This window comes from Dunckerocampus dactyliophorus, chromosome 12 (genome assembly GCF_027744805.1).
Source record: "Dunckerocampus dactyliophorus isolate RoL2022-P2 chromosome 12, RoL_Ddac_1.1, whole genome shotgun sequence".
Lineage (NCBI taxonomy): Eukaryota > Metazoa > Chordata > Actinopteri > Syngnathiformes > Syngnathidae > Dunckerocampus > Dunckerocampus dactyliophorus.
Genome location: NC_072830.1, coordinates 21,874,606 through 22,018,784, shown reverse-complemented (window position 1 = coordinate 22,018,784; position 144,179 = coordinate 21,874,606). Strand labels below are relative to the sequence as shown.

At 40.7% G+C, this 144,179-nt stretch overlaps 4 protein-coding genes across 5 annotated transcripts; 1 reads left to right on the top strand and 3 right to left on the bottom strand.

Moving 5' to 3' along the window:
• Nucleotides 1–27,015: 27,015 nt before the first annotated feature.
• ssr3 (signal sequence receptor, gamma) lies at nt 27,016–29,861 on the top strand. Its single transcript, XM_054793634.1, has 5 exons — nt 27,016–27,244; nt 27,479–27,605; nt 29,191–29,289; nt 29,393–29,524; nt 29,596–29,861. Exons 1-5 carry the CDS (start codon nt 27,112–27,114, stop codon nt 29,660–29,662), a joined length of 558 nt encoding a protein of 185 aa, XP_054649609.1. The 5' UTR covers nt 27,016–27,111; the 3' UTR covers nt 29,663–29,861.
• A 104-nt stretch (nt 29,862–29,965) lies between these two features.
• Nucleotides 29,966–100,035, bottom strand: kcnab1a (potassium voltage-gated channel subfamily A regulatory beta subunit 1a). Of its 2 annotated transcripts, none has more exons than XM_054793605.1 (14): nt 99,352–100,035; nt 55,080–55,123; nt 47,323–47,360; nt 42,798–42,877; nt 41,326–41,370; nt 41,004–41,048; nt 40,618–40,661; nt 40,454–40,540; nt 36,412–36,497; nt 35,649–35,769; nt 35,448–35,542; nt 34,493–34,613; nt 32,788–32,876; nt 29,966–32,245 (listed from the first exon to the last, which is right to left on the bottom strand). In XM_054793605.1, the coding sequence occupies exons 1-14, from the start codon at nt 99,624–99,626 to the stop codon at nt 32,156–32,158; spliced, it is 1,260 nt and encodes a 419-aa protein (XP_054649580.1). In that variant the 5' UTR covers nt 99,627–100,035; the 3' UTR covers nt 29,966–32,155. The 2 variants fall into 2 exon arrangements, with proteins under 2 accessions (XP_054649580.1, XP_054649581.1); XM_054793606.1 differs by lacking the exon at nt 99,352–100,035 and adding an exon at nt 82,475–83,108.
• Nucleotides 100,036–115,814: 15,779 nt separating this feature from the next.
• On the bottom strand, nt 115,815–123,417 carry LOC129191499 (vomeronasal type-2 receptor 1). The gene is made up of 14 exons (XM_054794909.1): nt 123,194–123,417; nt 122,492–122,788; nt 122,072–122,309; nt 121,808–121,999; nt 121,609–121,734; nt 121,352–121,536; nt 121,164–121,284; nt 120,233–120,460; nt 120,032–120,155; nt 118,567–118,727; nt 118,178–118,373; nt 117,871–118,097; nt 116,227–116,426; nt 115,815–116,151 (listed from the first exon to the last, which is right to left on the bottom strand). Exons 1-14 carry the CDS (start codon nt 123,415–123,417, stop codon nt 115,830–115,832), a joined length of 2,841 nt encoding a protein of 946 aa, XP_054650884.1. The 3' UTR covers nt 115,815–115,829.
• Nucleotides 123,418–127,659: 4,242 nt separating this feature from the next.
• On the bottom strand, nt 127,660–142,978 carry gmps (guanine monophosphate synthase). The gene is made up of 16 exons (XM_054793577.1): nt 142,822–142,978; nt 139,491–139,663; nt 138,307–138,421; nt 137,857–137,954; nt 137,635–137,738; nt 137,300–137,493; nt 136,704–136,869; nt 136,072–136,223; nt 135,696–135,869; nt 133,688–133,793; nt 133,280–133,395; nt 132,446–132,571; nt 131,627–131,742; nt 131,422–131,552; nt 130,397–130,569; nt 127,660–129,275 (listed from the first exon to the last, which is right to left on the bottom strand). Exons 1-16 carry the CDS (start codon nt 142,846–142,848, stop codon nt 129,174–129,176), a joined length of 2,073 nt encoding a protein of 690 aa, XP_054649552.1. The 5' UTR covers nt 142,849–142,978; the 3' UTR covers nt 127,660–129,173.
• Between the last annotated feature and the right edge of the window lie 1,201 nt (nt 142,979–144,179).

Below are 144,179 nucleotides of genomic sequence, written 5' to 3'. Positions count from 1 at the left end.
CCGTTAACAGGGCTTTAGCCAACCTGTGGATAGCAAACATCGCTTCACGGTGGTTGAGCTAGTTAGCGGCGACTGCTTGCACTCAACCTCCCTGCCTGGATTAATGCAGCAGCAATGACATACGAAGTCTTCCAGCTAATGACCCCTCTATCTGGTCAACCCGCAATTTGAGCGGGCCGCTAGATTCATTAGCGCTCCACCACCAAAACTCTTGTAGTGTCACACTACTCCAGGTACTTCCCTCGAATTCAAACTCCTTCTGTGACTTTTAATGTAAAAATTGTATCCGCAATCTAAACAATATGACTGACCCTTTGTTTCAGCTTCACCGACAATTAACCCCACGAAACTTATTGCCTAGGCTCAAAAGTGCAACATTTGTTCGTTTTTCAAGCAAACCCTGCAACAGAGCACATCTGCACCGGCTGCGGGACAAGCAGTCAGAGATGAGCAAAATTACTGATCGGTTGTCAAAGCAGTCGGTAGAAATTAAAGTTGGTCATAGGCAAAGTACAGGCTTGCCCGTTTATAAACAGGGAGCAGCTGACATTTAAAAGAGTAATTGCTCAGTCACATACCGACAGATGTCGAACATTCTGAGGTAGACGAAGCATTGTTCAAGCCTCAACACGTCTTAAGAGGACGCTCTATCAAAGCGTTGCCTGCTTGCTGTCAATTTTGTGTTTTCAACGCATTCATTACCATGGTCCTTTAATACATAGAAATTGTAGTCATAGCAGAGATGACACAGTTAGCTCACTTTTGCGTTTGCTGCTTATGATATAGTCCTGTTTGGCTGTGTCATAATGAGAAGAGGGTCAAATTAAAAAAAAGATGAAGGCACATTTGCTCAGATGCATGTTTTACATTGTTTTAGATCCACGGTGGTTCGAGAGCAGCATAGAAAAGAACCACACTTTTGCAAATAGTAAAAAAGAGAGCTTATTTAATGAGGTTGCTATTGGTATGTGTATATATTTGGATCTTATCTGTGCACATGCCTGCGCTTATTACAGCAGGAATGTGCAGGTGACAGGTCGTCCATTCTATTACATCAATATATGTTTTTTTTTTTGTGACGGTTATCCTTCAATTAAATGCAATTTCTTAAAGTTGCCGGGAAGTAAACATAATGTAATTTTTTTTGCTTTATGCTGTACTGAGACCACGTTAGATGAGGGGATATTACAGCGCATCAATTAGTATTGTTCGCAGCAGTGCTGACATCGACAAGGCTGTCACTGGCACAAGTGACATGCTTTTGTCAAACACGCTGATGCAGACAGCCCGCATAAGGTCGCTCACACACACGCCCTCATTTTCATTCTGATTGCGACCAGCAAACCCGTGGAACTGCGGGGAAATTTGTTGTGTTGTGAGCGCAGGAAAAGTCAACCCCAGATTCAGGGATTGAACAAGCTTTGAATAGCATACTTTATCATCAAATAACTATGAATATTCCAAAGCACAGCAGGCACACATACAGTAACAAGTCTCAAAAAGAAGTGTTAAGAGGATTAGAACATGACAAGATGCTGCAGTTTGCTCATTCTGGTCCCAATCAGTTGATATGTTAAATAAACAATGTGTTTTCCTACTGGTGTGATTCTTGTCTAGATGCAAAAATGTTCAAGCATACCTAAATGCTTCACGGCAAGCCACTTGACGTCATTCTTCTTCTCCTATTGGTCAGCAGTGGGTGCAAGAATTAAAGAAGAAGGCCATTTAAATGACAATGTGGTGAGTAATAAACACAACATAGTGCAAAATAGTTATTTGTTGATAACTTAAATAATGATACGGACACATTTAGTAGGCTACCAGCAAATAGACAAGAGCACTTTCATGTTTGTCCAATCAGATTTCAGCTTCTGCGTGTTGCCATATCAATGTAATCTTCCCAAGGCCTTCAGAATCAAGAGTGCTGGTCCATGTCACATACATACTATTAGCAATGGGGCTGTTTTTTTTTTAGACAATGGGTCTTCTGATTCGCTTCTCAGGGCCAGCAAGATAAATATGATGAACTGCTCCAGGTGATGTTGTAGTGTTGATGTTGTCTTGACTTGTCTGCACTATTAATCACTGAGCAGTTTGTTGCAAGTACAGGCGATCGCTGGTGGAAGTTACTTACTAATGCTCCAAGTTAGTAGCAGAAATAAAATGATGCCATACTGTCATGTGTCCTTGAATGTCTGGGTTATGCATTACTTCACGCTTTACTGTACGTCGCAGCTTTTCAGCACAGGACAAGTTATTTATATTTGCAAGACAGAAACACATGCTTTTAACCGCCTAGATTTTAAAGGGAACTATTTTATTGAACCATGTTACGCTTGGAAATTCTATCTTAGTCATATTTAAGAACAACTATTTTGATGGAATAATTGTACATACAGTAGAGCTACTTGAGGCTTTATCGGCGTCTTTATCGTTTTCATGAACTTGCAATTTGAGGCGATAGTTACATTAATTTTAAAGCTTTCCAGAGGAATTGTAAGTATGGCGTGTCTGATGGTGTACTTAGTCTTGCCTTTGCAATGTATTGAAAGCTGTGTTCTGTACACGCGTGTAACAATAAAAAAATAAAACATTCATTTGATGAATATTGCTCATGTGTCGTTTATACATGAATAGCTATTGTCATTATCATACGTATTATCATCTTTTGCACCAATATTAGGTGGAACCCTAAGACTCTTACTTTGAAGGCGAGCCGACTTTCAGTATTTTTCCAAACTATAACAGCTTGTGCTGAGCAAAATGTTTTTAACCAGAAACATATTAATTTAACTGTATCGTTCTTAAATGCGTCTGGGTTAAGTAGTTCCGGTATCCGGCGTAGGGCCCGAGGTTCATTTTGCTGTAAACCTGGAAACTATGTTAAATATTGCTTAATTTAATTAATAATATATTTACCTAAAATATTTTTGTCTAATTTATTTTTTTAATTTGTTGAATGGTTTCGCTATAAATTTTTTCGCCAAACCGGAAGTCAACAAAATGAGGACCTGTGGGATATATTGGCGCTGACGAGTGCCGTTAAGTAACGACGTGACTAACCATGTTTTGCACAAACGGTCGGTTAGCTAACAGCGGGTTAAGAATTTAACCATGGTCGCTAAATTAAGCAAGCAGGGGTGCGCATTAAAAGTGTTTCTTGCGTCATGCATTTGTTGAAGTGTCTGCAGCACGGGCGAGCAGGGGCGGAGCTCCACCTCCGATTGTTCAGAAGCATCACCGTGCACTGCCAGTAATGCAACACAACCCCTAACCAGCGACAGAGCCAAGAAGGCAGAGCTTGGACACACTCGTCCATAGCCTGGCGACACCTCGCCTATTTGGCGACACACGCATGTGTGTCCAAAGTGTGGCTCATTGCAGAAATAAACAAAAGCAAAACTGGAAAATAGTGCAAAAGGCATAATGTAACCACAAAAAGCTGACATGTTAATATTAATAACTAATAAAAACACAAAGATTTGTCTTTAAAGATATGTGTAGCGTTGTTTTCTTTTTAAATGATAAATAACAAAGGATGCCTGGACAGCCCTGGTGACAAGTAGGTAAGACAAAAACAGTGAGCTGGCATTGTTTAACTACAAGCTGGAACTAATACTGCTGCACTTCAGCCAATAAGGAACTTACATATACGACCTGGCAGGTCTGTATAATGTAATGTAGTTTGTTTTTTTAAGCGGCTGCTTTGTGTAGTGGCTAACGACGTCAGCATTGGTACAAGGGGCTATGGTTTGAATCCTAGTCAGGGTAAATGGCAACGTACAGCAAGATATATTATTATTGTCATTATTGTTTTAACAATACTGATCCCTCACAGTTTCTGCCAAGAAAAAAATGTGGCTAGTCAATTGTCCACAGGAGGTTCTGGTACCAAACGCAGCACCCGCCACTGCTGTAATGATGTGCTGCTTTAGCATGTATGATCACATGCTAACTGCTTAAATGCTAAAGTGAAGGCTCATTTGGGAAGTCACAGTTTTCGTCTGTTTACTTCTTGTAGTTATGCCAACACTGAACAAACGGTGTCCCGGAAATGGATTGCATTCAACACTGAAGGTTCCAATGCTGTTAAACACAGATTGTTTGGGCTTCTTGTAAATTAAGTGCTTTCCTAAGACTTAAAGTAGCAATTCTATGACAAGCAGACCATCCAATGTGAGGCCTGTGTTAATAAACTTTCCAAAAATGCAAAGAAACCCAAGGTCATTCTGATGTAAACACGCCCTGAAAGCTTCAAGTATGCATAAAACAAAAGATGGGACCATCTCAGTTTCCCTTTGTGGAGGAACCCGGTGACCAGTACCCACTAAACTCAGGTTCAAAGCATGCAATGAAGGATTTCTGCTGCTATGGAGACCTTGCAGGAATGTGGGTGTGTGTGTGTGTGCGTGTGTGTGTGTGTGTGTGTGTGTGTGTGTGCACTCTGGTGGTCTTGATGATTGTATGGCATTAATGTATAGCTGAGGTTCAAGGAGAGAGGAAGGAATGAAATAACAAAAAGAGAAGGGGTAGAGGGGGAGGGCAGCGCAGCGGTTGAGGGTCAGCAAAACACAAGGCTTCTTGGCTGAGGTTCCCCTGGGTCAGAGCATAGAGGGCAGGAAGTAGCAAAACAATATCCGCCACTTCAGTTTGAAACCTCCCAGCCCCCCACTCCCACCTTGTGGCCTCACACACAGGTCATCCATTGTGCCTTGACAATGTATGCTGATCAAAGGCATGGCCTAACTCTTGGCTGGAGGTGGGATATCGGAGATTAGGCCTGGAGGGAGTGTGTGTGCGTGTGTGTGCTGTGAGTCAGTTCGTCTTATTTCCCCAAAGTCTCTTGTTCATCAGTGTTTCACCACAGTAATGAACATTTGTATCCTTATATGCAAACAATAATAGCTGTGGACCAACAACTTGCGTAAGTCAACCGTCATAAAGAAGAACTGCATATCCGGTATGATAGGACAGTGGTCCCCAACCCCTGGGCCGCGGCCCCGTACCGGGCCGTGGGTCATTTGGTACCGGGCCGCACAGAAAGAAAAAATAATTTCCATTATTTCATTTTTTCATGTTTTATTTTGAAAAGTGGCCGGATTCTCTCTGTTACATCCGTCTCACTTGACGCATGTCCATTGTGCGTGTGCTAACTTTATCTCATGCCGCACAGATAGACTACTACAGTATTTTTACCCTTTTTCTTTCACCTCATATTCGGTCTAAAATGCTGATACTATGTGGGAATGCATAAAGGTAAGTTTTGATGACTTCCTGAGCGCTAATGTGCACATTTGTCTCAAGTTAATTCATGCTAGCACACTGCCTCTTACCCCACACGTCAAACAGTGATGTAATCATCTCTCTGGAAAAACTTGGCGGGAACTTGAACTGGTGGATGGTGGGTCGGCATTCATTTAGTGCTTTTAATTTGATGTTATTCATGTCTTAGTTTTACACAATACATAATAAATAAGATAAATTAGATCGCTATAATGCACGAAGTCTGAAACGCCCCACCCCCACCCCGGTCCGCGTGAGATTTGTGGGTCACAAAAGGTTGGGGACCACTGTGATAGGAGATAAGTTGGGTTTGTCTTGTCCTTGCTTATAGTTGCTGTGAGATAGATAAACATGCTTTGAGGTTAAATGGAGGCTGTACATAGAAAGGGAATGCATGGCTAATCACAACTGAGGACTTACAGACACGTATTGGAGAGAGGAAGTCCCCTAATTACCCTGCATTTAGTGAAAAAAATACACTAAATGCATGTGAGCACAAACTCAGAAGTGGTCATGTTTTTTTTGGTATGTATTACTGTTTTTGTCGTTGTTTTGACATTATTTGCTTCCTTATCATAGAACACACCTGGCATGAGGTCGTTCCACTGAGGGCTGCGTACAAAAAACTGAAGGATGCGGGGGACACTTTCATACTTTCTTACATGGTTCAGTGGAGGCAGAGACACAACAGACACCAAAGTGGCTGGGAAAAAAAAAGACAATGTGGAAGAAGATAAAAATAAGTGGTGACCAACTGCGAGTGTGGAAACCAAAAGGTGCGGAATCCTCTATTACTCAGTACAGACGCCATGAGGAAATGGAGTCTAACCTTCCCGACACTCAAAGTACGCAATGTGCTCTGCCACGGGGAGATAACACGGCAAAGGTGGAAGGCGAGGCCGGGCAGGTGGGTGGACATGAGCCAACATGTCGCTTAGGGCACAAACAGAGGCTTCAAGAGAGGAGGAGTGGAATTTTAATGACCCACAAACCAGCCCAGCAGGTCTAGAGGGCTGGAATGCCACAGATACCTTTCAAGTTCTCTTCCTCGATACGTGGTTTTCCTTACATGGAATAGTCTAAAAGTATCTTGCGTCATCAGCCACTTTTTGTCTTGTTTTTAAAAGGTTTTGTTTATGTCCTTGCATGAAGATCGATCAGCGCTTTCTGATTAGAAGTAGAGATTAAGGCTTGCTGTTTCCTTTCCCACATCATCTTAACTCAGTGAGCGTGTGAATGTGTCACACACTGTCTGTCAGAGCAGTGTGATCTGCAGCTTTCCTTTCTCAGTCAGACCTTGCCCTCTCTTTGTTACCCTGGATCGGTTTCATCCTGCGACGGCAGCTGACATACACCCTAGTCATGTTGCTGGCAGCACCCAGCTGGAGTGTCATGTGACCCCACAGTGTATGTGTGTTACGGGTGGGTTTTGTTATTCTTTTAATCCTGTCGCGGTGCTCTGTTTGGTTGATGTGTGCAGCGCACCCTTAGGATTCAAACACAACCTGTTCCAGGACGATGCTTGTTTGGATTTCGTGTTTGTAAGGTTGACACCAATTACTCATTCACTTGTACACAGTGAACTCTTAAAGGAACAGTACCCCAACAACAGCGTTCAACCAAACACCACATTTATCACTGTGGAAATCAGTGAAATAGAAACACACTTAGGTCCAGACTTCAGTTGGTTGGACTGACTGCTAAATCAATAACAACCTTCCCAGTTTAGGGTGAAGCTACAGTGTATATTTATGTGTTACCATGACAGGACATGTGTGCAGTATGTATGCATGCTAATGCTTTTAGAGACACACTAACCTTTTGTGTAAGCCTGGTTCAATATCACTAAATCCTTGAGAAGACCAACAGTCCAAATGCCACTGGTTTTACACTGGATATTCATAGTAGAGAGGATATGCACCATCAGGTTATAACGTCTTACAATATGAAAATACAAAAATCAATTGTATAGTTTGTCATTATCATATTTGGAAGACACGTGTTTGTGGTGGATCTGAGTGGGGCTAATCACTAAATCCTACTATAATAGAACCTTAAAGGCAGTTTCGGGGGGATAGTTAACTTCCAATTAGTTCATTGTATCAAAACAATGTTTCCCATTGGAAAATAATGGAAATTGAATTAATCTGCTCCAGAGTTAAACTATTCCCATATGAACATTTTTTAACGGTACAATATATTCATTGATTAACATCCGTCATGCACAGAAGTTTACAATTAAATTACAAATACACTAAGTCCCCAATTTACGAACCCAATTGGTTCCAGACGACCGTTCTTATGTCGAATTGTTCTTAAGTAGGGGAAAAGGTAATATTACCAATGATATAGGTACTACATGTACGTGTATATATATACAGTATATGCGTATGGATGTAAATATGAGTTTGGATGCAGTAGTAATATTAAACGAGGATAATTAATGAAAAAAAAACAATAATAAAAGTGATATAATAATACGTAATGATAAATGTTATTTACCTTTGAAGAGGAGTGGCTGAGCATACGTCGTTGTAGTGGAGGAGGAGGAGGAGATATTGAAAAAAAATTGAAAAACTCTTCATAAACTTTAATCACACACTCTGTCCAAGTTGTACAATTTAGCTTTCCATTTAGCTTTATCTCCCCAGCGTCTAAACTCTTCCTCTGTTGGTCCCATTAGCTGTAACGCTTCCTGTGTTGGTCCCATTAGCAGTGTCACAGTGCCCTCTACTGGTCAAGCATGTACAGTAGCAGTATAAATACTGATTGAGCGACTACAAGGCAAAATAAAATTAAATATAGACCAGTCGGCTTGTGTTTGTATCCGCGAGTGTTCGCTAGTCGGATGTTCGGAAGTTGGGGACCTAGTGTATACAGTAGTATACAAAGTATACACTGCAGGGTATGATGCCCGATTAGGATTTTTTTGTTAAAATAACTAATAATTTTATGTGTTCGTACACATTGCCAAAAAAAATGCGATTCGTCACTGTGAACTCACAGCGTCTGAGATGTGACGTGTAACGCTTGTGTGGCAATTCCATGGATTTAGTGCAACGGGAGTCAATATTTTTTTAACCAAATGATTTTGCGTAACACAGTCAGGAGATGGGAAGATCTGGTTTTAAATCTGCGTTGGGCATCTCTGTGTGGAGTTTGCATGTTCTCCCGTGCATGCGTGGGTTTTCTCCGGGTACGCCGGCTTCCTCCCACATTCCAAAAATATGCATGTTAGGTTCATTGGTCCAATATAATTAATTGTATAAATAATTGTAAAAAAATGAAGTTGGCTACTTTGCGGATTTCACTTATTGCGAGCTATTTTGGGTACCTATGTCCCGCGATAAACGAGGAATGTAATTTAAAAAAAAAAAGCACTAAAAAAATTCCGCGAAACAGAGAATCCGCGAAAGATGAACCGCGATAGAGTTAGGGAACACTGTACTTCACTTTCAATGCCATCACAATATGCGTTATTATTATTATGACTGTACGTGTGTACTTATTGCTTTCTGTTTCCTCTTCTTTGTTCCTCCGCATCTCTTATCCAGCTTTTCCATCATCTACTGTCTCGTGAGTCTCCTTTCATCTGCACACCCTGTCATATTATATTTCTCCATCCTTCACTGACTATCATCCATCAGTCCAAATGACGAGGATACAAAAGCATCAGAGGAGAAGGTAAAATAATTCACATTTGAGGGGCCTGTGGCTAGTGATAACGTTTCATGTGTATTTACAGAGGGAGTGGTGCTGGATGTCACGCGACTGGAAAAACTGCATTAAACACACTTTGCCAGGTAAAGTGTGTTCAAACACCGACTCTGTTGCAACACAAAAGGAAAATATTTTACACATTAGTCCTGCAAAGATCATGTGAGTCAGCTGTTCGACACAACGCACGACACGTGTACCAGTGGACATGCGTGCAAACATGTATGACCTTTCACCTTTTGCTCAATCACTACAAGTTAATGTCTAACATTGTTTCTGCTTTGTGGTTGCCATGGAAGCATGGACACACGCACACAGAACAACGTTAGGACAATGCTTGTGTGTGTTTGTCTCTATATTCTGCTTGGAGACAGAGGTGGGGGGGGGGTGAAGCAATAAACCAGCGTTCCGTCCTGCGTGGCAACAGCAGGTCTTCCTGTCAACCTACAAATGTGGACAGTAACAAATGTCAAGTTTCCTGTCGGGATATTTACAGATGTTTCTTTCATGATGTCTTCACAGAAAAAAACACACATTTTCAGCAGTGTTGTTTTTTTTTTGTTTTTTTTTTTTACAGTTGCTATGATGAACAAATGAAAATATCAATTGTAGCTACATCATTCTCTAAAAAAAAAAAATGACATGATGACATGAAGTGAAATGAGATGGAGCGAACTGCCGCGGAGGTAATAAAAGCAGAGAGGGGAAGTTATCGCTCTGACGAGTGGAGTAAATGTGAGAGGAGGACACTAAAATAGAGACAGGAGTGGGAGTAAACGCAGCAATAGCAAGGAAGGAGGAGGTAATGTGGAAAATGTGCTGCCTCCTATTGACCTTCTGCAAAGCCTCAGAACAGTATGATTCACTGATAGGTTGCTTTATACAGTATCTACTGTCTAAACTCTAAAGGTAAATGCAAAGGTGAAACCATTTTGTGAAGAAAAATGCTTCTGAAGTTTGCTTTAACTTAAAGTTTAATCCAAAAAAAGGAACTGCCTCAATAAGAGTTGCTAAAATAAGAACACGAGAAGTGTTTACATCAAAATGTGTTTCCTTGACTGGGAAGGACGTGTATGGCCGGAGCGCTGTTGAAGATGATGGAAATTTTAACTACTTTGGCGCTTTCCTGACTACACTTCATGAACACAAGATCAGCACCACTTTAACTTGGATAGGCGAGAGGTACAGATTCCTTGACATAAACTAGTTACAAGTGTCAATACCTGCTAGCAAGTCAAACTAACTAGTGAACTGCTGAAGTTTCAAAGAGGTTGCCTAGCAACAATGCCAAACACTAAGCAAAATGATACTGGCTCTGGATTTCCTGCTAAAAAAAAAAAAACAACTCCAGGATTTGTAGAGTACTCGGATAAAAAAAACTAACTCTCAAACTCAAGAAGATGACACAACTCTTGGATAAAGACTTGGATCAAAAAACAACTCCAGAATTTGACGATTTTTGCAGGACACCAGAGATTACTCTACCACAAATAATGGGAGCAATTGATAATCTGCACTCAATAGCAAATAAACATTTAGAAGCAGCTAGAAGGACTACATTCAATAACAATAACCTTTGAACCCTGCGGCTTATACAGTGATGCGACCAGTTTATGGCTAAAAAAACTAGTGCCCACAATGCTTAGAGTACAACTTCAGGAAGTAGTGAATGGGACGAGTTAAGTGGATGCTAATATCACGTTTTCAAGTCTTGTGCAGCGATAGGGTTTTGATCTGACAAATTTTAAGTAACTTTGATCAAGTGTGGAATTACTGCAACGTCTGTTTGGACTGCTTGGACCTCAGCAGATGTTGAACTCGTCTCACGTCTCATCATCGGAGCTAACGATTGGGGCTGGGAACATCAAGTGTAGGGACGACTGCAAGGTTTATAGTGTGTCAAAAAATCCACTGTCACCAATGGGTTTCAAAAGGCTGGACTACTGCGTGATGAAGAGGACAGCTCAAGATAAAGGGCTTATTTGCCTCAAGACAAAAGTGACACCAAGAGCGACAACAAGAGAGAGAGAGAGAGACTGACAAAATGTGTGATGAAGGAATTATGAGGCTGTTCAATTCTGATGCTGAAGAAGTCTTTAGTGATTTTAGCCTACCAGAAGGACTTTTCTGGTAGGCTATTGTTTTAACCAGCCATGTTGCAAGCACTGTTCGGCGCCGTTTGTAAAAAAGCATTTATTTAATCAAAAGTTTAAAACATCTTTCTTTGTAACATCTTTTTATGTTAAATATCCTGTTACGACGTAGACACTTGCGGCTTATAGACCAATCTTTCTTGCTCTTTCAATTTAGTGGGTGCGGAAACGTACTTTTACTTGTTAAAATGGTTGTACAATGGTGAACACTTGACCCTGGAACAGATTATCTCTAGTCCCATTATTTCCCACGGTTTCCCATACATTCATTTATTTGTGGCAGCTCGCATATTAAAAAAAAAAAAAACGATGAAAAGAACCCATCAAAGAAAGTTTGTTTGTGGTTCTGAACATATTGGTCTTGCTTTTCATGTTTTTTACTTACTTTTTGCAAATGCGTTATGGCCAATATGTAAATTTGCCAATTATGGCGTTACATCACCACCACCACAGCTCTTAGTATGACGTGGCACAGTGGCACATTGCAAACCCAACTACAATAATAAACATACTGTTAAATTAATACCTCGGAGACAATGTTATTTTGTAATGCAGATCTTGAATTAAATATCTAATGTATCTAATATTGTGGCCAGTAAGCCAGCCTGGGAGACACACGCATCTTCTTGTATTGTCTCAGTGAGATAAAATCACAATCAGATTCCCCACCTCAGCACCCTCATGCACACATTATACCAGTAGATATACTGTACACTGTCACAACACTTGACCCCCCCAGCTGTTATTCAGGGAATTTCTGGGAGCATTCCAGGAACGATCAAAGCAGTGTCAGGAAGTCATCTCGTCCTGGTGGGTTTATAAGGAGTTCATGGAAAGATAGAGGACATACAGTACGTCTTTGCGTTATTACACTGTTTTCTTTGCACTCTCTCAATAATTCACACCTTTTACCCCATTTCTGATACTGAATTTGTTTCTGCACAACATACATTCAGATTAGGGTATTTCCAATGCAGTATTTATACGAGGTGCAAAATTATAATTTTGTTATATGACGATATATATTTTTCTCATTTGGAATAATGGAAATGTAATGCATCAGTTCCAAGGTCAAACTGTTGCCAGCGTATACCCTATAACTGTACAAGCAACGTTAAAGTAACACTTTCGCATTCTCAAAGGCCATACTGTTCCGAGGTGGCAGCCAGCCAGTGGTTGGACCCCACAGCAGAGACACGGTGAAGGAAAAAAGGTTTAATAACAAAAAGCGCACTCAAATGGAGTGGAAAAAAACAAAAATAGAGAAACAAAAGCACAACACAAAAGTCACCCGACAAAAACTAAAACAAAGGGAGCTGCTGTAAACGCTAAGTAGAACCAGCAAAGGTACTCACAAAAATACAGCGGGTAGCAAATGCCCAAAGAGCAAGAAACACACAAGGTAGCACAATACAAGGAGATGGTTGAGGAGGAAGTGAGCAAAGACATTGCGACAATCTGGCGGCATGTGAGTGTTCAAGCATGGCTTATGAAAGGGTCTGATTACAATTGCTCCCAGGTGCGCACAGGTGCACTGCAATATAGAGCAGACAGGCAGCAGCAGAGCAGCTCCAGCAGAATGTGACATATTCAGGAGTTACCATTACAAAACAGTGCGTCTTAACCTGTATGAAGGTGAAGGTGCTGAAGGTGCGCAGTTGTTAAAACAATTGTCTGAGGGAGGGAAATTCACACGGCAGTCATAAATGTTAACTTGACATTCACCTACAGTATGCACACTGCAGTATGGCATCGTTGTTGATGTAATAGGTTCACACATGCCCACACTGAAATGTGTTGTTATTCTCCCACATTAACGTGTCTGCACACACGCGGTCACAATGAAACACGGCATGGTTCTATATGCTGCTAATGCTCTCCCGTGCGTGTCAGAAAGGCTGTCTGCTTTTCTGGTGTCAGACCCGTCTATTCTTCATGCCAGCAGCTTCATGACCTACAGCCTCGCGTGTCTCTGTCTGTATGCATGGTGTGTGTGTGTGTGTGTGTGTGTGTGTGTGTGTGTGTGTCTGGAGGCTGCAGGACTGCCAGCTGTACTAACTCATGCCCAGGGAGCGCATCGCCTCGCGGGATGGAGACAAAGAGGGTCCGCGACCCACCTCTTTCCACGCTAACGCTTCCATGTTAACACGAGCCCTGCGTGTATGTCTGTGTGTGTGTGTGTGTGTGTGCGAGTGGGATAAGAGACGGGCAGACAGTATTCAGCACAGCAGTGGTGGGGGGGTTGGCAGAGGTGACTTTGAGGGCTTTCACATTTCATTAGGACAACAGTATACGCATGTAAACACATACGAGCGCTCACACTCTTGGCCCGCCTTATAGTCCACTTCTCATTTAGTCGCCCATTCACGCAAACGTTTATGCCCTGCATGCTCACATGCAAACATGCACAACACTCTTCCCATAAGACTCTAACCTCTGTCTCAGTCACTAGTGCACGCACACGCACACACACACACACACACACACACACATTCACACTCTCATGCGAACATGTCAACCTCTAGAAGTGGAATTGGACGCACGCTCGATTCTCACATGCACTTTGAATACATCATCCAAGTGGCACGCATGCACACCACCAAAAGGAAAGTCCTTTAAAGGTCTTAAAAGGTCTTAGATGCACATGTGCATGCGGAGCGTCATGATATTTATTACAGTGTCTCTCCGACTCCATGATGCACACATCTGCTTTAGGTGGTGTTTAACATGCAAATGACTCTAGCTGCATATTAGATGAGCTCATTTGTGGACAATTAATGCACAATACTGGCACGACTGGCATTTGGTGTTTCCACTTCTCCAAAAGCACAACAGTTGGAACAGGACACGCTAACAAACAACAACAATGGAGGAGCGCTCATGTATTTAACGTATGTGCTCCAATTAATATCACTATTCAATTAACTACAGTGTCTTCTATAATTGCCGGGTGTGTGGTATACACAAGCAGATAACCGCAGGGGCATGGGTCCAAAAACATTGGTATTAATAGGTGTGGCTGTAGGCAACTCCTATGGTGTACTTTTTTATTAACATTATTATTTATTAAATTACTCAGTTGAAAATAACGTCGGTTGCACTTGCTGTACTGTTGTTTACAATGAACTCCTCGAATTAAAGCGGACTACTGTACAACATCGGTTCTGTGGTCTGTTGCCATTTTGCCATTTATGTCCTCTTTGTCCTCAATTCTGTGACAAATTTTCAGATTTTATATGTTGGGTACTCGCAGCTTTATTGGATATTCTGAATATTTTGTAGGCGTGAAAGTGCGTGTGATTGAGTGGTCATATGTCAGGGCGAGTATGGCGAAGTACCAACAAGTCTCTCTGCGGTTCTGCCATTTAATGCTAAGCTAAATGTTAAATTCCATGCAACTCCTCACTTCTATGTAAGGGTATGGGTGCGTGAACGTGTGTGTGTGTGTGTGTGTGTGTGTGTGTGTGTGTGTGTGTGAGAATGCACTCTTGCTTGCCAGGCAGAACATTCACATGGAAGATAAAAGAAAATGAGTGACTGCCAACGTTTTATCAATAAGACCAGACAATCTGCACACATAGTAATGAAGGCAGCCCAAGAAGAATTACTGTTATCTCACACATGTTCGGCAACTGCGCCTTCTTGACGACTAAAAGAGCCTTCCCATATGGCGTGCTGCACACATCACACGCACATTTGTAGATTCATGAGCATTTGTAAGCAACAGTACAGCTGCACACAAACTCACAAGTCAACCTTAGTTAGCAAAATGTAACAACTCTTTGTTTCACATCATCAACTATTCCAATGTTTGAAGAAGACTCCTGTGTACCATAGAGACATGCGTTTTTCATTAAAGAAGCTACTATCTGTGACCCCATCACCATCAAACAGCTAAGGGATGATCTAAAATGGAGATGGCGAGCCAGGACCACTGTTTCCAGTTAAGGTTTGAACTTAAAAAACAACACTGTATTGTAAACACTTAAAGTGGTGCAAAGGGTAATCCTTCCAACGTCTCCATCAAGACGGATGAACATCATAACCAATGCTGTATAGAATGATTGACCTCTTGGCCGGCAAACGACGGCACGACCAATGACTGCAAAGTGGTCAGTGGAAAACAAACTGGACGAACTTAGAGTCAGGAATACAAGAGAGACAAAAGTAAGAGAGTGCTGCACTCTAATTGTCACAGAGATCTGGCTTTCAGACAATGCCCCCAGAATTCGCCGTTCAGCTACAGACTCACTCGGTGCACCACAGAGACTGGCCCGCAGCGTCCGGTAAGGCGTTTGTGTGTTTATCAACAACTCGTGTTGTGGAGACATACAAGCACATGTGGAGTTCTTACTTCTGAAATGCAGGCCCGATTATGTACCAAGGGAATTCACTGTTGTGTTTTCACCCCCCATGAGCCAACTCTACAGTAGCGCTCTGTAAACTCCATGACGTCACCGGCGAACTAGAGACAGCTCACCCTGGTGCTGCTTTCATTACCGCTGGCGACTTCAACCAGTGCAATCCATTGGCTGTATTCCCAAACTATCAGCAGCATGTGGACATTTCCACCTGCGATAAGGACACACTGGACTGTGTATACAGCAACATATGTGGCGCATACACAGTTGTACCCCGCCCCCACTTTGGACAGTTGGACCATATTTCTTTGTTTCAGTACCCGACCTGCAGACAAAGACTTAAACAATCAAACTCTGTTATCAAACCGGTTAAGCTCTTGACCTCAGACACTGAGAGCACCCCGCAGGACTGCTTTGTTCGGACAGACTGAGATGTTTTTAAAGCTGCAGCCACTCTGAAGACTCTTCTGTCAGCATGCAAAATTATGCTGAGTATGTGACTGGGTGCATTAGCATATGTGTAGACACCATATCCACAGTACAAATCAGGAACCAAAAGGTCTGGATTAACAGTCATGTGCGTCACATGCTACATACTCGACCTCTTGCATTTAGATCTGGCATTGAGACAAGGAGCCATCACAGTGGCCAAGAGGCAGTATAGGTGCAAGTTGGACATCTTCTATCCTACTGCTGATCCAGGGCTGATGTGGCTAGGCATGCAGCACATCACAGACTACAGGACTACCTCCAGGACTACCATCCTTTCAGACAGCCTGCCGGATGACTTCAACACATTCTACACCAGCTTTGAGACCTACAAAATGAGCAGAGAAAGAAGGTGCGCACACACGCCTACACCACCCAACACCCCTTATCCCCCACCAATCGTCTCATCAGCCGGGATGGATACGTTCCCAAGGAAGATCAAACTCCGGGGCATGACAACATCCCTGGATGGATCCTCAGAGCACGTGCTACCAAGCTGACTCACCTCCATCTTCAACCTGTCCCTTTAACAGACCATCATCCCCTCCTGCTTCACGTCCACAACCATCCCCAAGAAAAGCCCACCGACCTGCTTGATTGACTATCTGTGTTTCCTGAAGTGCTTCCTGAAGAGGCTGAGGAAGTTTGGCATGTCACCTAAGATGCTCAGCAACTATACAGGTGCATTATGGAGAGCCAGCTGACCAGCTGCAATACCATGTGGTACAGCATCTCCACTGCGGTGGACTGTAAACGCCTGTAGAGAGTGGTGAAGACAGCTGAGAAGACTACGACTCCACTGCCCTCTCTTCAGGCCATCTACCAGAGCAGACAGTTAACACTCAGGCCGAAGGTACAGAAGTGTGAATTGCGGGACTTCCAGACTGAGGAACCTTCTTCCCCTTAGCCATCAGATGTTTAAACAGATAAACCTCCACTCAGACTATTACCTCCTACCTCAGCTCTAATTGCCATATTTATTACAGCTGCTACTGCCGTTTGCACATATCCTATTTGCACACTGCTCAGTGACACCATCTTTTACCACTGCACATATATTTTGGACACTGATGTACTCTGTCTATATTTGTGCACTGTTCATTTTATATTTATAAGATGAAACCAACTTGGGTTCTGCAACAGGTCAATGATCCAAAACACACCAGCAAGTCCACCTCTGAATGGCTGAAGAAAAACTAAATGAAGACTTTGGAGTGGCCTAGTCAAAGTCCTGACCTGAATCCTATTGAGACGCTGTGACATGACCTTAAAAAGGCTTTTCATGCCCGAAAACTCTCCAGTGTTGCAGAATTACAACAATTCTGCAAAGATGAGTGGGCCAACATTCCTCTATAGCGCCGTAAGAGACTCATTGCAAGTTGACTTATTGCAGCGCGTTAGGGGGAAATCATTTTTTCACACAGGGCCATGTAGGTTTGGATTTTTTTTCCCCCTTAATAATAAAAAGTTTCATTTCAAAACTGCATTTTGTGTTCAGTTGTGTTGTCATTGACTAATATTGAAATTTGTTTGATGATCTGAAACGTTTAAGTGTGACAGACATGCAAAAAAATAAGCAATCAGGAAGGAGGCACTGTATGTGCGCGTGTTTGTGTGTGTGTGTGTGTGTGTGTGTGTGTGTTTAGTGTGGGGGGGACTCCTACTATTTTGTTTGTGCTGTGTCCAGCACTTCCTGCATCTTTTGTTTATAGCTCACTCCTGCTCTTTTCACACAGAATTGACAAGAAAGACACACAACTTTAAAGGCTTTTGGCAGGCAAGTGTTCACTAACAAAACACAGACACACACACACACACACACACTGCACCAAAAATCCACAGCAGTGACCTTTTCGATGCCAAACGGTCCTCTGCCAAAATGTCAACATTCTCCGCTCCCATTCTGCTGCTGATGCAAAGAAAGTTGGCAGCAGGTTAGCCCTTATGTCGCCACATATTGTCTCGAAACACACACACACCGTGCAAGCGGTATTACCTCCGCCAAGCCAAAAAAATTTTGTTTTTTTTTTTGTTTCTGTGACGAGCATTATGCAAAAATATTGGTGAAACATTCTGGAGAGTGTGCCGAGCAAGAAGACATTTTCAGATAAGGACCACTGCTCTAACAGGCAGCGTGCCTCATTTACCGCAATGACCCAAATGTAAGATGGTATTTTTTTCTGGGTCGTCTATACATGTTGGCACCAAACAACTTCTGTAGAAATTCACAGCTTTTTTTCCTGTCACTCACACACACCAGTGACCTAAAGAGATGTTAGCAAGGTGATCAATGAAGTAGAGTCATCTTGTAACTGTCGATCAGTTAAGCAATATGAAAATAAGAACTGAAACTAGGTGTAACGTTTGATGGCGCAATCAGTTTTTTTTTCTCCTGTGCTGCACAGGATTAACCTAGCATGCATGTTTTCGGACATGGGGAGGAAACCGGAGCACCAGGAAGAAACCCACGCAAGCGCGGGGAGAACACGCACACGCCACACAAAAACGTCTGAGCTGGATCGGAACCCAGAACCTTCTTGGAACGTTCACGTCATTCATTTGAGAAGTAAAGGACTGTACAAACGTCTCAGTGGATGCATGCACATACCAAAAGACAGCAGCCCATTCTTATCTAGTGGTTGTTGTAAAAATACACAGTGATATCTGTGGTTTATCGGACTGAAGGAATGGAACCACGTGTGAGTTTGTTTTGGGACTCAGCTCTGCCTGGAGGGTCACCATAACTTTGCGGGAAGCTGAGCCTGTGTCATCGCAATCCGGATAGTTATGAATCTCCACGCCCGGGTCTGGCTGACCTGATAAATAATGTCTACACCTACACACGTACGGTATGAGTCACACCAAAGGGAAGGGGGGAAAAAACAGAAGCACTAACGGAATCGATTTTTGTCATTTAAATCCATAAAGCTGCCGTTGGATTACAATGGAGTGTGACTTTCTAGGGCGGTTTATTGTCGGTATGTGTGACTGCAGACTTAAGTTCTTCTTTGCGGTCTCACATGTACGATCACATGTGTGTGCGGCATGCGCACACACGCAGCCTGAAGGCAAGGAAATGTTTTATGGTCAAAGTGGGCAGAAAGTGTAAACACATGTCTTTTTAAAGGACACCTATTTCACTCCTTCTTTCTAATAAGACCCCGACTACAACCACCCTGGTCTTCTGCAGATCACGTACTCCTCTGTGCCTTTTTGCCAAAGGAGGGCGGTCATAAATCACAGGGAACAAAGGAGATACAAATGTGTGCGTGGGGGGGGGGGTTCCTTTTAAATGTAGAAGCTGTAAAAAGATCACATACATTTGATAGTAGATGTACCTTCACGGCGCCATTGGCGGGCTCATAATTACAGACCTAGTGGTGATTTTTAAAGGGAAGCGTAGCCCACCCACTGTTAAAAGGTGGAAATGTTTTTTTTTGTGTGCATGTGTTGTTACTTACTGGTTCAAGGAGGGTGACTTAGGTGTAACATACAAACACATATCGCCACAAACCATTGTGAGAGTGAGAGTGGAACGTCCCCGAATGTTGTACATCACTGAATATTTCTATTCAAGCCATATGTCAATTGTTACATATTCTCCTTTTTTTCCTCTCCTCATTAGAAAATGGATGCATTTAAAAATAGGAAGTGAACAAACTACCAGTAAACACTCAGACATGGAGAAGTGGTACGATTAAAAAAAGCTCAGCTTCTTCCTACTTCTTTTTAAACGTGTAAGGGTAAGAATGTAATGGTCTTTATTGTAACCTATTGAGCATGTTTGAATCAAATAAACCAAAAACCATATTGCATACCTACCGTATACATACATACCATATTTGCTAGGGGTGTCACAAGACACCCAACTCATGAGATGAGGCAATTCACCAGATTGGGTCCACGAGAACCAGACCAGAAGAGATTTTAATGTTCATTTTTTTTCAAAGTACAATGAAAAAATATGATCGGACAAATAAACTTTTTATTTAACAAAACGTTTATGTTTATTGTCACACAAATTGTCTCTAAACAATATCATCGTCCACATTTTTTGAGACCGAATAAACGACTGTTATGATCATTAAAAAAATGATTAGACCACCCTTGTCTCTTCAGTTTTTTGTTCATTTTAATGCCTGATACAACTAAAGGTACCTTTGTTTGGACAAATATAACAATGACCACAAAAATAGAAAACACAAGAAACAAGAAAACAAGAAACAAGAAAACCATGGAAGTTGCTTGATATCAGCTCTTAAATTCAAATATTATGAGCTATATTTGTTATCATCATAATATTTGTCCAAACAAATGTACCTTTAGTTGTACCAGGCATTAAAATGGACCAATAAACTGAAGAAAAAAGGGTGGGTCTAAATTGTATCAACTTTTTAAGTTATTTCTAGTTACACTATGCCTTTATTTCTGCAATGTGCGACATTCCACAGATGACCCCTGGGCCACACATTGGACACCCATGCATGTTTTGCCTAAAGTCAAGGTGTTACCAGCTGATGGAGGAGAGTTTCCAAGCTTTGTCTTCGTGGCTATGATGTTGGTCAGGGGTTGGGTTGCATTGTCGAGGGGTTTTTACAGCTTTTAGACCTGCATTTCACGGTGCTACGTAGCTGAAACCCCACTCCCATTCACCTGTGTGGTGGATACTTCACCTTTGTTGACTGCTTGTATTTAATTATTGAATAAATGCATGATGCAAGAAACACTTCATGTCTTTCACTTTTAATGCGCAACCCTACTCGTTAAAATTAATGACCAAATCTGGTGATCACCGGTGCTTGTACAGTTGGCACTGTTGGTCAAATGTAGGTTGCAGGGTGTAGACAAGTCCGAACAAGTCCGAACATCTACGTATTTTGATCTTTAGTAACTTTGATCAAATGTAGAATTACTACAACTTCTACTTGGACATTTAGACGGCGCTGCAGCTGTTCAGCTCCAATGGAAAAAAAACAGCCACACGTTGCTGACGCTGGTGCCGACGTAAGATGGATTGTAAAGTTTAAAGTGTGCGTAAATCACTTACGGCATGAGCGAGGAGCCCATATGACCAAACTCCACGCCCGCTCAATTGTTTTCCTTTACAAAAATATGATAATAATCTAATTCATTCCCTTTTACACTTGTGTGACAATAAACAATGAATGTTTCATTGTTTGAACATTTCCTATTAACAGTGCTTCCCTTCTTTTCACACATGTATGATGTTAAACTGTTACTTCCTGTCCTCCTGTGAATGGTTTATGACTGCAGTATGTTGATATTGCCTTGTTTCTAAATGTCTAAATCATGGGTGTCCAAATGCTTTCCACTGAGGGCCACATACTGAAAAAAATCAAAGGATGCGGGAGCCACTTTGACATTTTTATGTATTTAATTTTGTAAAAAGGCTTAAAAAAACAAACAAACAATATAAAAACACACTTAGAGACAAAGCTTTATGTTAGTATTAGTTACTAATGTCAACATTTCGGCCTTTTCTATTTTTTCTCATTTTTGCTGGGTTTTTTTGGTTAATTTTCCTTCTACAATGTGCCGTGGGCCAATAAAAAATGAGGCGCAGGCTGCAAATGACCCCGGGGCCACACTTTGGACACCACTGGTCTAACTAGATAAACAGATTCAATCATTTTCATTCAAATGTATTTTTGTGCAAGAATATGCACAGATTTGTTTCAGTAATTATTTGACATTTTGTGACATTCCCTTCTTTTTTGCCTGCAACATCCCCCGACAAGCAATTTGCAAGTGCAACTACATACACATAAATTCCACTTACTTACTCTAAACTTACTTTACTTACGATGTTGTGCAAATGTGCTGTGTTATGGAGCAATATAAAGTTATTTTCGGCCCTCCTAAACTGCTGCTTCAAACACATTAGCTCTGATGTAGTTACAGTCACATTTCATGAGGAAAGTCACAGTCATGGACTCCATTAGCGCCCTCCCAGCTTTAATAGGGAGAAGAAAGCTGTGTGCTGAAGAAAGCTGCCATTTTTTCGATCCAACTTGGAGAGGAAATAAAGACAAACAGAAGACGTGCCCCTGAGTTCCCTTTCTGTGAACCCTTTTGATAAAACACCATTCAAATGCTTTTCTTCTTCAAACCAAACCAAATGTTACCACCCGGCACGCTGCAAAGTAAACGTGCGTGTCGTAAGTTCTCTTAAATACCTCCTTAAAGCTACATCTCACTTCTTTCTGCTTCTGTTGGCTGGTCAACAACATCCCTGTCGATACTAAAATACGACAAGGTCCATGCATGTTATTGGAGCGTGCATTATTACAGGGGTGTCAAACTCAATCGCATAGGCGGACAAAACTCAAAGCCGACTTTCGGTCACGGGCCTCTTTAAGGTGTTATTTTGTACAGACAGGGTGTGACAGTTAAAGTGGTGTTGTTTTTAGTCGTGCAGATTGGAATGATTGTTACTTTTGGTCTAAAGCCGTAAGAATGGTTGTGCAATTCATGCTCTATGTGATATATTGCGGCCACTGTCAGTCTTGTAACAAATGAGTAGTGTGATTGCTGGATTACGCAGATCATTGCAAGCACTTTGTTGAGGTCCACAATGTGGGCCAACTCAATGCTATTTTCCGAACAGTTCCACGGGCCGGATTAAATAAATAAAATATGATATCTACCATAATTGACATTCAAAAATATGTACATTGAAATCCAGGGTCAAATCTTTATTGAAGGTACAGGCAATATTCTAAGTAACATTTTAACATTCTTAACTGCCATACAAGTGTAAAAAGAAGCTAAGCACTGTAAAATGTTAAAACACCAAAAGTCGGAATGCTAAGATTACATAATTTCTTTAAACAACCCCTTGTTGAAATTGGTCATTTTTTTGGGAATAAGTGTTGCAAAATGGCAATTTTTTCCCAGATTCAGAACTGTACCACCTCAGGGCTGTTTGACTTTAGGGGTTCTGCTGAAATAGTTTCGCCTGGAAATAGTCAATCCTGTAAAATGACCTCATACAGTAATATAGTTTAAATTTCTCTTTTGTTTGTTGTGGTGTTACTTTTCTTGTAAGAACCATACAAGTGAAACAGTGGTTTGAGTTCCCTTGTAAAACTGTCACAAAACGGGTATTTTTACACAGACTTCTTGATACGCATACACACACACGCACCCACACGCACGCACACCGTGTTTGTGTTTGCAGATGTAAAGTAGGTCTCCCACAGCTTAGCTTTAGGCAAGTGTCACAAAGTCATTGAATGGGAAGACAAGGGCTCTACTTTAAGAGAACTGTCATGCTCATACTGCAGGCTACAGTCACAACATTGCCAGGCATACCATGCTGAAGGTGTCTAGTCTGTGTGTGTGCGTGCGCGCGTGTGTGGGGCAGTGTGTGCCAAAGTAATCTACATGAGGGAGAGTGAGCCATCCTGGCATTGTGTTGGCAGCACATATGGGATCTCTTCCTCCTCCTCCCTTTTCCTAGTTTCCTCTTCATGCACCCCTGAAGTGCACAGTTAATCCTTAAGCTCTACCCCCATTTAAAGACAGGAACATCACGCAAACCTGCCTGGATGCATCACACTCGCACTCACACACACACACACATAGCCTGCTGCTTGCTGCTGCAAACAGAGTTAAGAAAGAGAGCAGCACAGCAGGGGGTTAAGCACTGATGTGGGGGCAACAGCAGGTCAAATATCTCTGTGCTTATTTTCAGTTGGTCTCCAGCAGCAAAGAACATGACTGGATGACAAGTCCAGGGGAAAAAGGGGCTCCTGTGAGGCCATACCGGTATGTTTGAATTCATGACCACTAGAGGCGTCACACCGTGATATGAATATACTGTATCTATTGCTGCACATATTGGTTGCTCCCAAAGCATCATCATCCTACAATTCCTCACCCTCCATCCACGTAACATGAGATCAGATAATAGAGGCCAGAACTCAGCAAAACGCCAAAAGAGATGAAATCATGCCAGCTGTCATCACTGGATTACAATTTTGAAACCAAACTCTATTCTCTCTATTCTTGTAGACGTCATTGCTCACTTTTTCGAGTTACATTATGCCTTTTCGTTATGTTTTTAAACATTTTGCTGTTTTTTGTGTATTTTATTTCTGCAATGTTACACGGGCCTATGGAGGGCAAGCCACCGCCCATAGATGGCCCCAGGGCCACACTTTAGACAACCATGCGTGTTTCGCCAGGAAGGTGAGGTGTTGCCAGGCGAGTGTGTCCAAGCTCTGCCTTCTTGGCTCTGTCGCTGGTCAGTGGTTGGGTTGCATTGTGGAGGGATTTATGCAGCTTCCACTCCCGCTCGCCTGTGCTGCGGATACTTCTACTTTATTGACCACTTGTACTTAATTACCGAATAAATGCACGACACAAGAAACAATTCCCTTCTTTCACTTTTAATGCGCACCCCTACTTGATAAATATAGTGATCATGTCGCTAAATTGTCAACACTGATCTCTTCTACGTATGAGATGTGTTATGAAGTGGAGTTGGTCACCACAATGCACTAATCCTGAAGGCTTTAGGCCGATTACATTGATATGGCAACACATAGAGGCTGGAATCTGATTGGACAAACATATTTTAACACACACATACACTACTAAAAGCAGTGCAGCCAAGAAACACACTTCTAAATGAAGATAATTGACTGTTGGGTATAAATTAATACAATTTCATGGAACAAGTACAATAATTTAAGTTGTTAATGTAGGACAGTGCTCCTGGTAGTGGTTAGGCCAGCAGAGAGGGCTTTGCTGGCCCTGACTGCACACCAAGCCCATAAGTAGTTAAGCATTTTTTGTGTAAGCATTCACACAAATAAACCAGGAAGTTGTATAGAAACAAACATGTCAATAAGCTTATAGTCATGAAAACAATTTCCCTTTATTTGCCCACAGGGCTTACTGGAGGTAATTACTGTAATTAATTATTCATTAATTCGTAGGTAATTAATTCTCACTATTCATGTTGTGCGCATACAAATTGTATGGATATTCATGTTGTTTTATGCTGATAGGGACCCCTAGGGACCGAAATGTAAACCTTTTCAGTGCGGAGGAAGTTCTAGCAATGACTTCTCCATTCGCTTGAATGTATTACAACACAAAAAGAGAAGTAGATGATGGCAAGCAGGAGGAGGAAGTAAGACAAAAATGGAGAATGAACTGAAGTAGTGCATATGCAAAGATGCTGACGTAAGGGTGGTAATAACAGTTGATGTGGCAGAATACAAAGCATGATTGATGGAGTAACATTTCTACAGAGAAAGGCACCTTGATATTTTAATATATTTTATATTTCATTAAAAAAAAACATTTACATACACTCCTGATCAAAATCTTAGGACCAGTTGAAAAATTGCTACAATTTGCATTTTGCATATTTGGATCTTAATGAGGTTTTAAGTAAAGCTATAATATGAAAAAAAAAAAAAAGAAGGAGTAGTGAGACAAAAAGCATTTTCAAAAAGTAATTTATTGAAAACAACAATTAAACTGAAATAGGCTGTTTGTCAGCTGATCAAAACTTTAAGACCGCAGGCTATAAAAGTTTCATTTTCTGTCAGGCATTCACACTGTCATGCCCTCCTGATGGCTAAAGCTAAGAAGCTTTCTCTTTTTGAGCGTGGTCGGATTGTCGAGCTGCACAAGCAAGGCCTCTCGCAGCGTGCCATTGCTGCTGAGGTTGGGTGCAGTAAATCAGTCATTCTAATTTTTTTTTTTAAAGATCCTGAGCATTATGAAACAAAAAAGGCAAGTGGTAGACCCAAATAAATCACAATGGATCCAATGGGCTGTCCATCAAGAAGGTCTTCCATCCAAATTAAGGCGGGTTTAAAAAACAAACCACGAATTCAAAGACCTCGTCTCCTTCAACGCCACAAAACTGCCCGTTTAGACTTTGCCAAGGAGCATCAAGCATGGGACATTGAAGGGTGGAAAAAAATTGTATTCTCTGATGAGAAAAAATGTAACCTTGACAGCCCAGATGGCTTCCAACGTTACTGGCATGACAAGGAGATCCCACCTGAGATGTTTTCTACCCGGTACGGTGGAAAGGGGTTCCATCATGGTCTGGGGTGCTTTTTCATTCAGTGGAACACTGGAACTTCAGGTGGTGCAGGGTTGTCAAACGGCGACTGCTTACGTGCAGATGATGCAGCGGGCATCCTTCATGACTGAGGGCCCTCGTCTGTGTGGTAACAGCTCGGTTTTTCAACAGGACAACGCTGCAGTTCACAATGCTCGCTTGACGAAGGACTTCTTCAGGGAGAATAACATCACTCTTTTGGACCATCCTGCATGTTCCTCTGATTTAAATCCCATTTAAAACATTTGGGGATGGTTTATAAAAATGGCCATCAGTTCCAGACAGCTGATGCCCTTCGTGAAGCCATCTTCCCCACTTGGAGCAATGTTCCCACTAGCCTCCTGGAAACACTCGCATCAAGCATGCCCAAACCAATTTTTGAAGTGATTAACAAGAACAGTAAAGCTACTCATTACTGAGTCCTACTGGGAACATTTTTTGTTCTGGTTTGGAGAGTTGTTTGGTTATTTTTTGAGCAATGGTCTTAAACTTTTTAATCAGCTGATAAACAGCCTATTTCAGTTTAATTGTTGTTTTTAATAAATTACTTTTTCAAAGTGCATTTTGACTCACTGCCCCTTCTTGTTTTTGCATATTGTAGCTCTACTTAAAACCTCATTAAGATCCAAATGCGCAAAATGCAAATTCTAGCAATTTTTTGTCTTTTGAACAGGTGATCAGGTGAAAATTCTAGCAATTTTTCAACTGATCTTAAGATTTTTATCAGGTCTGTATCGTCCAAAACATATACATCGGTTTATTTTTATTTCATATGCACGGGGACTGATCTTTGCCATGTAGATGCAGTGTTCCTATTCTTTCTCTAGAGGGCAATAGTGGTGCTATGCTGTAGCTCATTGTGATGCGCGAAGAAGATAGTCGTGTACTTCCGGATTAGTGCTGACGCGTCTCTCTTTTCCTCTCGTAGCGACGTGTCAGTCCTCTTGTGTTCGCTGCTGAACGTAAGTCAAGCCGGCCAGACACTCTTGACCCCGTTATGGCCCCTAAAGTCAGCAACAAACAGCAGTCAGAGGAAGACCTTCTCCTCCAGGACTTCAGTAGAAACTTGTCGGCGAAGTCCACCGCGCTATTCTACGGAAATGCTCTCATTGTGTCTGCCATCCCCATTTGTGAGTAGTTAGCTCCTGCAAGCCTGATTTGTAGCACTCAGTGAAGTCATCATGCATGCAATAATATTGAATTTTTTATCATTTACTATTATAAAAGTGTGCTTCAATAGTTAGAAAGGTTCGTGTATAATGACAACAGGAGCAAGAACACATGCTAACGTTAGTTAGCATGCTATTGGACACTATTCACGTTCTCAATGATGGAGTCACGTTTGCTGGTGTCTCTGCTTCCAGGGCTTTTTTGGAGGATTTGGCACATGGATCTTGTCCAGTCTGCAGTCCTGTATGCTGTGATGACGCTGGTCAGCACCTACCTGGTGGCCTTCGCCTACAAAAACGTCAAGTTTGTTCTCAAACACAAGTAAGATGCAAGAACACACGCTGTTGTTTTTGTATAGGATCACTGCTAAGATCTTGTTATTAAAATCATCATTGTGAATGGACCTGAGATTTTGAAAGTGTGCCACTCCCCTTAGAGAACACCATGCTGATGGTCCTCGGTTTACAAACAAGTTCCATTCTTAGACCGTGATGTATATTGAGTGTTAATCTAACACAAATCTTAAATCACACCTAAATGAACACGTAAGATCAGGTTAATTGGCGACTCTAAATTGTCCAAAAGTATGAATGTGAGTGTGAATGGTCGTTTGTCAGTATGTGCCCTGCAATTGGCTGGCGACCAGTCCAGGGTGTACCCCGCCTCTCGCCCGAAGTCAGCTGGGATAGGCTCCAACATACCCGCGACCCTAGTGAGGTTAAGCAGCTTAGAAGATGGATGGATGAACGAACACGTGAGGGCACCCACACATGAAGGAAATGTGCACTACTCAAATAAAAAGATAAAATTAAACAATTACATTTAAAACAGTTCCTTGCCTTTATCCCTGTGGCTTATTGGGAGGACGACGTACACGAGGCTGGAGAACAAATCAAACTCGAAATGTTTAGCCTTCTCCTGAATCATCATCAGGCCCACTGGGATATTGGTTCTGTTTCCATCTCAGTAATAATACCACTACGCTCCTTAGTAATTACCGTCGCTGTCATAGGAGCAGATCCTTTAAGTGTACTCACAGCGTATAACTATTTTATACTCAGCTCTGAGCTGGTGAATACATTGTACACTGTTGTCCGGCTAGCCCCGCCCTCCTCTCTTGCGCACCATCACGGCGGACTTTCTGCTCCATGGCGTACTACAGTCCGTTACATTCATCCGCGGCTGAGTCGACAGTCCTGTTCAGTTCTAGCGTCCTTGTTCGTAACCACGAAACTCTGTAACACGGAACACCGTATCCAGAGGGACCACCTGTACAGCTTGGGCTTGCGTATTTGGAGCATATTTTCTGCTCACCACAGACTCTTGTTTACGCTCGTTGGAATATATTGTAATTCATTTCAATTTGCCTTTATACAAGTTTTTCTGTATTTTTCTCAAAGCTACTCCCCCCAAAATATTCATATATTCTTAATTGATTATTGGAGTCTTTCCTTGAAGCGTGTGTCACATCATTGTCTCCTTTAAATGAAAGATTGAGGCGTTTATTCGATGTGTTTCTTTAATATTTGGCCACTATTGGAGGAAATACAGTTTTGAGGCTTTTCTTTAAATTGTGCCGGAACAGATTCTAAACTTTGGTGCTTGGGTGAAAATAACATTAGGGACATCTAGTGGAAGAAAGAAGTCAAAGCAACACATGTCACTCAACGGAGTCACGGTCGCCGTTGTCAAATTGCATAAAAAAATGCCAAGGCTTTTCTTACAAACAGGTATCGTTCAGTAGCTTATTTGTTATTTGCAGAAAGCGCCGAAGCACTCTTTTGAAGCAGTGTGATTCAGGAAACAAGCTGACACAAGCTTGGAGGTTTCGGGCTCATTTGACCATCTCTAGCCTACATCCAAATCACTATTTTCCTCTGAATTTTTCCCCCCAACTCTTCCACAGAGTCGCTCAGAAACGTGAGGATGCCGTTTCCAAGGAGGTGACCAGGAAGCTGTCAGAAGCCGACAATCGCAAAATGTCCCGCAAGGAAAAAGACGAGAGGTAATAAAAATATGCAGGATCCTTGAGCGCCATATCAGATTTAGGCCTCACCTTTTCATTCAGCAATTAAAACAGTTTGATGTTGTATTTTGTGTTTGATTAGGATCCTGTGGAAGAAGAACGAGGTGGCCGACTACGAGGCCACTACCTTCTCCATCTTCTACAACAACACTCTCTTCCTGGTGCTCGTCATTGTCGCCTCCTTCTTCCTGCTCAAGAACTTCAACCCCACTGTGTACGTACCAATCAGTTTTCATGTAAAGTCTTAGATACACGCAACATGGTAACACACTTTTCACTCCACAGCAACTACATCCTTTCAATCAGTGCTTCGTCAGGACTGATTGCTCTGCTGTCCACTGGCTCCAAGTAGAAGAGGAGGAGGATGCTGATGCTGGAGGGATGGAGGGAGGGTTGGATTTAAAAGTGGGTTAAATACTTTTTCACTAAAGTTCTGTTAAATGGGGGGGAAATATCACATTTCATTTTCATGAAATTCATGATCAATTATCTGGAGGGTCTTCTTCCAGGCGTCTTCTCTTTTTTTGTAACAATAAAATTGACAAGTGACATCTGCTGTCTCTCTCTCTCTGTGTGGACATGGTGACTTTTTAGTAGAATCATTGAGGCGTAACTACAAAAAAAATGAACGAAGCAAACACTGGCTAATGTTTCCATTGGCAAAGCATTTATTCAGGATCACATCATATATACAGAGTTTTGCAGAGGAAATATAACATGGTTATCATTAGTGTGTCACCTACACAAAAATATCCCCAGTTTTTCTGCTGTAAATATTGAAACGTGATCTGACATTTTCAGTGTCTTAAACAAGAATGGAAATTCGACCAGGTATTACGACTGTTCATTCACTTCGGGGGTTACGCACTAAACCCACCCACCAATAGCAAATAAACGCAAGTAATTGAGATGCCCGTAAAAATGTCTATTTTTGACACTCTTTTATGCTCCTTTCCTTTGGACGTGGCGCTACCAGCAGGAAGTACATGGTACAAACGAACATTCAAGCCTCAAACCAACATGTACCGTATTGGAGCGGGTTGGGGAAGGGTGCGCGTGGGTTTCCCGGCATGCCTTGTGTTTGTGTTGAACCGCGAGTGAGACGGGTTCGTGGTTCGAGTTGATGAACCTCTGTTCTATTGTGCCTTTTGTGTTTGTTAAGCCGCTTTTTGCGAATAAACGAGTACCTCCTAAGCAAGCTGACGAATGCCTCTGACCATTTCCTGTCGCTTTTTTTGTTATTATGCGGTTATGTGTTAAACTGACATTTTATGCTAGATTATCAAATATTTTTAAATGATTACTGACTTGAGATGGGCTTTCTGCAAAACAAGGGCCCATTTTTTGAGCGGACGGGCTTTCTCACTAAAAAATCTGCAAATTTTCGGGGATCCACTGCCTTCACATCTGACTTTATTCCTCCTTAAACACTTTAGAAATTGTTCTTTTAAAAACATCCCTGATTATTTGCTCCTCTTGTCAAGGCACACGGTTGAGTGGTGAAAATGTCACACAAACACGAACACCGACAGGCCGTCTGTCCACAAAATCTACTTAAAACTGACAAATTCCACCAAGTTACATTGAATGCTTGTCACTCGTCTCCCTGCCTGGTTGGCTCGTGAGTCAACTATTGCATTTCGATGCTGAGAACTTACAAAGTTGTACTGAGCGCTAAGGTTTAGTCTGATATTCATGGTCAAGGTCAGAAATGGTCATTCATAGTCACGTCACACTTATAACAATATGAGGCAAATGAAAAACGAAATGGCCTGTTGCTATTTTATAAAAGACATTTCCCTCTATTATGTAAACCCGCAGGAGGATGAACAACTGAATAGTGCAACTCAAATAAATAATTATTTACATCTTATTCATATACTATCCTGTGCAGGGCTTCTGGGTGGCTGTTCATATGTTACAAAGGTATACCCTAGCATTCTACAGTATATACATCAAACATCTTAAAATATAACTACCCTACAACATTTGTTTTACAGTCATTAAGAATTATTACGAGAATAGCTTTGTTGCCTTGATTCATTTAGCAATACAGGTTGCACTGATAGGCAGAAAATAAGATAAATACACCTGTAGGAAAAGGGAGCCCACGTTTTCCTTTCATCCCTGTACCCTGTAGTTCCTCAGTTTACCACAGGGGGGCGACGTGCTTCCATCTCGCCAAATGGCAACCTCTTCAATAGGCTTCTTCATTGAATGATGTGCTTTGTTAAGAGGAAACTCAGAACATGCATTTGATCATTTGCTTCTATTTGTATCTGCAGCGTACTTTTACTGAATATATTTCATAGGTAGTATAAAAGGGTCATTTGGAGTGAAACCTGTTGCTGTCATATTGGTATGACAACTTACATGATGCCGCTGAGCTCATCTCAAGTGGTAATTAGCTTCATAGTCATATTTATTGTCACATTTGTGCCAAAAAGTAAAACAGGCGGGTGGTAATCGAGCGCAAACGAGCCATATGGGAGTATGAGCGGGAGGAGTCACACTCAAACTTTCTACTGTACTTCCAAATTGCCCTCATGCAAGGCACTTTTTTTTTTGCTTGTAATGCTCCTGCTGTGCTGCCGTTATGTAAAATAGGCTCACTTCTGGTATCTAAATCCATAACAGGCCACTAAGCTAAACTAGAAGCATCTGCAAGAGCGGCTGAGCAGATTTGCCCCCGATTTGAGCTTTGCAAAACCGAGCAAACCGACAAGGTCATGCAATGACAGCCCGGGTCTGTTCTGGTCTTGAGGTTGGCTGCAGCCAACCAAGAGGAAAAAAAAACATGGCCCTTAAGGTCCATGATTGCAGTGTGACAAGTCTGGAGCAGCACTTAAGAGCGGTAGTCCTTCTTACTGTATGGCCTGTTGCCCAGAATGTGATCAATTTCTGACACCACGTGGGAGGTCATCTTAGGAAGGACCTACACAAGAGACAGACACCATTGCGAAAAGTGAGGAATATGAGTAGGAAACAAAAGCTTAGGCACTTGTGTTTTATATAATTATATTTTTAAATTAGAGATTCATTTTAGACATGATTTTTGTAAGAAATCAATTTAAGTAACAACAAAAACAGAACAGCCACCTGGGAGCTGAAAAAGCAAAAAGAACCAGCTCCTTAAAAAGAGATGAGATTCCCTTCACTAATTGTAACAGTGTTAAATAAGCCTGGGCTTCATGGGTTCATTTGCATGCACCTGATTTTGGCCTTCTGTCATTGTTGTCAGTAAAACCCAACTCCATATAACTGTCATATTTTCTAAGCTTAGCCAGTTTGGCCTTTGCATCCCTTGAGAAGACTTAAATATTTGTCCATTGTGCTGCTTAGATCATCAGCAGGAGTTACACACTTTGCTTTTGCATTTCTACAGTACTGTATTGTCCCTTGAGAAGATGTAATAAAATGGTTGCTGAAAGGTGTGGGGTGTACTCACTTTTCTGAGATACGGTACAAGATTCTTACCTGTATGGCCCCCAGGTTCTCTGTGAGCTGCTCAGGGTTAGATGTTCCTAGCAGGACTGAACTCACACCTTCATTCCTTAGACACCATGCTGCAAAGAGAGGAAAAAAGACAGCATGAGATATTCACTACTTCCCACTGGGTGACACCCTTTTACTATGTTTTAGTTGTAAGGGAAGCAAACTGTGCACAGAAAGGTCCCGATATTGGGTGTTAAGAGCCATGCAACCTGGAATCAATGGAGGGACCTTAGTGCTGTGAGGCAGCATTGTTGTCCATTTTTCCACCATGCCATCGTGGGTTTCGTGTGTTGGGATAGTGTTGTACATAAAAAAAATGTAAGATGCAAAGGCATTCCTCCAAGAATTTTGCCATTAAATATATTATAAATATATAATATACAGTGGTGTGAAAAAGTGTTTGCCCCCTTTGTGATTTCTTTTTTTGTTCTCACCTAAATGTTTCAGATCATCAAACAAATGAAAATATTAGTCAATGACAACACAACTTTACAGGAAATGCAGTCTTTTAATTAAACGTTTTATTATCAAGGGAGAAAAAAATCCAAACCTACATAGCCCGGTATGAAAAAGTCATAACCTAATAACTGGTTGGGCCACCCTTAGCAGCAACAACTGCAATCAAGCATTTGCGATAACTTGCAATGAGTCTCTTACAGCGCTGTGGAGGAATTTTAGCCCACTTGTCTTTGCAGAATTGTTGTAATTCAGCCACACTGGAGGGTTTTTGAGTATGAACCGCCTTTTTAAGGTCATGCCACAGCATCTCAATAGGATTCAGGTCAGGATTTTGACTAGGCCACTCCAAACTCTTCATTTTGTTTTTCTTCAGCCATTCAGAGGTGGTCTTGCTGGCCTGTTTTGGATCATTGCCCTTCTGCAGAACCCAAGTTTATTTCAGTTTGAGGCCGGACATTCTCTTTCAGGATTTTGTGGTAGACAGCAGACTTCAGGGGTCCATTTACCACAGAAAATCTTCAGGTCCTGAAGCAGCAAAACTGCCCCAGACCATCACACTACCACCACAATATGTTATTGTTGGCATGATGTTCTTTTTCTGAAATGCGGTGTTACCTTTACGCGGGATGTATTTCCTCAAAGGTCTTGGATATCATCAAGATGTTTTCTGGCAAAATTGAGACAAGCCTTAATGTTAAGCTGTGGTTTTCGTCTTGAAACTTTGCCGTGTAGGCCGTTTTTGCCCTGTGTCTTTGTTATGGTGGAGTCATGAACACTGATCTTAACTACGGCAAGTGATGTCTAAAGTTCTTTGGGTGTTATTGTGGGGTCTTTTGTGACCTCTTGGATGACTTGTCGCTGTGCTCTTGGGGTAATTTTGCTTGGCCGGCCACTCCTGGGAAGGTTCACCACTGTTACATGTTTTCGCCATTTGTGGATAATGGCTCTCATTCTGGTTCGCTGGAGTCCCAAAGCTTTTCTCCCTTAATAATAAAAAACGTTTAATTTCCAAACTGCTTTTTGTGTTCAGTTGTGTCATCATTGACCAATATTTCAATTTGTTTGATGATCTGAAACATTTAAGTGAGACAAACATGCAAAATCATACAATATGATCATACAAATCTCAGGTTGTGTTTGTTGTGGATGTAGGGGCTTCCTAAAGTCTAAAAGTAAGATACAAGTTGGATCTCATTGAAAAAATATCTAAAAGCTGAGAAGTTCTTACCCACAGCCAGTTGAGGCAGCGTGCAGCCCACCTTCTCTGCAATGTGGTTGAGCTCTTTCAGCTTAGCCTGCTGCTTTCTTCCATCATCACTTACTATTTTCTCCTTCAACCACTGATACGACTAAAAGGAAAAAGAGCGAGAGCATACATAACCTATTGTTTACATTTGAACACAAAACCTCCCTTTGCAAACATGATGCTCAGTTTGGGTTTGGGGTACAGTGTTCCCACTCTCTCTTGTGGTTCACTTTTCACAGATTCTGAGTTTTGCGGAATTTTTTTAGTGCTTCTTTTTTTTTTTATTACAGTGTATGAATGCTGTTACAGGCCGAGCCTGTCCCTTTATGAAGAATTGCATTCTGGGAAGTTGAGTGTCTCGCTCTTCCCTGTCTGTCTGTCTGCACCGCCCATTGTTTTCTGCGTCCTGATTGGCTGTACCATTGTCAATCAATCTCCTTCGTGCGGCCCTACCGTGTCTTCTGTGTCATCGCTAGCTTGCTTGCCTGCTAGCTTATATATGAATGTTCGGGAGGAGGACTGCAACAGGAGGACTGTGAGTCCGCAACACCTAGGGTGCTTTGTTTGGGCACTTCATTTCGTGGAACGATAAGAGTACAAGGCAAATGGACTAATTTGTGATAGACAAGGCAGTACAAACCTGCTGTATTCTAATTTTATTACAGCTCTGTACTATAAATGAAAGTATGCCATCTGGTGACCACCTTCCCCACTGGGCCTAATGCAGTCATCACCACAACCATGATAATAAACACGATGTTAAATGAATAGCTCTCAGAGTCTGTCAATCACAACTTAGCATTAGGTGCTTGTTTTGGATGTCATTAATTTGTGTTTGTGTATCAAATGAAGCGTCCATTGGGTATTGCCTGTCTTCTCTTGTCCAACTATAGTCTGAATGTCTAATTAAATCCTAATCAAATGGATGCATGTGTACCTTCATGGAGGCCCTGGAAGATTCCGGAATGCCATTCTCATACTTTCCTGTGATGATGCCACACGCCAGTGGAGACCAAGTCATCGCTCCAACTCCTGTGACCAAAAGAAGAGGCAGAGAGGACAGGAATATTATATATTATCATAAACCATGTGAAAAGTTGCAAATATGACAAGACGATGAGAAAAAAAGACTCATTGCCTATTTTGTGATAAAGTTCCGGCAGTTGGACTTCCACTTTTTCCCTCTGGAAGAGGTGGTACTCTGCCTGCTCACACACCGGAGGGATCAGATTAAACTGTCTCGCCACAGAATACGCCTCCTGCGCGAAAGAACAAAGACCAATCAAGAATTGGGCGAGCCGGATGGATTCATTAGTGTGCTTCTTTGTCACTATAAAGGATAAAAAAGAGAAAAAAAACAGAACAAGACAGGCAGACAGTGATGGGGATGGATTTAAAGAGAGGAAAGAAGGGGAAGAGCGTGTTAATCAGATAGATGGTGCCATTCAACTCAAATGGTATCAAAGCAATATTCTCACTCTTTCATAGCTTCTAATCCTCAGTGTCCTTCAAGAGGAAACACCAACGGAACTGCTTTTCATTTCTGTGTATCTGTACAGCAGCACAGTGGAACCTCAGTTAGCGTTATGAATCCGTTCCAAAAGGTCAGACAAAACCCAAAACATACCCAAACGCGCTATTGTACAACAACTGGGACAGTGTACACAAATTCGGCAAAATTTTGGTGTACATTTTCGACTTAAACTGAAACATTTGCTAACCGGGACGTACGCTAACCAAGGTTGCACTGTAGTGGATTATTTGATTGTTTGATTGACACCTGCTGACTTTCTTGTAATTTAATGCAAGTTTGGTTTGTTTGCTTTTTTTAACCACCAAATGGAATTCATGGAAATGAAACACGGAATTCATCAAGAGAAAAATAAATATTCACTCCTTACCATAATCTCCATGGCGGTCCATCTGGACGTTCCCCAGTACATTGCCATACCTTGGTTGATCACGTAGGTCATGGCTCTGACAATCTCTGTCAACATACATACACGTGTTCATCAATTGGTTGCAGTGGTGGTGGTGGTGGGGGGGAGGGGGGGGTGGACAGTCACATTTTGAATTAATTCAGGGACTACAGTTATTTTATGTTGCTCAAAAGCATTTGGACAATTGCAGGGGACACTCTAGACTGGTCACCAGTCAATCACAGGGCACATGTAAACAAACAACCACTCCGCACAGAGATACAAATCCACATCTCTATGAGAATTATGAGGCAGACGTGCTAACCATGTGCTGCACCATGCTGCCACATCCAAAAGCAGGTATGTTCAGTTATGTTTCTTGTCTAAAAGTCTAAACTGTCCAGTGCATGAATGTTTCCAGAGGTTTGCAGCAAGTTCAACCCCAGAAAATGTAAATATTCTACATAAAATGGCTGTAATTCCCAGATGGTAAACATCATATTTTTTGTGAAACAAGCCTAGATTCTTCACTTCAATGACATGTTTACCATTACCCCTGTATATGTACTGTATAGTAGCGGCAACTGGCTATAGTTTTTATCCGAAAATTTTAAGTAAACAACAAATGACTGTAGACTTAGGAGTGGGCACCCGTCTTCATTTTGGAGGCAGTCAGCTGACGACTCATCATTGATGCCACCAGAGGACAAAACTAACAAGCTCACGTAGTGAAGCTTACATTACAAGCCACCACAGCTCTAATGATGCAATTAGCTCCAACACTGCTGACAGAGCGTGCCAACAAAAACTCAGGCTAGAGACTGTCATTAGGGCCATTCATCATCGTCGTGTTCCTCACTCTAATTACACATCAGCCTCCCTCAGCAAGATAGGATCAGGTTCATCTTGGTGCTTCTAGCAAAACAACATAGTGTGTTGGTTAAGAGCAGAATAGGGAATAACTAAGCAACCCGGTATAGTAAGACAAGGAGAGGTTTAGAAAAAGGCACCTTTTAAGGCTTTAAGGCTTTTTACCTTCATTGAAAACGTGATTCTTGACTTGACTGTTCCCAAAAACACAATATGGCAGTGAGATTAACACCACCTTCCTGTTTTGCCATGAGTTATTTCTTCAATTCAATAGTGTTTCTCACCTCAATAACCCCAAAAAGAGCCAAAGAAAGTTGCAAGCACCAGCATTTGATAAAGAAGGTGAAAAACACTATTGAATTCAACAAATAACTCATGAGAAAACAGGAAGACGCTGTCCGTGGGGTGTCTCGTTGCCACATCGTGTCTTTGGGAACAGTAGTCTTCAATGGAGGTAAAAATAACCTTAAATGTTAATTTATCCCTCTCATTCATCGTTTATATGCATTTAGAATTGTTTTATGCATGTACAACTATTATAATAAAACTAGAAAATATGGAGTTGACATTTTTGTGTTGATATTTTTGAGTCAACAGCTGATGACATCATAGGCGGGCACTTAACCCCCACTTGCCATTATGTTTGCTAGCTAATAGAATGCTAACAAGGAATGATGTTTTGAGATTAAAAAACCATATTAAAAATACAGATGGACTCACGCAGTGTATTAATAACACAACAAGACGTGCGCCATATTGTACTCTGACCTCATACTCTAACCGGAGAATGCATGCAAACCAAGGCAAAATTGTGGCGTACATTTTTGACATTAAGCAAAACGCATGCTAACCTGGGCGGACGCTAACCGAAGTTCCACTGTATGTGCTACTGTTTTTAACGACCCGCTTCAACATTGAAGCGGGTCGTTAAAAACAGTAGCACTCCTGTCACATAGGGAATCTTTGGCTAAGGTAAAATATAATGACTATATTCATTTGGTGAGAAGTCAGTGGGCAGTTGGGTGCGTGCGGAGCATGGGGAGTGGGGAGGAATCTGCTGAATTACAAACACCACATGTTGGAAGCTCTGCAAAATACATCTTATATCTTATATCATATGTCTTTGTGGGGGTTGACTGGCTAAAAAACAGAAGGGAAGAGGCTGCTTTTCTTTGCTCTTTTAGTTGTGTTTTTTTTCCTATTTGCTGAGCAATAAAAATGACATACCTCTGTATAACATTTAAAACATACCTGGAAAACAAACACTGCTGGAAAGTCCATAAAGCAAATCATGAAAACAGACATAAAGTAACAAAGTAAAAAGGGAATATTCAAACAGTACTGTGCCTAGAAACTATGTGATAAGTGATAATTAACATGTAGCATAGATAAGCCAGTGAGCATCATGCTGCCAAAGCAAATAGCACAGTGCTGGATAAGTAAACGCTTCTTCCTGCCCCCTGCCAGGCTGCAACACTTCAGTGCTAACATTTCATTGCTGCTTGGCAACACAAACCGAGAGGGGGTGGAAGACAAACTTGAGAAAGGAAGTTTTATACATCGTCAAGTTTAATTAAATAGATGTGTAAATATTATTGCAAAAATATATGGAGATTGAATTGAAGGGGGAAAAAAAAGATGAAGGCAACCACGCAATCACTACTGAAGTCAATGAAATTCTAATATGCACATCAATAATTAGTTATAGTCAAAGTCAAGAACAGTACAAAGTACATTTTGGACTATAAGCCACTACTTCTTTCACACACTTTGCACCCTGTGGCTTGAACAATGATGCGGCTAATTTATGGCTAAAAGAACTATAGTTCCCATGATGCTTAGAGTGGAGATTCAGATATCAATATTATGCTTTGAAGTCTTTTGCAGCGATCGTATTTTGATCTGACAAATCATGAGTTTGATAAAGTGTAGAATTACTAAAGGTTCTGTTTGGACTGATTGGACCGCGGCAGCTGTTGAAAAAAGCATCTCATGTCGCACTATTCGGAGCTAACGAGTGATGCTGAGAACACCGAGCGTAGGTAGGATTGCAAGGTTTATAGTGTGCCTTTCTGTGTAAATATCCCATGTTACAACGTGGACACATGCAGCTTAAGTGCGGCCTACCTATGTACAATTTTTTTCTCTTTAAATTTGGTGGCCGTGGCTTATATTCAGGTGCGCTCAGTCCGGAATTTACAGTAAATGATTCCCAGTTGAGTCATAATCAAAGGCAGTCACTGCAGGGTTTCCGCTGCATGTAACGAATCATTGTGCGCCATGGCAAACCAAAATCCGCCACACCTCACAATTGAAATAAAAAGTACGCATCCTGTATTGACACACTGTCCCTTGTTACCGTGAGCATGAAAATTAGTGTGTAAAATGTGGCCTCAATTGATGACAGCTTGTCACAGGCTAAGCCGATTGATGGTGTGATCGTATTCCGGACATGTGGACAGGAAGTGATGTTGGGGGTTTGTAGTTGAGTTTTATTATGTTATTATTATTATGTGTTGTGAGAAAACCCAAACCTGCAATAAAAGCCTGTTGTTCAGGTGATCAAGTCTTGCGCTTGTATGTTTCACTTACTGACACTTAGTGACCAGTGTAGAATACTGCATATCACAATTTGAATGTGTCTTTTTAAAGTTTTACATTGATACTTTAGTTCATTTAATCATTTTTCAACCACAAAACAGTGCAACTTATTAATTTATATATTTTTGAAAAACCGTGATAGAGTGAAGCCGCAAAATTCAGACCGCAATGTGGTGAGGGACGACTTTATATGTAAAAGGTGGATAAAGTGCACAATAGCGTTCACACTCTGTCGAAGACAAGCATGGACAAACACAGCTCATTAGCATTAGAGCTAATGCTGTGTTCCCAATGGGGCTTATTACAAGCACTTTTAACCTGTCTAAATTCCAGCATCAAGGCTAGATTTAGGCCAACACAGTTTCAATACACTATTGTGGGACCTCTGAGATTTATTTCAAATGTTATTTCAATTCAAAAATAGTATTATGACAGCTTTAAAAAATGTGCCTGTGAGAGTCTCCATGGGAAGTGGCTCCGAGGAAATCTTATACTATGGACGGGACGTAAACAATGATGGTGTTTAACGTTGGATGCATCATGGCTGACTCACCCTCCATAGGGGTGTTGCTGTCAGGCCGGTTGGCAAAAACGACATCTACATACTCCAACTGCATCCTTTGTAGGGACCCTTTCAGACCTGAGGGGGGACACATGGCAGGGTGGTTTGATTTTGGTGACATACCGACAGTATCTTTCAGTGTGTGTACGCCGTACCTTCAATAATGTGCTTTCTTGACAGGCCTCTCTCTGTCTCTGCTCTGATGGCACAAAACACAAAACGATGTAAAACGTTTTTAGTTTACTTGAAAGCTTGAAGTTGGTCATTGGAGTTAACAGTCCAAGGAATTGGAAAAATGGGGTCTGGAAAATTTTCCTAATCTAGTAATTGAAAGCTGGCAGACAAGAACAAAAAGGATTTTGAAAAATAGTCTGCGAGAAAAAGGCAAAATAAAACATCGGGGACATATTGGGACATAATGGAAAGTCTTTCAATAAGAGAAAGAAATAAAAATGGATTTCATCCAATGTTTATATAAATGTGTCAGATTATTTTCTTAAACAGAGAGATTTTAAATTAGTCTTAATCCTATTTTACTTACTTTCCTCCCCAGTAGAGTTTGGTTGTGATGACCAAGCTGGATCTCCTTCAAAATAACAGAGAGGAAAAAAAAAAGATGAAAGACAGCAGTTGTGCAGAATTCACTTTAAAGTGCTTATTTGAATAAAATCAAACTTTTGTTGACTACAATTGGACTGCGTCTGGAGGAGCCTTTTATTTTGGTTAAGTGTTAGTAATGTTTGCTTTATTGTCCTCACTATTACATTAACAGCTGTCTGGTGTATTTTTTGCCTCTCTCTCTGCATCTCCCCCAAGGCGGCGTGATGGACTGAGCAATACCAAAAGTATTGTGCTGTCATTACCTCCAGCATTTCTTCTTGATAATGGTTCCTAAAATCACTTCGGCCCTGCAAGGTAAAACAAACAGGGCTTTCATTACTACAATCACACAAAAATAGTAGCGCAAATAGTCTGTAAATAGGCAATAAAATTTCACTCCAAAGGCAACACACAATAAGACAAACTATTACAAGATACTGGCATGGTGTGTTTGGTTTTAACACCTTAGCATTCCAGGATTTTTGGGCTAAAAACCCTAAAAAAGTCATAAAAGTCAAGTAAATCTGTCATTGAACTATTTGGAGTGGAGGCATCATGGCTTTTGGTTCTTTTGAAAGTCAACAAAGTCTTCATCCCCGACAGTAACAACGTGTCTAAGTGCTACTCACATTGATTAATAGAGAAGAAGGATTTTTTTAAGGTTTGCCTGTATGATTTTTCCAAAAAATATGCCTTCCGAAGACCTAATTTGGTGGTATAGACTGGAAATACAATGTGGTCATAACTTGAGTCCTTAACCAATCCCATTTCAAGTTTGACAATGATGCTACAGAATTTGAGTATTTTACCACAAGTTTTTTGTAAAAATTAGGACCAGGCGTTCCGATGGTGTTCCTTTTGGCGACACTTGGTCACACTGGGTCAAAAATAGAAAAAAAAAATGCAGCGCACAGTCAACATCCAGTCCATGTTTTCCCTTCCTGGGTTGCACAGCAAGTTCTTTGCAGTCATGACAAAATCCAACCACAATCACCCATCATATCGGTGTTTTCACAATTTCATTGGCTATTCAATGCATCAATCACCATGAAGATTGGCTGTAATTGGCCTGAGGTACGTACGTCATAAGAGGAGCTGATGCATTTTGGTAAATAGTCTTCCAGTGAGGCATCAGTCAAAAGTTCCAATTCAAAATATGCACATCTGACAAAAGTGATGGAAGTGTGCAGCAGTGGTTAGTGTGTCTTTATGGATGGAAGGCTTGGCGTGGACTAACTATTTTACTGGAGTATCTTTGCTGGATCATTGCCAACGCAACATACCTTTATTTGTCGGGAATTATCTGCTGTTGGAATACTGTGAGGCTTCGAAGGTGAGAGTCATTAATGGTTATGTTTGCAACCTGACCCTGCAGCTATAATTGCATGCTGTATATCAGTTAAATCCCAGAGAAATTAGCTTTCTAATGATGTATAGCACAGCTTGGTATGTAAATAGGGGGCTTTGTAAAACACCGGTTTTGACATGTAACAGGATGAGTACCTGTGGGTGGGCCATCGGAACGCTAAGGGGTTAAAATGTGTACTGTAATGTAAATAACAGATATGAGAATGACTCTTTCTGCATCTTGAAAATTACTATATGTTGTTGTCCAGAGCAAAGGTTAAACATATAAAGCTTTAGAATGAAATTGTTGCATATATCTCCAGGGCGCCCTATATGTGAGTAGGAACTAAAGTGCACATAAAAAGTGAGAGGCTCAAGTGACACCCACCTGCCACCTGCGTAAACCTCAGCTGTGTCAAAAAGGTTGACTCCACTCTCGTAGGCAATAGTCATCAGCTGCTCTGCAACCTAGTAGGAGGACACATACGCAAAGACAGGATATGAACGGTAACCATTAGACAAAGTAGATAACAAAGTAAAAAAAAAACCCAGCAGAATCCGTGAATGTCCAGGTCTTTGAAAGCAATGTTATTTGACACATTTACTGAATCAAAGTATACAAAAAGGTTGTATCATCAAGGAAGAGGATGCCCTTTGACCTTCAAGACCCAAAAATTCAGCAAGTGACATAGTAATGTAAATACACTAGGCTCACATAGCATGCAAAACACAAAAAAAGTCATTGTGCTTTTACTGTACAATTGTATTGTATAGTTGTAATAGGAGTAGATTGATCAATGCGTAGGTTTTTGTCGGCAAAGTAAGAAAATATAGTGTTTGCTGTAGTTCAAGTGGATTAGCCCTAAAAATGAAATAGCTTCTCATTACTTACGGTGACATTACATTACGGTGATAAAAATGACCTCAACAAGTTATTACTGCAGCCTATTCCCATGTGGGGTTGACAATTTTAGTGAGCCAATGACGGCATGTTCAGTGTGATGTCACCTTCCAGGGTTCCAACTTTCATCATCTTGTCCTTACTTGAATCTCTTGTTCAAAAGACTCAGATGCTTAAAGTTAATTAGAAATAGCAATATAACCGTGTACTTCAGGATGGAGTCAAACAGTATACCAATGGAGAATCACTGCTTGGAGGAAAAAAGCAAATGTGTCTTTGTTTAATAGACTCGGTCAATAAAAGTTTTTGCGATGCACTGATACACGTCCAGTATAAAGGCAAGATGTTGTTTTAGGAAGCCAGTGAAGTAGATACAAGTCCACTCTCTATGGTGTATGTTGGGTAGAAATAAAAGTAAGAATATTTCCCACAAAGAGGTCTCACTCAGTTTTATGAGCCTTATACAGTACAGTTTGGATGTGGGTTTTCAATGAAGGAAAGAAAAAAAAAGGAAGTTAAAATGAGTGAGGGTAGGTCAGATGGAAAAGAACTCATGAGTGTGACATGTGAAGAGACTCCTCTCTAGAGAACACAAGCAATAATTACCACCTGTACGTTTAGTTAAGAATGTAAAAATTGTCTGTACGGTTAAATGTGTTCAGGATGTGTGGAGGACAGGAAGTGACATCGGGGGTTCAGAGTTAAGTTTTAGCTTCGCATGGGTTTAAGCTGCAACAGTAGCCCGTGTAATTTATTATGATTGTGATTATTATGTTGTTATTAATGTGCCTGTTGTGAGATAACTACAAACCTGTAATAAAAACCTGTTGTTCCAGCCACCAAGCCTGGCTGTTGTATGTTTCACGGAACATTACAGTAACATTACTGACACCTAGTGGCCAGTGTAGAATACTGCATATCACAATTTGAATGCATCTTCTTAATGCCTTATGTTTGTATTTTAGTTAAGATGATGATTTGATTCAAAGACATGCAAGATCCAGTGAGAATATGTGTATATTTTCTTTGCCAACGCAAGAAACATGTCTGCACAAACCTGCCATATGCAACCCACACAATCCTGAGACGATTTCATGCTGCCACACGATTCACTCAATGTTTCTCTTGCACAATTCCACCATTGGCCTTACGGGCATTCCCGGAAATGCATCATCACTCTTGTAAACTATGTACTGTATTGTCTGTGATTGTGCTGCTTTCCAGAAAGGACTGGAAAGTGTAACAATAAACCATCTGTAAAGACAAGACTGTGTTTGGCAGAAATTCCCCATGAAGGATAAGAGAAGGAATCAAGCTTGATGAGGCACCTTTTGACCGAAGGCTTTAGAATCAACAGGAACAAATGAGCCTCAATTAATGGCTGACAGTAAAGTCCAGCATCAAGCCAATAATCATCTATCACAATGAAGTTTTTCATTGCCGGCAGGTAGTGTCTTACAAGGTTTGTGTGCATGGCCCTAAGTCTAATTCTGATTAAGGAAGAGTTGATGTATTTTCAAAAGAAACATCCAAAGCAACATATCTCATCAACATCAAGTAAAAAGACAAGGTAGTGTTTTGACCGCCGTGCCACTAAAGAGCCATTCTGCCCTATAGCAATGAGTGAACGGCTAGTTTTACCCAAAATATGCTAAATCTGAGGACAAATAGCTATGCCGAGAAGGCATCACATAAACTACTGAAGGAGAAGATAAACATCAGACTGTTTGGCTTTGAGTCACGTCGTTCGTGTGGCTACTGGTACTGGTAGTGGATGATGTGCTGCTTGCTGCAATGCCTCGCTGAGCTCAGAAAGAAGGAAGAAGACACTGGACCAATAATCTGTGTAATCGATGCTGTTATGCTAGCACTACGTAATCAGCGTCGCTATGCAGGGGTAACACAGCTGCTGCTACGTTGGGATGTGCTTATTTTTGAAAATCAGGATTTATTTTGTTGCTGTTCAGTTTGTATCTCCATGACTGTTAGCAAACAACTCACAAAATGGATTTGCATACAGTACTGTACTAAAGTCTTAGGCTGCCACCAATTTTATTGTTTTATGGACTTATTGAATGCAATCATTTTGCCACAATAAAACAGTAATTAGAAGGACAGACATGAGTATTATACTAAAATGCAGAACCTATTTCCACTAAACTTTCTGGCACAGGTGTGGCACATGGCATGGACCAAGGAAGAATCAATTAAATGTTGGTGAGGATCTGGAATGAAAAGGGCTAATACAGGAATTACTTACATTTTGAGTCCTTATGGCATTAAAGAAATGGTCAACTGGCCAGAATGAAGTCTTTCAGCTACTTTGCATGCGTATAACGTGGGCAGAGAACACTGGTTGAGACCAGCAGGATATTTTGGATGTATTTATAGGAAACAGAGCACTTTTAAAGCCAACAGCTTCCCACGTGATGGCTTGGAGTTGTCTGTCCACCCAGTCATCCTCTCTTCCCCTCTTGTAACACACGGCCTGACTATTTCTGTCACTAAAGACGCATGGCTTTGTGTCTACTTGCGGATTTAAAGGTTTCCTCCAGCTTAACACCCACAATGTAATGTTCGAGGCAGTAACGTCAGCATTGGAACCAAAACTGTGAAAGTGTCAGCGCGTTAGCAGTGACATTGAACTAGAAAATAATGCCTGAGAGGAAGGGTGCCAAGCTTGAGGCATACTATCCGAGTCTTTAGGGTAAGACATAATGCAGTTACATAAGTTTGTGTGTCCCTCGAGGTGGACTCTGTTTTGTAACGCTGCGTTTGTGTGCATGTGTGACAGAGAGAGAAAGAGCCTGCAGTAACAGCAACAGCATATTAGAGTTGACCGTCAAGGGACTTAACTATAAACATACTCACAGAGGACTTTTATCATTTTACATTTTATTTAAATGCAACTACTACACACGTTATTAGGTCCACATGCATCATCTAATGTGATTCAATTCAATATTTGCATCAATATTCTGTATTTACAAGATAATAATGCTAAAGTTTTGCCACAGCCAGAGAGGCAATGGAAAGTAAAGTGGTAGCAGTAGCAGTTGCATTAATTGTAATTTAGTTAGCTGAGAAGAACTACACAGCATCATGCAATTCGTATTTCAGTGGACATTGAGTGGTTCACTAGTTCTATTCAAACATGACACCTGTATTTAATGACAAATGAGCTCACTAAGCGGAGATGTACTTTGTAAATAAAGTACAATTGAAATGTTGGCAGTCACAGAAAACACAAATAGCTCATAGACTCTGAATTTATACTGTTTATACAGGACAGATTTCTGTATCAAAAATATTTAAATTGTTATTTTTGTTAATTGTGTTTTTGAACCATTATTGAACCATTCATTTCCCATTTATTCATATTACTCTAAAACTTGCATCAAATTAAATTTGATGCCTGTGTCAAATAGTACAAAAGTTTGTACTTTTGTACTAAGTCCTGCAGTACGATTGGACTAAGTAGATAAGGTAACAAAAGGAGGCTGGACATCTTAGACTCTCACTTTAAGTGCTCTCAGTAACAGTTTTGCAATGTTCTCAGTTCATGTTCTGCTGGTTGTTGAAAATAGTTCAATAAATAAGAAATAAATAAGTCATAAAAATTATTATTTGTCATGATAAAAAAATTCAGACGCAGCAGCACGGCACAGCGGCAACAGTCAACCCTCCCATGCAGCCCACCACCACCGCTTTCAAAAATGCTAGGGGAAACCCTGGACTTTAGTTAGGGCAATATACTACACTACACGCATGGACTGCTGCGGGATGCAATGGTACTAGCCACAGGTGATTGGCGTTGAAAGGCATATGCCGATCACGTGATTTTTCATGCAAATCCGCCGATACTGATCGGTGGCCGATTGATCAGCGCATTTCTAATTGCCACAGTAAGTTAACCTTACTCACTCAATATTCATTTGAGTGTGAGTACGCACAATAAAACAAATTGAGCAACATGAAATAAGCATGAAAGTTAAAGGAAAATGTCTCGTACCTCATCTGTTATCTGACCACCGAAGGTCACCCAAGTACCTGCAGAAAGGAAAACAGAGCGTGACAATGACATTTAAATATTGTAATGAATTCATTTGTAATGGTGCATCAGCGTGTGTGTTTGTGTGTGTGTCTGTGTGTGTTTGTGCGTGAGCTGTGAACTGCTGGAGTAAACTAACAAGGATGTCATGTTCCCGAGAGAATCCATGTGTCCTGTGATGAATGATCACCATGTGCGACTTCCAGCTAACACTTTGTAGATAGATAGATAGATAGATAGATAGATAGATAGATAGATAGGCAGATAGAATACAGTATGTGCTACTTATTAGCCAGTAGACAATGCTGATTGCATACAAAAGGCGAAGCCACCACAAGCAAAGAGACAAATTCACATTCCTCACTGAATTTTTAATGTAGCTTTGTTGTGTGAGAAAATGCTTCTCATTCAAAACTGTTTCAGAATTCTAGGACTTCAGAGCTTCGCAAAACAAAAAGAAAGAAAGAGTGACAATCACTGATTTATATCTGCATGCAAGGGTTTGCAAGGGCTGCATGAAAAGCAGATAAGGCACATCATCAAGCAGAAGTAGATCAGCAGAATTGATCATAACAGGGCCCTCACCTACAAAACTGTACGCGGAAATCTGACTAAAAGTCTGCATATGCCAGAAACCCAAAATGTGCGTACGGACAAAAATATTCAGACCTAAAAAAAAGTGGCATAAACACACATTCACACAGTTTGTGCTTCACCTGCTGTCCAAATGTGCGCACGCAACTCCACCCCACGTCACACCCTCTCCTTCAGTTATGTCGAAAATGAATTGCTGTACTTCCAGAAAAAAATATTTAACTTAATTATGACATTAACACCATCAAAATATTAAATATAATTATTTTATGAGGAACTAATGTATGTTATTTCAAAGCACAACAAAAGAAAAGGAAAGAGTAAGTTTACGTACTAATCGAACACATAATATTATCATGATTCTAAAATAAAATGATGACGTATTCAAGCGCTGAGTTGTCTTTTTCATATATCTTTTAGTCCGGAAACTCGTTTACGCTCGTGCATAATGGTGTTTATGATAAATAACAAATGGTATCCAGCAGTGTTATGTCAAATAACAACACAAATGTTTTAAGTCAATAACGGCGTGATGTTTTCGTGCAATGACGGATAAAACGTTATTGGCTTCCATTACATGTTTATTTCTAACATATGATTTCACTTCACCACTTAAAATGTGCGTCGCCTTTTTGCCATGTCTCCAAAAGGTGCATACGTCAACTACAAAGGTGACGTAAGAGTCCGCACATTCTCATGTCAAGCTGTGTTTTTATAGGGACCATACTTTACATGGAAAACGGCGTACGCAACCTCGGCCCTCATCTATCAAGCTTTATAGATGAGGCCCCACGTCATTGGTGTGTAAGTGACAAAAAGAAAAGCTCTGACTTGCTCGGCGAGATGTCTTTTGGCATCACCTGTTGATTTGCATGTATAAATCTCTAGGCCTGAATGCATGGCTCTTTTCTCTGCCGACTTCCGTTGCTCTGAACTGTCATCAAGTGACACAGTTAGACACATGCTCACATTATGACACATCAGTGTCATCAGCTCCTCAGAGGTGTAATTTAACTTGCAGATGACGCTATTGGATCTGTTGTTGTTGTTGTAGCACTAAGCAGATGAATCCTGCTGCTGCCAACATGACTTCAGAACTGCTATGCACAACAGAATTGGCAGTTGATGGTGATAGTTGATGGCTGGTTTGAGAAATTGTTGCGATCAGTAACCATGGTAATCTTACTAAGTCTCAATTATGCCGACAGCCATTACATAAACACATACAGTAATTACATTTTTTGTACATACCAGTGAAATGTATGGCATCTACAGCTGAGTGTGTGAGTGAGTGTGTTCAGTCAGCCCTTTAAGGCTGCTTCCAGTTTAGTGGAATTGTAATCACTGCTGCAGAAGTCCAGCCGCTGGTTTGTGTCTGAGTGGGAGGCTCAGCGTGGGATGAAAACCCTGCCGAGCTGTAGTGTCAAGGCCACTGCACATATGGGATCGCCTTTTTTTCTCTTTGATTAGAAATTGAATTCCCATGAACGACAAATGCCTGGAAACTGCAGGTGGAAAGTGCCGGTGGCTGAAGTTAAAGTTGCTATGCAACAATAGTAAATCTGATAAAAATCTTGAGATGCAGTAAACATGTAACAAATTGAAAATGTTTTAAGATGAAACATTGTCTTTTAGTTTTATTTCAAACATGATTGCTTTCTCTGTGTTATTTTTATGACGGACTTCAGAGGTAAAGGCAGCCATCTAATTCAAAAAGCAGTCTGAGCAGTTGATTCATCACAGTTAAGGCCATTATTTTTGGTTGGCATAGAAGAGCTTTTGGCAAACCACCCGTAATCTCAGGAGGGGGATGCAGTGCCCTGTTCACATTGGATGAACAGGGCAGTGGAAGGAATTCTTTTACGATCTCAGTTCTTACTGTAGGAAATGTTCCAACTAAGGGTGGCACCACACTGAGACATAGTTGTTGGTATAATGTCGCTCGTAGAAATCCTTCTCATGGCACACCTTAACATTAGTCATAGTTACCGTCTGCACCGTGTCCACAAACAGCCGTAGCATTTCTAATCTGAAACAGTATTAACGCGTACAATGAGAAAAAAGTTCTCGCGAGCGAAACAAGCAAATAGCTCTCTGAGAACAAACAACAGGGAACTTGGGCATTTGCAAGTGACTTTACAAAAAAACAAGCCCAAAGTCGCTTATAATAAGCGGACCAGGCAACACTGAGCCAAAATGCCTTGTTCATCTGTGATATAACAGGTCAACCGGAAAAGACTAACATTTACTAACATTTGATTATAGACTTGGTGGATGCAATTTCTAGGCACAGAAATTGCATGGATGCTCCAGTTTTGGCGTCTGAAGATCTCTTCTCTTCTATTTTCAGATAAGATCGTACGGGTAAGGTCGAGGGCTTTACTTGGCTATGAACTTCAGCGTTTGCTGAGGCAGCTGTGTGTGAAGCCACCAGTTAATTCCTTAAAATCTGAGTCCCTGTTCCAAGTTGGAAAATTGTGTTTTGTGTGCTCCAAATAGGAGCTCAAGTCATATTTTTGGTGAAAGATTTGGGGGAAGCTGGGTAGATAAGAAGCACATATAGCTATTGATGACGCTCACCCACTACAAAGACAGGGCGGAAACATGGGGAATGAGAAGTTGGGTTTGTGTTTGGTTATGCATGTGCGTGTGTGTAGTGCGTCATCATTCTTCCCAACGCACAACATCCTTTAGTCCTATTTCTGGGTGTGTTGCATGGCCCTGTCTACTGTACTGCCTCTTCAGTTTCTATTGATTTCTTCAAAACAACACTTGAATCACAATTGACTCCTGAGATTTTCTGTCTTGTCTGCTTTTTGTCTGCTGCTTTCAGGATGTGGACAGAGCAACATTGGCAGAAATAACCCAGGTTAAAAATACACTTTTTCTTCAGGTTGAGAAACCAATGTAGTTGTGTTTGCAGAATGTCTTCCAGACCAGATTGTAAAGTGCATACAACAATTTGTGTAGGTGAACATTACAGAGGCCTACAGTATGTGAGGAAAGAGTCAATTAGAGCAAGACAATCTGCAGTGCTGGTTGTGCTGGTTTTCCCCAGCACAAGTCTACCCTCCTGCTGCCTTGTTGGACTTTACAGGTTAAATGTTGTAAACAGGCTAAATAAAACCAGATACATATTTAAAGATAAAGCTTTGTGTTATTATTAGTTATTAATATCAACATTTCAGCTTTTTCTCATTACATTATGCGTTTTGCTCTATTTTTCCCATTTTTGTAGCTTTTTTTTGTTTAATTTTCTTTCTACCATGTTCTGCCACAACCCTGCTTTTAATGTTCTTTGTCAGGGTTGAGAGTGTGATGTGAGGTCAGCTCTGAGAGTAACCACAACTCTCATTGACTATTGAGCTTGTTAGCGCCCTTCGCAGCGATCAAACAATGGTAATTAAAGAGAGATGGGGAGTGTTATTGCAGCTGGAACTAAGCGATGCGTTACAACAGTCACTTTTATTGCATATCTAGATTTGAAATCAGAGGAGAAGGTGTTCGCAGAGGTGGGCTGTCCATCCTCTGAAGGAGTCGTACCCAGACAGGAAATTATGTACTATAAGCCGACCAATCACAGCCTTAATTGTTTGCGTTGCCACAACTTGAGGAATGTTTTTGGAGGTGCTATGCGCAGTGACTGAAACTAAAATTGGGGGAATGCAACAAAATGTGTACCTGGTGAGCAGCAAAGTGTAAAGACGATAAAAATGCATGCCGTGTACAAAATATGCATACCCGTTGGCAGGTCAGCAGGAGACCAAAATAATGGGCCAATAATAACCCGGTGCAGAAGTGCTGATGGTGGACTTAATGCTCATCATGAACTTGTACATTGATTTGTGTGTTATTTGTGTGTGTCTGGGCGTGTTTGTGTGTCCCAAACCAATTAGCAATGTGTGTTGACGTCACAGTGAAGCAGATGCCTGATGGATCTGCAGCATTGTGCTGAGAGTTCCTGCTCATTCACTAATCACCTTATTACATGTCAACCACCCCCATCCTCCCATCCTAATTCGACTATCTAAGGTTTGCATATTGAAAAAAGTAGCGCAAGTTTCAATTAAATTGGGAGCAGTTTTATTCAGACAGTGCGAAGTTGCTGGAGAATATTTGACTCATGCATCTATTCAATTGTGCTTGTCTATGTAGATTAAGCACTTTATGCAGATAGGCAATGGCAGATATAGGCAATATATATAAGCAGTGAATCCATGGATGCATAACATTTACAAACCAATGTACTAACAGGCTTTAGTAGACCAGGCATGTCCAAAGTGAGGTCTGGGTGCGAACTGTTATTGGGTGCAGCACATTGTAGAAATATATAAAAAAAAACAAAAAAACACATAAAAAATGTTGAAAATAGAGCTAAAACCACTGTGTAAAGAGAAAAAGCTTTATTGACACTGTTAACAAATAACACAAAGCTTTGTCTATAATACTGCACGTTTTGTTGAACCTTTTGCCAAAATATACAAAAAATATATACAAATATCAAAGTGGCTCTGCATCCTTTTACTTTTCAGTATGCAGCCCTCGGCGGAAAAAGTTTGACACCGCTGCAGTAAGCACTTCATCTTCACTGCAATGCTCAACTTTGTTTGTCTGCATCCTAAATGTCTCTAAAGTAGCCACCCACTGTCAAGGTCACAACATCATTTTCAGACATTTTGTCTGATGAGATGACAGAGTGGGGAGTGGCGTGGTGGTTCCTGTTTGGCTTCCCCTTAGCAATTTGGGGAAGTTCAGTCAGTGCCTTGTTCAAAGGCACTTTGACAGTGTCCAGGAAACAGACTATCCTTCAAGCGACAAGTCCCAGTTTGCATAATTTGGTCTGCAATCTATTGAATGATTTTTGTAGACAAGTAGTGTTAATTGCTTTAATGCTAACACTCTAACATTACGCTGGGAGACTATCACTTGAAACGCATTGATGCTCACTTGTAAGAGTTTCCATTTAGTGATTCAATCTCACACACATGCACACACACACACACACACTGATTGATCTTGGCAACATCTCTTCCATCCTTCTTCTTAGCCCCTCTCTCCCTGTCAGCATCATGTCCGCCCTAGGCGCAGCATGTGGCAGACTGCCGGCATTAGGCTGACCTTTTCTGTACTGCGCTGCTCCGTCACTTTGAATGAGAGCTCTCTGACTAAATTTGAACTACACTAGGTGGAAACAGCAAGACACCTATCACACTTGCAATAGAAAAGACAACTAAGTAAGACAAACTTTTAATCACCGTCATGTGAGACAACACACAATATGTCAACATGTCACAGCTCGAGTCTGTGGACTCTTATTTCTACACCGGAGGGAAAGAAGAGGATTAGCCTTAAATTGAAGATATTACAGTCTTCAGCACTCCAGAAATCCTGCACTCCCAACAAGGTTGTGGAGTCCAGCAGGACCTGATGTGATGATCTGTGCACCCAACAACACTGTAGATCCGCTTAGCTTTTGACCTTGACGTGATAATGTTTCGGGGTAGTCGCTTGCGGAAGAAGTAACGAATGGAGGAACTCCGTGTGAGGGCAGTCTTATGCGAATACACTCGTCCCATATTTATTGTGGTTAATTGGTTCCAGACCCGACCACAATAGGTGAATTTCCGCTAAGTACGATTCACTATTAATTAATGGAATATTTTTATAGTTATGGCATAGAAAACCTGTTTACGATCTAAATATGTTTTTAACATATAATTAGACCCCTCTTTACATGAAATATCACCCATATAGCCAGCTTTACGTTTGTATTCCCCAATATAGTAGACATAATCAAATAAAATAACACATATTAGACATAATTAACATAACATATACTCACATGTTAGCAGTTTCTTGTTGTTTTTTTCTGGACTGTGTATTTGCTGCGGTGGCTATTGTCTCATCAATGTATTGTAATGGCGGCTTTAAATGGCTTTACACTCGTAATACCCAATATAATAGACAAAATAAGAGTAAATAAGCCATTTAAGTCATAAATAAAACTCCTGCTCGAGCAGCATTACAGTAAATGTGTTCCCTGGGGGACCTTAGCGTCGGGCGGACAGATAGAGTCCTCCAGTTAAGGACAGGAAGTGTTGTCGGAGGTTCAGAGTTGAACTTTTAGCTTGTTGATGGTTATAGACCAAGCAGTAGCCCGTGCTACTATTGTGATTATTATGTTATTATTATTGTGCCTGTTGTGAGATAATTTCAACCTGTAATAAATATAAATACAGTACCTTTTCTGACAATCACATCTGATGCTTGTCTCACCAAACAATTACTGACACCTAGTGGCCAATGTTGAACACTATATTCACAATTACAATGCTTCTTCTGCCTTGTATTTGTATTTTAGTTCATTTAGTTAGTTAATTTATCATTTTTTATGCTTGAAAATGCTTAATTTAGGACAAGAATAAGTACAATTTGCTTAAATATGCATGTTTTTTTTTTACTAATAATAGGTGGTATTCAACCACGAAATAGCAATCATTTATTAGCTGATACATTTTTTGAAAAACTGCGACAGAGTGAGGGTGGGATTTTCAAACCGCGATGTAGCGAGGGACGACTGCACACTGAATTGTTGCGTAAAAAAACAACAACAACAGAAGTGCTTGCTAAAATTACATTTTCTGACACAGCAAAATTCCTTGGTTGTTTAATTTCAGACTAGATGGTTGGGCAGGCACTCCGGTGTATGTGTATACAAGCAATTAAAAAGTCAGTTTTCCATAATATGCCCCCTTGAAGCAGTTACCAATCAATTAGCAATGCACATTAACGCCACCTACTGGACTGGATTAGCCAATCTATGACTATTCATCCTACTAAGATGGCTATTTTCATAAAATACTGATTCAGAAGAAAGTTTGGCTCTTTTGTTATGTGTGTACATTGTCATGCCACAGTAGATTTGTTGGTTTAATTAGAAACCTGCCAGACATTAATAGTCAAACATTCCCAGGATTATTGTAGACTACAGTAGACATATTCATTTTAATTATGATGAGTGTAATTTATGTGTTATAATGACTTGATTACATCATAGCATTTAGTTATGGTTAAAAATATTGCTCACTGATTGAGACATAAGAAATGAAGTGGTGTTTACTCACCGAGTCCTAGGCATGAAACCCTGAGTCCTGACTTCCCCAGGTTCCTGTAAAAATTAGATAGAAAAATAAGCATTTTGTAAATGTGTGTGAGCTTTCAAAGCTAATATTCAGCTGCTACAAGCTGTGCACTGTTTGCATTGTTTTTCCACTCGACAGCACAGGTGGCCCTTGTTTTATGACATTCCACGGTATGGCATTTCATGGTTGCATAAATAATTAATATTCTACAAAAAGAAAAAGATAACTAGTTGCGTGCACATGGTGGAAAAATACGTAGGGGGAGTATCATGTCGTCGGACGTCGCTAGACTGAGTCGCTTTTGTTCTTTTTAGTTAACATTTTAACTTCAACCTTATATATTTTAAGGCTCTGATTGCCGAGAGAGTAGAGTCTGGCGCTCTGAAAACATGTCCAAAACAACAGGGAACTTGGGAATTTGCAAGCTACTTTACAAAAAACAAGCCCAAAGTGGCTTATGATAACTCGGACTTGGCCACACTGCTGCTCAGTCTCTTCATTGCTCAACATGGATACTGCTCATGTCAGTTAGAATCGATACAGCTCGCCGGGGAAAGATGAATAGTCTATACTGACAATGAGCAGATATCAATGTATATTTTGCATGTTGATATCGAGTTGATATCAAAGTATCAATTCTTGTGACAACCCTATTCCTGCATGTGTCCTGTGTACAGTGTGAGTGACTTAGTTGTTCATTTAGTTATAATTTAGGTATACATTCTGACTTACACTAAAACCCAACTTACATCACAGTCGAAGGAACAGAACTCGTTCATAAGCCACAGATTACCTGTCATATGGTTGCTTTTTTCACCTGTCAAAACCATTCAAGTGATTAATAACGGACATGCAACTTCAGCGTCGTTCAATATCCGAATGGTTAATTTGCCATCCAAATTGAAACCACCTAAAGGTAATGAATTATGAATGACGCACTCAATCCCGTTTAACTTGAAATAACCACAAGACATGGGCTCTTTAGCTAAGCAGCCACACCAGCATCATCAAGGCAGTAAGGAGGATGATTTCTATCAACACTATGTGGCTATATGGCTTGGATGCCAACAGTTTTTCACAGGCTTTCCTTTGGGTACGCGATATAGTGGAAGTGAGAGGAAGATTCACAGGTGTAATTTGGTGGTAAGGCAGACTGGAGTCCCATCTACAGTCTGAAGGGTCTTGAATCAGGCTGTTGTTATTCAAGTAACTGATGATGAGGTTGTTATTCTCTCGCCGAAATCACAAAATGTGACACGGCACTTTGTTTAAAGGTCTGCCAGAGGTGAATGATGATGAAGCATTCTGTCACACTTTGATAGACTTACATTTGAAGACCAGAAGGAAGCCAGCACATGCAAACTCACATACGGTCAACATAAATTATTTACAGAGGTGTCCCTATGTAGTCAAAACGGTCAGTATGTTTTCTTGATTGACTGGTAGCCTGCATTGTTCAGCAGGGAAGATCTGATGATGGATGGAGTGACAGCAAAGAGGATCACAGAGGAGATGAGACAATGACGCAGGAAGGAAGAATATATGATTCCCCCACTTGGGAGATGTAGTGAAAAATCTTCATCTCCCTCATTTGTAATCTGTCTCAAAAGGCTCTTGCAAACACTTAAAGGCACGCACCAGCACTTACGGTGCACACACGTACACACACACACCTCCACACACATACTGAAACACACATTGATGTAACCATCCTGGCCCATCAAATATTTATTGAAATTTTAAACCCCTGTCATCGCTTTTCCAAACACATCTAGCATAACAAGCCTTCTCCATCAATGAGGCTATTCATCTCCATCTAAACATGCTTTCATTTGCCACATGATGGACAGCCATGACTTTCTATAATACTTTCCACAGTAGTATCGCTGGCTAGTCCAGAAAACGAAGAATTAATTAGAATTCATGGACCTTTGTCCCCTGTATTGGTGGCAGCCCTTCATAAGATGCTGAATACACATACTGTATTCCACTGTTAAAAAATTTAATAAATGAAGCTGCTGTGCCTCATGAGTTTCAGTGGAAAACACATTGTACTGTCAATAATGCATACTGTACATACTAAAAATGTTGCTCCTTTTTCAAATGATTTTAACACATTTTTGGATGAGTGCATAAAATTAATTGCCATGTCAAGTGTCAAACTTTTAATATTTAACATTTCACAGCTTAACTTCCCATTGCAATTTCCTGCAACGTTCAACGAAACCTTAAGCATCTATCAGTAAACTGAGTAATAATGTCAGAATGCCTGTCCAGTGCTTACATTTCATGAAACGGATGTGGTCCACATGAGATTTACTTTTGTGACCGGTTTGACTAAACGTTGAGCAGAGTGAGCCACAAGAGACTGTGTGACACACTTCTCCATCCAGTGGAAAACAGGCTGACAGAGTGGGACCGCATGCTGGAGGCCACCTGAGCTTCATCTTCCACTTGACACAATTATTTGCCTCAAAATTCTAGCAAAACACTGCTCTTCTCTGGTCAATTTCCCCATATTTCCTCACCAAATCAAAATCATCTTTTGATTTTCTCCCCAACAAATAATTCCCCCGACTCACAAATGTCATGTCTTGCAAATTAATTATTTATTTTCCTGCCTTCATATCCGATTTGTCTGTCAGCATCTCTCGCTACACACTCGTGTCATCACTGCCACAATTTTTATTTCTATACATAGAGCAGTATTTACCAACCTTTATTGAACCAAGCGACATATTTCACATTAGAAAAATATCACAGCACTCCACAAAAAATGTTGTACAAACAGCAAAAGGTGGATCCACAGGTTAATTATACAGCTGGCCTTTGAGTTACATACGACTTTTGTTAATAGACTGTAATATAAGTCAAGTTTGTAAGTCACGTCTTACACCTCAATTCTACCTAAATTAACTCCTAAGTCACAGACGCGGTACACAGAACACACAAAGGACATAAAACACAGTAATAAAACACTAAATACAAAAATTCAATGATACAGTAATAAAAAAAAAAAAAAAAAAAAGCCAAAGCACTAGCAATTAGGGGTGTCACGAGGCACCCAACTCACGAGACAAGACGAGAAGATTGGGTCCACAAGGACGAGACAAGACGAGATTTTTAACATTCATTTGAATAAAATTACAATGCAAAAAATAGGACTGACTGAGTCACAAAACAATGCAGCTGCTTTTTGAAATGTTGTCCCACAAATTGACACTCAAAGATATCGAAAAAGATATTGTCAATTTTTTGCAAACCAAATAAACCACTGTTAAGATGCGTGTTCACCAGGAAGGCGAGATACTGCAAGGTGACGGAGAGCAGACGTGCATTGCACGGTGGTACTGAGGTGAAGCTCACTCCATGTCGCTAAATTGTAAACATGGATCTCATCTATGTACAGTATGAGGTGTGTTGAAACGGGACCGGTGATCGCAGGTGCTTGAAAGTTGGCGCTGAGCCGAATGCAGTAAGCGTCAATAAAACCGCTCGGTGATTAAAGGCGCAAACAAGTCAGAACAGCCACGTGGGTTGATCGGACAAGTCTTTAAGCAAAGTTGATGAAATGTAGAATTACCACGGCTTCTGCTTCTTCTCAACAAGTCGCAAGAAGCTGTTTAACTCAGATGGAAAAAACAGCCACACGTCACTCGCTGACACTGGGAACACCAAGGTAGGTTAGATTGCAGGGTTTAAAGTATGCCTAAAGCTTCCAATAATACTTTGCACACTACCACTTCCATATTACTGTATTATCATTCATAATAGCAATGCCATACTACACAGCCTGATTGGCCTCTGGCTGCCGTGTTTTCTCCAAATGAGAAATCGTTTTAATCGTTTTAATCTTGTGTGATGAGATCTCGCAACACCCCTACTAGCAACCTTTCCATCTCAATAATAAGACCACTACACTGCTTTATTATTACTGTTGCTGTGATGTGTACTGTAGTGTTAGAGTTTTGTCATTTCGTACCATCTTTGAAGGTGACATGTGTCCTAACTGTGTGTGTGGGTGCAGGAGGAGGATGGCTGTGTGCAGGGAGGGCAGTAGTAGGCAAATTACTCACAACACTTCAGAGGGAAAATATGTTTATGAGAATTGCAGTATTCTGTTTGGGGGACTTATTGTTCCATTTTAATCTTAATTTGTGTTAACCATCAATCATTTAAATTCCATTAAATTTGGCTCGTTAAGCATTATTGAATGATTGATTTAATGATGTATGTAGAAAAAAAAATACAAATGACGATAGTGAGACAAAAGAAAAGGAAAGCATGTCTGACAGTGATAAAGTGCACCACTCACAAATCAAATGAAGGATGCTGGAAACTGATGAGACACACTTATGGTGATTAATCATTTAGCAACTAAAACAAACAAAGGAACACAGGATGGATGACATTTTCAGACACCATAAGAATCCACGTTGAGTCAGCTCAACATGCACCAGTCCCTAATAAATAAAACTGTACTGTTAAAATGAGTGTGTTCAGCTGTTTTGTGACCCAGTTGTTTAGATCTATTCCCTTAGTAAGAGTCAGCCGTGTTATAGTGCCGCGAGCCACACATGCAGTAAATCATATACTACTGAGAGCAAGATGCAGGAATTGTTGTTTTTAGGAGCTTCATAAAGATGTCATCACTGATATACTAACAAATCAGTGTAATACCATGTTATATTTCATATATTGCTCTTTGTTTGCCTTTGTCTTGTTTGTGTGTATGCAAGCTTGATGTCAGAGTAGGTCCTCACCAGCTGCAAGGCATCCGATTGTAGCAGGGTGGACTTCGTATTGAGTATGGTGCTGCCTACTGTGATTGAGCTTTCAGCCAATTCCCTCCACCTCTTGCTTGTTGGTGCTGAGGTGCGCCCCCTTTCTGGTTGCCCTGTGCAGTCCCACTCGCCAAGATTGAAAGGGTAACGACCGGCTGCTGCTTACCTTGGATATTAGCGTTGTTACTGCATCGCCCTCCATGTTGCCAGAGTTTGGTTTCAACCCATATCTTGCTGGCTGGGCTTCGGTATTTTAAATTGTTTGGCCTTTTGTGGGTAAGTTGCCATAAAGTGACATTGTGTCTGTGTGTCGCACCTTTGGTTTAATTAGTTTAATTTAGTTACTCATTTACTGTATTTATTACTATTTTATTTACAGTTATTAGTTCACATCTTATTTAGTGTGTATATTATATATTTGTTCTTGTTATTGGTTTTCCTTTTGCTTTTGATGTGGGTTTCTGTGTGTATTGTTTTGAGTTTGAATTTGTTTTGTTTACTTTGATAAATATTTAAATGTTCTTTTATATGGCAATGTCCTTTTTATTGGTAACTTTTCATGTTTTGATAACAAAATGAAGTAAAATAATTTTGTATCTTTGAAACCATGTCTTCTGCCTCGTTGGTGCAATGAACCTAGGTGCCTTTTAGTAATATTTGGTAATTATTTCTTTGGGTGTAAGTCCCAAGGTGGTGTTGTCAGCTTGCTTTGTTTAGAGTTACCTTCCATCACAATTTTAAAAGACACCTGATATAGCTCCACCACTTCCTCCCTGCGGGGTCGCTGAAACTGGCCTTGTCCGTCCACACGTCAAGTTAAACTTTTGTTGCTCTTTTTCCTCGCTTAACACCTGAGTGCCTCTGTGTCCTGTGCACTCCTGTGTCTCCTCAGCTCTGGATTTCCATTCCATTCTTCCTGTCTCCCTATGGTTTCATTATCGACTTTGCTCAGCTTGACTGCTGCTTCCCCGGAGCTCTCTACCACCATGTCTTAAATAAAACATACTTTTTAAAGCCAGAGCAGGGCCGCTTATACATCAATGGATCATACCAGAGTTCACTAATCTGCTTAACATATTGTTTCTCCTCTGTCTTCTCAGAAGTAACATATTTTAATATGAATTTTGTAGAAAAAAAACAAAAAAAATAATGTATTACAGCCATGAGAAGCATAATCGTCCCTGCAGATTGGCAAACAAACACCTTTCAAACCAGCATTCCTCCCTATCCAGAAATTGGACATTGCCTTCAAAGGAATCTTGCTTCTTTTTGAGATGTAAATAAACTGCTGACTCGAGGCCCAAAGAAGCTGCTCTCCAATGTTGCGCAATGCGTCTGTACAAGGGTTGTTCCAATGTAGAGGTTATCGTGCTGCATAAACAACATTGCTCAGTTTGTCTTTGTGATGAACCAACTTTTGGTAGTGGGTTTAAAATGCATTAGTATGTTATGTTTGACGAAAATCCTTTTGAGTTTCTTTGACAAACCAGCCATGTACCGGGATCACCACATTTCGGCTCCTGTCTCTAGGCTTGGGTGTAGTGGCCCTGGCGGATTTGACAAAGGCCCAGTTAGCGCCCACCAAGGAAATAAATAGGGAATACTCCAAACCTAAAATTTTAGAACTGAATAAGCCTTTTGGATGAAGGGTGAAATGTCTGACGTCAGTTCTGTGGGCAATACCCAAGTCATTTTTACTGTAATTTAACCTCCACAGCATAAACACAGCACCACCAGCAATAATGAATGTGAGCCACTTAAATGTTCAATGTGTCAGCTCGGTCACTATCCTGTTGGTGGTGGTGTTGTGACACATAGCTGACTTAAAATTCCAACATAGTCACATCTAAAACTTTTAATACTGTATATGGACTTTTTGAGGGTCATTCCAACATTTCAGGTACCAATCCATCTCACACTACATCAGACAGGTTTTTTGTTAGTTGACCTAAAGTTCAAATGTTATAGAAACTAGTGGCCGACCAATTGGAATATTTGGAATTATGACGTATATCGATATCGGCCCGTCGGATTTAAATGAAGGCCGATTTCGAGAAATTAATTTAAAACTGGGTTATTTTGGCTCAGACGCACCTCTCTCTCCTGCCAGACTTCTGTTTCCAACATTGCTCTACCCATGGCGCCATCTGATTGGTTAAGCAAGCCACAGCATGCGTTAGTGGCAGAGCCAATCTGAAGTGACACACACATACATGGCTGAGAGGGCAGGACGTGTGCAGAACGTCCCGAGAGCAAACACAATTGTCAAGGTAAACGCAGAAAACGCTCTCGGAATTGTAATAAACATCCCAGCGCTGTACATATCACAATTACTACTGTCGTTACAGTGAGCAACAGAACGTAAGAGCATAGTAAACATTAGCGTCAGCTCTTCTATCCCGCAGTACCTCCGACATGTCTGTGAATTACTTGAAAGAAGGCTGCAGATAATGTCGACAGTCTTAAAGAGTCCGTGATAGTAAAAGCATATGTTTGATTGAGAGAGAGCACGTAAAAAACTCAATTCACTTGTTTTATTGGAGGGAAGCACACCAAGGTGGAGGCTGGTTAGCGTACCACATCGTTAGTTTGCCGGTCTGGCTCAAAGGCTCAGCAGACTATATATTAGCAATAGGGAGAATGTACCTGTATGTAATGTGGAAAATAGTGTGTGTTTGAGTGAAAGTCACGTGAAAAACTCTATTCTATTACTATTACAATAACGTAACGTTAAGAGCGGAGTAAACACAAGCAGTAGCAGTACCTCCCAATATGTCTGTGAATCACTTGAAACAATGCTGTTGGTAATATCAGTGTGGAAACATTCCGTGATTGTAGAAGCCTGTGTGAGTGATTGTGAGAGAGTAAGAAATTCATTTCAGTGTTGTTTTGTTGCAAGGAAGTACGCTAAGATGAAGGCTGAGAAAATTCAGGGAGCTAATATATAACTTTTTATTTAACTTTACAAAAGTTGCTGCTGACTTAACACCCTGTACTTTTTCTTGTGTTTGAACTTAAAACAGAGATAAGTTAGAAATAAATGTTTATTTACTGCGGAAACATTTCAGGGAGCTATTTATTGAAGTTTTTATTCAACTTCTAAGAGATGCTTCTGAGTCTAAGAACTCTAAACTCTTCTGAAGCTATTTTTCTATCTGTTTGGATAAATAGTATTATTCAACATTTTTACGCCAATTTTTACACTTTTACTGTAAATGAGTATCAGCTCCAAATATCGGTTATCGGCCTATAACTACCAGTAATCTGTATCGGCCCTGAAAAACCCATATCGGTCAATCTCTAATAGAAACTTGCCTTCAAGGAAAGAACAGGACAATTCTACCAGGCAAGATGAAGAAGGCGCAAACAGCATGTGATTACAGTTTAGCTCCCTGCTACATTTTTTAAAATTCTTAGATTCATTTTCTGCTGAAGCTGCAGTTATTGAACCAAAACAATATAATCCAGAATGTCATTTCTGCTTGTCACATCAGTTTATATATACAAGTTAAATTCCTCTCAATAGTCAGTGTGGCTGATGGAAATTTGAGTCACGTCAAACTTGATGGAAAATCTGTGGCCCATCATTGTATTATTGTGATGATGTGCTGCTGTATCACAAAAGGAGACAAAGAGATTCAGCCAGATTGAGATTCAGCCACTCTAGCAATCTTCCTGTCGGACAGACTGCCGCCTGTCAAATTTAAAGAACGTTTTGATGGACGCACGGTAACATTGGTTGACATTTCTAAAAGTTGCTGGGGTCATTTGTCCTTGATTTCTCTCACAGGCCTAATAAAGTATCGATCTTCTTTCTTCACTATATTATCATTGATTCATTCATTTTATCCTGCCTTCTTATCTCTGTGAATCTCTGTAAATCTCAGTTCTGTATTTGCAACGTCCTCGATCCTCTGTGTACATGTCAGTTGCGTCCACCAGAGATCCATCGGTGAGTGAGAAGTTTGTCACTCCTGTGTTACTGCTGAGTTATTACTGAAACATATGTTCACAACAGCTTTATGGCTCATGTGAAATCTACTGGAAGTTATTCAAGTCAAATTGGATCAATACAACACGTTACACCCCATAAATTGCCAATAATGACTGGGATTTCTCAGCTCCTCGCATATATTACAATCCAGCTGGTATATATTCACAAAATATATACAAGAGACCCTGTTTACAGCTCACCGGGGCTCATTGAAGGAGTTTTTTTTTTTTTACTGAAGGCATTTTAACTCCTCGATATTATGGTGGCGTGACACTGATTTCCATGTTGCGGTCGAAGCATTGAGGACAGATGAGCGAGGATGGTTGCAAATGAGATACAAGAGGATGACACGCAACATCTGTGGTTTGTCATAACTAATCGTCATTTGTCAGTCCAAATGTCAATCATTACCTCTCCTCTGCAGCTGTTTAACATGTTTACTGTAATATATAGTGCCTGGCAGCTTTTTCCCGTTTTTGAGCAAAAAATGTTCTGGAAGTAGCCAAGCAAATTAGGAGGTGTAATGCCATGTTTTAGCAACTGCTTTTTTTAATTTTTGATTTGAATATGTGGCTATAATGACATATTGTTGCAACTGTCAGAGTGGAAAGTGAGCCTATTAAGATTATCATTATTTGTTGTTTGCTTTTTTACTTATACCTTCCCCCTAACCCCACCACCATCAATGCAAATTTGTAATTGCACTTCCATGTCAACATCTGCTCAGACAATCTGCTGGATGCCAAGACATCAGGTAACTTTACTTCACATGTCAGGACCAATTAAGTCAAAAAACACCTTATCTCTTCTGGAGTTTGCTTTTCAAATATTACGAACCACAGCAGCCACATCCTGGTTTAGTATGGTGATTGAGGCCATTTGCAGGATCTGCGTACCCAACCAGAAAAAGACACTAATCCAGTTTAAAAAGAGATTAGTAGAATAAACAAGATGGTGACAAAATGAGAGAATTCCATACATTTGACAGCCATGTACAATTATAGCTACAGCAGAAAATACCATCATTTTAAGAAGTTGAAGGCCTTACAAAAAGACCTGAATGTATTTACCGGGGTAGCTACTGTATGTTATGAGACTAAAACCTACGTCAAACAATATACAATTTCCACAGCTGCGACATTTACTGTATATTGATCAAAAACAGTCCAGTGTGAAAGTATCATTGTATTTTATGTAGAATATTCCACTGCATTGCATTAAAGTCAATGAATGGACAAAAACAGCTGACACAGATACATTTAAACCACCTGACATCAGCCACCATTCAAGTGATTTAATTAATGCAGCATGTACAGTAGATGAGGAAACAATGCTGAGCCCAAGACTTTTTTTAAACAATGAGACCAGGCTTCTGATCAATTATTTAAACCCACTGAGCATTTCTTTCATCAATCGGGTCATGGCCGATACACTACATTACACTACATCACACAAACGGCTTTTATAGTCCAATCTGTGCATATGATTAATTAGCTGAGTAAATTGTGAAACATACGTATATTCTATAAAAGAATATCTGAGTTAACATTCTGTGAACATAAATAATGACACTAAATATCAGCGGTGTGGACTCGAGTCGCACAATTTGGATTCGAGGCACAATTTTGATGACTTTGACAATATCATCAACTCGACTTGGACATAAATGACTCGGGACATGACTCGGGCTTTAGTCTGATGACTTGAAAACAATTGAGTATTGTATCTTGAGTAAAATGTGTCCCCGTTCAAAGTATTCAACTAACAAGACTGGTATTATTTCAAGCAAGACACCAAATTTTGCCATAGAATTTGCCTCATGAATGCATCTGTTGACGTCCAATCGGGTTTCACAACAAACAGAGAGGGTGTGGCTTACATTTCTGTGAGCTCCAGACTCCTGGAGAGTGTCACTGATTAATGACTTTGAGGACTTGAAAATTTCAAGCCTATGATTTTGGATTTGACTCGATCTTTCATAACTTGAGACTTGACTTGGACTTCTTTACTTAGCTTCTTACTTCCGTCTTTACTTGGGACTAAAGACTTGAGACTTGCAAAACACTAACCACCTCCCATCTCTTCTAAATATTAAGGAAAACGCATGTATTCAAAGTATACTGTGATACTGTGAGGCAAGCATTTTGTCACCAAGGTCATGTCACAATACCATTAACAAAAGACTACAAATAATGTGGATTGTAGATGAATATGTCTCCAAACATTACTATAATTGACAAAGAATTTAGAGGTACCACATTATACTATTTTTCAACTATTTTAATCTCAGCCGTAGTCTCAAAGGTACCACTATAGTTTATTTGTAGTCTGTGGGCCAAAATCTGGCCTTGAAATTTAAAAGTACTTTTAGTAAGCCTTACTGGAAGCCATTTTGTGTGTCTGTAGCTACAAAGGTTAGCAACAATAGCATATCTATGTGGGCTACGGTGCTGACATTACACTCGCATTTTAACAGGCTATGCTAGCTTAGCCTATACGCTGATGAAGGACAAAATGATCAAACCTATAGTTCCCACAGCTGTACCTGACTGACGAATAGGTGGCAGAGCTCCATGCTTTATTTTAAGATGTGTAGCAAAGCCATGTCCACGTGGAAGGAGGTTTTTCTTTCATGAAGTAACTTCAAAAGCGAATGAAGGCCTTTTCTCCGTGGAGGGAATTTTTTTCTCATGTTTGGTGCTTATCAATCGGCTCTAGGGACACATATTGTTATAACATCAGTTCATATAGACGCCGGTGATGTTGTGATATTGACGCTTTCAAATATTGTGGTAAAACACTCAAAACAAACATGACTATTATTATCTTGTTTCAGCAAATGTATATTTACAGTCACATCAGTTGTGCAGTTTTTTACAAGCACCCTGCATGCTTCAAAAACAGTGCATACACATGCATTCTGTCATATGACCATTGACGTACATCTCCTCATGGGATGCAGAGAAAAGTCGGCGCCAGCAGATTTTGCAGCCATCAGTGTGGATGATGGGGGGCTGGTGTCTGTGGTGGGGGACACGCTCAATAAATGCCACAGAGCAGCAGAGCAGAAATGCTGGATGGATTTTCACTTAATTGCTGCTTTACATACTTTATAGACTGCACAATTGCACACTTACACACATTCAAAACTTCCTGGTATCAGGACAAATATGCAAGGCACGGTGTAAACAAACGCATACACACTCCCCCTCTAATTTTAGCAACCATTTTATTCTAACTTATCAAGGGCCAATACGAGAAGTGTGACTTGAATGTATGTTAGAATAGTCATTGTACAGCTTGTACAGCAGTATAGAGTTACAATCCACTAAAAATAAGTAAATCCAATGCCATTATTGTGTTATTGTATTAGTGATTATTGTAATGCACTAAGATTACATCACAAACATAAACCACAAATGTACGGTGTACCCTACCAAACATCTTCTGGATATTTCCACACTTGGAAGCAAAACTACAATAAAGTCAACATGCAAAGTAGTGAGGTTGGTAAGTTACAGTCTGATTCAAATAATTGGCCCGCCCTATCAACTAGGTCAGGTTTCTATATGCGTAAAATTCATATGCAAAAGTAAACATGCCTTCAGCCTTCATCAACTATATTTCTCCCACAAAGAGACTTTGGCCTGATTTTCTGAATATACAGTATAATTTGAATTGCATATGAAGCAAGTAACTTTGTGTATTTTTGGCCCAGGCATTGAATAGCCCATACTTGAACATTGTGATTTACAATACAACACAGCAAACATCTGACATTTTATGTGCAAAGCAGTAACACACAAAACAAATCCAATCCACCGATGGCAACTAAAGACCCTTCAGGGATACAACGATAGTGTAGAAAAATATTACATTTTAAAAGCCAGTGTTAAATCAATCGGAACATTTGACCTTTTCGCATTGTATACCTTTACAGCCCTTTTCTATTCCAATATGACTGTGCCCAAGTGCATGAAGCAAGGTCCACAAAGGCATAAATCAAGGTCCTCTCGTCCAACATCAGTGACCTGTGACCTCACATATGCCCTTACTTGTACAGTCTTCACAGAAGATTGGAATTGCTTATACTACAGTATCGCTGCAAATGGGAATCCAACTACCGGTACCTAGTTTCTTTCAAGCTCTTCCTGCAGTTGGAAACAACCAAGTACCCCAAACTCCCAATACTTTCAGCCTGGGTCTCTCAGGATGAAACTTTTGAAAATCCCTCACAGTCAGAACCAATCAACAATGACAGCTTTGAACATTCTTACAGAAATAAGCAATGCTGCATGCACTGAATGTGAGCACCTAATGAGTTCATATAGACTCTGACCACGGTAAGCTTCATCACTTCACTCTGCATTATTCACAACAGTGCTTTCCTGCTCACTCAGCCATAAACTCACTGCGGCAGCTACAGTATATTATAACATACAACCACTTCGGTCCTCTAGATTAGTGGTCTCCAACCTTTTTGCACGAGAGCACCAAACATGGGCCATTGAACGGTGGAAGAAAGTTTTATTGTCAAATGAGAAAAAAAGTAATGTAAAAAGTAATGTGACGGTGCTGATGGCTTCCAGTGTTACTGGCATGACAAGGAGATCCCACCTGAGATGTTTTCCACACAGCACAGTGGGGGGGTACCATCATGATCTGCTTTTTCCTTCAATGGAACAATGGAGCTTCACGTTTTGCAGGGGTGTCAGACAGCAGCTGGCTATGTAGATATGTTGCAGGAGACATCCCTCATGGCTGAAGGCCCCCTCGTCTGTGTGACAATGACTGGGTTTTTTAACAGTTCACCAAATGGAGATACGAACCCAGATCTTTCAGATCTCCTGACTGTGTGGCCAACATGCTAACCAGAGAACATTTGGAGATGGACGACAAGGGATGATTGCAAAAATGGATATCAGTTCTGGTCAGTGGATGCCCTCCATGAAGCCATCTGCTTGATGCTCGATGGTGGTGAGGGCGGCTTCACCACCCGGAGCGACCCTCCCACTAGCCTCCTGGAAACACTGGCATCAAGCATGCCCTAACCAACTTTTGAGGTGATTGACAAGAATGCCGCTATGGTCTTAAATCAGCTGATCTTTTAATCACTATTTCAGTTTAATTATTGTTTGCAAAAAATTGCTTACTTTTGCATTTTGAAGCTCTAATTAGAACTTCCTTAGATCCAGCAGTGTAAAATTAAGTTCTTGCAATTGTTGAATTGGTCTTAAAATTTGAAACAAGGGTGTATATATAGTGTGGATATATCATCTTATTAAGATGACCACTGACACTGTGAAAGCTTAAAATGAAGGACGACTACCAACAACACACTTCCGGCCTTCACATCAAAAGCGCTGCGCATAACATTTAGTCTGACTGCACTGACCAAAAGTCTCAGACAAGTAGCTTCCAGCAACATCAAATTAAAAGCACAAAATAAATACAGACTCATCGTTGATACAAGCCTGGAGTTTATTTTCCAGAGAGACGATTATCACAACTTTGATTCAACGTGCAGGTGACAGGCAGTGTGCTAGCATGAATTAACTTGACACCGAATAAATACGACATCACATAGCATAACATCATCAAACCTCACCTTTATGCATTCACACCCAGCACCAGCATTTGAGGTGAAAAAAGAACGGGGAAAATACAAGTCTTTTTGTGGCAGCATCAGAGAAACTTTCACTTGAGGAGCACACAACTATGGTGCATTCAAGGACTCCCAAACAAAGTGGGAATAAACTCTCTGTGAACATAATGAAACAAAATGACATGAAGATTGAAAAACTATGGGCTTTCTAACTGTATATTATTTTCCGATAAAATAAAAAAATATATATACATTTACATAATATTTGATGCAGTTATATTAAAAAATCTTTTTAAAAATGTATTTTTTTAAGAATAGCTTTTCTACGGCCTGGCTCGACCATTTGTACTGGCCATAACATCAGGCACACTTGTACACAAATGTATCTAACAGAGGTGTGTGGGACTCGAGTCAGACAATTGAGATTACTTTAGACTCGAATTGACGATATCATCAAAGACTTGCAACTCGACTTCAATTTGACATTAATGACTCGGGACTTAACTCGGACTTTAGTCTGATGACTTGAAAATACTTGATTTTCAGTGAATGTGTGGAGTAAAATGTGGCCCCATTCAAAGTATTCAACTAACGTGTTTGTTACTGTCTGTAATTTCCAGCAAGACAACCTAGCATCCCTTTGAATCTGCCCCTTTGAATGCACCAAGTAATGTCCAATCAGGTTTAGGAACAAACAACGACTGTGTGGATTACATTTCTATGTCCTGACTAAATCCTGAATGCTTTGACTAAGGCTTGTCATAAAACAATTGAAAATGCATTCATTGTATTTGATTGCTGGCAAATGCAGGCATGGGAAAAGGATGTTAGCAAGGGAAGAGGGATAATTACAGTACAGACCAACCAAGGGAGGGCTGGCGATTGGGTCGTTCAATAAAGCTACAATTAGCAACATGTGAGAGTGTGTTGTCATGCAGCTGCATCCGAATCAGATCACATGCTTCTTCACAGGGAAAAGAGAAAATTATACAAGAAGAACAGTGGAATGGTCCAAAAAGCTGAGAAAGAAAATGATGAAAAAGTGAACTGATGTTAAACCATAGTCATCTGTGATGCAGTCTTAACAAAGGCAATTTATTCATGATTGTTTTTATTTTTTGGCAGATTCAGGCAGAATAAAGCACATGCAATGAATGAATGGATGAATGTTACTACATAAACAACAATAAAATTAAGAATATCAAACAATATTGTAGGACATGTTTGCAGAAGTACTGGTTACAAGATGCTGCACACGTGCTCGATTGTGTTCAGCGAGGTACTTGTCATCGTGGAGGTGTGTTTGGGATCATTATCATGTTGGAAAACTGCATTGCGGCCCAGGGAGGGAGGGGATCATGATCTGCTTCAGAATGTCACAGTACATGTTGGAATTCATGTTTCCCCTCAATAAACCGCAGCTCCCCAGTGCCGACAGCACTCATGCAGCCTCTGACCATAAGGCAAGATACAATTACCTTTCTACTCAATTGTATTGCAAGCTATTTAGACAATAACGACTGTGTCTTGAGTCATTTTCAGAGGACAATAAATGTATGCTGCTATACAAGCTGTACACTGTCCATTTCACTGTCCATCTCATAGAAGAAGATCTTTTCACATGTTCAATATCTTTTTAGCTAACCTGTATTTAACCAGGTAGATCCGGTTGACTTTTTTTTTTCAAGGGAGACCTGGCCAAGATAGGCAGCGGCAAAACATACACAATTTACAAACAAATTATGAAAAACAAGTACATGTCATAGAGACAATTTTAAGTACTCTTAGTTTAGATTAAAAAAAAACATGCAATGAGAGTAGGTCTGTTAGTTTCCAATCATTCTGCAGCATATTTCACGCCAAAGGTGCAGAATAGACAAAAGCCTTTTTGCCCAGTTCAGTACAAGCAAATGGGACCGATAGCAACCAATAATCTTGTGAACAGAGGAAGTAGGAACCAACACTTCTCTTTACAATTACAGCACAAATGTAGGAAGGCAATCGACTAAGTATGACCAAGTATTGCTTTACAGTACATATAAAAGTATACCAATGACTGAGACTGCGGGTGGTCAGAGCAGACCATCCAACCCGAGAGTGTAACTCAGTGGTGTGTCAGTGTCGGCTAAGTAATAAACCTTAGCCAAGCATGACAGGCAATGTCTATCATGTGAAGACATTGAGCAGAAGCAGAAACATATAAAAGATCACCATAATCATTCATAACATGGAACGCCAGGACCGCCTGTAATAACAATGGCTGCTGAAATGTGAGGGATGTACTGTATGTCTTGCAGAACAATATTGCAATATTTTGCGAACAATAACAATATCATCACAGCCCTGAGGATATATGAAACGAAACTCAACTATGCTACATCACTATATCTTTGAAGAATGAAAAACTTACAAAAACACCCATCATCTCAATCTGAAATGAGATATGAAAGAATATAAAATACACTTTTGTCTCATGCTATTGTCATGAACCTGAACATGATCTTAATGCTCGTTACTTTCATGGTCTTCAGCTGTGTGTGACCTCTGGGGAGTGCAAAGTCAGCTAAATTTAGTAGGTTCAAAGTGCCGTTTGTGTCGAAAGCAATGCATAAAAATGAGTACCGAGGTCAAAACTCTGCTAAGGAAGATTTACTTGGGTGCCGCTGACGCGTAACCGGATGGATTGGATGAAAGTGGAGGGGAAGGAGAGCGAATCCATCTTGGTGCTATTTGACAATTAGCTGGGGAGTCCCTGGCACACTGTGTGATTGAATAGACGTCCATATATCTCATCACAGCGCTCAATCACTTCCTCTCATCTTGTTTCACTCACTTGTCTTTAATGCTGCACACACACACACTTTTCAATTTCCTTTTAATTCATCTCAACTCTCAGCCTCACCAAGAAGCGGGATTTGTGTGTGTATGACAGCTGTTAACAGATGACACGATCACTTCACCAGTCACACCAACACAATAACACGCATTCACACCAAGTCTATTATTTCAGCGCCACATTTGTACACTCAACCTCAAATCCACAGTGTACTGTATAAAAACACCACCGCAAAACCTCCACTAAGACACACAAACACACATTTGAGAAAACCCACACATCAACAGAGAGCCTCTGGCTTGCAGCGTTTCCTGCCATTCGCATCTCCATGGAGACAGAAAGTCAATTACACGGGCTTCATATGGATACAACCGCACGCGCAGTCCCTTTTCCTGTATTGTAACCTGGGAAATATGCAAAGTTTGAAAGGGTTGTCTTTGTTTTTTTTGGTCTTTTTTCCCAATTTAGTATGAGGGCTTCATATGCAGGCTGCTAAGAACCATCGGAGATGCCATTAAGTGGCATCACTTTGATACCAGTCATAAGAAAGCCATTTATATTTCCCCACAAGGACAAGCTCACATGGAAAAGTGTGCAATTTCTATGTAGCTTAGCAAGAAAGTAGAGTTGTGTGGGTGGGTGGGAAAATAATCTGCAACTTTACTGCAGTGAAGGGAGACCGGTGATTTGATTTTGAGGTTAATCTCACGCATTTCCTACAGTATATAACCATCCTCACCCTCAAGACACTGCATGTGCAATGTCAGCATGAAATAGGTGTGTCAAGGATGTTTACATCATACCTGTTCTTCTTGGATGATAACATACAGTCCTGGAAAAAATGATTAGACCATCCTTGTTTCTTCAGTTTCTTGTTCATTTCATGCCTGATATAACAAAAGGTGCTTTGTTTAGACAAATTTAACAATGACACCAAAATAGCTCATAAGAGTGCTATAGCTATTCATGTAAGAACTTAAGTGATTTTGGTTATTATCAAGAAAACCATGGAAGTTGGTAGATATCAGCTCTTAAGTTAAACTCTTACAAGCTGTATTTGTCATCATTATATTTGTCCAAACAAACGTACCTTCAGTTGTAGAAGGCATTAAAATGTATCAATAAACTGAAGAAACAAGGGTGGTCTAATATTTTTCCCATGACTGTATAAGCATTCAGCGTAGCGCAGAACTCCACCGGGAAAAAACTGTGGTGTGCATAGGTATTGCACAGTTAAAAGTTAATTTTAATTCACCTTGTTACACGTATAAACGTGAAAGTGGATCCACTCCACTCATCCGTGATTCAGCATGTTTACTCGTGCCATCATTTCATAACACTGCATTACTGCAACCGTCCTGACTTTTTTATTATTTAGTAATTTTGTTTATTTATACTGTGTTGCTTCAGGTGACTGACAACAGAACCAGTCAAAATTTCTTGTTCGGCTGGCAGAAATAAGTAGAGATCCGGAAATTAATATATTGATCATAAAATAAATACAGTAGAACCTCGATTAGCGTGTTTTTAGTTTTTTGTCATTTTGTCTCACTTTGCATGCATTCTCTGGTTAGCGTACAATATGGCGCGCATCTTGTCATGTTGTTAATACACTGTGTGAGTCCAATTGTGTTCCTAAAGTATTTTTTTAAATCAAAAAACGTCTTTGTTAGCTTGCTAGCAAAATGGCAACCGGAACCAAAAGTCAGCTATGTTGTCCATCCGTCTATGATGTCATTCATCAGCAGTTGACACTGATGACATAAACTGAAAACATGTTCTTATCGTTTTACAATTATAGTTTTACAAAAGAAAATACAGTCGTCCCTCGCTACATCGCAGTTTGAACATCACTCCCTCACTCTGATGGAAAACACCGCATCACATCAGCCACATCAGCCTCAGGTGTGCACACACATAACAACTGTTCCTACCTATGTTACTTTGTAATAATAAGAAAGAAAGAGCGGGTACGAGAATAGATTAGTAGAGTGCAGACTTTCGTAAAGTTGAAATGTTAAGAAAAGTAGAAAAAAGTTTGTCGGAAGGCATCTTTGTGATTCATGGACGATGACATCCCAAATTTATAGATGGATGCAATTTGCCATGTCCCCAGTGACATAGAGGGATGACTTGGTCTTGCACATGCACACACACATGCACACAGCGAAGCGGTGGAGCTCTATCTCTGAATCATAAACACTTCAACACGAAAACCCTGTAATTTCACAACACCTCAGCGAAATGACAAATCTGCAAAATAATGAGGAGGAGAAGGTGAACGGAAATAGATACAAGGTTGGCACGAGCGTTGTCTCCATCCTTCAGGATTATAATATTTGGGCTACAGCGTGCCAAAGATCAAAGAGTCATGTCATGTTAAATCAAAACACGGCAAAGACGCCGTGGTGTGTTAGGATCTTTGATGTCTCTCATTCTGCACCTTCTTCCTCCACGTTGTTCAGGATTAGAGAGGAAATACTACACAAAGTCCATAGACTGAGCAAAGACGGTGGGTAGGCTTTAATTTCCTCACACGAAACAAGGTGACATACTGTGGCAAACAGAGAAAACAATAGATGTGGTTTGTCAGGACAAGCTTGAAGTAGATCATTACAACAATGGAGCTGTTGTAGTTCAAAAATGCACATAAGAGCATTGGATTCATGATTGTGATGTTAGCAAAATGTCTTGGTAGGATGGGCGATTACAAGACCCCTAAGCTGCTGGCACACAATCAAACCAATGATAAAAGTTCTTGCTTTTTCTCCATCCACACTACAGATGGAGGTACCGGCAGTGAAAACAGTGACATCAGCCTGCCTCTGTTTTGGCTCTCACCTCCTCATGACATCTCTCTCCCACTACACTGTAGAACATTCTGACAAGTTGCTTTGCTTTTTAATTAAATAAAGTGCCCAAAAAGAGGATGAAATGAAGACAGCGGTTTAAGCCAAAGCAATTACTTAAAGGCGACATGGGCATGGGAGTTTCAACGTCCATGTTAAGATCAAATCAGCAGAGCCGATATGACAAATGTCAGACATTTATGTAAACAGAGCAGCATTATACTGCATAATGGAACCTGTGCGTTTAAATTCCTCTGAAGTCGTACAGTTTGGAATTATAAAGACGGAAGTAAGTTCCACAACACCTCAGAGGTCAAACCGCCATCATGCATGACGTCACACAAGACATCAGTATATTGCATCAGAAGACAAGAAATGTATATAAAGTAAATACATGGATTCTTGGTCATTAATAACCACATCAACGTCATTAATCCATCCTACTCTAACCAAAACCTACTCTAACCAAATCAATTTTTCCTATAAGAAATCATGTAAATCCAATTAATTTGTTCCAGAAAACCAAAAACACAAAAAACACTTTTTTAAAGTTTTACAATTACAGTTTAACACACAGAAAACAATTTTGCGCAATGTGCATATAACTACATATAAATGACAAATGAAAGGGATAAATGAACATTTAAAGGAAAATGCGCACGAACCGAGGCAAAATTTTGGCATTCATTTTTTATGCTGACTGAGAAACACGCTAACAGGGGCGTACGATAACCGAGCTTCCACTGTATACGCGAAACTATCCGAACAAAACATTGAAATCTTAGCTTTGCGTTATAGGGGACAAAACAAAATAGTGTAATATCTAATACTGTAATATATGAATTTAATTTTTATAATATCGTGACGGCCAATAAAAAAAAGCTGCAGGCCGGGAGCGGCCCCCGGCCCACTCTTTGGACACCTCAGGTTTAATGCGATAAGACCCTCGTATAGGTTTATGGTAATGTAATCATTCATAGATTGTCTTTGTTGCCTTTTTCTCCACTGGCTTGCATCAATCTCATCCAGCTTTATATTTCACTTATCCTTTTGATCAGCATGCTAAACCTCAACAAAGGCAGCAACATTTTTTTCCCTCCACTTTAAATTCTAGTGCCATTCATACATTCATTCATAGTCTTATTTTGGCACAGCTCGGTTCATCAGTGCATGATTATTAGTCACTCTCATTTTTCGTGTTACACAGATATTGCTTTAGCTTACCAAAAGGTACCGTGCAGATTTTTGTTTTTGTCTGCACGCACATGTAGTCCTACTTGAATGATGAGCCAAGGACATGATTTCCATGGTAACAAAAAGAGAGCGTGTAGTTGTCGTGTGGTAATTTGAAGTATGACCAGCAGACAGACAGATCATCATCAGATCATCGTAAAGTAACATGATGTTAAGGTGTGTTTGTATCATCATTCTAGTGATTAAAAACTAAAAAAAACAGTGTTTTTATAATAGCATTTTGATTTGGTTGATCGGATGCGTTGCAACATATTGATGATCGATACTGATCAGTTTGCAGTGCAATATTGACACCAGTGTCATGCAAGGAAATACCCTTCACAGTGAAGTGAGTGATTGCTTTGTTTACCAATGTATTGAGATGCAAAAATATTGTCCTTCAATTAGTGCAGTATTGTTGCTTTTCATTGGATTTACAACATGGCTGAGTTCCAACTCAAACATCAGGATATCATGATATATTTTAAAATGCGCCTATATTGAGAAATAACCTTATGTACTGTATATATTGTGTTGTTGTGTGGCATAATATTTAGATTTAGATTTTTTTCCTCTTGGGAATACAACAGTAGCACCAACAGTACTCTCATAAGGTGGATCGTGCAACTTCATGTTACATAAAATTGTAGCGGACCTTGTAAAATAGCATCTAGATGCTATTTACTCACTGACCTGAGAGGAAAGGGGCACTTATATCTTGAGGACTTTGTCAGCTGACTGCCCCCTCTAACAGGCTTTTGGTAGAAGCACGCCATGTATTATTTAGGAAATAGCATTGAAATCGCAAAAGGGGGTGTTTGGACAACAGAGAAGCACACGTAACACCCTCTGGTAAGCCCATCAAAACCAAAGAGCAATCCTGCAAACAACCAAACCGATGTCATTCAAGCTGCAGTCTCGTGTGCAGATGTACAAATGTCAACAATTTAGTGAGGTTAACTGGCAGTTAGGCTTCTGTGCAGGCAAGGATTACAGTATGTGAGAAGCTCTCTTTTTCAGAGAAGCCAATATTCCTAATGCAAAGACAAAGTGCCTTAAAAATTACTGCCCCTCACACCTTTTTCCTTCTTTTGTTCATACAAAGAAGAAACTCCATCACCGCCCTCTTCCTGCCTAACATTTAATGAGAAACTGACAGCAGCACTGTGCTATGGAGGCCAATAGAGTAAAATGAGCAGGGTGGCTTATCTGGTAATTTGTACAGTTTTTGCGATGGCGACGAGGCTGATAACTTCCACTTTCAGCCCTCCTAGTGTACCTCCAGAAGATGCCTTTAGGTCACATTTTAATTCTGTCCACAAAACAGGACAAAAACAACATTTAGTTGCAGGGCACTATGTGCTACAGAAAACAGGTTGTGAGGGCAAACCATGCTTCTGCACGCAATGACTGAGACTAACTGACCAATGAAGAGTGAGTGTTCTAACCACCCAATCGCTGGTGCTGAGAGTAGTGACTGGTAGACCAGCGACTGACTGTAGAGTTAGAGACCATGCAAGAAGGCAGGACCCAGGGGAAGACTGATGACCCCTGAACTAAATGGCCCAGGGATGATTTTGCATTATGGTCAAGAGAGACAGAGCCCCAACCACCCCAGCAGTGGTGAAGAGGAGATTATGACGACTGATTCAATTGGGAAATAAATGTGTATGAATTTATGTATCTCATATTCCTTAAAGTGCTTTTTTGGAGCAACTTACTTTCTTTCAGTGTCTTACTTGGTCCCTACTGACTCCCTCTGTCCTTTCTCCCTCTCTTCCAAGCTGCCATGGAAACATTACAGTGAGCAAGTGGATTTTCTTATTGAGTCTAAGAACAGAAATTATAGTGAAGTCTGCCTAAACCAGAGCCAGCTGGTCCATTAGGCAATATAGGAAAATGTTAAGGTTGCCGTGGCCGCCAGGGAGTGTCACAAAATTGGCAAAAAATTCACCTTCAATATAAACTTGTTATTACTATCAAATCTTAAAATGAACAAACTTGTTGACTCAAATGTAACGCAGCGGTCAATTAATATTACAACAAATTATAATGCATATAGTTGGATACAGGTATTTTATAGACTGTAGCTTTTGTTAGGGATGCTCTAATCAGTCGGCCACTGTTTAGTACTGGATGATTTTTGTAAAAAAAATATATGATCGGCATATGCCGACAAATGTTTTTCAAAACCAATCACAAAAACTGATCGGCGTGCGGCGGCGGTAAACTCTACATGTCTGCTGTGTCACGTAGGGTTGACAACACCCATATTGAGCCGACAAGAGGCGCACTTTGTCCCGTATTGCAGCAAAAGTCAAAACCAGTCTGTAAAACCTCAGTGGCTTCCTCTTTGCAAAACCGGGCAACATTTTTGCATCATTTTCTGCATGTAAAACTATTATGTAAAATGATAATTATCGTAAATAAAATGTGTTTTGTCTTAACATTCTTGGGTGTCTGCAACAGACTAATTTGATTGACATTATATTCTATGGGAAAACTTGCCTTGGTTAGAGTCTGTTTTGGTTTGAGTTGGACCTTCTGGAACGGATTAATGATGCTAACCAAAGCACCACTGTATCTTTAACATATTTTGTTGCAACGGTGTGCTAACAAGGCTTGAATGGAAGCTCTGTTACCGAGTTATAATATTCTAAGATGACTGACAACCACATGTTTAGGTCTTCGTTTCGCATTTCAAAAGGAGAGCACAGAGGCCACTCAGACATTGGTTCCATCAGAACACATGTCAGTCATGTTTGCTGATTCGAGGCTGATTCATCAGTACGCCCTCTAGTCAAATCTTGTCAGGAAGTGTCATGTAATTTTATCAGTTACATGCGCCCATCTGGTACTCGTTTTCATACTGAGACACTGAGCCTCACAAAGCAATAGTTTATGCTTCTCTGTGAGGACATGGATCAATTGTTTATATGAATGCTTTCAAAAGGCTAAATAGTAATCAGTGGGGATAGCCCACCGATATTGGTATAAAAATGTGATATCGGTAGATATTGGTGTCGGGTTTTTTCCCGATAATGAAAACTGATTTTAAAAATGGTGTATAGATGGACATTTTAATATTCACATGGCCAGCATGACACTACAGCGCTCAGTGTTCCTGTCCGCTCTGACTGCCCTGAAGTCGGCTAGGTCCCCACTTTAGCATCTGGGACACTAGCTAGCTGTTAGCCAATCAGTGAGGCAACTATAAGCTGCACTCTTGAGGTCTTGACGTTCTTGCCAGCTCGTCGATCTTCCTCGGTACTGAATTCACATTTCACATGATAATAGAAGGTACCAAAGGCTTGACTCTCCACGTCCTTGGGTTAGGGTTAGGGTTAGCCGCTTGACTTTCATCTTAGCCCCTGTCAATGGGTAGACAGGGAAGCACACCGATGCGGGACGTCGCTGTCATGGCACGTAAAAATGTGCTTGAATAAACAAACAGAGCTGCTTGAAAGGCAGCCACTTGTGGCTGCGGTGTTAATTCCACGACAGGAGGTATGTTACACATATTGGTAATTGAGAGTTGGTTGGACAACATCAGGGGGAAAAAAAGTAGATAGATAGATAGATAGATAGATAGATAGATAGATAGATAGATAGATAGATAGATAGATAGATAGATAGATAATACATAATAAGGTAATAAATCCAGTCCTGTCCAGTTCTTCAATGACAGGATATACAGTAAGTGATATAACACATATCGGTATCGTAAATGGAGAGTTGGACAATATCGGCATCGGTTATCGGCAAAAAAGCCAATATCGGACATCCCTCTTAATCAGTTAACAATGTCTTTCATGAACCAACGCAGTCCCCTTTCTTGTTTGTGCTATGTTTGCTTTGTCATGCCATCATTGTATGTCGCTGCTGCCAACACAGGGCAGCGTGGTACCAGTGTGTACACTGGGCACCTGTTTCCCAGCTCTCATTACTGGTCCTGCTGCACCACAGCCCACTTAGATTACATATTGTCCACACACTGAGTAATTGAAGTCGAGTTAAGGAGCGGTATGAGTGTGTGGACAGTCCTTTAAATGACCTGCATTCCAAAAATATTCAAAGTATTCTGAAATGAATATTTACATTTACCAACATCAGGAAACCACATTGAACAATTGGAATGGAAGAAAATATGTAGGTACTTTTTGCAGCTTTCACCGCCCTTATTCATCCTAAAGTTGTTTGATGGGGTTAAGGTCACGGCTCTGTGTGGAACTGTCAGGTTCTTCCACACCAAATTTATTGAGCCACCGAACTGGCAGAAACCACCCTGGACTGCTGGCCAGTCAAGGACGTGCCGTGTGCACACACACACACACACGCACACACGCACACCACAGTTAACACTCACATTCAAGTGGGAATTCAGTGGGAATGCAACCCATGCTGGCTGCAATAGTGACTCAAAGCAAGAAACTGAGATTTACAGAGTAAACACCGACTGATTAATTCACAAAGTAAAAGGTACCTCAGTACTTGTGTCCACATGATGTACTGCCTCTCTATGGAAATTACTTTTGCATTGGTGGCCACCATCGAGCGTGAAAGCATTTAATAGCACCACTTTCAACCTGCAATCTGTCACCATGTACTCCGTTGTACACCCACACTTGATGCAAGCAGTCATGTATACTCTGCAGGCCTCGGAGAGAATTCTACACAGGATTCATCTGCTCGAGACCGAGCGAGTCAAACACACAAGTTGGCAGAGGTCAAAACGAATTCAGACGCTTTGCCCACACTGCAGATCTGTCTCATCAAAGCAACAAAAGGCAGAGAGAAAGTCGGTGAGGTGCGTTTTTTTTTTTTGGGGTGGGCGCGTGGGAGAGAAGCAGAAGCAAATGAGCTCTATTCCATTCATGGCCCTTGAAAGAAGGTGGAACATTTGAGTGCTGGTGAGTAAAGACGAAAAAGAAGGTGCGCGGCAAGCAGAAAGGAAGAAAGATGGCGAGAAGAGGCGTCCGAATGGTAATTGTCAGATATCAATCTAGACCTGGTCGTAATTCCTGTCGGCTTTGCTTTCAACACAAGGAAATGTGAGGACTGTGAAACAAACATGCAATGCTTGCAGAAAAGTCATGAGATGCAAGTTTAGGATGGAAGCGCAATTCAAATGAGGAGATCTGATTAAATGAGTTTGTGTTGCACATGGATACAAAATGTCAATAGTTGATGACCTTGCATTGCCTCGCATACCTTTTCCATACAACTTCACAATGTAAAAGACTTTAGAAAGACATTAACAAGTTTACACATTGCCATGTCTAAATGTATCAAGATGTAATAGATAGCTATAAGTGGCCTGCTTGCAAATAGTGAGCCAACAGTGAACTATTATACAGTAGTATCAATAAACTCTTTTTGCTCTTGATAAATGGTAGATGCTGTAGTGACAGCAGGATTAGAGCTCTAATCATATACAGTGGCACTCAAAATTATTCAGCACCCATCCAGTCCTTTCTATACCGCTTGTCCTTCTTTGGGGTCATGGGTGAGCTGGAGCTTATATTCGACACCAATTGTAAATTACGTTTATTTGCTAAACCTTCAATGAATAAAGAATAGTGTAAAAGTAGTTGTGCTGAGCTATACATACAGTTTTCGTTTTGTTTGTTTATTGGAGCCCTGCAACTGGCTGGCGACCAGTCCAGGGTGTACGACTCTCGCCCGAAGTCAGCTGGGATAGGTTCCAGCATACCCCCGCAACCCTAATGAGGATAAGCGGCATAGAAAATGGATAGATGGATGGTTTATTGGAAACTACAGCAAGTTTATAATTTTTTGCAATGAATGGGGGGGAATCATTTTGAGTAAAACTATACATAGAGTGGCAGACGTTTGAATTTATGTTATTTGTAACGTAATTCATGAATTATTTAAGTAAACTTTAATACCACCTTTTGTTACAGAACCAGTTTTTTTTTCGACAACGGTTTTTCCAACACATCATAACAAATATAATTTTTCTTAACTTTTATTTATCAGTGTGATAGTAATTACAAGGTAGAAGAGGTTAAGAAAAACAGAATAATGCAAAATTGCAGCACATACATACACACACCTGTACTTCATGCCCGTGTGTTTTCCCGTGGACTCCTTGAGTGAGATGTGGCGTGGAGTGAAGGAGCCAAAGCTGCGGGCGATGATGGCCACTGTGCGGAACTTGGCCCGGGCTTGGTTGACCACGCTGGGGCTCGTAGCGTTCTGCTTGCTGTGGTCCCCATTGCTTCTCTTCAGGTTGTGGTCTGTGCAGGCGATGGACACCTGCATGGTCGAGCTTTCAGTTCGAAGATGAGGCGATAAAGGAGGAGGTAGGAGGAAAAGTGCCGATGGGACAGGTCAGACTCTCTTTCTGAGAAAGTCTGTGTGCTCAAGTTCAAGTGCTGCAAGAGACGGTGGAGCTCTTCAGTTGCTGCATCTCCACGCGCATCACTTTGCTCTGTGAAGCAAAATAAAGCTTTTAACACTCTTCTATCCAGTGTTTCTTCGTAAAAATGTAGAGGTCAGTCATCAAAAGCCTTGAAGACTGCATTTCTTTGACGAATCTCCAAGTTATACCCTCAGCGGACTTTCTCTTCTCCAGTGTGATGCTTCTAATGCTGCTTCCAGCTGCAGAATGACAATCAGAGGCGGTGGAGGGAGCGTTGGAAGGACGAGAGAGGAGAGAGAGGGATGCTGCGCTGTTGCTGCTCTCAGTGTGGAGAGCAGTGGTGTGTGAGAGAGAAGGGAGAAAAGGTGAGGGAGGATATGAGATGTGGGTGGGGGGTGGAGGGTAGTCACTCGGAGGTCCTGCCAGGGTGCGTGGTTACATTTTTGCCATTAGCACTGTAGCCACTCACTTCTTCCTCTGTTTTCTTCCATCTTCATCTTGAGGCATTGTCTTTACCAGAGCTGCCAACATTTGGTGATTGCAAGCCGGGAGATCCTTCCGTCACCCCCACCCAAAACATCCTCCCCTACACACTTCAGTGTTTGTGTGTGGAGGTGTAAAACAGCTTTTAGGTTTTTGTGTCATAAGGAATATGCGCCATTATCTCCTCGTTTTACAAACCTTATTTAGCAACGGAACATGATTGGTTGGTTTAATTTTTCATTTTGTGCAGAGGTACGTACGTGTGATGCAATTAAAAAATATTAATGGTTTAAGTGTGCACTGATTTGAAATATATGTACACATCATTGCACATTTAATGTCTCACTATATTGACAAATAAAGACGTTACAGTGCGTGACCAAGTCAGCTGTGGTGGCTTTTTCAGGCTTCTGATGGGACTAAATGCTCATGACAGCAGGTGAACGTGTTATTATGTGGACAGACAGTTTTTTTTTAACTCCACTCATATGCATTCACATTTTTTTTTAACAATGGAGTTGTGGAAATGGGCTTTTTTTTTTTTATATATGTGTTCTTGTGGACATTGCCTTAAAGGAAAACTGCACTTTTTTGGGGATTTTGCCCAGCATCCACTATCCATATGTGAAACATGCTGACCACACATGTATTTCTCCTTTCTGCGCATTCTAAAGAGAGAAAAACAGCTAGGATGGGGGAGCTAACAATGCACGTAAAGAGACACATCTATTTCAACTATAAAGAGCTAAAAAAAAACCCTCCTCCAACGCCAACAATGTTCTATTTACATAACTAACCTGTATATAAAACAATCTACAGAGACATTGTTATTGTAGCAGCTAACACAAAGAACTATTTTTCTGGCGCAGTGACGAAGTGACTACCTCTCGAGAGTGGCATGAGGCGCTGCTCAAAACAATGCAATAGGATAATGTTCTAAACAATGCGATAGGACACCAGTCTGTACTGACGAGGAAACAAGAACAAACATATGAACAAATACAAATAGACAACCAAATTACTGTATATGTCAAGTATTAGCCCACATTCCAGGTTTTGTTTATGCACGGCAACACAGTGTGTGTTGTGATATGTGCTATGTGCTCCATGTATCACAATCAATATCTCGCTGACGTACTCGATGGACAGTTGTCCGTCTGGTTCGGCTGGTCTGGGGAGTCTTTTTCAATTTATTTTGGGTAGGTGAAAAAAAGTTTCTACCACTGTAGGGTTTGTTAGCGCTGACAATTCTGCGTACGTTCAATCTCTTGGAGCAATGTACTCCTCACCATACACACAAAGCCTTTCCATCAATGGTAACACTGTATGCCACTCAGCGCAGCAGAAACACTCCATTTCCGTCGGCATGGCTTGCGAAGCTCCACATCACACCACCAAGTCATGCCGGTGTAATGAGTCGCCTCCCATCTGCTACGAAGTTTCACTCTCTCTTCATGCGGGCTCAGCTTCTAAAACCTGTAGCTCACCCTCCGTATATTCAGGCTCAAAAAGATAAGGTTCTGGATCCTCATTTGTCCAAACGAAGTCAGTGGCGGCAGCTCTCACAAAGTCTGCCATCATTAGTAGTAACAAAGTAGTCACTTGAAATGGTTTTCACTTTACGGGTGTGCCTTGTCAGGGTTACTTAGAGGAATTTATTGCCTTGTTAATGAGGTTGGACCATGGGGTGGTATTGTGTGTGTCCAAACCTTTGGCCTGTACTGTATCTGTTGGCCACAGCATGTATATAAGACAATAAAACATTGTTGGAGGGTTTTTTAGAGGGTTTTATAGTCGAAATACAGTAGGTGTGACCCATGACTTGCATGGTTAACTCTCTCATGCGAATACATTTTCTCTCTTTAGAACACACACAAAATGGAAAGACATGTGTTCATATTTCACATAAGGGCTGTGGATGATGGGAAATCTTAAAAAAAAGTGCAGTTTTCCTTTAAGAGGTCTATACGTTCTGACTGTCTGTGAGGCTGTTAATGTGTACAGGAGTCCAAACTGAGGAAGGCAAGGAAAAAGGAAGGAGAGCTATTGTGTGGGTGCGGTGAGAGAGATGTCTCTATGCTGAGAAGAAGTTTACTGATGTCATTTTGGCTTGGTTACGCCAACTTGTTAGTTTTAATAAAAAGGTTGTTGATCAACCACCTCTTGCTCATCGTTTCAACATCTGGGCAAAAGCTACAATGTTTCATATCCACACAAAAACATCACAATCCAATCGGAATGTTGGTAGACAAGGGCAATTATCCAGGGATTGGAAGAGTTAGCAGCTCTGCTTTACTCCTATCTACTATCACCTCCTCCTGTCCCAAATATTTAGCCAGCATCTGACTTGGATGCTGGTCTTCCTCCAGTTGTTTTTTTTTTCTCAGCTGGGCAGCTTCTTCAAGGACTGGTGCACCTTCAGCGAACTGAGAGCTTTGAGCTTAAAGCACCGCCCACTCTGTCTGCCAGTCTGTCTCTATAACCCCAACTCTACCTGTCTCACCCTGTGTTCTTCACCTGTCCTCCTGCTTTTGCAGGATTCTTACCTTTTATTTAGCATTTTTGGCTTCAGTGTCTTATGCTCTAATTTTGAATTTTTCAAAAGAGCAATATACAGTAATTGGGGGTGCGTTGGGGGTACGTTCTGGGTGCGTAGCGTTTTTTAAAATTGTAGTTTTTTTAAAATGATTTATGTTGTGACCTTCTTGAGCCACTTGATTTGCATTTATTTGCATTTTGCTTTGTTTTTTTTTTTTTCGTAAGAAAATATTTATTGTACAGGCTCCAGCATACTCTCGCGACCCGAGTGAGCATAAGCGGAGAAATGGATGGATTATTGTGTTGTGACTTGAGTTGCAGAATTAGCCACAGTAGACTACAGTGAGAGCTGCATTTTAGTCTCGGCTTTCCTACCGAGACTGCTGCCCCCGCGACCTGGACACGAATAAGCGCCGAAAAATGGGTGGAACTACAGTGGTGTGGAAAAAGTGTTAGCCCCCTTCCTGAGTTCTTACTTTTTGTTACACTTAAATGTTGCAGATCATCGAACACATTTCAATATTAGTCAATGACACCACAACTGAACAGAAAATTCAGTTTTTAAATGAAACTTTTTATTATTAAGGGATAAAAACTAACTACTAACAACAATTGCAGTCAAGCATTTGCGATAACTTGCAATGAGTCTCTTACAGTGCTCTGAAGGAATTTTGGCCCAGAATTGTTGTAATTCAGCCACATTGGAGGGATTTCCAGCATGAGCCACCATTTTAAGGTCACGCCACAGCATCTCAATAGGATTCAGGTCAGGACTTTGACGAGGCCACTCCAAAGTCTTCATTTTGTTTTTCTTCAGCCATTCAGAGAGGTGGTGTGTTTTGGATCATTGGGCCTCATTCACGAACATCTTCTTAAAAGTCTTCTTAAGAGCTGTACTTAAGAAAACGCGGGTTGGAAACTGCGCCACATTCACGACACGTTCGTAAGTAGGGATAATCGTTTGCACCGGTGTTCTTAGGTTGATGAATGCCAACTGCGATGCCCGTGCATGTGAGCCCTAATTTGCATAGGTCACCGCCTATTATTTCCTATATAGGGTAAAAAATGTGCCGTGCGCAACAGGCAGCTGGAGGCGGAGATGGCAACGCGCAAGGGCAAGACTGAGAAGCAGCTGGACAACAAACGAAAGAAAAACTTCAATTCTACTGAAATAGAGGTGCTTTTACAAGGAGTGAGCGAACACAAGACCACCTTATTTTCACGTGTATCCACCGGTCATCAGGCCATCCAAAAAGAGTCGGAATGGAGCACCATTGCAGGAAACATAAATGCCGTTTCCACGGAGAAACGCACCACTGCAGAGGTTCAAAAGAAGTGTTTTGACTTAAAATAGACTAAAAAAAAAAAAAAGATTGGACTGCACCGGAGGGATCTGGAGGAAACGGGAGGTGGGCCATCAATCAGAAACTAAACCATTTGGGAAACTCTAGAAAATATTTACACAATCATGATGGAAAAATAAAGGAAAAATACATAGGTTGTGTGTGACAATTTATTTTTTCTGTGGTTACATTTGATTAGACGCTGCCTAATTAATACAGCAGCCCCGTGCTTCGGCTCAAGAAGTGGCTGGGGGCGCATGTCGTTATCTGGAGGTGCTACGTGCGCAATAGACACACCACGTTTCATTGCGATGTTATTCTGATGATCCTGCACACCTGCAAGAACAGAGAGGGAAGCCTGAAGCAGGACATCAAATATTCGTCGCTTTCAGTAAATAAATCTACATGGTCCCTTTACATTCTCTCTCTGTGCAGCGCACGTCCAGCCAGCCTTTTTTTTTGATGAATTGGGATTTGAATATATAGTTATCCATGGAGTATATTTTAGTTGTTTTGATGATAAATAATTGTTGGATATTTTATTTGCACTACATTTTTTGGGATCAGGTTGCAAAATCCATCATGAGGGCGATTGCGCATTGAAAGTGCAAGCTTTGCTTGTGCGTAAGAGTCCTCCTGAGCGTTCGTAGAATTTGTTCTTAGATCTAAGAACTGTGAGTTAAGAACACGTTTCGTGAATGCCAAAAATCTTCATAAGAAGGCTTTAAGAACACATTTGTGCGTAAGAACGTTTCCTGAATGAGGCCCATTGTCCTTCTGCAGAACCCAAGTTTGTTTCAGCTTGAGGTCGCAAACAGATGGCCGGACATTCTCCTTCAGGATTTTTTGGTAGACAGCAGAATTCATGGTTCCATTTATCACAGCAAGTCTTCCAGGTCCTGAAGCAGCAACACAGGCCCACACCATCACACTACCACCACCATATTTTATTGTTGGAAAACTGCCTTCCTCATGAACACGATTCCACCAAAAAACTGTATTTTGCTGACACTTATGATGGTATACATCCCAAATATTATAGGCTACATTGTCCCCATTGGACTGGATCACTTGTGGCACCTGCATCGGAGGGAGGGGTGTTAGCAGGGTGGACACTGCTGAATTACATATTCCCTCCACAATTATCTTACCATAATAGAGCGGCATCTTGGGTAGCTAGAATGCATTTGTGTGCTTGCGGCTCACTCCAGGGGGGTGTTCCTCCTGGTTTATATCCATGAAATATGAGACACCTTGGGGCAGGAATGCTGGAGATTTAAGCCTATTACAGTGATGAACCTTGGCCTTGGGATCATGCACCTGTCAAGTAATGGAGAACACTACGAAGCTATGGTGCAGTATGTCTGTGGTGAGCATCATTCATTTCCTGCGCCATCTCCCCACACCGACTCAGCATGTTAAGTCAGCCTTGTGATTGATTGTAGATTGTACAGTGACTCATCACTGAGCTGCGTAATTGGGTTTAATAGACTGTAATTGCGGTTCATCTTATATAGCAGGAGACAAATAGAGAATTCAGTAAATAGAGGGGGAGAAGGAAAGGCAATTAAAAAAAAAATAAGGTGCGGGTACAGTGAGCTACTCTCTAGAGTGGAAAGAAAGCTGACAGGTATTGTTAAAGTTTCACACCTCAGCATCACATGGAAGTTTTTCATCTCGGTTGTTGAGCAATGGCCTGTGTTATTCTTAAAAAAACTTCTGTAGCAGTCCTTTAAACCCATTGCCAATATTACCCCTTAAAATGAATCCATATCGCCCCTTTCACACAAAGAGCTCGTCATTAAAATGGTCACGTGGTGTCATGTCATTTTAATACACTGAATTACAGTATATTCAAATGTAAATAGAAACATATAAACATATAAATAGAATCTTGACTATTGAACCGCAGCACGATGATACAATCGCAGGCCAGCTCTGGCGTAACCAATGAGACATCATTCTCAAAGGAGCATTTCAGTATGATGTCGTTCAATCCTAAAAATACAAGTGAAACACAGTAAATGCTGAGATTTTCTGTGTTTTCAGTATCGTCTTGCACTGCTTCAATTATATTTTAATTCCACACAGAGGAATTAATTTGTGGAGGTAGATGATTATCTTATGCAGAATGGAACCATAAAACTATGAGGATTCGCACATCTCTGCGGCACACAAAAGCTTTCCGGTAAATTAAAAACAGAAATCTACACATGTATATATTCTTGACCTGTTCTTGCTTATTAATCATCCCTACTGTACAGAACTGATTAAATAACTTTATATTCCATCACTGTGTATGCATACAAATTTGCAAGCTTCAACATTTCTCTCAACTTGTGTCATTTGTGGCAACATGTGTGACATAATAGTTGCTCTCCAATATGTACTATAGCCTAATGAGCGTGTATCCTCCCACGCTACAGCTAAAGAGTCTCCAGATATGGACACTTGATACTGAAGAGAGGCAACAACTGCAGAAAGCCCATCATCCTCGGTAATAGCATTGCTATGGAAACAGTATGGAGGTGTGTGTACAGTACGTGTGTATGTTCTGCTGTATTCGGTGTATTCAAGACTTCCATAGTGATTCAGTGTTGTGGAAGGCAGAAACTGCTTTTATATTACATAGTGGCGGTTCTTTTAACAGAGCAGAAATTTCCTAGCAAGTAAAATCGCACGGTGGCAAATACATTTTTGTGAGATGGCAGCACTCAAGCAGAGCAGAGAATAAAACCACACTTGCCCTTAATCGTTTTCTTTTCTATATCACGCTTTACCACTCTCCTGCTTGAGAACTTATAACGTAATTCCACACTGCACAACACACACATTCACGCTGTTCCTGACTAGAAAGTAAAATAGTGAATAGTGTCAGGGGCACCTGCACTGAGACGACTTCAAGGAAATGGAGTTATGTAACAAAAACAATTAATTATAAATTCATGGCGGGTAGAAAATTACCTAAACCATGAGAGAGTGAAGAATAAAAGCCACATCAAGTTAATTGGAAGGTGAAGTGTCGGTTTAAAGTAGCGCTCTTACATCACACCAAATCAGTCACCTCTTATGACAGGTGCTTCACTTCAGCTCTGTTAATTGCCAACAAGTGGAGAAGTATTGCATCTGCGCCTGGAAATTAAAAAAAAAAATGAGACACTTAAATAAAAGTGATCTCAAACACAGGGACGTGTGTCATGGCCGCACACAAGGGACAATCAAAGGCATGAGTGACTTGCATCGAGAGCTGTATTGTGAGTGTAGCCATCAGTGATTGTTCCCGCTGGAGAAATAAAAATCATAACATACCAAACAGCATGCAGAATGTAAACTAACCATAAAACTAAATCCAACATATTGCTACAGTGGACGTTTATACAGGGTCAGGCAAAATGATCTGACACATTTGTAGGTTAAATAAAAGGCAAAAAAAGTAAAGAAACAAGAAAGTGTTTTCATTTTCGAAAAGCACATGTAATGCCATTCTGTTTCATTATGTTTTCAAAATTAAATCAGTCAAATGGGATCCATTATTGTCCACACACTCAATGCAGATCCAGTAGCTCTGAAGTTGGTAGCCCATAACCAGATCGTGTTTCGAGCTGGTACGGGATCATGTCTACCAAGATTGAAGTGCAAACGGAACGCTCGTTGTGTTGCAGTTGCAGATTCGTTTGTTTTGATAAACGTTTACACAATGAAAGCGCGATGCTCACCAGTCCAATTCATGGCAGCAACTGAAAAAGAAATGAAAAACAATGGCATCATAAAGAAACAAAGCAAAATGGCATTATATGAAAAAAATGGCATTATATGTACTTTTCGAAAATAAAAACACATTTTTGTTTCTTTACTTGATTTGCCTTTTATTTAACCTACAAATGTGTCAGATCATTTTGCCTGACCCTGTAGATCAGGTGTTGCTCCTAGAAGGAGAAAAGCGTACAAAATTGCAAGTTGGCTTCTATACTTTGCTTCTAGAACACTGCAGTGAGCAGCATTGAATTGCAGCATCTATATTGCATTGCTGCACCGAGCCTGACAAGCATGATGCATTAATGCTACTATTTGTATAAGCAGTGCACAATGTCCACTATCTGGACAGATATCTATAGACACTCCCGTGATATTATGCCACACTGTCCCTCTCTTCTCCTAATTGACCTGAAGGCAAAACAAGGAAACTTACAAGTGACCTTAACCCCATAAAACACACACAGAGACTTAGTCTAGGTTCTGCTTCACTGCAGTCTGTGAATACACTCACATTTAGGAGAGAAATAAGAAGTGCTGATACAAGCAAACTTTGCATCAGTGTAAGGCTACACAATGGCCCATCCAGTGTAGAAGGTATAGGCGTAACTAAGAGCAGGTCCAATGGTGGGAGAGATTAGTAGAATTACAAAGTAAAAAGGAGGAAATTCTTTTTATATCTTGGTTGGATATGGCATCCTCTTTCAATCCACGGTGGGTCACACACCAGCAGAGCACTCAATGGTCTAAATATTTCAATTTCACACAATTCCTATTCTCTGAGCAAACACAACATCAGAGAACCCTTGCGATGCGTCACCAGCCGTTCCGTGCCACCTTTTGTTTGCGGCTTTCAATCAATAGCAGCACTGTGCTTGAAGATGTACTGTCCAGCCATACCGTATAGCTATCTGTGAGACTATAGAGATAGTTTATACATGTTACAGCCTGTATTTGTCGCAGTGTTAATTTTAGTTCCACCTTTAAAATGACTCATAGGAAGTCAAAGTGTCCACAGGAACTGCTGTTCAATGCACTCTTCACACTCATCTGTGCAAGCGCACACACTGCATGCATTAAAAAAGTGTAGCAAGTCCACGGCTCCCCCTAATGGCAAGACTAACAACAAGCACCCTGTGTAAAAAAAAAAAAAAAAGTGTTGCGTCTCTCTGCAGCTTTTACTTGCTCACATTTTAAACTGTCTTTCCTGTAACAAACCTACACATTCATGCACGTGCACACTCTTCTATATCCCTCGCCAGAGATTGTTAACGCGTGCAAGCTGGTACCACTCATGTTCTTCTTTGTCACACCAAATAAGGCAGCGTAACAGCTGTCCTTATCACACGTTTTATCAGAGTAATAAGGTGTGATTTGCAGAAAGGCAATACTGTCACCTTGAAAATTAGCTGAATTATATCAAATTAATAAATGTGTGTTTTTGCACCTTTTTTTTTTTTTTGCACAAGTCAATGCGGGAGAGTAAGTGAAAATGTTCTCCTCAGGCAACCTCGAGGGCTGAAAGAGAACACTTGCCCCTTAAATAACCTCCATCTATTAGCAATCTTCCCTTGGAGACATGTACGGAGAGTGGACCACTGAAGACTGACAAACACAAGTACAGCGGGGTCTCCGAATTCAAAGGACAGTTGGTAACATATCAAATTTTACTGAATTACAGTTGAACAAAAATTGAGAGGTTAAACTATCATACATGTCATCACTTGTTAGCAAAGCTGTTTAACTGTTTAAATATTTTACAGTACATTAATATTTCAGTGGTTATTAGGGGAAGACATCATGGAGCAATTTGATCTCCCAATACTTTGCCATTAATATAACAAAACAGAGATTATGTGATATTTGATATATGGACAGGAAATTAGCTGATACATCACCAGTAGGGTGTCAAACATAGCGAGTTTTCTTGTTTGGAGTCTTAATAACTGGTTGGGCCACCCTTAGTGGCAAAAACTGCCATCAAGCGTTTGCAATTAATTGCAATTAGTCTCTTACAGCGCTCTTCGCAGAATTGTTGTAATTCAGCCACATTGGAGGGTTTTCGAGCATGACCCGCCTTTTTAAGGTCATGCCACAAAATCTCATTAGGATTCAGGTCAGGACTTTGACCAGGCCACTCCGAAGTCTTCATTTTGTTTTTCTACAGCCATTCAGAGGTGGTCTTGCTGGTGCGTTCATCATTGTCCTGCTACAGAACCTGAGTTGGTTTCAGCTTGAGGTCATAAAGAGATGGCCGGACATTCTTCTTTTTTTAGGTAGACAGCAGAATTCATGGGTCCATTTATCACAGCAAGTCTTCCATGTCCTGAAGCAGCAAAACAGCCCCACATCATCACACTACCACCACCACATTTTACTGTTGGTATGATGTTCTTTTTCTGAAATGCGGCATTACTTTTATTCCAGATGTAATGGGACACACACTTTCCGAAAAGTTCAACTTTTGTCTCATCAGAAAATTATTTTCCCAAAGTTTTTCGGGATCATCGAGATGTTTTCTGGCAAAATTGAGACAAGCCTTAGTGTTCTTTTTGTTCAGCAGTGGTTTTCTTCTTGGAACTCTGCCATGCAGGCCGTTTTTGCCCAATGTCTTTCTTCGGGTGGAGTCATGAACACTGACCTTAGCTGAGGCAAGTGAGGAATCAGGTATAAATTATTAAAAATGCCGACATACGTAAGAATAAATGATGAAAAAGTATAAAAAATGTGTTAAAATGCAGGATGAACAGAGCTTGTCATGATGAATTATTTACTTCAAATAGTGCAATCCAAACCTGCACTTTGCACCCAAAGGGGAGGGACATTATGCACGTTCCTCAGCAAATGAATGTGGTACCTTCATTTGATACCTCATTCACTTCTCTACCACAGGTATTAAAGGAGTTAAAGCATTTTGTAAAGGAAAATAGTGCCTTTGGTTCCCATTGCTTTAACAAGACAAAAGCTTTGATGGACACACGGACCTTGGCAAGTACAACCATACGACAAAATATAGCACAATTTTGGCTGTGACATTTGTTTTAAAAGTCAACAGACTAGCATTTACAATTTTTTTGCTAATCAAAAAGCCCAGGGAAGAAAATCAAGTGTCATAAATGCTGCAGCAGCGCGCTGTATTCGTTTCCACGCCACACATGTACAACTGCATGTACAAAGTAATTCCACGGCAAAATGAACATATTTTGCACCGTCAGATTTTAATGAAATTTCATCTGCAGATAGATATTAAAGTGAATTTATATCCTACATACCTCTTATCTTGTCCTGAAGCTGAAACGTAAGTTCCGCCGTTTTGTATTGTCTGTCATCGCCTTTATGACAAACTTTTGCATTTCACAAAATGGGATGCACAAACGGGCTGAAATTGACATCAGATCGTGATTTTTACACAGCAGACACAAAGAAAGTATTTGATACTGTTTCCCCTGTTCACTGTTTGCAGTATATTTTTATATGGTTATAGCTTCAAACGACTGTAGTCTCTGCATCATGCCCATCATGACAGCACCCTCTGTGATACCCCTTTCAGGACACCCACAGCACAATTCAGGTTTAAACAAACTGCGCTTTTTTTGTGGAATTGGGAATTTTGCCCATCATGCACAATCCTTATGTGAGACATGAACATACATGTCTTTATCTTTTCGGTGCGTTCTAAAGATATAAAAACAGCTAAAAAAGAGGCACCTAAGAATGCACATAATGGGACGCAACTATTCTGCCTACAAAGCCTTCTAAAAAAAACTCCAAAACCTGCCAACAGCACTCCATTTGCATAAAGTGATTGCATATTCATTATTATTGCTATTATTATTATTAACATTGTTATGCAGAAGAACTACTTTACTGGCGTAGTGATATCTCGCCAGTGACATCTGGCTAGCTACTCGCGACTACCTTTACCACACACTCGCTCGCAACCACTACCGAAAGGTAACGCCACATATCGGAGCTGCCGCCACTGCTGCTGTGTTTTTGTTTTTGAGTTTGGAGTTTGGAGTTTAGGTGTACAGGTTGTTTCTATGTTAGTCAGTCTAGCCTCGAGGCTGGTTGTCAAGCCATCAATACAACCTCACTTTGGTCTGCTGTGGCGCCGCCTCCATCTCCCTCGGAAGTCAACCGATTGCTTCTCTTGCAATATCCGGTGCATGTCTTCACAATTGGTTAATCTAAAGCTTTATGGCTGATTCTTATCAATACAGGATGCCTCTACCGACGCAGCCGTATCATTCGCTCGTCAAACCGGATATCTGGTCCCATTGGTTTATCGTTCACAACCCTAGTATTAACCTGTGTTCACATCGTTTTGAGGTTTTGAGGCCGCATTGTAAGAAAGTTGACTGTAAGAGCTCGTGCTTCCGGAGCCACTCAGGGCGCCGCCAACTTGCACAAATGTCACGTCATTACATCATACATGCATGCTGTACTGTCTGCTGTATTAATATGCTGTATATGTTGCTTTACTATCACGTATTTATAAATGACTACCCTCTTGAGAGTTAACGAAATGTGTTTTCTAAACTAAACAATTTTAAATAAAACATTTAACCTGCGAATTTGCAGGGATGCAAATGCTCAATCACAAATGTGCGGGGATCCAATGTAAAACCTTTGTATATGTTTTAGGTGTATTCTAACTGAAATGTTAAAGATAAATTCACTTAGAAACAGCTGGAATATTGTAAAAACGAAAAATTTTCTGAAACCCGTCCTAAATTAAGTGAGTGAATAATTTGAGAAGCCTTACCCTCGCCTATGTCTAATTTAGAGTGAGTGCTTGAATTGGCGTTGGCCGAAGAGAAGATTAGAAAAAGCAATTAAGCGCAGGATGCCATTAAACTCCAAGGAGATTTTCTAATCAGGTGCTCTCTTTGTTGCTGTCACAAGTCATTTGTTTCATCAGGACTTGTGAGCTGAAAGTGTCAGCGGATCTTCTTGGATCAACTACCCCAGACGCTCACACTTTATTTGTGACGCTGCAGCTTTGGGATGTTTGGAATAGAGAGGACACTACACCGAGTTTATTGTGGAGATACACTTACAGGACACGGTTGGAAACTGGCACACAATGATGCCTATCCGAATGAAGGGTGAGATTGAGGGTTTAGATTAAGACGAAGATCATGACAATTTTGATGAAAACAACAAACAATTTAAGCAAGAAAACTAACTGATTTGAAGAGCAGGGATTCCCAAAATGTTTGCTTAAATAGAGACGTTAAAAAACGGAAGTTTGGGCGGGCACTTGGCAAGGTGTGGTGAGTTACAGTAAGGCTCGCAATGTGATCATTGGTCAGGAGGCGGCTAATGTAGCCAAAACGTGTGCATGGCAGTCTAAGGCGGAGAGCCCGAAAAGTGGTTGGATTTGTCGAAGTGCCTGGGCGTCCTGCTAGAGCGCCATCAAGTTGATCTTGCATCCAAATTCTCCTTAAAGAAGTTTCAGTGGATAAGTTGTGGATACCAGCATTGTGTTAATGTTCTGGTAAAACAAACATATTCGGTTTGTTTGGGTTGAAATAATCTATGAAAATAAATGTTACAAAAATTAGTGGCTCCTGGCCATTTTCATTTCGTAAAAGTAGCTTTCACAAGAAAAAAAAGCGTTGCTGAACCCTTATATAGCCAGTAGTAAATTTTAAAATGTACACTTAATCTATGTGATCGGTATCATTATCGGCCGTTTTCACTCATGGATGATCGGTATCGGCAGCATAAAATCGGTTTAAATGATCGGTTTAAATATGTCATGGTTGTCTGGTTTCCCAGTGTGATTTTTTTTTTGTTAATATACAATTCTTTGTAAAATTGAACTTAATAGGTTCATACGATTTTTTCAATTTTCATACGAAAGTTTAACTTTGTATGAACTGAAAAATGTATTTATCTCCTTCATATTCAGTTTTAGCTCAGTCGACACCAATGTTACAAAGGCTAAGGGTAGTGCTTTACACTTCGACCAAAAAGTACTGTATTTTCAGGGGTGGAGCTTCACCATAAATCAATGAATTGTCCAGTAAGTGTGGTTATCATTATTATATAACTTAAGGTATATTTTCATAATGCATCTTGACATGTCCTACAAAACATTTGCAACCTAATCCAAATATGACAAGTCACATGACCTGGGATGACGCAGTTATGAATGTTAAAAGAAAGCAAATAGACACCCCAACTGTGGGGGCACTAACACTGTCACCTTCACACCTTGATCTATCAGCACAGTTCATTTCATCTGATGGACTGTCAAACATCCAGACTGTCAACACACAAACACACATTCACACGACATATGCTTTAAAATGTGACCTTGTGCACCCTGGAGGTCTGAAATGTCCCCTCAGTGTTCCGGCCTTCCCAACATGCTGTTCCATTTTCCAATAATATCATGGCCGTGTGATGAATCCATTTGGTCAGCAACCTGATTGAATTGGTCTTCGCTTTAATTTGGCGTGTGATTAAAGTTAAGCTGCGTGCAACTATTAGCATTTAGGTTAAAAGCGTCTGTACTAGCTTTGTGCTTTTGTTTAATTAATTAAGGTCTTTTATCACCCGTACTAATGCAGTTAGACTGGGTGTAAGACTGGATGCTGAGCGGTTCCTATTTAAGTAAAATATCAGTAACTGTGGTGAACTTCAGCGGAAACTGCCCAAACTTTTTTTGTCTATGGAGTTTCTATTGTAAAAAGCTGCACGACTTATAGTATTGAGCCATCTATGACTTAATAATAAAATATATACATTCATTTTGAATGCATGGACACAGCTTTGTGTCACTCCCAGATGTACATTAGCAAGAAAATAACCATGCATACAGCAAAAAAACACACACACACTCTTCTAGAAGGATTCTGTGAATTGACGCAAACTAGGCCTTGGGGGCAGCCAGCTGCTTTGCTATATGCCGTACATACAGTACATTGTTACTATGGCAATGAACACAAGCTATCAAACACATACTTGAACCCACATATGCCAAAATCCCAGGGCGAAGTGCTAACAGCACATGGCCATATGAGCCCCTAAAGCCAGGTCGACCCAAAAGGGATACAGCTTGCCAACACACACCCTGCCCCCTCTGTGATGGAAGGCTTTACGGAATCATATTCTCATTTCTTCTACACCAACACCATAATGGAAAATGTTAAGGTCATGTTATTTTTGCACTCAATAATAGATGGTGAAATAAGACTATACTACTGCACAGCAACACGACTAAAGGACTAAAATAATGAGTTCATGAAAATGCAGAGCCTCACAACACAGTTTCACCTTGTGTAAACTTCATTTGCACCATTTTTCCTGCCGTTAGAACCTTTATTTTTTGCTTTGTGGATCGGGTTGATTTTGATTACATTCTGGAACTGTCGTTTAATTATCCATTTTCTTGTTCGGCTCCCTTCTGTGTCGACCAATCACTTTCATTATAAAAGAGTATCATAGTGTAATGCCTACATGCGTTTGGTTTGAACTCTCACTTCCAGGCTGCTTTTTATGTACACAAGGAGGAGGAAAAATAAGGGTAATGAACCCCTCAAAGTATCTGAGGAAATCCACTTAGATTTGAGTCAAATAAATCTGTTTTTAAAAGATAATTTAGTATTTTATTGTACCACTTTTAGTATTGATCAAGATGACTGATATTGTTTAATTGGCAAAACTGAAGTATGTTTTTTAAATTTCTTAAACTGAGTTCCTCCGAAAACCAGAGAAGTAGCTGTTTGTGAAGAAAAAGATAAAGAAGAAACTTACAATGACAACAACATACTATTTTCAATATCCTTTTTGGTGAAACGCTTCAAAATCAACACAAGTATTGAGGCTATAAATAAAAAACTAAATTTCCTCTCCCAATTATGCAAACAATTAAGCCAAAATAGGTTTGCAACGATGCAAAAACCGAAAGATCCAATTCCTGAAATTAATGTCAAAAATAATAATTTTGGACTAAAAAGGATATTTTTTGTTTGTCACCAGGCACTTTCTATAGTAGACCAATTTAGTTATTTTAAGTAATATGTACTTAAATCTGAGATATTGTTTAAAATAAGCAAAATAATCTGCCAACAGAACAAAACATTTTGACTTTTTACGCATTTTGGCAAGTCCAAATTTCTTGATTTCAGTTTTTGCAATCTGGGTTTTAGATGAGAATCAATCAATAGTCCTGTGCACATTGCGCAATACATAGGGCAACCTAAAAATAGTAACGTAAGACAATAGCTAGGCTTAGTGAATGAATGTTATTGTTTGTACTCATGTCAGACACAATAAGGATTACGAAAGACAACAGCAAGTGCAACAGGTGATGGGGGTGTTTAACACAAACAAATAAACATGTTTGCAACACAGCAATAAAAGAACGGCTATAATATCCAAGGTCTGTCATTCAAACACACACACACACACACACACACGGAGAGGTGAGCTTACCTGTAGACCATGCCTGTCTGGCTCTGGATGGAGTCATGCAGCGACAATGAGTGAAAGTTAAGAAACTCCTCCAGCTGTTTAAGCTCCAGGACAGTGTTTGGTTTGCTGGTGGCCCACAGCATCAGAGGCAAGCAGCTTCGGGGGCCTGTGCCCGCACACGTTTGACTGACAAGCCTCCCCTGGCTGAGGCCCGGAGCCTGGACCCCGCTCTGCCTTCTGGTCACCTTCTGCTTGGGGTTTGGGATATCCGGGCAGGTTGCTTTGTATAGGTACATCTTCTCACTCGCTCCTTTCTTTCAGCCTTTTTTCCAACAGTCCTCCCACTAACGTGCGCTCGGGGTAATCCAGGTAGGCCTGTTGCCTACACACAGTGCTGGGCGTGTGAGTAAAGCTCAGAGCGAAATGACTGATGTGTCTCTAGATGAATCCCCACATAAATGTATCTTGGTGTTTAAAAAAAATGAGTCAAAGGAAGAAGTGCAGGAAATTCCAGTGAATGTGGAAAAAGTCCATAACGAAGCTGCTAATAGTCACATGTGCTCTTCCATCAGCACATATGTTCTATGTGCACTTGCAGATGAAGAGAGCAACACATACATGCACACGAGCACATAAGTCACTATCTCTCTGCGTTCTCTTTCACGCCCAATACACACACATACACACACACACACACACACACTGTCACTTTGCCCTCTGCACAGCCAGTCTGCATTAGAGGCACACTTTTGGTTTTGCTCCCTATTAAACGGTCTGGGAATCTGGGACATTTTTCCCACCCTCTCTCCCTCTCTCTCTTTCTCTCTCCACCCCATCTCTGTGTTTTGTTTCTATTCCGGCTCTCTCCATCCTTTTACCCCTTTTCTCCCCACTTCCTCTTATGCTCTCTCCCGCCCTCGCTTCCTCCATCATCCTGCTTTTGTGTCCCAGTATTCCCCCTGTCACTTACTCCCGATCTCCTCTCTTGACTCTCTTCCAGCAGTTATCTCCCCTCTTTTTAACATGATGTGGCCTTTTATATGTGAAATAGATGCACTCGTCAATGTGTGCGTGTTTATTACTTTGGACACTCTTCCCCCTTTCATCCCCATAATTCCTTTTATCTACGCCCCTGTCATTCATATATTTCTAAGCCCCTCTTATTCTGCCTCTTTCTAAACAAAGTGCACTGTGGTATTTTGCCTGCAACACACACACACACACACACACACACACACACGCACACACACAGGCACAGTGACAGCCAAAAGCATGTTCTGCACATTTGCACACAGTCTGGGGGCAATGTTTTTGTAATGAAGTGAACCACAAAATATCATGGGGAATCCTGTCCTCTGCTCCACTTCTCTCATTCTCTCTCTCATACACACACCCGCACACACACATGCACTTAAACACAGTCACACATATACGCCGCATGCACACTCACACTCCTGGCCTCCCCTTGGGGATTGCCCATGACATCACGTCTGGTGCCCAACAGCATTATGGGAATTAAAGACATGGCTGTCATTGACAATATTTTCAACTTTGTTGTTGAAGCAAGAAGATACTATTTCACATGAGAAAAGCTCAGCAATCATGCTAGATTTGCTTTTTCTTTGGCTTTTTGTGGCAACATCTATTCCACAAGGAGGATGAGCCTCAACAAGAAGTCGGCATGTTTTAACAAAGTTCATGTGAAGTGTTTTGTTGTTTTTGTGTTTTACAGTGTTTCATTTATTTTTATACTTACGTTACTATTGAGTCCGTGTGTTAGGTTCCGATGTGTTCCCTCTGTTTTCTTTACCTTGCTAACCTTCTCCTTTTGTGTTTCCCCTGTGACATTCTGAGAGGGCGGTACCACGAGGCGCACCTGTAGCCACTTTGCCATTACGGGTATTTAGCTACCTGGCTACAGGAGGAGGACGTGGAATTGTACTGCTTTGTATGCATGCCACCTGAGACACACCAGAGTTCTATCTGCTTCTACTCGCCTACCCATTTAGTATTAGTCTCTCTTGTGTCTACTCCTGCCAAGTAATCTGTAAGCTAGTCTCCCATCCTCCTAGTGCCTTGTGACACCGTTCCTGGTCACCTAGGTATTCCTTTTTTCCCTACTTTTCTATTCCTAGTTGCCTTAGTGATTTTTTTCCTGTTACTTCTTTTTTCTACGGTGCCTTTTTGTTTTTTGATACCCTGTTTTGCACTGTCTACCTCAGTTCTTTGATCCACACCATTTTTCTGCATTGGAAAACCCCTTGCCTTTTGTGTTCATTAAAAGACTTCTCTTTTTGCACTCAAACTGTGTAGAGTGGCTCTGTGTCTTACCTGTGAAGACTGTAAATAATCATTTTTTATAATTCTTCTTTTCAATTGTGACCGAGAGGCAGTCTCTTCCGGACGGTGGGGTCAAGCATAAGCTACAGGCACATATACACTCAGTATGTTTGTGCAATATCTTGGGGATTACAGCAAATAACGGTGCCTGTTGTTGAAATTATTTGCTCCAAATTTGTGTGTACATGGTGTGATGCATGAAGAAAAATAAAAGCAGTGAAATCTTCAGCGTCAGACATAATGAAAATAATGCTTCTAACATGTTTATTTGAGTTCTTTAACCAAATCAGTCTGCATTAATACATTCTTGTATGTGTCCTTCATTGTTTCGCGGCATTGTTTGCCACTGTTTGATTTTACACACTATTTCCCTGCTGCTAGAAGCCTCAGATCCCGCCACACTTCTAGTATCGCTGGACATTCTTACAGGTGGAAGTTCTAAGCCGGGATCTACTGAAGTTCAGGAGAACCCGGGTGGACAGGGGCCAGGGACACCTCGGCTGTCCGCCTTTGAGAGACCCAGAGATCCCCGGCGGATGCAGGCATTTGTCAACAACGCGATCGCTTCGGAAATTCCTTTCCCCCCTCTTTTATATGTCACTTTTCCGTTTTGCTTTCTTGCAAAAAGCAGACTTTGTAATCTTAGCGGTATATTTATGGTATTTATTGAATAATTGGGCACTTATACAGTTGGAGCATTTAGATGAAGCAGTATGAGGAAATGACGAATCTATAGTTTTCTGTTATGAGGCAATTATTTCTGCATTTCACATTTTCGAGTTCCAACAATGTTTCAACTTTGATTTTAGTATAAATTGTGCTTGTTGTTGCTCACTGGAAATTGCAGCATGTCCATACTCAGCTCCACCCAACAAGAGCGACAGGGTCAGCAAACGCAGAGAAATGCGGCTTTTCTGCTTGTTTTGGTTATTTGCCGAACATCCCATTATGATGGACTATTTTAGTAATAGCGTTTTCCAAAATACATATTTAAACCATTTTCACATGCGAGAATGATGCATGTATGCAGCATTTTTGCTCTGATGCTCCATGACTTCTAGTTCCAACAGAAGAAAACAAACAGTAAATAACCAAATTTATGTTAAATTTTATGTTAAATGGGAAATGAGGCCAATTATTTAGACCACAGATCTAAATCACCCAACTTGTTGACTACTTGTCCACAAACAAAGATGACTGTACGTATGCACACAGGCTCTGACTGTCAGTGATTTCAGGAGAATGGCTGACAAAGAGGCAGCTGTGTCCAATGTCCACGAAAGAAGAGTGGAAAAACTGATCCTGCCTGGCAGCGACGATGTCAGCTGAGCTTATGCAACGTGACTGTGTTTACAGTTGTAATAATAATAGACACGAGGAGTGACACACCGGCGACCATTTCTGCATCAGGAGCAAGTTGGACGGAGCCCCATCAGATCCAGAAGAGGGTGCTCAGGTGAAAAATAGCTTGTTACATTTTGTGTCTTCACTTAATAAATGCAGTATTGGAATTCAAATGCATATTATATGTGTGTATATACAACTTAACCACAAGCCCAAGTCTGTGCCCGAGTGTTTTTGGAGTACAGTCATCCCTTGTTTATCACAGTTAATTGGTTCCAGACTCGACCGCAATAAGTGAATTTCCATGAAGTAAGATTCAATATTAATGAATTGAATATTTTCTTAGTTATGGCGTATTCCCTAACGACGTTAGGGAATTGAAGAATGATCATGCATTACCTTGTAAACATTGACAGGGTGGAAGAAGAATGGATGCTTTAAAGAAGCAAAATGATGAAAAGAATAGCAGTGTACCGAGGTGTAAGATTGATGATTTGGAACAATCCACAGACGAACAATTTGATTGTGACCGGGCTCCACATTACACGCAGGCCTTATGCCAGGCCAGCTGAGAACAGGAGAAGAGAACAAGATTATGTTGCTTCAATAGAGCAACAGGTGTTCACCTTTCTGCTATCAAAGGGGGTGGATGTGGATGTCAGCAACATCGATACATGCCTGGCAGGAATAACGACGCCACAACTGTCATCATAAAGTTTATCAACAAAAAAGACAAGGTGGGATTGCTGAGGCAGAGAAGCAAGCTGAAAAGAACAAACAACGACTTAAGAAAGCAAGAGAAAATTCAAGGTACTTGGAGCATCAATTGTGAAATCTACCTTGAGTTAAATGCAAGATCGGAGGAAAAAAACTCGAAACTCCCCTAAAATATAGATAAATGTTTAAAAAAGGACTCAGCAATGAGGAGCTGTGCCATTCTTGTTAATGACCACAAAAATTGGTTTTCACCACCTGGAACAACAGGTGGTGAAGATGTCTTCACACAGGGAATCAACTCTCTGGAACGGATGTCCAGTTTTATACACTTCCCTTGCCATCCATCCCCAAATGTTCTCAATTAGATTTAGAACAGGGACACACGCAGGATGGTCCAAAAGAGTGCAGTTATTCCTCTGGAAGAAGTCCTTTGTCAGGCATTGTGAATTGCGCGTTGTCCTGTTGAAAAACCCAGTCATTACCACACAGACGAGGGCCTTCAGTCATGAGGGATGCCCCCTGCAACATCTCCAAATAGCCTGCTGCCGTTTGACACCCCTGCACAACCTGAAGCTCCATTGTTCCACTGAAGGAAAAAGCACCCCAGATCATGATTGCGCCCCCTCTATTGTGTGAAAACATCTCAGGTGAGATCTCGTTGTCATGCCAGTAATGCCGGAAACCATCAGGACCGTCAAGGTTCCATTTTTTCTCACCAGTGAGTAAAACTTTCTTCCACTTTTCCATGCTGGTTCAATGTGCAAATTTCAAACAGGCAATTTTGTGGCGTTGAAAGATACAAGGTCTTTGAAGATGTTTTTTCTCTCGCAGATGCTGTCTGATGGTTACTGGACTGCGCTCGGCAAGTAACATGCCGTGTATTGACTGGCAGCCAGTTGGATCCTTTTTTTGGGGGGTCTATCGCTTGACTGTTTTGTACCATAACCCTCAAGACGTTCTTACTGCGTCCAACCTCAGCAGCAAGGCCTTGCTTATGCAGCTCAACAATCTGACCGCATTCAAAGAGAGAAAGCTTTTTTGCCTCTGACATCAAGAGATCATGACAATGTGAATACCTGACAGAAAAGGACATTGAATCCACATTTTTGCCAAGATTATGGCTTTTAAAGGGTGTGGTCTTAAACTTGTGATCAGCTGATGAACAGCCTATTTCACTTTAACGGTTGTTTGCAATAAATTTCTTTTTTTGGGGGGTTTTACTCCCATTTCTTCTTTTTGCATTTTGAGACGTTTTATAATGAATGCAGTTTCATTTTAACCTCTTTTCATATAAAAGAACCAAAGACAAATTACAATTTCAGCACAAGACAGCACATCATGCAATTACCCTGAGTTATGACGTCTCTCACACAAGGTATTTCACCTGTTTCCAGTATTTGTACATCAGCTTGATGTTCCCTGAGACCAATTATGCTTTTATTTTATTTGATTCACCACCACCTCCACACACACAATCCCATTGGTAGGCAACTCTCCTTATAATGATCACGTACAGTATGTACGATAATTAGCAACTGAGTAGAGAACTAAGCTACGGTGAAGAATGTTATATTTATAGATGGCTTAAAATGAGCTGTGACTGAAGCTATAGTCCACACTGGACTCATCTTTTCATACATGCACTGTGAGAAATCATCTCAGTATTTAGTGAACCAAAATAAGAACACTCATTCTATTTCATCCAGTTCTATGGCAGCAATAATTAAGCTAGTGATCAGTTTCCAGCCCTCGGGGACTGTCCTGCTCCTGTTTAATACCAACGTGGTGGCCTACATTTCCTACTAAAAGCCAACATTATTATCATTGAGGATCTAAACTCGCTTAATACTGAAAAGCACAGCAGGAATCATATTTTTCTACACTCGCGCTAAATATTAGACATGCAGAAAGCATTGCATAATCAATATTTTATCCACCTTAACTCTTCTTTACTAACAATCATTAAAAACATTTTACTTTTTTTTGAGTAAATTGATATATTTCCACATGAATGTCTCAATATTTTTTGTTTATTTCTCTCAATGTAATGTCCAACAGCTGGGCATCACCTTGTGCTTTTTGTGGGATTCCTGTATGGTACAGTGAGTAAAAGTGACAAATAATTTATGTAATAAAATGTTGTATGCACGCATGCAAACATCATAACAAAATATAATATGAAGGATTTTTTTTATCAGATAATGAGGAAGAAGCGGTATAGAAAATGGATGGATGGGTGAAATACATAAGCACATTTTGTTTAAAAATTGTCTCGATAAATGAATTAGCATTAATTGCTGCATATAGAAATGTAAAAAGACACAAAGCTACAGTATTTTTAGCTCACTTAAAACCCTTAGGAAATCCGTGGTTATATTTTGCCCCGGTTTTTAAATAAAACCGTTGGAGAGCTAAAAGCCATGGATGGATGGAGAGAACTTGTGTGTGTGTGAGTGTTTCTGTCCCGGTGGGTCTAAAAACTTGAAATCAGCCTGTAGGGTCCAAGATTTCTCACGGGGACCATAAATTGGACCGAGTTTTTCAAAAGAAAACAGCATTCCCCCTAAAGGTGCTGAATTTTCACTTTTTAGTGTGTGTGTATGATGTTTTGTTTTGGGTTTTTTTTTTAAATCACCATGTGTGATGGTTCATCTGAGATGGCTTATGCACACCTCACCCATGTGTGCACATGCTCAGCCTACCAATCAAACTACCGCACTGGCTACTAACTCAATAATACAGTACTTCACTTCAAGAGGGTGCACGAGGGCTTATGGCAACAAACCTCCTCCTCTTGGAGCTTCTTGGCTATTTATAATGTGTTCTGTTCGTATACTGGCAAGAAATTGATCATGGTGCACGTTGCAGCCTTCAGCAATCCGAACTGTATGAAGCAGCTGTTTGCATCTTGGCAGTCAACCCTGAGCTGTGCACACACTTGTGCCAAATTATTTTCACCGAGCTAACACGTCCTTTAAATCAGTACATTTTAATCACGGAAAACGGTACGACACCAAACGTTCAGGCACGCTTCATAGCAGGGAAACTGCAGTCTTAATATCTGATGTGCCTTTTAAATAATTCATATATGTCCTCTAACGGTTGCACACATAACTGACCAATTGCAACAAGTCTTTTTGCACACGTTTGCTCGGCCACTTGTCGCTAGGAAGAATTTGTGGGGCATAATCCCTTCTGGCCCAGGGGGAAAAAAATGGCACACGCACAACACTGTTTGAAAGACACACAAAGGAAATTACACTGTATAAGAATTATTAGACAAGTTAAATTGCGTGCATTAGTTTTGTAATGGCATCACTGCTCTGCAGGCTGGCGACCAGTCCAGGGTGTACCCCGCCTGTCGCCCGAAGTCAGCTGGTATAGGCTCCAGCATACTCCCGCGACCCCAATGGGGAGAAGCGGCATAGAAAATGGACGGATAATAGAAAGAATCTTAATCTCTTGCCTTTTTTTAAATGTGTGTGAAAAAGCCATAAGCTAGAGAGAATTGGGACGTAGAGGAGCGATGGGAGACTGATAAATGTGAAGCTTTAAGCCTGGATGATTAGAATGGGACACAGATAGATAAGCATTTTATAATCACGTGGGAAGAAGGGGTTCACTTTGCCTAAAATACATAATGAGAAACACGAGAGGATCACTATCATTCAAAAATTCCACAATTTCAGGTTGTGATGATGGTCACCCCTTTGGAAACGTTACCATGGTGTTGCCAATCCCACATTCCCTCCAAGCTCCATATGTTTTGTCACCATGGCATCAGGGGACATCAACACACGTCTAATGCAACAAGACAGATGCTGCCTGTTAGCATTGCAGCCAGATCAGGTGTCACATCTCTTAGGTCAGAGGTTGACACACAACGCTCACAAACCAAAGGATGGGTGAGACAAGAGAGGAAACACTTTTCATCTCAGACAACCTTGCCCAAAATACTTCCATAATCTTCCAGCTAAGACCTACTCACAATGGGTGTATGTTGCATGTTGCATACACATATAACAAACTGTATATCTGTGTGTAAGAGGCAAACTAGTTTTGTACTGCACATGGGGCCTCCATTTTAAAACCATTGCATCCACTCGTATACTGTGGGACTCACCTATAGGGCATTCCCGTTTTATGGCTGACCGTATCCTCTTTGCTCAGTCCAAACATTTTCTGGTACCAGTTGCTCTCCATCTCCCTGAGCAGTGCCACTCTGCTTTGATGGTGCGCCCCCTGCCTCCCACAGCAGGCGCTGCGTGTGACCTCTGTGGCGTTACCGTGCTGACCTTTCGCCCCAGTGACGGAGCTCACAGAGTGTTCCCGGTGTACAGGGGGCGGTCCCCCGCCAGGACCCCCGACACCCCCTCCGCTGCTCCGGGCGGCTAGCATGACACCAGGCGCTCCCCTCGGACACCTCCAGGACAAAGTTCAAGGTCAAAATTCAGCATGTGCTCTTTTTGATGCGCACATTTGTGTTCAATCACGTCTACTCTTGCGCCATCCTCCAAACTTTCAATCAACAGTGGCCTTCTGGGATGTGTTTAGCACGTTCTCCTTCTTTTTGTCCTCTTTGTGTGTTGCTACAGGGTGTTCTCTGGCCTCTTATAGCCTCATCCACTCTGAAACAGGATCTGGGTTTCCTTGTCTCGTCACAGCTCTGCACTGGCCTAAAAGGAGGGAGCCAAACATGCCAGGGTGCCGACAATGCACACACACATGCTGCAAGATAAAGTGTACACAAGAGTTAACAACAAACAACTTAATTATATAAATGCATATCCAAAAAATGAGTATGGATGTACTACAGGGGGGAAAAACATTAGCTACATGTACTGTATACTCCCACATTTGATTGTGTCTCCTAATGACTGCTCTATATTTACACACCTTCTGGACTGCTTCAGGGTCTTGGGCTCTTAACACCATTCTTCATGTCATAAGATGCTTGGCTGATGTGAGAAAAACACAAATGTATAACAATCATAACAAGCACAACACATTTAAAAACATAGTTTTAGTAAAGGTTTGACAGCGAGAAATATACAGCAATTTTCTTGTTTTCTTCCAAAAAACACTGACAGTCTAGCTATCAATGTAGCTCGCTAGCTGGTTAGCTATCTCGCTTTCAATCTATGTATATACTGTATGTGTACAATAAATAAAATTCACCAGACACAAATACATAAAGGTGATTCGATTCAAAAGCTGAAATTTCTTTCTTTCTTCAGTTGGGTAGCTTACTCGCAGGATAAGCTGTCGTGAAAGAAACTTGTTTAACTTGTGTGGCAGTAGGCAGCCATTTTGCACCACCATGCCATTACTGCCACCTACAGGACTGGAGGTGAACAGTGTCGCTCAACAATATAATTTTTCTTCCCAATCAAACGAGTCAGAGATGTTAAGGATTGGCCACTTTAGTTTAACAGTAAGTTTATTTTTGTAGTTGATTTTGTTTCAATTTCTCTATTGTTATTGTGACAGTTTGTAATGTTTCAGTTGTGAAATTAATGCAGACATGATATCAATAAATCACATCATTAAATTAAATCGATCATTATTAAAAACCAGCAAAGCAATGTCAAAACAAAATTGTGTTATTATTAAGGTTTGATACGGCTCTTCTATGGGATTTCATTGGCTTGTACCAGCGTACCAAATGTTACAGTGGTTGAGTATAGGGTAGCAGGCCATTTCCAATACACTGGACATGCAAAGCAAGAATATTTTTTAAAGAAATTAAATTAATCCTCAACTCATTAGCACAAGGTTGCAGGACTCTCCTGACATCCATGGCAAGTATCTGGAGCGATGTCTGCAAAGGTCAAGTCAAAAGATCAGCGATGGAGTATCGGGCCTGAATTATTCAGGCAGGTAAGGAGACCCTGAGAGCTCAGTGGACATGAGAGGGATTTGGGGGGCAAACGTCAGGGTTGCTACTGACTGCGCATCTGGTCATCGGATTACTTTTTGGAAAAAAGAAGAATTCTGCAGTGTGCTCCAAAGTTGGAGGCTCGCAATAAAACATAACCTGACACCTTATTAGATTATTAATTATTAGTCCCAAGACACTCAGTTCACGAGACGAGACGAGATTTTAACATTACTTTAAGAAAACTATGATGAAAAAATAGAAAATAATAATAATAATCTGCTACATTTCTGCTGCGTTACCTTGCATTGCTCCTCACGAGGCTGCACTTTGTGTGTATCCTACCGTCCCCCCGCCCTCCACCCACCGAGACAAAGAGACTGTATGACCGACAAAAGGGCTCACTCCATTCATGCCTTTGTTCTATGGAACAAGCACGCCAATGCACAGAGAGAACTCTCTTCCTGCCTGTTCGGAGGCGAGAGACAAGGAAAACACACACGCACGAGCATGACAATATACTTCATTTTCATTTATGCATTTATTGTCTGATTAATTCATTTATTTATTATCGTTCCTGTCATGATCTGCGTTGTCTACTTCCAGCTGTGCCCCTTTTTTTTGTATTCTTCATGCTAAGGTTTATCGGTTCCCGCTGGTTTATCCGCAGAGATTTTTTTGCTCCTCGTGTGTGTTATTCTACTCCGACAACCTTTTGCTCGCCGTCTATTTTAGTTCTTACCTTTTCCTGTGGCCTAGCACTGTGTTTTTGTTGTTTGGACTCTGCTCCTAGTTTTTTTGTATTTTTTCTTCTCCTTTTTTCTCCACGGAAGTCATTTTTTGCTATTAAACTTTTGGTCACCTATATTGTGTGCTTTCTGAACGAGAAATCTTGTCACGTTGATCTTGTGACGCCCTATTAATCATTGTTAAATAATTATTTACTGTCATGATTATTATTGTGGTTGCACCTTGCAGTGGTGTAGAACTGCACTGCATGTACTGAGAGGTGTTTCTAATGCAAAATATTGTATACAACAATAATGATGCAATGCAATAAAAACACTAGGTGTACCTCATGTTTTGGCCGATGCATGTTACATTACGGTGGCATAGACCCATGTGACCTTTTTGACCTTCACTCAGGCTCACTGCTTTGTAGGTGACACAAAGTCAACCTTTTATGGTTTATTTTTGTTAAAAACCTGGGAAATTCGAGCATGCGATTGAGTAATAACTGTGTGTTTGCGGAAACCTGACGGTTGGTCAAAACATTCAACCTCACTTTGGACTGGGGAGTCTGTTTTCCAAAGAATTTTCCCCCTTTTGTGTCCCCACCTTATAAGGTTTGACAAGCCACATGATGGATTATGTGAAACTTATTTAGCCACTTTTCTTTTAGTTTTCAGTCAATCAATACCAAATTAGGTACACGGGCTTAAGGAACTGACATACGCAAGTCTGTAAAGTTTCAACAAGGTCGGTCAAGAAACAAGGTAACCATCAATGCAAATGTTCTTGCAGGGGCAGGCCAATTGCCCAGAACCCATTGGACTATTTGTTTATATCAAACTTTGCGGGATATCTTCATAAGATACTGTATGTCTTGACATGCAAAACATCCTGAACCCATCCCAAGTGTTTATCGTAAAAATCTTTGGCATATATACCACAAATGCAGCAAGGATGAGAGCAAATACATGCAAAATTTGTACAGGGTTGTATGGCCTTTCACTTGTATAGAACTTTTCTATCTTCAACGTACTCAAAGCTCAAACCATATTTACCTACTGAAGGTTTAGTATCTTGCACAACGATACTTGGATGGTAATGGAAGGACAGAGGATCGAACCTAAGCCTATCCAGAGGGTAAATACTATAGTGGACGGTAGGGGTCCAAATGTCGATATCAAGGGTAGTATCAATAATGGAGCGGCACTAGCGTGATGAGACTGATCTTTTTCAGTTCTCTATCTTTATTTTCACTAGCATCTGTGTTTTTTGTTGTGTTGATGATATTGTTTGTATTGTGTTACAAACCAAAACCTCAGGACTAACCTTGCACACAGGACTATAATAATAATTGTATTATCCATCCATCCATTTTGTCCCCACTAGGGAATAAGTGTATTACTTTGTAGACATTTTTACATTGTCTTTATGTCATGTTAAAGTTGTTGATTTTTGGGTAATGTGTTTTAATCTGATTTAAGCACAAACCCATTCAATGATTTGGAAAAATTCCAAGCAAAAAGTATCAAAAGCCATATCGGCATTACGTATTATTTGGTAACGAATAGGTATTAAAATTTGAAGTCGTACGCCCCAGTGGATGGTGGTCAGTGATAGGGAGTTTATAATTAGCGCAGATGTGTGGGGGAGAGGTCATGAATGGTGAGAAGGTGATAAAGGATGAAGACTAGAGTGGTAAAGTTAAAAGTTAAAACAGTTAGACACACATACACTAACAATGTGGCGGTGCCAATGCGCAGCAGCTGTGCGTCTCCGCTGTTAGTACCGGGGGAAGCCTAGAGCGTCTCTCGTCTTTTACACACACACACACACACTTTGGTTACAAGAAGCTGTTCTTTTAAAAGCATCTCTGTGCTATTATATAACAGTGTACACACAATAGATGAAAGATGATGTTCTCGTACACGCTGTGAACTACTACATGCGCTACAATTAAGTTGAGCTAATGGATAGAATTACAATTTCATGAGGGTCTCCTAACCTCCTGACACACAAAACAAGTGGGGCATGAATGGTGAGACCAGTTTCATGTATCTAACTCTTCGCTTTCCTGGTGTCTTACAGCTCACATGTCGTGAATAAAATAGATCTCGTCCAAAAGGATTTGTGTGTGTGTTTTCGATGTGACCGCTCTGACAAGGGCCCTTGATCGTGTTTACTGTGTGCATGAGTGCTGCGAACAGGTGAGTGTGTTTTCTTTCTAACGTCTTCATGCAACTTGAACAAACCAGCAGTGGAACAAATGCAGATGAATCCATGCAGGGCGTGAAAGTTGCAAATCAATTGTTTTGACCTTCACAGTCAACAGAGTGGAACCCAACTGGACATGCGTGTGATATTTTTGGGAAGACTTGCTACCACTGCTAATGTAGATGCTAATATAGCCGCCAGGACTTTCATATTGAGGAATATGGAGCAGCTGAAATCTGACCATTCTTTAGTGTTTTAGAGCAGTCAGTACAGCTTGTGTGACAATAAGTCAGCATGAAGCAATTATTGCCTAAATAACCGGCACCGTGAACATGTCCAAATTGTAAGGGTATTACGACAAACCCAGTTCACCAGACGAGCCGATGCACGAGATTGGGCCCACTGGAATGACATGAGACGAGATTTCAATATTAATTTTAAGAAAATCACAATGAAAAAAATCTGACTGGACGAACAAACGTTTTTATTTAACCGAGGCGACAGTAACAATGATGACATCACTTAACATCACTCAGAGCCGCATGGTGGCCGAGTGGTTAACATGTCGGCCACACAATCAGGAGACGTGACTGGAAGACCTGGGACTGAATCTCTCTTGGGCATCTTTGTGTTTGTATGTTCTTCCCTTGCGTGGGTTTTCTCCGGGTACCAGCGGTCCGGGTTCCAAAAACATGCATGTTAGGTTAATTGGCGACTCTAAAATTGTCCATAGGTATGAATGTGAGTGTGAAAGGTTGTTTGTCTATATGTGCCCTGCGATTGGCTGGCGACCAGTCCAGGGTGTACCCCGCCTCTCGCCCGAATACGATATACCTGCTTAATACCTGCTGAGGCTAAGCGGCATAGAAGATGGATAGATTTGTATTGTGGATTTGGTATTATGTATTATTATTATTATTATTTATGATTATGCATTATTGCACTACAAATTGGAAGCGAACCATTTCGTATTATTTATTTACAGTATGTATTTATTCTTATTCTATTTTTTTTCCTTTTTTTTTCTTATCTCTTCTGTCCTGCCTTGATTGTTTATTATGACTTTATTATGATTTTTGGAGAGCTGCTTCAAACGTGAATTTCTATCCGGATGGACATCACTTATTCATGATTGGTTTAGCTTTAAAAGAGGACAGAGAGGGGAAAATAGAGGGGGAAAAGGCAATAACATAATAGGGGAAAAATGCAATAACAACAGACAAGAACAAGCTCTCAAGGGGGACAAACTGGAAAAATAGAGAACAAAAGGCAATGACAAAGACAACAATAATAACTATTGTCCACTCATGCTTGGTTTAGCTTGATTTAAGAGAGGACAAAGACGGAAAGTAATGAAAAGTAGTGACAAAAGACAACCACTAGCACTTGAATTAGCTTGAATTAAGAGTGGGCCAATGGAGAGAAAATACAGAACAAAAAGTAATGACCTTGGAAAATCTTGGAAATAGCATGAGAAATGAAAAATAAAATAGCAGGAGGTAATCAATAAAACACAACAGAACCACAGGAATGCAAGAAACCCACATCCACCCCCCTAAAGGTAGTCACATGGCCAACTTACGGGAGACGACACGGGTGAGCAAGGGAACTGCCCTCCCTGATGAGCGGAGCCCCGAGATGAAGGACCCACCATCCAGGGACACACGCAGGCAGCTCACCATGCACCAAAGAGGCCAAGACCTTGTTACAGACCCCCATGTTGCTTTGTGAAAGTTATATCATATGAAAAATATGCCCAATACTCTCTGCTGATTAGTGAATAAACAGCCTCAGCCGCTATAAGAGGTAATAATGCACACAAGCAAACTCCTAGTGATCCACATGTGCACATTTGGGTTTGATTTAGCACCTGTCCAAGCTCGTCAACTGGCAGTAAATGATAAACACATTCCTTCAGTGCTCTGTCACCGGGAGAATTTATAATCGTGCACGCTGACAACTTTGATTGGACATGTTCACAGCTTCACAAATTCCTGGAAAGCCAGGTGCATGTGAACGTGTGTACTTTATGATCCGCACACTGTGAAAAGTTCAAGAAAAGGGAGAAACACTGCGTGGAAAGTACAGTCAGAGATATCTCTAAGTGTGTTAAAAAACAGAATAGGAAATAAATGATCTGTGAATTAGAAGACAGGCACACACACACACACACACACACACACACATACACTTACATCATTATTGAGCTGCAGTTATGGTTTCATAGTCTTCTTGTTAAACCATCCATCACCTTTAACACAGCGTACTTAATACTTAATCTGTCAGGCTTTCACAGGCAATTTGAGGGCATCATAGAGGAGCACACAACACTTCATATCAAGAAAGGGTGTCATCACAGACATTTGCTGATGTAGTTTTGTATGTTTCTGTTGTTCTGTTGTTGTTGTCACAATTGTTGTTGCTGCTGTCGTCCTTGTCTCTGTCTTTTTTTTTGTCCCCCTCTTATCCTCGCACCCCCCCTCTGTTTTCTGTTCTCTTCTTGTCTGTCCCCTCCTGCTCCGGTCCGGCCGCTCTGAATTTGCATAATAACATGCATCAAAGTCAAATAAATTCTGTATAACAGGGGAATTGTATATCACACTTCTCCCTGGCAGAGTAAATCTGTTGAGCACTTTAGGGCATTTAGAAGAAAGGGTCTCTTTTTCCACAGAGGGCCACATACAAAAAAAATTGGCGGATGCAGGGGGCCACTTTGATACCTTAAATCCAAGCTATCCAAACATAACTTTGTGTTATAGGTGACAAAGCAAATTAGTGTAATATCTAATAATGTATCTAATTAATAAGGAATTCATTTTATTCTTTGAATATGGCGAGGACCAATAAAACACAAACGGTGGCCCGAAAATGGCCCAAGGCAACACTCTGGACACCGCTGATATACAGTATCAAACATTAAAATTAGGTTTTATTTCCTGCATGCATCACTTCTTTGGGAGGCTTGCATCTGCCACTTCAACAACCATAATAATAAATATTTTATTGGATATTATATTTTATTTTGTTTCCTTTAATCATCACAACAGAACAAAGTGAGCAGCCTCTTTAAAAGAATTACTACTTTTATATATTAAATTGTATAAATAATATGCGTAAATAGATATAACAGAATCTTGATGGTTGCTTCGTGATGAACATTCGAACTTCGTATCGTTCATATTTTCTTCCATTTCTTCCATGTACATTTAGTTTAATAGTAGACTAAACATAGTGTCAAGTATTTCTAGCTCTAGCATGACTTTCTATCACCTGTCACTTAATCATCAATAGCAGTGGATGCAGTCGTAGCATTGACATCAGTAGCGCCGGTGGCAAGCGATGCTGAGGTCCCAGTCGAGGTCCCGTCACGTGGTCTGGCGTGTGGTCTCATCATCTCCTCTGTGTTGCGTTCAGGTTTAATCAGGAGAATGTAACACTTTGGCAGGAAGATGCAGGCAAGGATGCCAAAACTAGAGGCCAAAATTGCAAAAATCTGCACGGCCACCATAAACTTTCCTCGCGTGCTGAGGTACGCCGGGACAAAGGAGATCCAGACAATGAAGAAGACCAGCATGCCAAAGGTGATACACTTGGCCTCACTGGAAGAAATTAGGTGTGGTTTAAACGTAGTGATACATTTCCTGCTTTTCTTGACAACTTGTGTAAGTTCCTACCTGAAGTGGTCTTCTAGTTTTCGAGCCAAGAAGGCGAAGATGAATGCCAGCAGAGCCAGCAGGATGTCATAGGCAAAGATACAAGAGATGAAGACCACAGAGCCCTCACTGCACTCCAAAATGATTTTTATATTCTGAGCTGAGGTGTTCTTCATCGGATAGGGGGGCAAGATAATGAGCCACACGGTACAAGCTAAAGCCTGTGGGCAGTGGAGACAGATTTTTTTTGTATAAATGACCGAATAAAGTTATGAGTAAAATGCTGTAAACATAGATTGATTAATTCACCTATCCCAGGTGACATTAGGCAAGAGGCGAGGTACATCCTGGACTGATCGGCAGTCAATCACAGAATGTGAGTGGGAACTGAACTCACCAAGGCTGCACAGGTCAGCCAAGTGGATCACTACACCATCACTGGCAAGTAAGCAAGTGTATCTACTCAATTTAACCACGGTTTACAGCTACAGTGCTTGTATGAAATCATGACATTTTTTTTGTCATTTGTTTTATTGTTAAAAGAACACTCATTTTGGCCGCTTGTACCCGCGATCTTGTCCTTTCAGTCACGACCCAAAGCTACCCACGACCTTAGGTGAGGGTAGGAACGTACTGTAGATCGACCGGTAAATTGAGACCTTTGCCTTTCAGCTCAGCTCTCTCTTCACCACAAAGGACCGATGCAGAGTCCGCATCACTTTAGACGCCGCACCAATTCGCCTGTCGATCTCGCGTTCCTTCCTTCCCTCACTCATTAACAAGACCCCAATGTATTTTAACTCATCCACTTGGGGCAGGATCTCACCCCCGACCGGGAGATGGCACGCCACCCTTTTCCGAGCGAGAACCATAGACTCAGACTTGGATGTGCTAATTCTCAACCCGGCCGCTTCACACTCGGCTGCGAACCGATCCAGTGAGAGTTGAAGGTCACAGCTCGATGAAGCCAGCAGGGCCACATCATCTGCAAAAAGCAGAGACCCAATCCTGTGGCCACAAAACCGGAACCCCTCAACGCCCTGGCTGCACGATTTCTCCACCATTTTTATTATATAGCATATAGAATTATTCTGTTTTTTCTGAACCCGAATAATTGTTATTTTACGATTTATTCAGCTATTTTATTCTTTCTTCTTCTTATTATTATTTTTTTATATATATTTATATAATTATTAATAATATCCTGGGATTTCTGCAACATTTTCCCAACATTTTCCTCCCCTTCTCACTCAGTACTTCAAAAAAAATATTGTTAGAAAGCACTAATTAAAAATACTATTAAAAAAGTAATTTCAAAAAACTTTATGGGGACATAGGGCATAGGACAAAGAATCTAAAACAGAATATTTATTTTGTCATTTTATCATATACGTCAAAGTTTTCATATTTATTTTGTCATTTTATGATTATTTATTATTATCCGTTATCACACATACTGTATATGCACTGGTATTTATTATGTAATTATTAGCAGTAATATAAGATTCTTCTGAAGCATTTTTCTAACATTTTCCTACCTTTCTCAGTGAATAATTAATTAATAATAAAAAAAAATCAACTCGGGCAAATCCAGTAAATGCCGATCTATCATGATGTAAAATGCATCACTAACCATCTAATGAAGGTTTCACTTATTTCATTTACCTGAATCAATGTTGCCATAACAGCTATTGCCCTCTGGTGGGCAGAAGTGAGAACGTCAGGCTGAGGAGCAGCAGCCAGAGCATCACTGAGGTTGGTGGTGTTGGTTACGATGACGTCAGGGCTGCCACTGTTGGCTGCTGCTTCTTTTGCGGCTTTGGCAGCTGCTTTGGATCTGGCACGGGCCGCTTTTAGAGCCTGAGCTCTCAGCATCAGCACTGCTGCCTTGCCTGGGGGTAGAACCATAGGACTATTGCAGGTTACGTAATCTATGGCTTGCAAGACTACCAGAGCCTGTCTTTTCTCTTACCCATGAGGGAGGAAAGACATAGAGCAAAGCCCAAAGCCAGGGCTACTTGGCTGGTCATGCAGCTCCAGTGCTGAGGCTCTCCGAGGAAGACAATGGAGCAGAGGAAGGTCACCACCAGTGAGAAGAGCAGTAAGAAGCTTAATAGAGCATCATTGGCTTTCACCAGAGGACTGCCCACGTGCATGAATAACACCACCTTGAAATCAGCAGCACACATTTAGAAACAGTGATTGTATTTGCGGCTGGATTTACACTTCATGTATGTTTGAAGCTGTCCTGTTCAGAAGCTCAACGCAGTACAAGTAGTCTGCGGTCTTGGACGTCACGTTAGCAATGTGGTGTAAATCCAGCCTAGGAGCTTGACATGGCTTGTGGGCAGTGAATCTCACCCCAACAGCAATGGTGACGAGAGCTCCAAAGGTGGAGATGACGATAAGAGTGATGCCCAGTGGCTCTCCAAATGCCAGGAACTCAATGATCTTTGCCACGCAAGCATCATGAGCTTCATTGGACCAGTGATCCCCGCTGCACAAGACACACTCGCGAGCATCTGTCAGCAAGAGGAGAGGGGAAATACAGTGGAACCTCTACAGGTGAACCTTTCTTTTCTTGACTTTTTGCTACGCTTGAGGATGGACCAGCTTCAACAGGAGGTGTTCAGAGAAGAAGCAGAATATACACAGAAAGTTATGATTTGTGATCAGCCAGTCAATCAGCCAGCTTCTTTTTACACGTGTGGATGACAGCATTGGCATTATGACTTGGCCATTTGTCAATTATGTTATGTGATGCTAATATTAGTATTATTGTTTGTTAGTTAGCTCAAATGTGACTTTAAAATAATACAAGTTTTGTGATGACCACAGTCTGACACTGGAACTGATTTGTTATGTTTCGATTGTTTTCTTTGGGACATTTTTTTCTGATGTTTTGAGCAAGGCTGCTACATCAATTGTTCCCGGGGCAACAATTTCAGAATACTAAAGGCTGAAGGTCGGACTTCTCTTTGGATATAATGGCAGCACATGGCTGGGACTTCACCTAATGGCTAACATAGTTACAAATAAAGCAATAAAATCATAAATTAAAACATATTAACACCAGTCAAAGATCTACTATATGATAGGGGTGCTGTTCTGTTTTGACCTACTACAAAAATGCTAGTCAAAGATGCTCTATTTCACAGGTGTCAAACTCTAGGCCCAGGGGCCAGATGTGGCCCGCTACATCATTTTATGTGGCCCATGAAAGCCTGGGAACATTGTGTGTCAAGTAATGCATTTCAACTTTTTCTTTCTAAATGTATTTGTTCTTTCATTTTAACAGTAAATTAGTGCAGTTCTTCTGAATTTTAATATTATTTGATCATGCAACATGATATTCCAAGCATTTTTTGTTATCAAATATAAATACTTGAATGTCTGCTTGTCACTTTGACATTCTCACTTCTCATTTCAAAGTAAGTTATCCATTAATTTACTAACTAACTAATTTGTTAGTAAAAAGATACTAATCAAATGCATGGGTAATTGTGTACTATTGTCATGAGGTTACATTCACACATATTGACAGTAACAAGTGGCCTCAATAAAAACGCGTCTGACACCCCTGCTCTGTATGACAGGGTTGCACTGCTGATTTTCGGAACTTGCAGCAAAAATCCAAGTTTTGAAATGAACTCAGTTATTTATGGGGTGGATTTCCAGCTTATAGGTTCCAATGCAACAATATGAAATAAGACGGTCATATTGGTCAAAAAATGGCAGCACCTTTTTGGATAATTTAGGTGGAAAACTAAATTATCAATTATTACATTTGAACTCATAAGAGCATGTTTAGGAGTTGTATACAGACTAGTCATGTTGCTAATCTCGCCATCGGCACACGGGATGCAGTCAAAGCAGCACACCGGCTCTCCCTGTCGGATCCCTTTTCTGGTGCCAGGCTTGCAGTTCTCGCTGCACACTGAGCGAGGAGGCTGAAGAAAACACACTTGCATGGCTTTTTCTGCTTTGTAACCAAAGTGAGACCATTTCAAAAAAATGTGCTACTGACCTCTAGAGCTTCAGTGTTCCACACAATAGAATCATCGATGATGGCCATCCTCTCACCCAAAGTTGCGGTACCGTTGTAGTGTCCCACAGTGACGTACGATATTTCCCCATTACCTTCAACGCCCCAGTTAATGATGTCATAAAAGCCCTCTACATCTCCATCCGTAAAGTACACCTCTTCGTCTGTGTGCGGCACTTTGAAGCGGACATTCTTCAGGTAGTACATCAGCTAGAAAACAAATATTATAATTATTAACGTCTCAATTAACGTATTTATAATGAGGTACAATAACGTTTTCTTATATATCGTAAATGCCTTCTATTCAATTAACTGCATTTTCTTGTAGTAGCTGGGTGTGTGGTCTACAAACGCAAATAACCACCAAGGTCTCCAATTAGATGTCAAAAGACATTAGCAGCTGTGGCTGTAGGCAACCTCCCAATGTCGTTCTTTATTAAAGGCTGCATTTGACATATCATGAGTGGTCGGAATCCAACAGCTCTACAGTATCTACCTCTGCATTTTAAATGTTGGGTGCACTACTCAGCTGTTGTTGCACACAATGAACTCAACAGCGGTAGTAATGCTGGCTGAGTTTGCTCCATACCGTTATTACAACATTGCTGCTGTGCAATGTACTGTACGAGAGAGATATTCTGCTTTCTCATGCAATCCAAATTATTATTAAAGTTTAAAAATTAAGTTCATAATTTCAAATTTCTCGCACCAGTTCCAATTATGTCCTGTCCTCTTTGTGGTTGAAGAAAATAAACGCCTTGACTAGAATTAGACGATTCACGGCAGATAAGATACAGGACAAATCAAGTAGTAGCTGAACACAACTTCTCATTCAATTATATAATGAAGTGCGTCTAAATGTTTGACTGTATATGCATAGAATGCTTGCAGTCATGACTGATTTAATGTGTACCTGCCATGGCTCAAACTTGGTGATGTCAGCACAGCCGATCCCAATGAATGGCCCCTGTCCCTCCTTGCAATGCTCCAGGTTGTGCAAGGCATGGGCAACAGCGTACACCGCTTTGTACACACTGTAACAAGACATTGCAAACATGTTTTTTGCCATAAGACCATAGTGAACAAGCAGTGTAAGCTGACCTGTAGGTGATTCGTAGCTGGGAGATGTCAGAGTAGGTGTTGTTGAGCTGTGCAAGGGACTCACTGCCAGTACACAAACCATCAGGACCAACCCTGATTGCCTTGGGTGCTGTCCCATCGAACACACTGGCCCTCTCGTTGGACTTCCTTAGGGCTGTGCCATAGTCTAGTGTGCAGTTAAACAGCTATAAGACACACATAGTGTACAGTCATTAAACACTTCCCATCATCAAACTCAATTGATACAATGCACTTACGGTCTCCCAGAATTCCTCAGTGAGAGGGTCTGCATAAGGGTCCAGGTCCAAAAGATGTTGCTGAAGACCAGGAATGTTGGCCCTCTTCACCGCAAAGCCAATGGTGCCACCCAGTACTGAGCTTACCTGGACACAAATGATCAAGCTCAATGCCAAATAGGATGTTGGTCTGTTTTTGTCAAACAAATATGTGTCTTACCCCAGGCTGGTTAATGAGAGCTGAGGTTACCCAGGCCTCACTGGCAATCCAAGTGCGATTGGTCACATTTTGACGTAGCAGTTCAAGAACCAGAGGACTGAGGTCAACGTCTGATGAGTAGACTACAATGATCTTGGCTGTGGACTCAACTACGGTTTGGACAATTCGGTGGATGTCTTCGGGGGAACTCACCTACAGAAAAAGACCAATAGTCGTGTGATGCAAACATGACCAAAACCAAGCAGCAGCAATGAACTGCCTTACCTTAGGTAGGGTTTCAGAGAAGGAGATACAAACCCCAGCCTCTTCTACCTGCTCCTTGAAGTCTTTGATGCCATACTTGCCATAGTCATCATCAGCGGCAATGGTGCCCACCCAAGTCCAGCCGAAGTGCAGAACCAGCTGGGCCATAGCTGTCGACTGGTGTTTGTCATTGGGAATGGTCCTAAGAAAAGTTGGGAACTGGAACTTGCTCTCCAGGGCTGAGCATGATGAACAGTAGCTGACCTAAAGGATGAGAGGACCAACATGCGATCACATTGAAGTCAAACACCTCTTCTATTGCATAATGTGTTCCAATCGTACCTCTATCTCTAATAAAGGTGTTGAGATGGCAACAGCTTAATTGTAGACGCAAATTTGGAAATTCTACTGTTTTCATCTTGTTGTATATCTTTGTCACACCCTACCTGTGGAAAATGGTAAAGCCCAAGGATTCTGGCAGTGGCAATGGACAGGTCAGAACCCCCCGCTCCCACGAGAGCAGCCAGGGGTGCCCCAGTGCCACAGCGGTAGTTTGGTACAGCCTCGTCTTGGCCTGTAAGGTATGTGAGGGTGCCTTCCACAGCTTTGGAGATGGTGAAGCAGGAGTCGTAGATGACGTAGCCCAGGTCGGTGTTGGGCAGCAGGTCATCCATGTTGTTTATTTCATTGATGGCAAACACCATGGTCTGGGTCCAGCGGAAGGTGCGGTAGTTGAATCTAGATTGGGGTGAGACGACATTGTGCATCAACGTCCTTCCTCTGTGGCTTTTGGATGATGGGAGAGAAGACATACAAGAACAGAGGGAACACTGCCCACACTCATGAATGACGGGGAATTTAATGTTTGGTGGTGGTCGGAGAGAACGATACAAGTATTAAGATGAATCTGTCAACATTAGCATTAGAAGCCATAAAAACAATCATGTTAGCAACTGAGGCTAATTGGTCCCTGAGGTGCTGCCTTGTTGTGTCTCACGAATAATTGAAACCTTCAAACAGTTATTATACATCAACTATCTTTACATTAAATTGGAGAGTTCTACATTTTTCAACTTTCATTCAGCCCGGCACATTATTTTATTATAACAGCTTGTCATATGCATGAAAATACAAGAGACTCACCCCTCACATCCTAAGGACACAGGCAACCCTGAAGTGTTAGCATCACTGGAAGCAATGGTCTTGTGGACAGGAAACATTCCCCCGATGATCACCTTCTTTTTCTCCACATCTTTGTAGCCGCTCAGGTTGAACTTTGCCTTCAGCTTGCAAGTGGCTTCTGAGGAGACAGAGACGTGAAAGTGGAGAAAGACGCTTAATCCCAGCAAAAAGCCATCAATTTCCATGTTTTGTTTTTGGTGCAGATGTGCACTGAGGAGAGAGCTTGGCGTGGAGTGTCAAGACAAAGCAGCCAAAGAGGTGCATCAGGTGTTTCGTGTGTCCCCCAGGGAGATGCAGCTAGAGGGAAGTGGAGAGCCACTGGTGGATAGAGGTACAATAAAAAACAGTTACTGTTCAAGAAAATAACTGAATAACTCTGAATATTTTTTTGCTTCACATTGTGGTATCTTTCTTCTGCTGCATAAATTAACAAACAAACATGCAAATGAAAAATAAACATTGTCTTACGGTCTTTGGGTCCGGCCAGGACCCCCGATGAATGTTTGGGGGCTTTGGCCCACCTCCCAGGCCGGTAAAGTGTCGTTTCAGCAACTTGAAAAATTGCGATAAAAACAACGGAAAAAACGGGCGAAAATCAAAGCGTCGGAAAAATAGCGTTTTTTGCCATCTTTGCGTCCGGCCGGGACCCCCGATGAATGTGTGGTGGGTTTGGCCCACCTCCCGGGCCGGAAAAGTGTTGTTTCAGCAACTTGAAAAAATGCGATGTCGTGACAGCTGCGGCACTGAAAAAACGGGCGAAAATCGACCCGTCAGAAAAGTGGCGTTATTTGCCATCTTTGCGTTCGTCCGGGACCCCCGATGAATGTTTGGGGGGTTTCGCCCACCTCCCGGACCAGAAAAGTGTCATTTCAGCAACTTTTAAAATGCGATTTCGCGACAGTCGCGGCCCATGACTGGTCACCAGTCAATAACATTCTCATGGAACAATTTACAATCCAATTAACATAACATTCATGTTTTTTTTTACTTATCGGTGTATTGATCTTCACAATCAGCAGCACAAACCTACGTGCCCACATCAGGGTTTAATTGGAAGCATGAAGTAACATGAGTCATCTTTACCAAACAATACAGTCAACCTACTGTTCCAAAATCATGGCAGTGTCCCCTGAGTTTGATGGCGTGTTGATGACTGATCCAACTTGTCTGTTCTTGTCTCTCAGCCAACTGGGAAAACACATGCAGGAATTCTTCCTTGGTAACACGGACCTCATGAGCAGTAATGAAAGATTGCTTTAGGCTAAACTGGTCAAAGTATACATTTAAAAAGCACAACAAAAATTTGATTTGCCGTTTTCTTAATAATAATTACAAGATTTGAAAGAGTTATTAAAAGGTCCCCTTCCAAATTAATAAATTTGACCTTTCTTAATCATGTTACAACAGGGGCTAGTGGTGTGGCTAGTGGCATGTTACCCTCAGTCAGGAGATCGTGGGTTCGTATCTGTGTGGAGATGACATGTTCTCCCAATGCATGCATGGCTTTTCTTCTCAAAAAACACTATAAAATATGCATGCCAGGTTAATTGGAGACTCTAAATTGTCTATAGGTGTGAGTGTCAGTGTGAATGGTTGTTGTCTATATGTGCCCTGCAATTGTCTGGTCACCTGCAGCCTTCGTGTCAAAATAACCACTTAACTTCACTCCTATTTAATAGTAGTTTATTTATCCATGACAGCAGTATGACCAAAATTGTTTTATAAAGTGAGTACTTTCATTTAAAGCAAATGGAAACGACAAAGACAAAACAGGAAAAGCAACGACAAAATGGAAAAAACAAAGACAATACAGAAAAAATGATGACAAAATGGAAAAGTCAATGACTAAATGGAAAAAGAACATGACTACATTTGTACGTTTTTTTATTATAGACTCTCTTTATATTTCCACATGTAGTCCTTATTAAATTAGGCGCTCCTGTGATTCCAAACGCACAAGCGTATAGTATCCGGACTAAAAGATACAAGAAAAACAAGGCCGCACTTGAATACTTTTACTTTATATTCATTGTAATAAGATGTGTTCGATTAATATTAATTATAACAATTAAATAATTCTGGGGATCAAGTTTAAAAGACATAAAGCTAAGCACTGTCCTTAGTGCTCTGTTTCTCGCTTTTCTTTGGACAGTTTAACAAAAAAATAAGATTTTTTGTTGCATATGTCAAGTATTTCATCAATAGCAACATTTATTGTGTGCGTAAACATACTCTTAATTTGATGGTGTTAATGTCATCATTAAGTTAAATATTTTCTAAACAATTGGTCTGGAATTCCAGCAATTAATTTTCAACATAACTTCATCCCTGTTTTGAGTCATTGCATCCACCCAGTGGCGGTTCTAGCTAATCATCAAATAATGTCCACCAGGTGACTAAGCCAAAGAGTGCATGGGGGGAAAGGGTGGTAACGTTCGCACGTCACCACTGTGCCACAGCCCACAGGTTATGCGGTTAAAAAAGTAAATAAACTCAAATGTGAAATAAAAGGGAGGTCAATTATGAGTTGGTTTAGCGTTGACTGGTAGCTGAGTGATGGTGGGAGATGATGATTATAAGTGTTGTTACTTTTGTCAACAAAACATGGAAAAGAGAAAGTTAAAGCAATCAGATGCACAATTTAGAAAGAAGAAGAGGAGAAATGAGCCAAAGATGAAGGTATGGAGCTACAGCATCACTTTATGTACACCACATTATGGAATGTATTTGATCAAATAAGCTAATGTTACTTGATGGCTATACCCTACCTGCGCTTCATTTGTTTTCTTGACTGACTTTTAATTGTGTAAATAAGGATGTAAATCACATGCAATTAAAGGGGAGCTTGTGAAATATTTTTGGAGCACCTTTGTGCAGTTGGAAAAAGCAACAGATGTGGGAGTGTGTGTTGAGGTTGAGGAAAGGGGGCTCCATCGGGGCTTGCACTTGAAGGATTCATGCACTGCACACTGCAAAAAAATATTTTCCAATCTATTTGTCTTGTATTTAACTGTGTCGGGCGTCATTCAAGCCAGAACCGCCACTGCTACCTTTAAATTAAACAAATTTTGCTAAGCTTATATGCATCTAAAATGAATTAGGAAAAATGTAGAAACTTGCTCACTAAAAATGGAAATGTGTGCCTTGATTTCCGACCAATTTTTTTCAAAAGTTCTGCCTCGGTGCGCCCCGTTCCTGACGCTGCGGACTGCGGACACTACTTGCTGAGAGAAGAGGCATTCAGTGAAGGAAAAAAACACCTTCCTCTGGGACATACCACCACCGCTGATCCAAAAAAAAAGCAGGCCTCAGTGCATGGAGCCTGGAGCCCAACTACCAAGATACATACAGTTTATAATTTTATTACTCAATTACTAATTATATGTTAATTAATTATTGATCTTCAATATATATAGTAGGGATGTTCTATTTTATCGGCCGGGTCGATATTAATGGCATAAAAGCGTAATATAGGCCAACATCGGTGGTTTTTCCCATACGATAAAAGCCGATACTGACCTTTCAGCACCAATGTCCCAAATAACAAGTGAATTTCCCTGCTGTGTGATTAATAAAGTACTATACATACATACATATATAGTGGTTTTAATGCAAAAAATAAGAATATAAAATAAGAACATGAAAATTATCAATCAAAATAATTAGAAAATTCATGTATTTTAAATGATACCTCTTTCACTACAAATAAATAAAATCTTTCCAAAACAACATAAATCAAGGAAACAAATCACAAGAAACAAACGTATTCTTATACAACATTTGGAATACATGAATTATCTACTCAGAAATGGGTGGAGTAACCAACAAAACTGTACTCATTTTAGTGTTGTTACTTTAAAACCATTGTAGTCAAGAAAAAGATATGCAACATATCGGTTGATATCGGCACATCGGTTTTTGACAAAAAAGCCAATATTGGACATCCCTTATATACACACACACACATACGTGTGTGTGTGTGTGTGTGTGTGTGTGTATGTATATATATATATATATATATATATATGCACACACACACATATATACAGTATATACACTGTATATATATATATATATATAGAGATATACACACACATATACACACACACACACACACACACATACATATAATACTGTTGGAGATTAAATTCTCCGCAATTTACTAAAAAGGTCAAAAGGACCACTTTAGAAAATTAAGCCAATTTCACTTAATCGATAAGTTATTTCTATATGTACTGATATTAAGCCACTTAGTTAATAAATCAATCAATGACAGTTTCTCTAAAATTTATTTTTAATATGTACTCAGCTAAAAAGTTAAAACAATTTTATCCTACAATACATATATACACACACACACACACTTAACGTAGCACTTCCTACTTGTAACATGCAAAGAAGACATGTTGAAGATGGCTGACAGAGGACAGGTTTCAACATGGAGATCTTTATTAAAGCTCAGTTTTCATAGTATAAACGTCATTGTTGAAACTGCATGCGGTGGCTTGGTTTGAGGCACATTACTAAAGGAGAATGAGCAAGATGACACAGTAAAATAACCCAGACATAGAAATTGCATAACTTAATCATGTGGATACTGCAATTTAATCCAACCAGAGAGTAAAAAGATCATGATATCAGTTTCTTTGCATGGAGACATACGTGTCATAAAAATATACTTTTAAAAAGGCAGACAAAGAAGAGTGAAACACTTGTCATAACCGCTGCTGCTTCAGGGTAACTTTAAAAAGAACGGAGAACAACCTTCCTTGCAGATGATGCGTGATTTTTTTTTTTTTTTAATTCAGTTAAACACAAACCACATGTGACATGTGTCGTGATTGAAGGAAAAATCAATCCAGAACAGAAAAACAAAGTTAAACAAACTAAGTTAAAAAACTGAGTTGCAGTCCACAGTATTGAAGTATTTCATATGGCCACACCTTAAGTTATACTGATAAAAGCTTGAAGGCGTTATGGGTCAATAAGCAACAAATGTGCAAAGATGTGCTCTTGTACATCACAAGAGCCGCCCAAAACAAAAAAAGACAACCACAATTTACAAGTGATTATGTACTATTTCTGTAATTAGTATTTAAAAAGCATACATATTGCAGCATAAGGATAAAGTGTTATTCTGTATTTCTGCTTTCTGGAAACATCAGGGTTGAAAACAGGTAACAATAGAGAGCAAAAACAAAAGACAGAACAGGCACATACAAAGTTACCTATCATTTTGGCCTCCTGCACAGCTTCAGACCAAGTTCATCCCAGGATAACAGTAGGCCATGATGACCACCAGGAGGAGTCTTCTACAGTACTTTTGGCAAAACAGAGCTTAGAAAATGTTAATTGGTCACACTTTTGACATGTTTGTCCATTCAGTAGGACAGGCTGTCTTTATAGCACAGTATACAGGTAAGAAGGTGGAAACATTGAGACCCACAACAGTAAGACACACACACAAAAAAACCCAACCCCTCTTTCTGCTGACCTTGCATCAATTCTTTGCTCATTCTGCAGTGCAGCACAAGTCCACAGTCTAAATGTACACAGCATCTGGCCGCTCCATAGTGATGGTAACAGTTTGCTTTTTCAACAGGGGGTAGTTTTCAATGTGAACAAAAAGTAACAATAAGATAATTACTATATGTGAATCAATCCCAACTGCCAAAACTGTTAAGACAAGGGACTGACTAGAATAGACGCACCACTGGAAGTGCGCCCGTCACAGCCTGGTTTATTGTCCATGGGAATGTTGACGAAAAAAGGCTGGGTGTAAGGGGTGTACAGAGGAGGAGAGGAAAGGTTGGGAAGTTCATCAGCCTTCTCTGATAACTGTTGTTTGTGTGTGTGTGTGTGTGTGTGTGTGTGTGCGTGTGCGTGTGCGTGTGTGTTTCTCCTGTCAGTGTGATGTGTCATTTTAGGTTTGTTTTTGTTTTTATTCCCACTCTGTGGTGCCAGGTGGCTTGGAGGTCAAGTCGTACATGACTCTGGAGATGCCTGGGATCTTCCTGATCTCGTTGACCATTTTTAGCACCACCTATATAGAAATACATTAATATAATAAAATCATATTGATACAAACCAAAATAATGTGTTGTATTGCAGGAAAAATCTACTCATATGGCTAACTACCACACAAATGTTTGAAATGGCTTTCTCCAATAATTAAAAAAAAAAAGTATGAGCCACATTTTCCCAAACTCAACATTACAAACTCAATGGTCGTTCCTAGATGTCATGCTCCAATAAATCACAGGGCGTGCCATCTGTATTTGAATAAATCAACACCTCCTTCACACTGTGAAATCCAATAGCATTCAGATACTGTAAATAAGTTGAACAAACATACAAATTAAAAAAACTACTTTTTCTGTGTATTGTTTATGTTGTGGTACAGTTTAGATATTTGAGCTGTCACAAAAGGAAAAAAATGTGAGTCAAAGTGAAAGTTACGCTTGAAATGTATCTTCACAAACAGCTGTTTATACTCCCTTTTCTTGTTGGGAATTGATATTTTCCTGAAAATGACTTGTGTTCTACTGTTGATTACTATAAAACGGAAAAAGGTAGAAACAAACATTTTTTTCTGATGAAAGACGAGAGTCTAATCTTTCTTTTGGTAGGTTCCATGTTTACATAGCCATAGAACACAATATTCTGTGTGCCTTAAAAAAAATAAATAAATAAAAAATAATATTAAAAAAAAATCAGTCAAGATCGTCTAAAATGGCCAGTACTGAAGGGGGTGTCTTTTGAAAAATGGCTGGGATTTAATGAGTTAATGAACAACCAATTGGTTTCATTTTTTAGATAATCAAAAGTTAGATTTCTTAAATTCACATTGCAAAGGAACAAACTTTGTATCCCCCATGCTCAGTGGGCGCATGTCTTGGACTATTACATTTAAAACGCTATTTGTTAGCACAACGGCTTGAAATAAATCCTTGATTAGTTTTTGTAATCGAGGTACTAGAATTACCCGAAGAATTGGAATATGTCGTAGATGTATTTACCACAGCATGGAATCTGTAAAGCTGAAGTTTAAAGTGGTGTTATGCAATGTTCATAGCATAGGAACAGCAGTTTTTTTTAACCAGTTTTATGTTTTTCATAGCAGCAAAGTGTGGCAGCAAAGTCATTTGTGGAACCCAAACGTACCTCCTCTGGAATATGGTTCCCGGGTGTTGCAGGAATGCCAGTCATAAAGTCGCTGGTGATGAAGGTACGGACCACGACGGAGCGTCTGCAGGATGGCTGCTTTTGCAGTGGGTCACGGTCAAAGTGCAGGGGTGTCAAGATGACTGGCATCTGGCTGATCTTTCCAGAGTAGCCTAAAAGGATAAAAACATGAAAAAACACCAAAAAAAAAATCAAACATCTCACAGACTTGTTTTCCACTGCCAAGTGTAAAAAGTAAGTTACACTTTCCAACTGTGTGGGAAGACATTCAGCAAAAAGCATTAATAAATTCTTAAATGAGTCTTCTAGAACCCAGGTTTTGTTCCTGCATGAATACTAGAGCACAATAATGAGAGCAAGTTTAAGTGTAATTTGTTCAACAGTGCACACATTGGTAACTTTTCTTTAGGGTCGTTTGACTTACTTGCACCTTCTGCCCTCAGTTCTTTAGGTTCAAGTATTTTTATTGATGTCCAAAGTTAGAACACAAACTAACACCAAGTAACTTTTTCCTACTGTGGTATGTTTGTGGACCTAACCCCCGCCTCCAGAGGTACTGTGGGCTGCTCAGCGTTCTCAAGACCTATCCTTGTAACACATATGTAAGTTTTATGGCTGCTGGTGTTTTTCTGTCCAAAAGCACATTGTGTTGTCTGAACAAGTAATACACAATCAGTTAATAAAAAAAAACCTTTAACAAGTTAGGCAACATCACAGTTAAATGTGATACAATATTAAATTATAACTAGTCAGTAAAGTCATTATATAAAAGAGCGTTTTACATAACATGTTTGCCTGTGTGGCTATGCGACATTTCCCTTGTGAGTGCAAATATGCAGCACGTCCAGATACGTGGCTCCTCCAAGGCAAACTATAGTGTCTCGCCATACACGTCACACTAGTTGCTCTCGCTGCACCTTAACTAGTTACAACAGGTTTCTTCAATGATCATTTTAAGCATGTCTTTAATCTGCAGTGTGGCTATTTGAACCACAGAGACTCACCAGACTCTCTGAGGATAGAATGAGCAACAAAGTCTGCCTGTCTGAGCGTGCCAAGAACGCCTGTGGTCAAGAAGGTTGGAGTGATGTCTGTTGGTGGCTCCTTCATATGAGAGCCAAATACGTACACAACTCTGAAAAGGGGAAAGGATACAAAATATGTATATGCTCCACGGTAATATATAATGTACAGCTAGCTGTGTGTCACCTATTGATGCTGTGGCACATGCGAGGGATGAGTCTGGCCAGGAACATGAGAGATTCCCAATGAGGTGATTCTTTGCTTGTGACGCCACACACATAACTGTAAGAGCGGCAATCTCCCTGTGTGAGAAAATCAGAGGTAAACACAGCCTTACTTTAGCGACCATGAAAATATAATCTTTCTCAAAAGCATCCTGAGGCATGTTTAAAAAGACGGAGGAGAAAGGAGTAAAACAGACAATGTTTGTCTACAGTTTTCTGTCTGTGCCACAATTTTGAGGTTTAAGCTAAAATAACACCTTAGTAAGAAAACAGGAAGTTTAAAAAAAAAGACACCCAGTAAAGTGCAGTACTCGCTGTTGGAAGTTCTAAAACTCACTTTCAACAACAGGATAATGATGCTGATGATGTTTTAGCATTTCCACACTATTTCCACTTGTTCACACATGGAGAATGTGAATAGCACATTTCCAATTTGAAGTACCGCCACATTACTGAGCTACCGCTTATTCCTTGCTGACTAATTCTTCTACCGGTGACGCTGTCGCTTCGAATGGAGCCGCCGGGCTTCTGCGCCGCCCCTACTCCCTCCTCCTGCATGCAGGCATGAGGGTGATACAGTGCAAATCCAGTCTATATCCATAGCAATTATATGGTTGGTTTTGATATCGTGTTTAAAGTAAATATCGATATTTTTAAAATAGTGATACATCGCCCAGCCCTATAGGTCTCCTGGTTAACCACTACAACCAACAGGAGATGTAAGTCCAGACTTAAGTACGGAGTGCCTCAATGCAAACAAAAGAATGACAAACTGTCTCACCTGGACACCAACAGTTTTGATGGGCAGCAGGAAGGCATTAAGTGAATGAAGGCTGGTGATCTGCATGAGCTTCTCTTCCTCCTCATCTGATATGCACGACTTTACTCTCTGCAGCAAGGCATGCGGCTGGAGACAAGTCAGACAGAAGAGAAAATTGTCAACACAGAGCCACAAAACAGAAATCTGCTGTAATAATACTTCAATTCCAAATGTGTGACCAGCAAATCCATTTGCGAGGACAACAGGGAGCACATCATTCATTACTTGTGTTTGGGTGCAGGATGCCCAACTAACCAACAGACCTTGCACAAAATGAACTGGAAATCATATTTAAAAAAAAATATGAACTGGTAGAAAATATTACTAAATATTAGGGGTCTTGCAATCTAGGCCGCAAAAGAAGTTATGAAGGAACTAAACACATACAGTCAGCATACACTCAAAGCTCAAGAAGGCTATTGATGGAGAACTGATATGACATGTCATTGTTATCTGTTCTGAACCTTATGCGTATGCGACTGTTTGAAAATGTTCTCTTGGGAAGACATCTGATGATCCACGTCATTGTTATGTGGTCGGAGCCTTATATAAACTAATGCACAATTAATTAGGGACCGTTTTTTCTCTCTCACCGTCAAGCTGTGTCTGAGTACAGTTATTTAGTACTCCACAACAATATATTCTTCTGTTATATGAATTCCTTTGGTTACAAATGCAAACAAAGATGTGCTTGAATTGCAGTCATTCAAGCAAATCTGTGAACCATCTTTAAATGAACTAATTTACAGGGGTAAAATGTATTTTATTATCCAACACCATCTGAAATGCTCTGACCTTTTTGACGCTTGCAGAAAAGTCTGTCACGATTTTGAGAATGTTGTTTGTTTCAGCAAAGTCTTTGCAGATGTACGGCTCCTCCGCACAAATTACTCTGATAGAAAGACCAGGACCTACAGGTATATGTGGAGGAAAGAGGAGTGGTCAGCGTAAATATAATGAGTGGGAAAACAAACATATCAAAAAGTATCTCACAAACATGAGGAGGGCCCTCACATTTAAGCCACCATTTTTATTACGGTACATCTGCTCAAGCAACAGTACTATAAAAATGAAACTTGGCTATACTTTATAAGTTAACACACATACACACATACTGTACATTCATCCTAATTATCTGCATAAATGCTTGTGTAGTTAGTCAGACCATACAGCAGATGTGCGTGTTTGTGTTTATGTACTTGCCAGGGAAAGGGTGTCGGGAGACAATCTCCTCTGGCAGGCCCAACTCTCTCCCAAGCGCTCTCACTTCGTCTTTATGGAAATCTTTCAACGGTTCGATTACTTTTCCCTGAAGGATCACAAACCAGTACGATCAGCACTGTAACAATAATGGATATGCTTATCTGTTGCAGAGGCATGCAGTTCTATAAAAAGGCAAAGCAAAACAAAAACTACTTTGGAAATGAATGTGTTCCATTCTAGTATTGCCTCTCCTTCATGCCCACAATGAGAAAAGGCCCCCACAACATAAATCTTTGTACTTTTGACTTTGTTAGTAAAGTTAAAGGAAAAGCACTTCTTTGGAATTTTGTCCATCATCCACAATCCTTATGCGAGACATGATCATGTCTCTCTTTTCTGTGCATACTAAAGATATAAAAACAGCTAAAAAGACGCAGCTAAGAAGGCACTTAATGGGAATCACCTATTCCGCCTATAAAGCCTTCTGAAAAAAACTCAGAACAGCCAACAACGCTCCATTTACATATAATGTGACATGCATATTAACCAAGCCACAGCAACATTGTTATTAATTATTATTATTAACATTGTTAATCTGAAGAACTACATTACTGGCGTACTGACACCTTGCCACACCACACCGGTTAGCCGGCCAGCGACTAACTTCACCACACACTCGCCCGCAGCATGTAATTGCTCCACTCACAATGCATCAGGCCATTATCGGAAGGTAACGCTACATATTGGAGTTGCCTCTACTGCTGCTGTGTTTTTATTTTTGAGTTTGGAAGAGTTAATACTACTACTATTACATATTATCATGAATGAACCTGTTACTACATGATCACAGTATGCATATAAAACCTTGTTGGAAGTTTTTGGACGTGTTTTAATAGCGGTCGTTGTAGGTGGCATATGCGGATCCCATTACGTGCATTAATGAGCTGCCTCTTTTTATATCTTTAGAATGCCCAGAAAAGAGAAAGACATGTGTTAATGTCTCACATAAGGATTGTGGATAATGGGCAAAATTTGAAAAAAAAAAAATGCAGTTTTCCTTTAAGCTTTGGAACACAGTGGTTATGATTTGGGAAAGTCTCCACTGAAATGACTCTTACATAATTTTCTTCATATATACAGTGGTGTGAAAAAGTGTTTGCCCCGTTCCTGATTTATTTTTTTTTGCATGTTTGTCATACTTAAATGTTTCAAATCCTCAAACAAATTTAAATATTTGTCAATTGACAACTGTGTAGCTTTTACGTTCATTTTGAGGTTTATTAGTTTTGACTGTGCACAACAATGTCAATTTACATTACATTACATCAATTTGCATCATCACGTCTTGATGTAAAGAGTAATGTTAACACCAATGGTGATATGACAATAACTTTATAACTCCTTTACTACAGTACATATTGGGTATTTAGGTATATAACCTTTTTCATTTTTCATTTTTATTTTGTTTGATCGGGTCTTCTGTCAACCATTTTTGTGTACAAATGGGGATGGACATAATTAAGTGATTTACCCATTCCCAGATGTTGAGTCACCATCTCAATGAAGCATTGCAGGCCTAATGGATTTCTCTACTTAAAATCAGCTAGTAGAGAAAGCAATTATTTGTTGACTAGTTGGTAAAAAAAAAAGATTGCTGGAGAAGTCAACACAGAAAATTAAACAGGAAGAGAGGAAAAATTGTGAAGTAAAAAAATGCTTTAAAAAAATGTAAATTGTAGCAGAATATGCAAAGACTGGGAGAAACTTAGTGTGGTCCCTCTGGTTGTTTAACTTAAGTTACTTAATTGATAGTTGTCTCAAGCTTTGGAGAGTGAAGAGTTTAGCCTTCGGCACGACTGCCTCCCTGCTCCACAACATTGTTTTGTTTCTCTGAACAAAAAGTTAATGTTTAACTGTTAAGTGTTGTTGAACTACATTTCATTGTGGCCAAATACACCATCTTGTACTTCTGCAACTGTATCATAAAATGTGTGCGTTTGTGAGATACCTCATCTCTGAGTTTGCGGATGAGCTCGGTATCATTGTGATGCGTTTTGATGACCTCTGCCTTCCCACTGGCGAGATGAGAGGCGCTCTCAATGAGATCGGGTCTCAGAGTACCCTGAGCCAAAAGAACCTCCTCTGGTTTTAGATTCATTTCTCCTATGACTTCGTTCGCCACCTGTGAAGTGACACCATCCACAAGGTCTGATTGATAGAAGTAACCAAACGCACCCTAAAAAGGGTCAGGCCGGCATACAAGTGATTACTTGAGCGAAACTGGCAATATCATGAAACTACAAAACAAGAGTCATGTTTACTTATACAACGTGAACAGCAAATAGATCAACTGCAGTCAGGGATGCTTGAAGAGGTTTACTCACCTTGACGAAGGTATCCCCAATTATTTTCCTTTTTTCCTCAGGGTTGGTGGTCATATTCAAGGTCTTACTGATGCGTTTCCGGGGCGTCCTGTCTTCCTCCGAGATGGGAAGCGTTGTTGTTCCATTGTAGAACGTGTGTGAGGCATTCACCACTGGACACATTGAGAAAGAAAAAGATGAAAAAACAGAAAACAGACATAACTTATTAGGGTGGGGTATGATTCCATGCACATGCACAATGTAGCAGAGTCATAGAATGACTAATGTGATCACACCACTCAAATTATTTATGATAAGCGACAGATTTGACAATACATAATAGAAATAAATACAAAAACTCAAAATAATCCAAAAGTCAAACATAGCGTGCCCACTCGCTAGTGACTGTGTCATTTTATTAATGTAATGTCTCCTTGAAAAGAAACAAGACAACTCGAACTAAAACTGGAAATAATCCACAAAGTCTGAGAAATTGCAGCAATATAGCAGAACACAAGTGATGGGACAACCAAACGGGCCGAAGCACGAATGTCCAAAGCAGGCCAGCTGAGGTCAGAACAGGGAGGGGGAAGGGCACCCAAATGCAGCACGGTACACCCTCAATTCCAACACATCCACAACTCCACACCTACCTTTGAGTTTGATGCCCAATTTGGTGAGGGCCTCCTCCACGCTCTGGCTCTCTCTCTTCCTCATGAAGCCGTTGTCAATGTGAACTGCAATCACTTGGTCCTGGTTCAAAGCTTTGTTGAGGAGGGCCGTGCACACCGTTGAGTCGACACCGCCACTAAGCAGCACCTAATGCAATCATTGTACACAATGTCACTGTTAATAAGTTGTCTTACCTCTTAGACATCCGACACAAAAAAGTACCATCAAAGCGATTTCAATATTTCATTCATAAAGCTAGTAACATCTTGAGTGATATGCTTGCCGACATTGAGGGTACCTTTTAAATAAAACACTACGAGTCAAGTACCTCTCATTTATCTCACTCACACTCCTGAGATGAAGCCCAGTTTTAAAAAGGCACTTAGCAAGTCACGTGGCCCTTTTCCGACAGAAATTTTTCATTTGAGAGTTTAATTGCCTCCACTGATGCTGTCGTTACTTTCTCAGTGGCGAACACACAAAACACTCAGCTTCCCAGCTTATGGATTACATCCTAAGACACGTTTCCCCCATTTTTACACTCATGACTTATTAGGCCTTATGCAGTTTCACCCACCAGCACTTTGGACTTGCCAACTTTTTCTCTGATGTCACTGATACAGGCCTGCTGGCGGTTCTGTACAGTAAAGTTACTTGTGCACCCCGCAATCTCAAAGAGGAAGTTGCGAAGCATCTCCATGCCGCGCTCTGTCAAGTCGACCTCCGGGTGAAACTGAGTTCCATACAGTTTCTTCTGTTCATTGGCAATACCTGGTGGCCAAAACACATAAGGAGAATGCTGTTAGCAATGAGTTTAATAAAAGCCAGTCAGAATGCAATAAAGTGTAATGTTTTAGTTGCTCTTTAAAGTAATTGATAAACTTTAGACAAAGTCAAGTATTTCCCACTCACCAGCAATGATATTTCCTGATTGCGCCACAACTTTGAAGCCATCAGCCACTTTATCCACGCTGTCTCCATGCGTCAGCAGAACCACTTCGTCCTTCTGAAGGCCTCTGTTTAGATTAAATCACACAGGTTTTCCATGGGAACTGTTAGTACACTACCAGTGCCGTGTTTATAAGGTGTGATAAAGAAGAGAAATGGTACCGTTCACACAAGGGACTTGATTACCTGAAAAGGGAGCATGTGTTGTCCACCCCAATATTGAACACGCCATCTTCCCTTACACATTTTTTGTGCACTGTGCCACCAAAAACTTTATTCATCATCTGGAAATGACAGATGACAAGAGTTGGCAGAACTCATTTTAGTTTGATGTTATAACTGCCAGCCGTATGTAAAAATGTGCTTGAGAACAAGGAGCTGCCGGTTTCGACCTCCAAGCTGTCTGGGAAAAGGGAGCTAATTATGCTTTTATCTCCCTTACTTAGTCTCAATGTGCCCTTGAAGAAGATGATGGAAGTCCCAGCTGGGCCACGAGAGCAGTACAGCAGCCAGGAATCATGGCAAAAGTTTAAGCTACTTGGCGTGAATACATAAAACAATCTGCCTCTTTGTATAAATAAATGCCTTTGCCTAATCACAAAATAGCAGCACAACGCACACTTGTGTTGTGTATACCTGCATTCCATAGCAAATCCCTAGGACAGGCTTTCCTATAGTGAATATAGCGGGGTCAAACCGTGGTGCATCTTCTGCATACACAGAGGCAGGCCCCCCTGAAATGATTATTGCCCTATAGGGGGGGAAAAAAATGAATAAATAAATATGTATGCAAATTGTGCTTGCCCTTATACAGTCATGTAAAAAATGATTAGAGCACCCTCGTTTCATCAGTTTCTTGTTCATTTTAATGCCTGACACAACTAAAGCTACCTTTGTTTGGACAAATATAGCAATGACAACAAAAATAATTTTTTTGGCAGTACAATGCTGTAGCTATTCGTGTAACAACTTTTGTGGTTTTGGTTATTATCAACAAAACCATGGAAGTTGCTTGATATCAGATCTTAAATTAAACTCCTATGAGCTATATTTGGTATCATCATGATATTTGCCCATACAAATGTACCTTTAGTTGTTCCAGGCATTAAAATTGATCAATAAACTGAAGAAACAAGGGTAGTCTAATATTTTTTTCCATGCCCGTAGTGCTTCCACACTTAGCTAGCTTGGTCCCAAACTGTTGATTTGTTTGTAAACATTGAGTGTTTCTCCTTGGTGCAGTTTATGTGAACATGGTAAAAAAAAAAAAAAAAAAATTCCAATGATACCAACATGCATCCCCACACACCACGTGACATTATTCTTGTCAAATTGGTCAGTGGTGGGTGCGAGAATGTAAACAGGAAGGAGCAGCAACTGCTTTGTTGATAACTTAAATAATTGCATGGGCAACTTAGCAGGCAAGTGAACTTCATAAGAATGTTGGAAATAAATTATCCTCCTTCACACGGTGAAAAGGTCTGTGTGCATGAAAATGCACACATGACATGCTAACTGCTTACATGCTAAACTGAAGGTGTGCCTGTAGTCATGTCAACATTTTTCAGCTTTTCGGCCTTATCTGATTACCTGATCATTGGTGAATTGGAGGGGTAGAATGCAGATTATGTTCACGCACAGAAGCAGCACGCCGATTTTGTTTTTGTTGATGGTCCCAAACCTGACCAAAACTGATTTCCTCCGCCCCTGACCAAAACAACTGCACCAAGGGGGAACTGACCAAAGTGTGCTAGTGTGAAAGCGCCCTTATAGGTTCCACTGTACATACAAACCAATACACCACATCTTCACATGCTCACCTGTATCCTTGTTCTCTAATATTAAAGGCAGGGGTCTCCAAGGGGAGGATCTCAGAACGTACGCACAGCTCTCGCACCCGTCTGTCAATCACCTTGCCATACTGAGCGCCAGCATCCAGGATGGCCACGGCTCCTTCGTATGACCCATTCTGCTCCGCACTGCTGATCTGCAGCTGAAGAGTCAGAAAATGTCATGCTGTCTTACTTTGGGTCACTATGTGCCCATAAAATGGAAGGTGAGTATGAGAATATAGTATTTGTATATTTAAGGAAAAAATTTGCATGTAAGTGTTTATTTTTGGTATCTTACTTCTTGGCTTGAGTGAGCGCCACTTCTAGGGCCCTATGATTTCTACGTTAACGGAATTGAAGACGAAATCGCAGAATTGTCCAATAAAAACAGAATTTACTGTTGAAACGCCGAATCTCGTGGAGAGTGACATAATGTGAATGCAATGATGTCATCGTGAGGAGAAGGAACATTCGTGTGGGGAAGTATTTCCTCGGCGGGCCGCTCAATCAAGGCAGAATCTCATCACAAACACTAATCTGCACCTTCCCCAACTAAACACGTCAAACCGGCGGCGAAAAAACTTGGAAACTCCTCTCTTACAGAGCGTGAATGGAAGATAGTGGGGTTAGCTTGCTCCAGCAGAGCATGCTAGTGCCGCTGTGTGTGTGTGTGCAACTCAGGATGGATGAGTGTTTACGCCGTGTTGCGTTTCACCGCTTGCACAATGCCTGCTGACGACATGCAGGTTCTTCGTTAAAAACGAGCGGCACGTTTATTCTTGTACCGTCAATAGACATTTTCAACACACACACAGCACACTTCCGTCTTTCAAAGTAAGAGCACGCTTTGCCACATCTTGTCTAATTGTGTAAAAAAAACTACGGGTGTCATAAAAATATCTTACATTAATAACGTGACTGGAATTACATCGGTGACTAAATCTTCCTTAATCACAAGCACGGGCATTACAGTGTATTGAAGATTTTACAGCGGTGTGTGCAGAGGCTGACATCCCATTAGAAAAGTTAGCCAAGCTGCATCCATTTCTGAATTACAGGGAAAAATTGTCCAATCATTTTTGCATTTAATTAACGGACATGTTATTGACTAACCCAAAAAGCACACACTCTATGCTGGTAAAATAAGTGTAAAAGGTTAAAAAAACAAATTCTAAAAAATTAAAAACAGAAAAAAAAAAAAATTGGGAAAAAATAAAACAGATTTCATTGGGCCCTACACTTCTGGCCTCTCCTTGGGCAATTTGACTTAGTTAGGCCTGCTCTAATTAACAACACGTGAGTGTCACTAACTGACAAGCTCTTAATAAACGTGCTGCAACCGTTCAGCTCATCCGTGGAATCACATGTGACTCACAAGTTAGCAGGATTTATTGGTGGTAGCCCTTGACAACTCTTTTCCTAAACTACAGAAGACGCCGTCAGGCAGGGGTTTCCAAAGTGTGGCACAGTGAGCCTCCCCTCAGAGAATAATCCGATTGAGGCTTTGACTACGCCCTGAAAACGTTTTCTGCTTACCAAGACTCTGTTTACTCTCTTTACAAACAAAAAATTTTGCATTTTACATAACTGATTATCTTAGCAGGTTTGAAAAATGTTTTTCAATGTTTTACTCAAGCTGCTGCGCCCCCCCCCCAGTCTTCTGGCACGTCACAAAAAAAAAACCCTGCTTTTGAGTAGCACAATTTGGTATTTATTGGGTCGTGACTGTGAGAATGAAAAGCTGTTAAATCGCACAAGCAAGGCCTCTTGCAACACACCACTGCTGCCAAGGTTGGATGCAGTAAGACAGGAATTGTTCCATTTCTTAATAGATCTTGAGGGTTCCCTCTGCAACATCTCCACATAGCCTCCCACCAATTGATGCCACGGGTCAACCTGAAGCTCCATTGTTAAGCCCTTCTCTTGCAGATGCCATCTTCAGGTAATTTAATTTTAAAAAAAATAAATAAAAATAAAGTCCAAACTCTGACTTACGTCATCCAACTTCTTGCACCTTGCAAGAGGCCTTGCTAGTTCAACAATCCTGCCATGTTCAAAGACAGCAAGGCTATGTTTAAATTTGCACACTTCCATACTTATAGTTGGCATTATAAGTGCATAAATGTGTTCCGCTGAGAAGTACGGCAAAACGCAGTGTGCCGTCAGTACCTGAATGTTCCACTTAAGTGCACTGTAATCAATTTGGATCAGCACTACACTGTCAAAATACACGTGCTCTGGTACTAAGTACGCAGTGTTCACTGTAAACATATTGAAGTGTTAAGCACAGAAGTGTGAGAATTCAAACAACCAAAGCCTTTTTGCCTTTGAGGTCATGACAGTGTGGACGTCTGACGGACGCAGATTTTAACTTTTTAGGGTTATAAACTTTTGATCAGCTGATGAAGAGCCTGTAAATGACCAGCTCTATTTAATCTCTTGCTTCTGTTTGTTTCTTTTTGCATTTTGATTCTCTGATGTTACAATATACCAGAGCAAACTCTAAATATTTGTAAGTTTGTACTGTGTACAGCTTTACTATGCATACTTTTGCACAGTATGTATCTTTTGTTATGGCATTTGATAATGTGTTTTTGTAAGTTTGGGACCTATGAGAAGAACCCAAGTTCTAATTTGGGGATTTTAACCGGAAATCCATGTGGTTTACTACGTAAAAGTAGCACTCAAAACACCACCATGATTAATAATAGATAGCCACACAAAATAATGGCGACAATTGTATTAGTTAAGGTATGGAGACAGCAGTAGTTACCTATCAAGCCTGGTGACGATGTTAGAAAACGATGTCTATGATCAAAGTTTGCAACAGCAATCAAAAGGCAATAAATTAGCTAGCCAAACATGTCACTCCTAAAAAGGATAAAATGCGACTGATTCTTATTAGTACAAGTGTCGCTATCAATTTAGCTTGCTAAAGCTAAGAGAATGCCAGTGTCGCATGCTAGCTGTCTGTCAATATAGATATACAGCAAACATCGTTAGCTTGTTAGCAAGCTAAGTTAGCCGGGCTATGCTAAACCCACGCGGTGATTTCTTCCAGAGTGGGGGGCGGTCCAACGTAAAAGCACACTTAAGAGCTGTGAGTGGACATTTGTGTTAAATGTACATCAACATCAGCAAATAGACAACATGGCTATGGTTGAGCAAACGACAGCAACACGTAAAGCTGCAACAAGGCAACGTTCACACTCACGGCATTCCTCCGCCGGTGGTTAATGTTACACGCCAACTTTGAACCCACATGCTAGAAAATGTGAAATTAAACTAGCGCTAATTGTCTCAAAGCGGCTCCGCTCACCTTGCCGTCTCCGTTGCACATAGCCATGGAGGACTGCCGTGTGTTGGAATGAGCGGTCCCCTTTCGCCTTGCTGTCCTCGCTCACACAGAGTGAGAGAGAGAGGGAGAGCGAGCGAGAGAGAGAGCAACTCAGTGGTTAGGTCCAGGGTCAGCACGCCCAAGACTGACTGCTGGGGCTAAAGCAGACAGGCATGTTGTTGCTGTTATGAGTGTAGACTGGCAACGTCCCCCCTCCTCTTTTACTCTGCTGTTGACTCATTTGTGGGGAAATACAGTATATATACAGTATGTGTGTGTTCCTCATGGGTGGAGCAGTGGATTCACAGGACCATGCGGTTCATAACCATGTCTTTAACTTGCTTATTAAAACATCCTGTCTAGGTTCTTACACTCTAAGTTGGTATTTCAAAGTAACATAAGCGTACTGCAAAGCACATCAAATATTTTGTTTTTTTTATTAGAAAGAGTTCTGAATAAATACGATGCAGAACACTTCAAAAACAATACAGTCGATATCCATCCAGTCATTTTGTACACTGCTTTTCCTTATTAGGGTCACAAGCGAGCTGGGGTCTATCCCAGCTGACTTTGGGTGATACATCCTGGCCCGGTCACCAGTAGGGATGTCCAATAATATTGTCCAACTGATATTACTGGCTGATATCGGTATAAAAATGAGCTGTCTGTTCATATCGGTATCTGTTTTTCTGCCAATATGATATAAGTGCCTGAGAATAGCTTAGCACGTCTGCGGTGTGAAATTATTTCCAAGTTCTGCTTTTGGATTGTTTGCGACGAAAGTGCAGGTTATGCGAGCGGGGAGTAAGGCTTCTTCCTTTAATACTTGTAATCTATTTTAATCTATATCAGAATGGCCTTTACTTATCACTGATACAGAGGTACAAGCGTAATAGTGCAATCACCCGTCCACACTTATACAACAAGGAGGGAGAGAAAGGGAGAGAAAGGAGGGACAAGAAAGGGAACAACAAGAGAGGAGGGGAGGGAAAAAAAATAAAATTCCAAACTAAGCTCCTATGGGGGAGTGCAGTGTGGGACTGGCAAAAAACACACTTTTACAACATGAACTCAAGGACTTGCACCAGGGTAGAGGTGGAGGTGTTTCCAGCACAGGCCGGCAGCCAGCCACAGCAAATGCAGCCGTATTTCGGCATGAGCTGTTGACCTCGCCCACCAGCACTGGGGGAATGGCGGCGAAGGCATGGGATGAGGGAAGTGATGTGAGTGCGTATGTGCATGTATGAGAGTATCCCTGGATGTATGTGCGTGTGGGACTGAAGAAGTTCGCCCAGCCTGGTGCCCAATCTTGGAGCCTCAAGTCCCCAAGTTGTCATCGT

Excerpts from the sequence above, each read along its gene's own strand:
- gmps (XM_054793577.1), bottom strand. The coding sequence starts at position 142,848 with ATGGCTATGTGCAACGGAGACGGCAAG. Across the intron at positions 133,794-135,695 it reads TCCGCAAACTCAGAGATGAG|GGAAAAGTAATCGAACCGTT; the intron begins GTATCTCACAAA and ends GTGATCCTTCAG. Across the intron at positions 131,743-132,445 it reads TCAAAACTGTTGGTGTCCAG|GGAGATTGCCGCTCTTACAG; the intron begins GTGAGACAGTTT and ends TTTCTCACACAG.
- ssr3 (XM_054793634.1), top strand. The coding sequence starts at position 27,112 with ATGGCCCCTAAAGTCAGCAACAAACAGCAGTCAGAGGAAGACCTTCTC. Across the intron at positions 27,245-27,478 it reads TGTGTCTGCCATCCCCATTT|GGCTTTTTTGGAGGATTTGG; the intron begins GTGAGTAGTTAG and ends CTCTGCTTCCAG. Across the intron at positions 29,525-29,595 it reads AAGAACTTCAACCCCACTGT|CAACTACATCCTTTCAATCA; the intron begins GTACGTACCAAT and ends TTCACTCCACAG.
- kcnab1a (XM_054793605.1), bottom strand. The coding sequence starts at position 99,626 with ATGTACCTATACAAAGCAACCTGCCCGGATATCCCAAACCCCAAGCAG. Across the intron at positions 55,124-99,351 it reads CAGACAGGCATGGTCTACAG|GAACCTGGGGAAGTCAGGAC; the intron begins GTAAGCTCACCT and ends TAATTTTTACAG. Across the intron at positions 32,246-32,787 it reads AGAACCTGGGGGCCATACAG|GTCCTTCCTAAGATGACCTC; the intron begins GTAAGAATCTTG and ends TCTCTTGTGTAG.
- LOC129191499 (XM_054794909.1), bottom strand. The coding sequence starts at position 123,417 with ATGGAAATTGATGGCTTTTTGCTGGGATTAAGCGTCTTTCTCCACTTT. Across the intron at positions 118,728-120,031 it reads CGAGATTAGCAACATGACTA|ATGCTCGCGAGTGTGTCTTG; the intron begins GTCTGTATACAA and ends TCTTGCTGACAG. Across the intron at positions 118,098-118,177 it reads ATGTCTTTCCTCCCTCATGG|GCAAGGCAGCAGTGCTGATG; the intron begins GTAAGAGAAAAG and ends TTCTACCCCCAG.